Source organism: Lutra lutra, chromosome 2 (assembly GCF_902655055.1).
Source record: "Lutra lutra chromosome 2, mLutLut1.2, whole genome shotgun sequence".
NCBI classification, from domain to species: Eukaryota; Metazoa; Chordata; class Mammalia; order Carnivora; family Mustelidae; genus Lutra; species Lutra lutra.
In genome coordinates, this window is record NC_062279.1 from 104,416,524 (window position 1) to 104,560,702 (window position 144,179).

Below are 144,179 nucleotides of genomic sequence, written 5' to 3' on the forward strand. Positions count from 1 at the left end.
GATCTGTATGACTAATTCCTAAAAAGGATTTAAGGGGAAAAGTTGATTGATTCAATCCATCACAAATTATTTTAATTAAAATATGGTGATAAATATACCTTAAATAATTAGCAAATCATGCTGTTAAGCTGGTGGTTTGAGGAGGAAAGACATTTCTGCAGGACCATATTTTAAAAGTAGGATTTTTTGTATCATTCTTATTTTTTACAAAGCTGCATAACTGATATCTATGCTGACATTGTTTCATTAAAATATGATAAATAGGTTATATGTGATTGTTAAGAATATCCACAGGATACTTAAAGAGCAGGTAGGCACTCTGCTCCCTGCCCCTTTTTGACTGGCTGCAGTGACGTTGTGGTGAGGAACCTCCTGGGAGCCTGCAGGTAAGAGCAACACCAAGTGTTGATGGGAACAAGATGGAAAGAGCCTGGTATCTGATTTCAAGGAATTAACAAACCAGCTTGGACTTCTTATGCTTAAACTTTATGTGAAAGAAATTTAACTTCAACCTTGAAGAATTCTTTGTTACTGCAATTGTTGTTATAGCAGCCTAGCCTCTGTTGTAAATAAAACTACTTGTTTATAAACTTATCTCACATGCACTCACAAAATTGCTGTACATTATTTTAAAGAATAGAGATCACTTTAGATATATATGCCAGAATCCTAAGGTAGAAATTTGAGAATAAAAGAGCAGAACATTTTCACTTCTACATATTAAAAAAGAAAACACTTTCAATACAGAAAGAAATCAAAACAAAAAGAAGAAATTTTTATGAGAAAAACTATTTTCTTTCAGCTTAAATAAAAATACATTAACGTATTCATGATATCCAAGATAGATGTTACTACATTTTTAAAGCTCTGTCTACTTAAAGTAGAATAGTACAGAAGATTATTATTAATGACCTGCAAATGAGGAACCACAGCATCTTCCTGTGATCTCCCGCAGGTTGATTTATTCAATATCTCTGAGGATGTCTCTGGGCTCCTGAGTCTCATTTGTATTTTAAAAATCCCCAGAAGGTTCTGATGATCAACAATTTGAGCACAACTACTGTGAAGTATAGTTCCAGTGCTCCAGACTAGAAGTTAAAAATAAAAGTCAAAGACAATCTTGAGGGACTTGTGATTTAATGTGAAGAGATAGAACAAAGACTAGAAGGTAATTGAAAACACTAAACCATTCCCAAGCTTCAGAATAGAGTTGTGTAATGGAATTTCACAATTCCACTAAAACTTTTCTCTAGCTGTATGGTTTTATAAAGTTCTTTGGAATTGCTCTTGTTTGATTTCTCAGTGCAGTTTTTGTGTTTGTTTTTGGCTTCAATTACTACTAATCTCTTTGAGCAAAATCTTCTTTGAAGTTTCAGTAAAAAAATTTTTTTATAACATTTATATACAATACCTTCTAGGTAAAAGAACACGCATATTAATTGTCCTATGACACTTCCTAACAATCAAGTATATTTTGCTTATCATATTTTAATGAAACAATGTCAGCATAGTTATCAGTTATGCAGCTTTGTAAAAAATATGAAAGATACAAAAAAATCCCACTTTTTAAATGTGGTGATGCAAGAATATTTCTTGTAAATTCCTTGAGGTATATTTGTGGGAAAAACACAGCTATTGCTATCTTTTAATTAAAATAATTGGTGATGGATTGAATCAATCAACTTTTCCCCTTAAATCCTTTTTAGTAATTATAAAATTACAAATTAATAAAAAATTAAAGATATCAGTTATTTTCTTAGAGTAGGGCACATAGTGGGTGTTTAATATTTGTTCCAGATATATTTTAATTGAATCAAATCAGACCAAATGTTAAACTTCTAAAGGAAAAATATTAAACTATCAAAAGTGTTTACTCCATTAGATTTTGTCAACCAAGGAAAGACAAAATAAAATTTGTACATTTATTTGGGGTCATAGGGATTGCAATTCAGGAAACATAGATGGAAACTAAAAGCACACTCTGGAGAGACAAAAGAGCACTTTTAAAGAGGAAAGAGGGAACCTATCTAAGTTGTTTTGAACAAAATGTGATTGGTGCTGGTATAGTCTATATGTAATTGGTTGCTAGGTGGATAGTACACTTACGTCCATTTTAACATGCAGTGGGTGTTCTAACTTTTAGCTGAGTTCAGCAAAAACCTCAAGAATATGTGACAGAACATACACAGAAGCCTCACTGCCTCAATGTCCTCCTGGCTACATTTTAAATAACCCTCTTGACAATGCTTACTCCGTTTTGTTTTTCTCTCTGTTATCAATTTGTGATTTGCTAAGAGCAAGGGCAGTAATTGGCCAGATTCTACTGTAACCAATTTGTCTGGTCAAAGAAGACCCACAAATAGAACTGTTTGCCATTTCATAATCTATAATTATAACTGCAAAAAAAATTCACATGCAAGGCTAGAGATAAAGAATTTGAGAGGCACGTGGGTGACTCAGTCAGTTAAGCATCTTTAAGATTGAGCCTGCATGGAGGCTCCACACTCAGTGTGGCATCTTCTTGAGATTCTGCTCAAGATTCCTTCTGCCCCTTCACCACATTCATGCGAGTTCTCTCTCTTTCTCTCTCTCTCTCTCTCAAATAAATAAATAAAATATTTTAAAAAGAAAGTTGACCATTTGATTATTCATTCTGTTTAAACTCACTAATTATATACTTCAACATGCATTGGAGTAGTAATCAAAAATAAAAAAATAAAGAACAGCCCGAGGTACCAGGTCAACTCTGAGGAATTAATTGCTTACTCTGATTATATGAAGATTTATTCTTCTTCAGGAATGATTTTTGAGATATAGGACTCCTAGAAAATCTTTAGTCTTTCTCTCAAATTCAAATAATTCATATGCAATAGAAATGTTTCAACTAAACATCAAAGGACACAGAGATTTAATTAGCTGTCAACAAGGGACTTCTTTGCTCCTCCTACACTCATCCGTTAGGACCAAGATTGAATTAGCATGACAAAATTAAACACATTCTTCTTTACTAAGTATCAACTTTGAGTGAAATTTCCTTGTATTCTCCTAATGAAATTTTGAACTCAGAACAAAGAGGTTTACAACTTTAGCACACTCTCTCACAGTACTTGCAGTTTTTCTCTACTTGGGAATCATTTGAATTACAAATATGTCTGGAAACAAACTCTTAAAGTATTGGGGCTTGTGACTTATTCAGTGAACTTTTATGTGTAAGCAAACATATTCTTACCTTTAACACATAAAATAGCCAATCAACTACTTGGCAGTATTAATTTCAACAAATTATTTGTGTGGAAAAATACATTGTTAAACCAGGATTACACTAGGACATGTTAGCATTTTTCACTTCCTGTTGTGGGGGATGAAATTAATTTTCCTTTTACCCTTCTAGGTTCTTGGCTGAAGGACCCTCCCCCCATAATAAAAAGTCAGACTAACAGGAGAAAAACAAACAGAAGTTTAATCACATGCATACTCTATACATTGAAGATACCCAGGAAAACTGTGTAACTCACATGGCCCAATCCAACACCTTGTCCACTAAAGAAAAAAGATGCTGTATGGGAGCCAGCTATGGGAGGTTATCAGATAAAGCAAATAAATAAGGGTTGTCATTTAAGTCAGTTATTTTTTCTATTGATGTGAGTTTCTGTAGATTTAGTTCTCTTCCTGGTATAGAGAAGAAGACACCCTTATGAATAAGGATTTCCTTTATAAATATAAATGTCCCTTACAAAGGGGTAGTTTCTAGTGGGTTTTCAGAGATTCTCCTGTCTCTTGATTCTTTTTTCTTTTTTAATATTTTATTTATTTGTTTGACAGAGAGAGAGAGACCACAAGTAGGCAGAGCAACAGACAGAGAGAGAGGGGGAAGCAGGCTCCCCACTGAGCAGAGAGCCCGATGCGGGGCTCGATTCCAGGACCCTGGGATCATGACCTGAGCTGAAGGCAGAGGCTTAACACACTGAGCCACCCAGGCACCCCCTGTTTCTTGTTTCTTAAAAAATAACCAGCTCTAGATAATCCTTATGCCAGAGATGCCTATTTTGGGATGGCAAATTCTGCTTCCCTTCAGGGTGTCAACCTGAAAATAAATAGCCACGGTGAGAGGCAAACAAGTATCTCTTTGGGACCAAACAATTGCAGTTTGAGGAGGACAGATTCAGATAAATACCCAAATGCAGTTCCTGCTTCTAGAGTGAAAACAAAGGGTTTTATGAGGAGAAGGTAGGGGGCAATTACATGAGTTGAAGAAAAGGAAAAAAAAAAGTCTGTCTTATGGGTGTTAACAGACTGAGCTACTCTGGGTTATATACTGGTTAACTGTTGATTATTTTCTTCAGAAAGTCCATAACTATCAGTCTGTGGTCAGGATGTGGTCAAAGTAATTAGCAATTACTTAAAACAATTGTGGATTTGCCCAGTCCAAAAGTTTGGTTCAGTTCAAACAAAGTGAGCAATGTGTTTTCTGTATAATGGTCATTCTGACTCCATTTTATTTTATTTTGTTTTGTTTTGTTTTATCAGATTTTATTTTTTTTATTTGAGAGTGTAAGAGAGAGCATGAGCCAGGTGAGGGGCAGAGGCAAAGAGAGAGGCAGACTCCTAACTGAACAGGGAGCCCCACATGGGGCTCTGTCCCAGGACCCTGGGATCATGACCTGAGCTGAAGTAAACTCTTAACCGACTAAGCCACCTAGGTGCATCCCCCTCTTTTTAAAAGATTTTATTTCCCAGTCCATTTTAAAATGACTCTACTCATGTTAATTTTTCACATTTCCCCCTCTCTATGATCTTTCTCTGAAAACATCAACCACTGGAAAACATTGCTGATAAATGATCAAGCACACGGATCCTTCCTTGCCAGTAAAGCTCATTCTCAGTGTATCAAATCACCTGTGGGAGGGTACGTGATTCCTTGGGAGCCTTAGGCCACATTCGAGGAAGGGTGCCAGTGCCAAGAATGGCTTTATCATCCAATTTCTTAAGGTCAGGTATCTTCTGCAGTTTCTGGAACTTGCCCCATGTTATGTCTCATAAGCCTTAGAACTCATTTCTAAATGCTGAATGACCATTACCTAGGTGGTTCCCATTGAACTGTACAGAGAATACAAAGTTTTGCAATGACAAAAATCCCCAAAATAATAAATAAAATGCTGAGTACACATTGGAAGAGTAATCTGAACTAGAAAGCAATTCCTGAGGGCAGCCAGCTAAAAAGATCAAAGAAGCATTACATATTGCATTTAACCACTTGGTTTATGCCCAGATTTTATCTAGTTTCTATTTCTACTTCACCAGAGGTGCTCACCCAAGTACAGGATGTGTTTATTGCAAAAGAAACCCTACCTTGTTCCACTAAGAGGTAATGAAGAGCAATTCTATTATCTAGTACAACTTGTACAAGGGAGTCCAAAGAGTTTTCTTGGGCAGCTATTGTTTTAGTGACAGATTGGCAATATCCCTCAGGGTTTTAGATAGATTTCTGATCATATAGTCATTTACCTGGCAAACTATGTTACATCTATAAAAAATCGGGGAATTGTTTGTTTTAAAGCCTGTTTAATCTTTAGTGCTAGAAATAATTTATTTGATCATTGTTTTTTTCAGAGCCATTTGCAAAATGTGTTCTTTTTTTTCCCCCTGAAGAGGTATTCTGACCTTCAACTAACATTTAAATTATACATGATTTACCATAGCTTAAACTCTTGTAAAGTTCAGAAAGCACAAGCCAGCAGAGAAAGACCTATCCAATACATTAATGTATGCCACATCTTAGAGAGTTGGAGAAAAGAACAGAAAAACAAACACTGAACTTCAAATTGAAGTAAACTATTGGGTAAAGGTAGAGGACTTACTGTTGCTAAAGGTGTGAAAGTAAATAAAGGAAAACTTACTTAAAATGAGTTGGAAGCACTGAAGGGGGAGCTCTCACATACCACTTTGAGCTTGCAAAACCAGGAAGAAGGAAAGTAATTATATCAACAAGGGAGGGCATTTTCACAGAGGAATTTATCTCCTGACTTTAAAAAAAGGAAGGAGAACCCCTCCCTGTCCCAGCAACAATCACTTGCAGTCAATGAGAAGCCATCAGTGACTCCAATCCTTCTCCAATAAAATTTTTAAAAAGATTTTATTTATTTATTTGATAGAGAAATAGAGAGCACAAGTAAGCAGAGCAGCAGGCAGAGGGAGAGAGAGAAGCAGGCTCTCGCCTGAGCAGGTAGCCAGATACAGGGCTCGAAACAGGACCCTGGAATCATGACCTGAGATAAAGGCAGCTGCTTAACCAACCGAGTCACTCAGGCACCCCTTCTGCAATAAATTTTTGTTTGGAAAATCCCTCCCTGATTTATTCCTGAAACATATTAAAAGCTGACCTTCCCTTTGTTTTTTCAGACAAGCTCCGCCAGAGCTTGCTTGTCCTGAATAACAATTTCCTTGCTATTTCCAAATACACTTTTTCTTTCTAAAATAAAGTTGCATTTTGCCCTGTATAAGTTAACAAAGGGACAGGACTGTATACTTTGTAATAAAATTTGTGCTGGTCAAGAAGAGAAGAACTGAGAACCACACATGTACCAGTGCTATACCTGATTACAAACTGGAATAGGGAGGAGTAATTGAGTGTGGCTGAATCAATACCAGGAGCAAGAGGAAGAAGCCTGAGTTGAATGCTATCCCAGGATTCAGTGAATGGTCTTATTTTCCTAAAGTCTTTCCTCTTGGTTTAAACTATTATCATTCATTTTACTGAATGAGAAGTTCAAAAGTGGAGCAAAGTAATTTTCTTTCTAATGTTCCTAAAGATAATGCAAAGAATATGTTGTAATTTTATTAAAAACCTGCTATTTGCCAGGTACTAGGTTGGTCCTGGAAAGTTTTTAATAAATTCACCACAGTTCCTTATCCTCAAGGAGATTGAAATTTTATTTGAGAAACAGGGGAATAATAATTTTATAGTGATGATGATTTCACAAATTATATACTTGACACAATCTGGAAGATCAGAAAATCCTTTGTGATAAGGAACTGATAGTGCACAAAAGCTTCTCAGAAATTATCCAGGAGATTGGAGGCAGTGGGGATAGGAATGGAGCATGGGAAGGGAAGAATGAGTGTGAGAATGGAAATACTTTGGCATCTCATGTTACAGATAACTATTCTTATGCTAGTGTCATTTTCACTCATTGTAAGTAGTGATTTTTTTAAAGAAATATGTAATAATAATAAACTTTATTTTTTTTTGTTTTTTGGAGTTGACAAATTTTCTATAGCTGTGTTCTTTGTTTAATGTGTTGATTAATATCCATGTATTTTAATTTGTATAATTTTAATCTCTTTGCACTGTATTCTCCAGAATCCTTTTCTTGATTATTCAGATTACAAACTAAATTTCCAACTCTCTTCATTCTTCTAATTAGAACTTTTAAAAGTTCTGCAATCATCATGAATTCACATTTCTTTGTAAATGAGTTTGTGAGACTTGACTAACATATCTCAGTCAACAAGACAACTGTATTTTTTCATGAATTTATATCCCCCAATTTCCATATTTTTTGTAGATTTATATCCCAATATTCTTATGAATTGTGTGTCTCTTAATGAAGGCATTTCTTCTATTCACCAGAGTCAGTCAGCATAAATAACTAGTGCAAGGTGTAGTTGAAGAAATGACAAGCCCAAGTTCCTTGAAAACTAAATGAAGACACAAAATAGAAGAGTTAAAATCTTGCTGAAGCATAGTGCATAGTAGTAAAGGTACTGTTGCATACTCTTGTCTGGCCCATTAAAAATAGGTGTTTCTATATCTCTTATTAAATAAAGATAAATTGCCATCATTTAATAGCTACATACTGTTTGTTAGATGTTTTGACTTGTTTTGGTAGGAAAACCACATGTAGCACAACTGTTAAAACTGGAGATACTATTTACTTGAATGGATCATGATCTCTTACTTTCTATATTCCATCAATATAGAGTGGGCCAATGAAAGGTGGATATAAAACAAATTGAAATACATTTATCTTCTCTCTTATGTGGTCATCAATCTCTCTGCATCTTCATAGATAAAGTGGGGTTTTATAATTACTGATATATTTTTGGTTGAGAGAAGGGGACCAGATGGCTTACAAATGGACCTCCTTACCATTATATTTTCTTTTCCCTAACTGAAGAAGTTGATACAATTTTTCTGCAATTACAGAAGATAACTATCATAAGTTTATCCTGTATACTGTGTAACTTGGGAAGTAACATAGGGTCCAGGATTCTACAATTATTTCAGGCTCTATTGTTTTCTATTCTATTGATTGTGTCAGGCTCTATTTATCATCTGGCAGCCACCATTCCCTACTCTGACTAGTGGAGCCGAATTTCCTTGTGGGTCCCAGGAATTATAGCCATTATCAAAGAAGTCCTGAATTTTTTGCAGTTCTTTTCTCCCTCCTTATCTTGTTATATAAATAAATGGCATGGATAACTTTAAGGAAAATTAGAGGGTAAGATCAAAGTGAGCATTTGTATACAATAGCAAGATCGTTCCTTGAGGTATTAGTCTTACCTTCATACAATAATGCAACAACATATGAATTTAGTGTGGGAAATAAATGAGGAGGAGTAACTCTAGTTTTATGGCTAGGTTTGACTTTTGTTCAGTAGTCCTGAATGTTTTGCTTTTAGTTTAGTTTAGTTTTGCTTTTTTGCTTTGATTTTGACCTTGGTATACTTCATGGTAGACTCAATAGGATTGTAAACACTACACAGTGCCATTTTCCACGGTTACTTCACCTGACATTTATTTTATTTGTAAGGACTTATCAATTACTAACCACAGGTAGAAATCCATAAGATTTCATTTTGTTTTATTATTCAAATATAAACTTAGTGGGCTGACTTTCAATTTTATTTCTAGCAACCTTATGATTTATTAATGATAGGCTGAGGTCCGTTTTTATGTCATATCATTATTGAAGTGTTAAGTGCAATATATGTTCAGTTGACTGCTGTGGTAGCTATCCTACTATATGTCTGGAGGTTATATACATGTATCTGGTGTATTTCCACTGCAATAAGGATTCTAACAAGTATTTGCACTCACTCTTAACCAATATTCTTTTCTGTGAAAAAACAAAGAGTAGGTTGTTTTAAAATATTTAGCTACTATACTATCAAGTCTATTCTTCAAAATCTGACATTGGGGTCCTCTTGGGAATTATTGGGTGAGAAAGAGCAAAGCTAGCATTTTGTCCTGTAATACCACTGAATTTATTCCTTTATATTTTTCACGATACTATTGAATACCTATTTTATATTCGATGGCCATAATCATCAGTATAATATAAAATGAGTCCTTGTTATAACTATGATTGAATTATCTAACCTATAAAATTGCTACAAATCAGAAATTTCTACCTGAGTTAAGACATCAAATGAGTTATCTCTGGTAAATGCTTTTATATCCATAAATTCTTCATGACCAAAATTCATGAATTTTTTTGATAGAGTACCTTTTAAAATCCATTCCTAATTTGTTTCCTGGCCTTCTTTATGATATAAATTTAAAAATTCCTATATTTCTTTCTCCATGTGAGCTTTTTCTTTATACATTAAATCTTTGAGTCTATACCCAAGGTATAATGCTAAAAGATTCATGTTATAAGCCTAGTTACAATCAGAAGTGAAAAATGAGAAGGTGTGAGTTTTAAGTTTTTCTGCAAGGAAGAAACAATTTCATCTGAAAAGCTCTTCCAGTGAAGGAGTAGGAACCACTCAGTTGGCCAAGTACAGAAGGTAAGTTGTGTTTTCAAAATATTTGAGTAAATGGATGTCACAATTCTGCTAAATACATTTAAATATCCCCTGGTAGATATTTTGACTATACCATTTTATATATGAGACATGACAAAGCTGTAAATTTAACTGATGCCGCAATCCGGCAAATCTGCCGAATCCAACTCAGATTAGTGGGGTGGTCTGAGCTTTATGACAAAGTAAGATATAACTACTTACAAAAAGTCATGTAAATTTTTTGAATTTTATTCTGTAGCTTGAGGTGTGAATTTACTGATCTGAATTTTTTTGTTTCATTCTTTTAAAAAAAAATTTCTTTACTTATTTGAGATATAGAGAGTGAGAGAGAGCATGAGAGGAGAGAAAGTCAGAGGGAGAAGGAGACTCCCCATGGGGCTGGGAGCCTGATGTGGGACCCGATCCTGGGACTCCAGGATCATGACCTGAGCCAAAGGCACTCACTTAACCAACTGACCCCAGGTGCCCTGTTTCATTTTTGATGTTAAACACAGATGCAGCAAAATATTTATTTGTTGCTTTGTTTACTGGCTTTTTTATTGTTTGTTTATATATTTATTTATTTATATTCTATGGCAATAGCTACCTGGTTACCCAGAGCTTCTCCCTGATTGTAGCAACAATTTAATTTACTCTTTTCATTTTGTTTACTATAAGCTTTGGGCTCCTAATATGAAACACAACTTGTTTCTCACTGCTCAATATTCTCTCTATCCAGGCACAAGTTCAAACACAACAAATTTGCTCCAAGATACTTCCTAAAATTGTATCTTTTGAGTGAGTTTCTTACTACTGAAGTCTTTTGGTGGCAAAAAATTAAAACTACATTGAATATTTTAAATAAATGATAAATCACTGGGAGAATACGGATTAGCCTACATAATCCAATAAACAAATAAAGAACTAAGCTCAGAAACAATAACAGTTCTGGGTTTTCAAGTGGAGCTAACACTTCATCTTTTTGGATGGTTTGGCATCAATCTATTTTCTGCCGTATTATCATTTCTTTAAAGTCAAAATCTTGGGAGGGAGACTAATTATCCTAGCTTGCCTCATCTGTCTGCACCTTCCTTGATTGTTATACTTGAGCTTGGATCCTAAGTGTAACTTTATTAATCAGAGTATTTGATTGCAATTTCCACTAAGACTACAAACAATGAGGAAGAAATAATTAATCTGAAGAGAATCTGATGCTATCATCAAAAGAATGAGAAAGTGATACGAAATGCCCCAAACTATAAATATCCTGTGTAATTACTAATAGCCAAGTGTTTTATTTCTCATGTGATAGTATCCTAGTGGTGGATATTTCTTCCATCATTTCCTTCTAGTTATTGGAGAAAATTGTTACAGAGTAAATGATAATTTTTGTTATTTTTGAGAATAAAATAAGTCAGTTTTATGAAAACTACAGATAAACAATTGTATTAAATGACATTTTAAATTAATTTAATATAATTGTGATATAAATTACCCTTTTTCCTCTTTTTTTTAAGATTTTATTTATTTATTTGACAGAGAGAGATCACAAGTAGGCAGAGAGGCAGGCAGAGAGAGAGGAAGGGAAGCAGGCTCCCTGCTGAGCAGAGAGCCCGACGTGGGACTCGATCCCAAGACCCTGAGATCATGACCTGAGCTGAAGGCAGCGGCTTAACCCACTGAGCCACCCAGGTGCCCCCTTTTTCCTCTTTTTAAAATTTATTTTTTGGGACGCCTGGGTGGCTCAGTTGGTTGGACGACTGCCTTCGGCTCAGGTCATGATCCCGGGCTCCCGGGATCGAGTCCCACGTCGGGCTCCCAGCTCCATGGGGAGTCTGCTTCTCCCTCTGACCTTCTCCTCGCTCATGCTCTCTCTCACTGTCTCTCTCTCAAATAAATTAAAAAAAAATCTTAAAATTTATTTTTTATTATGAAAAATAATGTCCAGAAACATTGAGTACTAAAAATCTTCTCATGACATCGTTTTACCAAAATTCCTAATGGAGAATATTTTATTTTCTGATATGTCCTTCACTTCTTAATGATGAGGTGGATGAACCAATACAATTTTAAAAAATCCTGGTCAAAAAAATCCATTCTCATTCTGAATTCATTGACTGGAGTGAATTCAGTGGTTACAATAACCACACTGGCTGAGAATCAACCTCTCCTTAGCAGGGTGCTGTTCAGGTCTTCTTATTAGGTCACATATGTCTCTTGGATATCGGCGCCATGTTTGAAGTCTCACACAAGAGGTCTGTATCACTTAAATTACACAGCGTGGCAGTGTTTGTTCCATGGGGACATAATCTTGAAAGAAGGGACAAAGTAAAAATGATCTGTTGGTATGTTATATGTGAGTACATTATTGGACTGTGCATGAGTTTGAAGGCATTGTAGCCCTTGTTAAAGAGTAATTTCTCTAGTGAAGCATCTGTTAATTCACTGCTGCTCCTGGTGCTGACGGTGTCTACTCATTTTTACCATGTGTTGTAAGGTCAGGGCCATCTTCATCTGCTGTCTGGCTCAGATGTTTTGAACTGAGTTTAGTTGTTCTCTACCACCTAAGCTTTATTTCTCAGCCTCAGGGTATGTGGGGTACTTGACCATTTCTATCTTATCTCAGACTTTGTGTCTAGAATTCGTTTAAGTATTGATTTGAATTAGAATAATCAATACTCATGCTTCCTCCCATTAATCTGATAAATTTTATATTCAGTAATAAGTATAGGCCTATAGAGAGTATACAATGTTTGTGAGAATTCTCTCCAAGCTTTAGTAACTTGCCTTTTTAAAAATACTATTAAATTTTAAAAAATTATAGACAAGAAATATATGCTTACTGAGCATCCTTTAACATTGATTCAAATAGAAAGAAAAAAGTTGCTATTTCAGAATAAAAGATTCCCAACCTGGAAGTTAAATGAAGTAAGGGCTACAGCATACCCAGTACGGGACAGAGTACTCAGCAGGCACTCAAAACTTTTCATCTCTTATAACCAGATTAGGCATATATTTCAAGGATTAATAAAGTGAATTCACTGATATGTTTATTAATTGCTGTTTAACAGTGTTATCACACATTTAGCTGTTTCAAACAACACACATTTATTACCTAACATTTTTCTGTGAATCATGAATCTAAGCACAGCATTGCTGGATACATTGCTGTAGGGCCTCAAAAGGCTACACTTAAGATATTGGTCAGTCATAGGGTCTTATCTAAGCCTCAGCAGAGGAAAAATTCACTTCCAAATTCATATGGTTATTGGCAACATTCAGTTCCTTGAATTTGTATAATTGAAGACATCAAAGGAATGTTTCTGTATACCAAGGAATGTCAAAGATAGCCACCAGCTCCAGAAGCTGGGGGAGAAGCATGGAACAGGTTTCCCTCACAGCCCTCAGAAACAGCCATATTGCCAATACTTTGATCTTAGACTTCTGGGTTCCATAACCATGACATGACATATTTCTGTTGCTTAAGGCATCCAGTTTGTGGCACCTTATTACATCAGCCCTAGTAAACTACTACAGGGTGTGATTTTGTAACTTGCCCAATAACCAAAATGATTTCTAGATAAGGAAAGGACTGCATGGCAGGTTTCCTGAAGTCAAGTTTAGTGGGGGTTTTCCAGTGTGTAGTGTCCAGAGAACACCACAGTTTCTAACAGCATTCTTTCAACATCTTCGATTTTCTATTAGAAAAACAAAGAAAATAGGTTGTTTAATGAAATTGTTTCTGTACTTTATGGGTTTCTCCTAAGTACTATATTATAAAAAGAAACCATTATTTTATTGATTAGTAGTCTGTGACTTAGAGGAGTATGTTTATAATGTTCTATAATGTATAATGTTAGTTCTTATTTTAAGTTGAAATAATGCTTTTATTCTCAGGGAGGACATAAATATATTTCTAAATAAACCATGTTATAATGTAGTTAAAGTTCTGGTTTTCAGTGTAGTCATCTTTAGCTCAACATAATGGTTTGAATGGGATTTAGAATAAACCAGTATTTCCTAATCAGAGTTTCCTATACAGGAATTTTTCCACCTATGTTCTATTACAACATTCTTAATTCCACATGAATAGAATAGAAAGGAAGAGTAGAATAGAAAATTAAAAAAGAAGAGAAGAGGAGCAAGGCTGGTAATTTCTAATTTATTTAAAGGTTTTGTGTCAAAATTCATTGATGAGTCTTTTTATTTTTAGAATGTGTCTTCTTAAGGATTCAGTGCATATTCAATGATTAAGTTACAAAATCCCCTGTAAAATCTACTTAACTTACTTGAAATAAAGCTAAATAAGTAACAATTTGAAGCCATCTACCTTGGTTCCTTGGCTTCAAATGTAGATTTAAGGTTGGAGGAAGGAATGATAGATGTGGAAAGGATAGAAGTTTAAGATAAGAGGTTCAGAGATATCTTTGATATAATCCAAGATTACATTCATTTTATTTTCTCCAAGGATTTCAGGGGTTCTTACACCACCACTGACACTGTTCACTTTTTAACAGAGTTTGCTCTTCTATCCAGCCCACTAGGAAGAATTAAAATTTTTCCCTTCAGCAAGGCTTTGAAACAAATAAAAATCCATTAAAAATTTTCTGCATTTTTCCTTCTGGAAACAATATAGAAGAAAAACTTAGTACAAGGATAATCCCTTTGCTTCTCATATCTTTCTCTTTCTTTGAAAAGATATAAAGAAACAAAAATGTGGAGATGGAAAAACTGACAGATTATTAAAATTTTCCAGTGAAGAGTAAGATTATTTTGCTTTCCAGAAGAAACTAGTGTTAAAATAATATCATTTGGGTATATAATTAATGTGTGGGTGTTCTCTCATTTTTGCCATAATTTTTTTAAAAAGGATATTTATACATTAATTCTTCATAACAAGCAAATAAACAAACATGTAAAACTCTACAAGGTGCATGTGAAGAAAGAAAAAGCTACTGAACATTGTACAAGGGAGATTAAGAAGGGATTGATTCTACCCACCATAATGCAAACGTCTTGAATAATCTTTCTAAACACAGTATTCGACTCTCTTTTTCTGGCCACTGGAACCAACCTCTGCCCCATTTTCACTCTTTCCTCATGCAGTGAAACCACTTATGCACAATAAAGTAGCCCTACCCATGTGGTCTATCCTCGGTGCCAGCTGACTGGACTCTGAAGGCCCACCTCAAAAGATGGCTAAAGAAGTCATCCACATAGTCATGGTCAATTTTTCTCTTGTGGTCAGAGATGACAGGCATTCTTTTATCATCTGCTAATTAAAGTGCAATATTATAGATATTTTATGTTGAGTTTAATCATGATTACTAACATTAAAGAAGAAGAAGAAGAAGGAGGAGGAGGAGGAGGAGAGGAGAAGAACAAGAAGAACAAGAACAAGAACAAGAACAAGAGCAAGAACTTGAACGGTCTTGTGAGCTATTGGCCACAGGTCTGAAAAGGTTAGTGAGGAGAATCCCCTAGAGTTGAACAGCAGTAGTGCTGTGTCCTTTGGCCTTCTTCAAAATGCTTTCCTGCTAGCAAAGCCCCTACTCTGTGCTGAAAACTTGGGAGATTAGGAGAAGGGGAACCTTTGTCACAGACAGTTGTACATGGTGAAGAAAATTAAGGGAAAGAGAAGAAAGAACGCCCAAGTTGAAGTAACTAAGAAAGAAGGAGCAATTTCTATAATCAATGGACTGTGACCTCTTTTTGCACTATACATGTACATGTGAGGAACACAAGTACATGTATAGTAAGTTGGGGACTGGCTAGGGTATCGCATTTTCTAATAAGATTTTCTCTGATGCTAGAAATGTTCTATCTCTGTGCTGTCCAGTACAGTAGGCACTTGTCACAATGTGCCTTTTTTTAATTTTTATTAATTTTATTTTTTATAAACATATAATATATTTTTATCCCCAGGGGTACAGGTCTGTGAATCACCAGGTTTACACACTTCACAGCACTCACCATAGCACATACCCTCCCCAGTGTCCATAATCCCACCCCCCTCCCAACCACCCTCCCCCCATCAACCCTCAGTTTGTTTTGTGAGATTAAGAGTCACTTATGGTTTGTCTCCCTCCCAATTCCATCTTGTTTCATTTACTCTTCTCCTACCCCCTTAACCCCACATGTTGCATCTCCTCTCCCTCATATCAGGGAGATCATATGATAGTTGTCTTTCTCCGATTGACTTATTTCGCTAAGCATGATACCCTCTAGTTCCATCCACGTCGTCGCAAATGGCAAGATTTCATTTCTTTTGATGGCTGCATAGTATTCCATTGTGTATATATACCACATCTTCTTTATCCATTTGTCACTGTTGGTGGGAATGCAAGCTGGTGCAACCACTCTGGAAAACAGCATGGAGGTTCCTCAAAATGTTGAAAATAGAACTACCCTATGACCCAGCAATTGCACTGCTGGGTATTTACCCTAAAGATACAAACGTAGTGATCTGAAGGGGCATGTGCACCCGAATGTTTATAGCAGCAATGTCTACAATAGCCAAACTATAGAAAGAACCTAGATGTCCATCAACAATGTGCCTTTTTTTAGGCACCCACAATGTGGGTTTTTTTTAACATTTGAAATGCAGCTAATATAACTAAAGGGTGAATTTTAAATTTTGTCTCTTTTAATTAATTTAAATTTACATAGGCAACATGCCTAGTAACTACTGTAATGTATAGTATAGGTAACATTGCTTTCAATCACCTTCTTTCTCATTTTTTGAAGATTTTTTCATTTATTCATTTGAGAGAGGGAGAAAGAGAAGCAGGGGAAAGGTCAGAGGCAGAGGGAGAAGCAGGCTTCCTGCTGAGTGGGGAGCCCAAAGCAGGAAACTCCTAAACCAAGAAGTGATGAAACTGGACACTGCTGGTTCTAAATAGAGTTGCACTAGATATGCTATTGGCCCCTTGAGGGGTAATGTTTGCTCCTTTAGTGGAAGAACTTGGTACTTCCATGCCTGCAGACCTCTCTGATTTTTATTAATACTAAAAATACCTGGGAAATAAACAAAGAACAATAGCACTCTGTGTCTGAAAGTGTGAGGGGAAAAAAGGACTTCTCATCTGTAGTGTACAACCCTGAGTATACCTAATACTTCACTTGAATTCTGAACTAGAAATATCTACTCCCAAGTGCTTAGCAACTAATATATGTAACAGTTATGAGGGACTTTGTATGTAAAAAGATTATATATTCTATTATTATTAACTGTCAAACTGGTTATTACATTCATTTCTCCAGAATATTATAACACTGAAAAGAGTTTTCAGCCCAACTCGACCATTCTCTTACACCATACACAAAGATAAACTCAAAATGGATAAAAGACCTCAACGTGAGACAGGATTCCATCAGAATCCTAGAGGAGAATATAGGCAGTAACCTCTTCGATATCAGCCACAGCAACTTCTTTCAAGATATGTCTCCAAAGGCAAAGGAAACAAAAGTGAAAATGAACTTTTGGGACTTCATCAAAATCAAAAGCTTCTGCACAGCAAAGGAAATAGTCAAGAAAACAAAGAGGCAACCCACGGAATGGGAGAAGATATTTGCAAATGACAGTACAGACAAAAGGTTGATATCCAGGATCTATAAAGAACTCCTCAAACTCAACACACACAAAACAGATAATCATATCAAAAAATGGGCAGAAGATATGAACAGACACTTCTCCAATGAAGACATACAAATGGCTATCAGACACATGAAAAAATGTTCATCATCACTAGCCAACAGGGAAATTCAAATTAAAACCACATTGAGATACTACCTTACACCAGTTAGAATGGCCAAAATTAGCAAGATAGGAAACATGTGTTGGAGAGGATGTGGAGAAAGGGGAACCCTCTTACACTGTTGGTGGGAATGCAAGTTGGTGCAGCCTCTTTGGAGAACAGTGTGGAGATTCCTCAAGAAATTAAAAATAGAGCTTCCCTATGACCCTGCAATTGCACTACTGGGTATTTACCCCAAAGATACAGATGTAGTGAAAAGAAGAGCCATCTGTACCCCAATGTTTATAGCAGCAATGGCCACGGTTGCCAAACTGTGGAAAGAACCAAGATGCCCTTCAACGGACAAATGGATAAGGAAGATCTGGTCCATATACACTATGGAGTATTATGCCTCCATCAGAAAGGATGAATACCCAACTTTTGTAGCAACATGGACGGGACTGGAGGAGATTATGCTGAGTGAAATAAGTCAAGCAGAGAGAGTCAAGTATCATATGGTTTCACTTATTTGTGGAGCATAACAAATAGCATGGAGGACAAGGGGAGATGGAGAGGAGAAGGGAGTTGAGGGAAATTGGAAGGGGAGGTGAACCATGAGAGACTATGGACTCTGAAAAACAATCTGAGGGTTTTGAAGGGGCGGGGAGTGGGAGGTTGGGGGAACCAGGTGGTGGGTATTAGAGAGGGCACGGATTGCATGGAGCACTGGGTGTGGTGCAAAAACAATGAATACTGTTAAGCTGAAAAGAAATTTAAAAAAATAAATTAAAAAAAACCTCTATGAGGTACAATAGGACAATTTTATAAAGCTTTTAAATGTGTATAATCTATGACAAGAATATTGTTTCTTGGAATTATCCTACAGACATAACCATTACTGTAAATGTGGTATATGACCCAATTTGACATCTAATTAAATTCCCAGGCTAAAATCAATATTTAGCAGAGTCCTTCTGCAGCTAGAGCTCTAGATAGAAATTATATCACTAATTTGGGCTTTATCAGTGACAAATAAGACATGGGTTTGTCCAGCAACAGTGTTCCAGTATCCAGGCAGTAGTTTTGGGGGTATGATGGTACAGAGACAATGGCAGATAAACTCATAATTTTAGTATCTAGTCACCAACTATATAGGCTGCAGGAGATATTTTGGTGATGAATTAAGATCAGATCTTTCTGATCTTAGTTTTTTGATATCTAGTTTTCAGCTATGATGGTGGAGTTTTTTTATTCAAAATGCTCTAGTGGTGTTATTTGTTTTCTCCCATTCCTACTTGTGTTATAAGGTGGTCTTTTTTCTGGAAGGGCAGTTCTGTGCCACATTTCCAATAGTTTTATAAGTATGTACATCCTTGTATTAAAATTATTTCTGGGGGGCACCTCAGTGTCTTAGCCAGTTAAGTATCCGACTCTTGATTTAGGTTCAGGTCATGATCTCAGGGTCATGAGATCGCCTGCCACAGTGGGCTCTGCTCTCAGTGGGGAGTCTGCTTCTCTCTCTCTCCTTCTGCCCCTCCCCCAGTGCAATCTCTCTTTCTCTCTCTCTCAAATAAATCAAATCTTTAAAAAGATTTAAAAAAAATGTTTGTGGTCTTAGATTGTGGTTTTGAAAAGCAGACCCTGAGGTAAGGATTCACACCCAAATTACTTATTAAGAAAATGCTACCAGAGAAAAAGTGAATGGAAAACAAGACAGGGAAGGGGAGATATTTAAAACAAAAACAAAAACAAAAACAAAACTATCTCTGGCAAAGTCCTGCAAAGGTAGCTTTATCCTGAGGAAACTTTATACAATAAGTGACTCTCATCCCTTTTGCCCATCTAGAGCATAAGACGCGGGCTTTAAGAAAAGTAAAATAAGATGTGGACTCTCATACTTCTCTAAACCTGTAAATAATTGATTAAGTGCTTTACCTAAAAGGAAGGTTTTGGCCTTCTGGTAGTAGACAAAGGGGATTCCACTACCCCATAGCAGTGCTCAGAGTAACCTATAGTTATTTATCTTCAAATGTATAGTATACAAAACTGGAAAAAAGCAATCTGAAAGGATCTAAGGTAATCTGCTACAGTCTACTCTTTATCTTCTCAGACCTACTCAATCCCATGATACTTAGGATTGTCCATACAGCCATATATTATTAAAGATAGTCAGTAGTCATAGTTTGTGAAGAAAATGTACAAGAAGAGGATCACTAGGATAATCTACAGGGTTTTCTGCCACAGAAGGTCCCAAGGTATTCCTTTTCCTTTTAGATTTCCCTAACCAGTGGTTACCATTTGCACCAATCTAGGCTGCTTGATGATTGGGGTGATCAATAGCTATGTCAGAGAGAGGACTAAGATGCCAGTTACCATATCCATGATTATAATAGCCTGTTCATAGGTAGAACTTGATATAAAAGCACCAAAAATGCCCCAGTGATTACCAAGTTCCTAATGCACCCTCCTGTCCATGACTATAAAGAAGCAAATCTACCTCTTTGTGATGATCAGGGTGAAATGCCTCTGCCAGCTTGGTAACTCCTTTCCTTGGCAACTCTTCTACTGGGACAAAAAGTCTAAAATGGCCAAGTAACATCCATAGGTTTATGATTAGGGGAGCTCTTCCTATCTCTTGGTGGAAGTGTTTCTCCTCTGAGAAACAACTTCTAAAACTATAGAAAATAAACAGATAAGACAAATTTCTCAAGTGGGTCATGTCAAGGGACTGAGAATGAAGTCCCTTGAGACTGAGAATGAAACCTCTCCTTGGTTTGCAGACCCAGGGAGTCCATTGAATACATGAAAATATAATGCTGTTTCATCATAGCATATATTGCGTGGTGACTTTTTGTATAAGGTCATTTCTAAAATGGCATCTAATAAAATTATTGAGAAATAGAAATAGCTTTGGCTTATGTTGACTGTATAGAAACTGTAAGTGAGAAGCACTTGAAAGATTTGCTTATTAATTTACTTTAAATGGCAGTAATAAATTCATTGCACATAAACATAAATAGCATGTTTTTATGGAATATAGCCATATTTCCCCAAAAAATAATTCTCTGAAAGTGTCTTTGTGATTCCAGAAAGATCTTCTATGGGTCTGCTGATGAGGCCTTAAGAATTCTTTTTCTAGATTTTTCAAGAGTCCTGAACCACAAAAGCTTCAATCAGACAGGATTTTTGAAACCATCACCTATATGAAAGTGGGGTATTTTCATTTTCCTTTTACTAATTTATTTCTTTAGTTTATAATATTATACCTCTATGAAGGCATTATGTTGATAAGGGGTTTCATAGTTTTGAAAAAGTGTGAAGGTGCCTGGGTGGTTCAGTCTGCTAAGCATCCAACTCCTGGTTTCTGCTTAGGTCATGATCTCATGGGTCCATGGGATGGAGCCTGGCCTCAGGCTCCATGCTCAGCAGAGAGTCTGCCTAAAGATGTTCCCCCACTGCCCTTCTCCCTACTTGTGCTGTCTTTGTCTTTCTCTCTCAAAAATAAGTAAAGAAATCTTTAAAAAAGTAAAAATTTAAAATTGTGTAAAACGTTGGCATTGGCTAAACAGTTCATTTATAATAACCCTTAGATTAATGTAAAATTATAGAAATGTTGATCAAAATACAATAATTGTACTATAAATATGCTTGCAAAAATGTTTGCTTTTTAAGGGTATTAGTAAACTATAAAATTAGTAAAAGTGTGATAATGAAACATATACACTTCAAAATGTTTAGAATTTAAATGTTCAATTAACTGGTTGCCAGTTGATACTTTCAAATTTTCAAAGTGTATACAACAGAGTTTAAGAAAACAAATAATTTGTTTCAAGGTATAATTTGAAGCAAAATATACCTCTTCTGATGAGTAAATACTCAACTGTCTTTTCATTCCATAATATAGGGGGATTTCCTCAATGGAAAAACTAAGAACCAAAGACAACAAATCCAAAAACATTATTTGAGAGACAGAGAGCTCTAGCTTCTATATTTAGTTTCCTGTTAGTTCCAAAAATCCTACCATGAAGACACCAAAAAAGGTAAAACCATACAAGAACTGTATTTTATTCATTCATCAAATATTTACTGATTACTTCTAATGAAGTACAAAGCATTCACTTTTGTGAGATGGCATATATTCTTATTAAAATGTGCAACTTTAAGAAAGTCCATTTTAATATTTGAAGAAATTATTATAACCATAATCATGCTACTTAGCTGAAAATTGCAGTTGGGGTTCAATAGCAGATGTTTTTCTCCTTGAACTAACAAAACTGCCCAGGGGAAAGAGTGTCATCTTCCACCATGTCTGCCTTCAGGGTTGGACACTGAGAAACCATCACTTTTGTGCAAAATTATTGTTTTTAGATTAACCAGAATTCTATCAAACCACTCATCCTCTGATTTATCATCTTGTCTTCATCACAATTTCAGAGGATGTTGCAGGTTACAAAAGAAGAGTCAGACTGGCAGTGGATGTCACAGCCTTGTTATAAGAATGAACTAAGTACATTTAGTAGATAAAGTGGACAAATATTTTTATACAAAATATTTTATAACACAGGATCTGCTCTATGGCGCTAATATGCACTCTTGAAAATGATATGGAACAAGAATTAGAAAAGAATAAATGTTAATTAATTGCCATTCTCAATATGATTCAAAAGGCTATTTCCTCCTTCTAGTTTATTGTATATAGGTACCATAAAATATATATACTCATTAAATCAAGGTGCTAAGGTGATCAATAACATGGAATTAGGAGTAGAGAAAACCTAAATTTTGAGCACTATCTCAGGCATACAAGCACTACAATTGTGGCAAACTAATCTCTCTAAACCTCAAAGGTCTATGTCATCTACCCCATGGAGGTGGTAAAGTGATTGAAAGGGAGAATGCATGCAAAGCTTATAAGAGATCGTGGCACATTTTATACAATAAATGGTGGTTGCTTTAGTTGTCAGTTGTGATGTCATTATTAAAGAATGAATTTACATTTACTCTCAATGCATTCATTTTTTATCTTTATAAATCCTTAAGATATTATTGCACATATACACACTCACACACATATACTGTGCAGATGGTATTTGAGTATTCCAGTGAATTCTAGATATGTTTTCATTTATATACACTATCTTTCTCTGCTGTCTTAACAATGTTTATTTCTTCCTGCCTGCAGCCTGTACTTAATGTATACAACATGTATGATTCACCAAAGAACACTGAGACATCATTGACATGTTTACATTCTCCTACTCATGCTTTCATTTCTTGGTAATTAATCTTAACAGCTCTGGCAGCAAGGTTACACTTTACTTATTATTTCTACACATGCTTTATTTCTCTGCTATGCATTTTTACTTAGAACAAAATAAAATTAACCAGTAATATGAAAGTTACATTGAGAAAAGAGGAGTTGAAATGAGAGGATATTTAAGATTTAGCAACAGAGCTAGATTCATCTACCTTTTTGGGAAACATCTTCTAAAAAGTAGAACTATTCCATATTTTTAAAGTATTGATTAAATTGTAGTATTGTAATAGTTAACTGAAAAATAATAATAGTAAACTTAATCAAAAAGATAATTATATCTCCCCTACACATGCCTTAAGTTATAAAATATATCATATCGGGGCGCCTGAGTGGCTCAGTGGGTTAAAGCCTCTGCCTTTGGCTCAGGTCATGATCCCAGGGTCCTGGGATCCAGCCCCGCATCGGGCTCTCTGCTCAGCAGGGAGCCTGCTTCCTGTCTGTCTGCCTGCTTCTCTGCCTACTTGTGATCTCTGTCTGTCAAATAAATAAATAAAATCTTAAAAAAATAAAATATATTATATCTTCAGATAAATGTTACAACCATCAGAAGCCATAAATTAGAATTAATGAAGGGAACAAACACACAAATCTCAAAGTCAGGTTAATAGTTAAGAAAGCAATTAGGCTTTAAAATAATTATTGGGAGCATTCTATATTATGACAATGTTTCTATGATTTCTGTCTCTGTGTCTTTCTCTATATGTAGGTATATGTGTATTTGTCCATTTATGGACAGCTACATATTTGCATTTAATCCTCAGTATACCACCACAAGGTAGGTACTCCTTTAATTGACCTTTAGAGAAACAGAAGTACAGAGAGTTTAAATAGTACACCTGGATCAAACAGTGGGTGTTATAGGATGGATTTAAGCCCATTTTCTGACCCCAGCACCCAGGTTTGAAGCACTGGTTGAATAACTATGTATTTTGGAGTATAGTCTATAATGTGAAAATATCCATTATGAGTGAACATTACAAAATTCATATGAAAGATTACTAAGTGGGAAAGCACTGACATGAGAGCATTAGTGGAAGTGAAAAATAGGAAACCTGGTAAAATTTCTCTTCATATTTGGCAATGTACCTTAGTCAAAATTCATAGCAGCAATATCCACAATAGCTAAACTGTGGAAAGAGCCAAATGGCTTTCAACAGACAAATGGATAAAGATATAGTCCATATATACAATGGAATATTACTCAGCCATCAGAAAGGATGAATACCCAAGCTTTTGCATGAACATGGATGTGACTGAAAGAGATTATACTTAGTGAAATAAGTCAAGCAGAGAAAGTCAATTGTTATATGGTTTCACTTACTTGTGTAATGTAAGGAACGACATGGAAGATATTAGGAGAAGGAAAGGAAAAGTGAAAGAGGGAATATCATAAAGGGAGGCGAACCATTAAAGATGGTGGACTCAGAGAAACAAACTGAGGATTTTAGAGGGGAGGAAATGGGAGGATGAGTGAGCCTGGTGGTGGGTATTAAGGAGGGCACATATTGCATGGAGCACTGGGTGTTATATGTAAACAATGAATCTTGGAACACTCCATCAAAAACTAATGATATGCTGTATGGTGACTAACATAACACACACACACACACACACACACACGCACACACACACGCACACACACAAAACAAACACACACAAAACACACTACGTTCTAATCCCAGGAATGTTATTATTAGCATCTAAAACTATTCAACCATGCTTTATGAAAGGATGCTTTAGAATAATTTAACTGGTATTGTTATTAATCATGAATATTAAAACATGTAATTGTTAGATGAAATGTTTTGATCTAACTGACTGGTTAGTTAACGAGCTAAATAATCTGTTTAATGAATACATTAAATTGAGTATCTAAATGTCAAATCTATTAAAAAATTTTATTATATGAGTCTTTTTTTTTTAAATTTTTAAATTTCTTTTCAGAGTAACAGTATTCATTGTTTTTGCACCACACCCAGTGCTCCATGCAATCCGTGCCCTCTCTAATACCCACCACCTGGTTCCCCCAACCTCCCATTCCCCGCCCCTTCAAAACCCTCAGATTGTTTTTCAGAGTCCATAGTCTCTCATGGTTCACCTTCCCTTCCAATTTCCCTCAACTCTCCTCTCCATCTCCCCTTGTCCTCCATGCTATTTGTTATGCTCCACAAATAAGTGAAACCATATGATACTTGACTCTCTCTGCTTGACTTATTTCACTCAGCATAATCTCCTCCAGTCCCGTCCATGTTGCTACAAAAGTTGGGTATTCATCCTTTCTGATGGAGGCATAATACTCCATAGTGTATATGGACCAGATCTTCCTTATCCATTTGTCCGTTGAAGGGCATCTTGGTTCTTTCCACAGTTTGGCAACCGTGGCCATTGCTGCTATAAACATTGGGGTACAGATGGCTCTTCTTTTCACTACATCTGTATCTTTGGGGTAAATACCCAGTAGTGCAATTGCAGGGTCATAGGGAAGCTCTATTTTTAATTTCTTGAGGAATCTCCACACTGTTCTCCAAAGAGGCTGCACCAACTTGCATTCCCACCAACAGTGTAAGAGGGTTCCCCTTTCTCCACATCCCCTCCAACACATGTTGTTTCCTATCTTGCTAATTTTGGCCATTCTAACTGGTGTAAGGTAGTATCTCAATGTGGTTTTGATTTGAATCTCCCTGATGGCTAGTGATGATGAACATTTTTTTCATGTGTCTGATAGCCATTTGTATGTCTTCATTGGAGAAGTGTCTGTTCATATCTTCTGCCCACTTTTTGATATGATTATCTGTTTTGTGTGTGTTGAGTTTGAGGAGTTCTTTATAGATCCTGGATATCAACCTTCTGTCTGTACTCTCATTTGCAAATATGAATCTTTTAAAATAAAACACATTTTGTGAATGTAAGTGCAGATCTTAGTTTTGGTTTGACATGTTTCATGAATTTGGGGACTATTTTCCCTGTCCTTACTTCTCATTTGTATAAAACTAACAAATTTATTCTCAATAATTAATTCTAAAATAATTTCTGCGATTTTGTGTATATTCTGTCCTGAAATGTGCCCATTTTCTCCATAAAAAGTAGTAACAGAAAAAAAAGTAATATCAGACCTGGATTTTAAAAAATTGGGGTTTACTGTTTAATGAATAAATGGATTAAAGAATACTGATTACTGTGCAATTGATTAAAATCAACATGTACATCTTTTTTAGCAAAATTTTCCCCTTGAAAATGTTTTCAAAAATCAATCAAATCAATATGTCCTTCAGGTAGCTTTCAACATATGTGATTTCTCTTCCATTTTTTTGTTATCTATTGAACCAGTTTTGCTGAAAAAAAAATAGTATAAATAAACCTAGATCTTTAGACAAAATTAAACTTTAATGACAGATAGTGATACTGGAATTTTTCCAACTTGATTTTACCTTTCAATGGGATTTTCCAAATCAAATCATTGTTAATCTTTTGAAAACAGGCCATTTCTTAAATTCATAGACTAAAGTGGACATTTTTACCATATGAGGAAATCCAGGAGCTCTGAAGACCCCTAATCTCTAGGATGAAGGCACTGAAGCTAAAGATTAGATGTTGGAGATTGCATTTTCTTTCCTTACAAATATATGCAAGTTTTATATTTCCAGCATGCATTTGGTGAGACATTAATGACTTTGTTTGATGTCATAATACTGCTTTCTTTATTTATTTACATTGATTTGTAAACACTGTCAAATATGTTTCATATTTAGTGGCAGATTTATTTTTAAAAAATGCGCATAGTATTGCTCGTTCCATGTGTTCTTTTTGCATGGTTACTTTGTCATCCTTTCCATGGAGAGGTTAGGTCAAAACCTCCTCTCCCTGAATCTGTGTGGGCTTGTCATTATACTGACATGACACCATGGGACTTTTGGTATTAGGTCATAAAAGGTAATACAACTTCCACTGACTTTCTTAAGACGCTTATTTTTAGAGCCCAACCAGCATGCTTTAGGAAATCTAAGTAGGTACATGGAGAGGGCATGAGTAGGGATCCACCCAGCAGGAGTGTCAATCAAAAGACATGTGGATGAGGAAACTTCAGATCTAACAGGTCCCAATTGTTAAGTCACTTCTAGTTTTCCAGTTCTTTCAACTGAAACTCCTGATATGGACCCAATGGTTCTCCACTTCAAATTGCTGACCCATAGTATCTTTGAGCATTTTACTTTTTAAAAAAAATTTATTTTTTAACTAGGCTCCACACTTAGCATGGAGTCCAATGTGGGGCTTGAATTCACAACCCAGAGATCAAGACCTGAGCTCAGATCAAGAGTCACTTAACTGACTGAGTTATGCAGGCACCCCATCTTTGAGCATTTTAAATGGTTATTTTTATGCCACTAAGATTGAGATGGTTTGTTTCATATAAATAGAGAGCTTGAGCTCATCTCAAACAATTGAATAATTTCTTTAGAATTATTCATCTTTCATGCACTTCTAAAATATTTAAGGAAAACTGTTACATCAAACCAGACCTTGTAACACAGATTGAATCATCCTCTTTATCACTGTCTTGGAAGAATTCTTTCCAATCAATTTTTTAAAAGATAGTCATATGGCCAAACACATTGGAGGGAGAAATTAAAGTTGCAAGTAACTACGTAAGTTTTATGTCATAAATTTATTTAACCAAAAGTCAAATCTTTTTTTCTTATTTGTGATATTGTAGTGTTTGAAGATCTAATAAGGGCATTTCAATTCTGCTTAGACTTTTATACATTAATAGCTGCACATTTTTCTTCACATCTTGATAAGCATGTGTAGAATTGTTATATGTAGTTTTTTTAACTTGATTATACACTTCTCCCAAAGCAAGACTACTTGCCACTTGACACATTTCTTTTTTTTTTAAATTCAATTAACCAACATATAATACATCACTAGTTTTTGATGTAATGTTCAGTGGTTCATCAGCTGTGTACTCTCAACACATTTCTAAGTCTCATCCATTTTTATTCATGGGCTCTGGAGTGGCCTTCATAACATCTGACTCTTTTGGCATGTAGAAGCCATGGTGTTTGCCTTCTGAAATAGAAGTCACCTGAGTATAAAGTCTTCTTGTATCTTAAGCTATAAATACTGCTTACTGTAATTGCTTTCTTAACTATTAAACTTGACCTTGATTTTTGTCTCACTTTGTTCTTTCCATTAATCTCAACTGATAGTTTCCACTGCTGGTTCTTTCTTGATTTCCAATTTATGACAGTTCCAATTCTGAAGCTTCTTTAGTGCCAAGACCATTATTTGTTTCCTTCTTTGCTTGGAGTCTTTGGTCTTGGTGTCTTGCTATACAGCACTAACATAAATCAGACAGGAAGTCCAGTTAGGGATGAAGCAAGTGAATTAAACACTTTTCTCATAAATATAACATCTTAGTTAATAGTTTTTTTAAAAAAAAGTAGTTTAAAAGCTGTGGTTTTTCCATGTTATTATTTGTCTGGGCATGAGCACAAAATGAGAATAAGAGACTCATTAGGCAGTGAAAATACATTATTAGCACAGCTACTTCACACAGTCCTGCATTTTTAAAGAAAGATTTTATTTATTTATTTGACAGACAGAGATCACAAGTAGGCAGAGAAGCAGGCAGAGAGAGAGAGAGGAAGGGAAGCAGGCTCCCTGCTGAGCAGAGAGCCTGATGCTGGGCTGTATCCCAGGACCCTGAGACCATGACCTGAGCCGAATGCAGAGGCTTAACCCACTGAGCCACCCAGGCGCCCCACAGTCCTGCATTTGAAAGTGAAATTTGCCATTGTTGGGGAGAGTCAATGCCACACTGCAGCATTGTTATTCATTTCTAACACTACACTACTGTCTCTACCTTTCTGCTCTCCAGTGGCTGGCTGTTCTTTCTTAAATTGAAATGGCACAAAAACCTTCATGCAATAGATCACCAATGTTTAGAAATAGGAAGCTAATATATTATGATAAAGCTGGCCTGAATGAAGCTTTGTGATGTTAGCTGGATATAACTTCTGAGTCCTCCTCTGTAAAATAGACATAATCACAGTTCCTTATGCCATCAGGTGTTTATAAGGATTAGATCATAAAAATTATATAAAATGCTCAGCAAAGTCCCTGGCATGTTGATGAACTCTCAATAATTTTTTGACTTCTGTTATCTCAAGGAGGTAAACAGAGTACTTGGAAATATGACCCATTGGGTTAATGATTTTTCAATCTCTTTTCCCCACTAAGAGCACCATACCACCCCCAGGAATGTCTGGAGTCTGCTAGCCTATTTCATTGGTTCCATCTATTAGAATGTAAACCCAATTCTTCCTATGCTCATAATGAATGGAGTCACTTCATGCCTTTTTCGTCTGCACTGACTTCTGAAACTACATGCTGTCTTCCTATCAGCTTTGCCACTAAACCCCTATCTCTTGGATTTGCACTCTCTTTCTAGCCAAGAACACAAAATATACCTTCCTTTTATAAGATTGTGTTCATTGCAGACATGGAGGAAAATACAGGAAATTTTGAACAGAAAAATAAAAGCATAGATATTTTTGGCATTTTTTTTTGTTTTTTTCTCACATCCATGTATTTAAGCAATTTGCCTAAAATACAGTGTATACTATTATATATGACAATAGTATGTTCTAATATACTTTTTTTTTTTTTTTGCCAGGAAGTAGTATATACTGTTTCTCCCAACTTCTGCACCTGTTAGCTTGTTTCTGTTTTTCCATCTGAGGTTAATACTCTGGCTTGAATGTAGCTTGGTCAATTTTCTGGCTTCCCCTTCAACTTTGCTTCAAGTGCCCTTCACTCTTCCTTTTCATTGAAAAGCGACTGCATCTTTTCAGCTCCAAAACATTCACAGTGTTGCTGCTCTTTCCAAAATTAATACAGACTCTGTGTCTGTTGCCCTAGTTCCTTATTTGATGTGAAGTGGATATTTGGAGCTTCAAATAATTATGGGCAAGTAGAGGGAAAAAGCCTCCTTAAGCAGCCACCTGTTTAGATGCTAAGCTCTTTACCTGAAAACCTTGGATGAACATCAGGAGGTTCTTATGCAAAAGCTGGTGGGGATGGGTGAGAAAGAATCCCAATGTTTACACCAGGTTCTCCACTTAAGGTTCATTGACTTAAGAAATTTCAGGACCTACCAGTCTAAATAATAATTATTCCTAAGTGAACAAGATTAGAAGTAAAAGTTAGCAAGGATTCTGTACAGCACCAAAATATTTGATAAAACCAATGTATCATAAAAACATTAAATATATCATCAATTTATAAAATACAGTGGGAATTAAGAATTCTGAGATTACATATATTTTATTAAGAAAAATTTTTTTTCAAAAAAAAAGAAAAATGTTTCTCATAATGGAATTTGATTCAAATAATCAATTCACACACATATACAACATATATAAAATGAGTTAAATATGATGTACTGTAAATAGCTTACAGAGTAGCATAGGTTGTAGGCAAATATACAACTAACTGCTGTGGTGATACATGAATAGGATGCATAGAGTGTTAAATATAAGTAAGCCAGAGTGTGATGAACGCACCTTTAAGACAACAGGTTTTGAAGTAACCACTGAATATAGAGAACAATAATTATAATGTCTTAAAGGGTTAAACTAAAAAAGGCTACAACTATAGATATAAAATACATTTTGGAAGAGAGGTAATGCAGTCATCTTTCTTATGGAAGATTAATTTCTATTGTTTTCATTTTAAGTAAAGCTCTAAAAAATATTAGGGTAAATTTAAATAAAAATATATAGGACGTTGGGAGATGGAGAGGAGACATGAGTTGGGGGAAATTGGAGGGGGAGACAAACCACGAGAGACTGTGGACTCTGACAAACAAACTGAGGGTTTTGGAGGTGAGAGGGATGTGGGGTTGGATGAGCCTGGTGGTGGGTATTAAGGACGGCATATATTGCATAGAGCACTGGGTGTGGTGCATAAACAATGAATTCTGGAACACTGAAAAGAAATAAAATAAAATGAAAAAATACATATATAGGATGTGTAATTTCCAAACTATAAAGAGAAAAGATAGTGAGGAAAAGTAATCAAAGCACAGATGAAATTTGGTGAAACAGGAAGTTAGATGCAGTTACATAATCACTTTTTAAACACTTTTTAATTTGTAGATCAGTACTTTTAAATCTATGGATTGCATATCAAAAGGAACTTTCCCATAGAAAAAGAGGGAAAATAGAAGTGGAGGTGAGAGGTTAAGGAACTGGATGGTCACTCAGAATTACCAAATTGTTACACTAAAAACAAGTTTAGAGAAAACCTTTGTTTATTTTGGCTAATAATATCCACCATGCCCCACGCATGACCCACTCATATTCTTTGAATGTTAAATAAATTTTGATTCATTTTGTACTCTAAATGCATAAATTATTCCAGTTCTTTTTATACTCAGACGAGTAACTGTTAGATGAATTTCTATCAAATGATTTTCCATACTCTGCACTGGAAATCTGTTTTCCCTTTTCCTCTTTCTCCCTAATGCCATGCTTATGATTATCATCACTATCAACATTACCATGATCATTTTACAAGAATTTTATTAAAAAAATATTATTCAATTTATTGCACCCTTCTCCAACCACACTGGAGTGTGGCAGTGTTTCTGTAAACAACTGGTTGATGTGGGAATATCATTTCATTTTGACATTGTATCAACTTTTCTATTCAAAAACGAAACTTATGGGGCACCTGGGTGGCGCAGTGGGTTAAGCCTCTGCCTTCAGCTCAGGTCATGATCTCAGGGTCCTGGGATGGACCCCTGCATCAGGCTCTCTGCTCAGCAGGCAGCCTGCTTCCCCCTCTCTCTCTGCCTGCCTCTCTGCCTACTTGTGATCTCTCTCTGTCAAATAAATAAATAAATAAATCTTTAAAAAAAAAACAAAAAACAAGAAAAACAAAAATGAAATTTATTAACATAAACCTTCAGAACCAACATCACCATAAAAAATTGCCTTACATATTTGCTGTGTTTTATAAGATGTGTGAAATGTTTTCAGGTTGTTATTTTATTTGATTACTATAAAGTCTTATGAGATAATAAACTGTATAATTTTTATTACTTCCTAACTGATCAAGTTGAATTTAGGGGGGAAAAAACCCTAGTAAGCCCAAAGTCACATAGCCAGTATAAAAACAGAATCTTCTAATGTCAAGTTAACATAGTAAACTCAAAAAAAAAAAAAAAAAGATTACAAGTTTTTTTCCCTTCCTTATGCTCAGTACTCAATACTAATTTTCATTATCAGTCAAAGTTTCTCATGTCTTTTTTTTTTTTTTTAATTTCTGGCCAACCCTTGAATTTAATTGTAAACTCACTAGGAGTGATACAAAATTAGAAGTAGGAGTATTATAGTAGAATTTTTAAAAGTTGTTTTTGTTCAGTCCTTAAGACTGTAACCTAAGCTTGAATTGCTGAAGTTGTCTCATGTCACACTCTGAAGATTGGGAAGCCATATTGTCAACTAAATAAGTATATTGTGTTTAACAGCTTTGTCCAAATTCCACTTAGAGATATCTCAACCCCAAGTAATGTATTGCTGCCATTTCTTGTGTTACATTTACTCTTTCCTTTGAGCTGAGCCCAGTGACAGGTAAATACCAAGCATTCAATAAATGCCCTGTTTTTTTTTGTTGTTGTTGTTGTTTTGTTTTGTTTGTTTTTAAAGACTTGTGTTGGGTTTCTTTTGCACTATACTGATCAAAAATGCTATAGTGCTCACACAGTTGTTTATGGACTTCTCTAAAAACTTGCATTTTGATGTGATGAAGCAAAATTTTAGTTTTTAGCACTTAACCATAGGATTATTCTTTCCAAAATAAAATATGATTAATTTGAGGGTGGCCTTAAAATCAACATCTCAATATATCAGCCTTAATATAAAGAGCATTTACAAATAAGTAATGGCAATATTATGGATTTAAGTAATCTTTGCTTCAAGGCAGGCTTGTCTTTCTCATTCCTATTCCTAACTATAAGATAGTTCAATTCAACCTATGCTAATCAGCTCCAGAACTGAAAGCATGATTTTGCTTCTTCTCAATTCAAAGAGATATTATAAAAATTAATGTAAAAATACAGGCATGAGTAAGACAAGTAAGATATAGACAGAAGAATGTTGGTTTAAATGTAAAATGCATTGAGTTATCTTGTTCTGTTTCTGTAATCGGTTATCTCCTAGGCATTGATAACCTCTTCCAAACCTCAATTAGTTTGATTTAGACTCTTGAGTGACCTGGAGCCATTTCCTTTTCTCTCTTTCCTTGGAGTCAATAAAATGCCTTTTTGTGCCATCTGATAGCATCTTGACTGCACTTATCTCCAGTTCCCTTGGAGATGTGTTTCACTCCTGTTGTTTCTGAGGGGACCATCTGTATGGGTTTTGCCCATCTGCAATAAAAGTGACCAGAAGTTTATGATTCAGAGAACACCTCTCTCCCATTGTGCATTTTAAAAGTCTTAAGGGAAATTCTGTTCCACTTTAAATAATATGTTGAGCACCAGTGCTCAACAGAATCAGGAGTATTCTGATTGATCAAACCTGGGACACATGCCCAGTTTGCATCCAGGGTGTGTGTGTTGGGGGTCATGGAGAGAAGAGGAGCTCATCCAAACCACATTGAATTAGTTTCTTACAGAAAAGCTGTGTTACCAGAAGAAAGGGAGAAAATATTTCTAAATAATGAAAAAGTTAAATTTCAAAATCTGTCATTTCTGGTAACATAAGTAGAGAATGGAAACCATAAGAAAACAGTGTTGCAGTAGACAGTCTGCCACTTGCACACATCAGAGATCTGATTTGATTCTCCAGACATCTCTGAACAATTTATCCATCTGTGCAGAGACTCAAATGAGTCAAGGTTGCTCTCTAAATGGAATATTCCATTCCATACCATTCCTTCATCCCAAAATTCCAATGGTCACAATGTATGTCTATTCTTTATTTGAACAAGTGGGGAATGTCAGATGGCATGCTCACTGGGAATACCTTATACTGTCAACAGTAATGCAATAAATGTCTAACACATGGACTGTTAGGACTGAATAAACCCTCTGGTGAGCTGGGAAGTTTAGAGAATAAGTTGCTGTTACTTACTGTTAGAGCAGTTAAACTAACCTAAGGGCTCCCTGTCAACTCTGCAAATGAATGACTAGTGAGATGCTCTGGAGAAGCCAGAAGATTCAGTCTTACAATCAGAGAAGAGGAGGCCAATATTTAGTTATTAAAAAAAAAATCACCTAGAGTCCATGTGTAAATTAGGAAAACTTGATTTCCTATGATTGTCTCTAGGATACTCAAGAGGGCCTTTACTGATTGTCAGAGCCAGCAAACTTTTATTTATATCCTGTTAGGAACACTTAACACAGGACCATCTATGCACTATCTTAAGCATTGGCATAGCAGAAATTCTACTATAAAAGGATGATGTATCACAGCATCCAGATAATAGACAATTCTTTATTGTCAGTGAGATAGGGAAACTCTTTTATAAGTTATGCTTAAAAGAAAAATTGGTGGAGCACCTGGGTGGCTCAGTGGGTTAAGCCTCTGCCTTTAGCTCAAGTCATGATCTCAGGGTCCTGGGATCGAGCCCCATATCAGGCTTCCTGCCCAGCGGGGTGCCTGCTTTCCCCCTCTCTCTGTCTGCCTCTCTTCCTAATTGTAATCCCTCCTGCTGTCAAATAAATAAATATAAAAAAAAGAAAAAGAAAAATTGGTGTGCTCGAATATAGTGCTGTACAGTCTATGGAAATTACCAAAATTTAATACGTGATAATGTATTTGAATTTAAAAGTAATACCTATTAGATTTCTGATTCTAATTACTCTTTGGATAACACTGTTATCCAAATCCCAGTGAATTACAGTCCTGATATAATAACATTCAAACTTCTAACTGGGCCTTTTTTTTTTTTTCCATGTGGGTACTAACTATACTTCCATCTATAGTAATCCAAACCAGAAACCTGTGAGTGATCTCCCTGATACCTATATCCAACAATATTCCATTCATTAATAATTTCAATGTAGCTCACACTAATGTAACAGGTATGCAGATTCTGATTCCTAAGAAAGATTCATAGGACCCAAAATGACAATGTTGGCAAATCTCCAGTTTATTGCAGAAAAAAAAAAGGTGCAATACAGACACAGCATTAAAATTAGGATATACATCACAGCCAAATCTTTCTCACAGCGAAGTGTTTGGAGAAGCCAGGTGTAAGCTCCTGCCATCCTTCATTTGTAAGGGACAACCCATGACAAATTTCTTACTTGACTAAGAACCAACATGTGAGTGGAACTCTTCAGAGTAAGGGGACACCAAATTTAGTCTCACTTGGGGTTCTTCGTATCCTACTGGTCATGCAGGCATATTCTTCACACATAGCAGGGGTCTTACCAATACCAGGGGCAAATCACTAGTCTCATTGTTATCAAATGATGTTTAGAAGATGGTACAAACTGCCCTGAAAATTCTAAGATTTAGGCTACCAAACAACACTATTAATTAACATGTTTCATGCTGCTTGGAAGTCAGTACCAAGCAGGTACATTTATAATTTTACTGAAATAAAAATAAGCTCAAGCCTGCTGGAATTAACTCTCACAGCACAGAATTTCTTCTCCTATCAAACCAAGTTTCAATATCTTAGTATGTTATCAAGATCCACTGGTAATGGATACCACTAATGGTATCCATTAGATTCTTAACTCTCAGTCTTACAATCTGTGCTGTGTCAACAGTGAATTGACTGCTTCTTTCTATATATGCAATACCATTTCATCAATCTATGCCGAGTTTCTTTTCGTGTTTATCAAGATAAGGGGCAATGCATCTTGTGCTGTTTGTCACCAGGAAACCCCTTAGGGCAATGCCTGCTACTTTTGGGTTTCCAGAGCATTTACCATGTAACTCAGAACTTCCAGCCATGAATTTGACTAATCTTTGGTATATGATAAAATTTAAGTAGATTGTCTTTTGGCCTTTATATAAGAGCAGATCTAATGATATCCAAAGTATCTGTGCTGGGTCAGGCTATCTCAAAGAACCTACGGAAAACCCTGTTTTGACATAGATTCACATTAGAGATTTTTTTAAACTTAATTTAATTTTATTTTTTCACCATACCCAGTGTTCCATGCAATACGTGTCCTCCATAATACCCACCACCATGCTCACCCAACCCCTTAACTCCCTCCCCTCCAAAACCCTCAGTTTGTTTGTCAGAGTCCACAGTCTCTCATGGTTTGTCTACCCCTCCGATTTCCCCCACTCACTTCTCCTCTCCATCTCCCAAAGTCTTCTGTGTTATTCCTTATGCTCCACAAGTAAGTGAAACCATATGATAATTGACTCTCTCTGCTTGACTTATTTCACTCAGCATAATCTCTTCCAGTCCCATCCATGTTAATAGAAAAGTTGGGTATTCATCCTTTCTGATGGAGGCATAATATGCCATTATAATACAGACCATATCTTCTTTATCTATTCATCTGTTGAAGGGCATCTTGGTCCTTTCCACAGTTCAGTGACTGTGGCCATTGCTACTATGAACCTTGGGATAGAGATGGACCTTCTTTTCACTACATCTGTATCTTTGGGGTAAATACCCAGTAGTGCAATTGCAGGGTCATATGGTAGTTCTATTTTTAATTTCTTTTTTTTTAATATAATTTTTTATTTTTTCTATTAACATATAATGTATTATTAGCTCCAGGGGTACAGGTCTGTGAATTGCCAGGTTTACATACTTCACAGCACTCACCATAGCACATACCTTCCCCAATGTCCATAACCCTACCACCCTCTCCCTACCCACCTCCTCCTGGCAACCCTCAGTTTGTTTTGTGAGTCTCTTATGGTTTGTCTCCTTCCCGATCCCATCTTGTTTCATTTATTCCTTTCCTATCCCCCAAACCCCACATGTTGCCTCTCAACTTCCTCATATCAGGGAGATCATATGATAATTGTTTCTCTGATTGACTTATTTTGCTAAGCATAATACCCTCTAATTCCATCCACGTCGTCACAAATGGCAAGATTTCATTTCTATTGATGGCTGCATAATATTCCATTGTGTATATATATACCACCTCTTTATCCATTCATCTGTTGATGGACATGTAGGTTCCTTCCATAGTTTGGCTAATGTGGACATTGCTGTTATAAACATTCGGGTGCACGTACCCCTTCGGACCACTACATTTGTATCTTTAGGGTAAATACGCGGTGGTGCAACTGCTGGGTTGTAGGGTAGCTCTATTTTCACATTTTTGAGGAACTTCTGTGCTGTTTTCCAGAGTGATTGCACCATCTTGCATTCCCACCAACATTGTAGGAGGGTTTCCCTTTTTCTGCATCCTCACCAGCATCTGTCATTTCCTGACTTATTAATTTTAGCCATTCTGACTGGTGTGAGGTGGTATCTCATTATGGTTTTGATTTGTATTTCCCTGATGCTGAGTGATGTGGAGCACATTTTCATGTGTCTGTTGGCCATCTGGATGTCTTCTTTGCAGAAATGTCAGTTCATGTCCTCGCCCATTTCTTGATTGGATTATTTGTTCTTTGGGTATTGAGTTTGATATGTTCTTTATAGATTTTGGATACTAGCCTAAATAACTTCGTTTGCAAATAACTTCTCCCATTCTGTCAGTTGTCTTTTAGTTTTGTTAACTGTTTCCTTTGCTGTGCAAAAGCTTTTGATCTTGATGAAATCCCAATAGTTCATTTTGCCCTTGCTTCTCTTGCCTTTGCTGCCTGTGTTCCCTCAAGGATTTTGATGGATTCCTTTCTCACATTGAGATCCTTCATCCATTTTGAGTCTGTTTTCATGTGTGGTGTAAGGAAATGATCCAGTTTCATTTTTCTGCATGTGGCTGTCCAATTTTCCCAACACCATTTATTGAAGAGGCTGTCTTTTTTCCATTGGACATTCTTTCCTGCTTTGTCGAAGATGAGTTGACCATAGAGTCGAGGGTCTATTTCTGGGCTCTCTATTCTGTTCCATTGATCTATGTGTCTGTTTTTGTGCCAGTACCATGCTGTCTTGATGATGACAGCTTTGTAATAGAGCTTGAAGTCCGGAATTGTGATGCCACCAACTTTGGCTTTCTTTTTCAATATTCCTTTGGCTATTCGAGGTCTTTTCTGGTTCCATATGAATTTTAGGATCATTTGTTCCATTTCTTTGAAAAAAATGGATGGTACTTTGATAGGAATTGCATTAAATGTGTAGATTGCTTTAGGTAGCATAGACATTTTCACAATATTTATTCTTCCAATCCAGGAGCATGGAACATTTTTCCATTTCTTTGTGTCTTCCTCAATTTCTTTCATGAGTACTTTATAGTTTTCTGTGTATAGATTCTTAGTCTCCTTGGTTAGGTTTATTCCTAGATATCTTATAGTTTTGGGTGCAATTGTAAATGGGATGGACTCCTTAATTTCTCTTTCTTCTGTCTTGTTGGTGTAGAGAAATGCAACTGATTTCTGTGCATTGATTTTATATCCTGACACTTTACTGAATTCCTGTACAAGTTCTAGCAGTTTTGGAGTGGAGTCTTTTGGGTTTTCCACATATAGTATCATATCATCTGCGAAGAGTGATAGTTTGACTTCTTCTTTGCCGATTTGGGTGCCTTTAATTTCCTTTTGTTGTCTGATTGCTGAGGCTAGGACTTCTAGTACTATTGAATAGCAGTGGTGATAACGGACATCCTGCCGTGTTCCTGACCTTAGCGGAAAAGCTTTCAGTTTTTCTCCATTGAGAATGATATTTGCGGTGGGTTTTTCATAGATGGCTTTGATAATATTGAGGTATGTGCTGTCTATCCCTACACTTTGAAGAGTTTTGATCAGGAAGGGATGCTGTACTTTGTCAAATGCTTTTTCAGCATCTATGGAGAGTATCATATGAGTCTTGTTCTTTCTTTTATTAATGTGTTGTATCACATTGATTGATTTGCGGATGTTGAACCAACTTGCAGCCCTGGAATAAATCCCACTTGGTCGTGGTGAATAATCCTTTTAATGTACTGTTGAATCCTATTGGCTAGTATTTTGGCGAGAATTTTTGCATCTGTGTTCATCAAGGATATTGGTCTGTAGTTCTCTTTTTGATGGGATCTTTGTCTGGTTTTGGGATCAAGGTGATGCTGGCCTCATAAAATGAGTTTGGAAGTTTTCCTTCTATTTCTATTATTTGGAACAGTTTCAGGAGAATAGGAATTAGTTCTTCTTTAAATGTTTGGTAGAATTCCCCCGGGAAGCCATCTGGCCCTGGGCTTTTGTTTGTTTGGAGATTTTTGATGACTGTTTCAATCTCCTTACTGGTTATGGTTCTGTTCAGGCTTTCCATTTCTTCCTGGTTCAGTTGTGGTAGTTTATATGTCTCTAGGAATGCATCCATTTCTTCCAGATTGTCAAATTTGTTGGCGTAGAGTTGCTCATAGTATGTTCTTATAATTGTCTGTATTTCTTTGGTGTTTGTTGTGATCTCTCCTGTTTCATTCATGATTTTATTTATTTGGGTCCTTTCTCTTTTCTTTTTGATAAGTCTGGCCAGGGGTTTATCAATCTTATTAATTCTTTCAAAGAACCAGCTCCTAGTTTCATTGATTTGTTCTATTGTTTTTTTGGTTTCTATTTCATTGATTTCTGCTCTGATCTTTATGATTTCTCTTCTCCTGCTGGGTTTAGAGTTTCTTTCTTGTTCTTTCTCCAGCTCCTTTAGGTGTAGGGTTAGGTTGTGTACCTGAGACCTTTCTTGTTTCTTGAGAAAGGCTTGTACCGCTATATATTTTCCTCTCAGGACGGCCTTTGTTGTGTCCCACAGATTCTGAACCATTGTGTTTTCATTATCATTTGTTTCCATAAATTTTTTCAATTCTTCTTTGATTTCCTGGTTCAATTCTTCCTGATTTCCTGATTTTTCCATTCATTCTTTAGAAGGATGCTGTTTAGTCTCCATGTATTTGGGTTCTTTCCAAATTTTCTCTTGTGATTGAGTTCTAGCTTTAGACCATTGTGGTCTGAAAATATGCAGGGAATGATCCCAATCCTTTGATACCGGTTGAGACTTGATTTAGGACCAAGAATGTGATCTATTCTGGAGAATGTTCCATGTGCACTAGAGAAGAATTTGTATTCTGTTGCTTTGGGATGAAATGTTCTGAATATATCTGTGATGTCCATCTGGTCCAGTGTGTCATTTAAGGCCTTGATTTCCTTGTTGATCTTTTGCTTGGATGATCTGTCCATTTCAGTGAGGGAAGTGTTAAAGTCCCCTACTATTATTGTATTATTGTCCGTGTGTTTCTTTGATTTCATTATTAATTGGTTTATATAGTTGGCTGCTCCCACGTTAGGGGCATAGATATTTAAAATTGTTAGATCTTCTTGTTGGACAGTTCCTTTGAGTATGATATAGTGTCCTTCCTCATCTCTTATTATAGTCTTTGGCTAAAATCTAATTGATCTGCTATAAGGATTGCCACTCCTGCTTTCTTCTGATGTCCATTAGCATGGTAAATTCTTTTCCACCCCCTCACTTTAAACCTGGAGGTGTCTTCGGGTTTAAGATGAGTTTCTTGTAGGCAACATATAGATGGGTTTTGTTTTTTTTATCCATTCTGATACCTGGTGTCTTTTGATTGGGGCATTTAGCCCATTAACATTCAGGGTAAGTATTGAGAAATATGAATTTAGTGCCATTGTATTGCCTGTAAGGTGACTGTTATTGTATATTGTCTCTGTTTCTTTCTGATCTACTACTTTTAGGGTCTCTCTTTGCTTAGAGGACCCCTTTCAATATTTCCTGTAGAGCTGGCTTGGTGTTTGCAAATTCTTTCAGTTTTTGTTTGTCCTGGAAGCTTTTAATCTCTCCTTCTATTTTCAATGATAGCCTAGCTGGATATAGTATTCTTGGCTGCATGTTTTTCTCATTTAGTACTCTGAATATATCATGCCAGCTCTTTCTGGCCTGCCAGGTCTCTGTGGATAAGTCTGCTGCCAATCTAATATTTTTACCATTGTACGTTACAGACTTCTTTTCCCGGGCTGCTTTCAGGATCTTTTCTTTGTCACTAAGACTTGTAAATTTTACTATTAGGTGACGGGGTGTGGACCTATTCTTATTGATTTTGAGGGGGGTTCTCTGAACCTCCTGGATTTTGATGCTTGTTCCCTTTGCCATATTGGGGAAATTCTCTCCAATAATTCTCTACAATATACCTTCTGCTCCCCTCTCCGTTTCCTCTTCTTCTGGAATCCCAATTATTCTAATGTTGTTTCGTCTTATGGTGTCACTTATCTCTCGAATTCTCCCCTCATGGTCCAGTAGCTGTTTGTCCCTCTTTTGCTCAGCTTCTTTATTCTCTGTCATTTGGTCTTCTATATCGCTAATTCTTTCTTCTGCCTCATTTATCCTAGCAGTGAGGGCCTCCATTTTTGATTGCACCTCATTAATAGCTTTTTTGATTTCAACTTGGTTAGATTTTAGTTCTTTTATTTCTCCAGAAAGGGCTTTTATATCTCTCGAGAGGGTTGCTTTAATATCTTCCATGCCTTTTTCAAGCCCGGCTAGAACCTTGAGAATCATCATTCTGAACTCTATATCTGACATATTACCAATGTCTGTATTGATTAGGTCCCTAGCCTTTGGTACTGCTTCTTGTTCTTTTTTTTGTTGTGAAATTTTCTGCCTTGTCATTTTGTCCAGATAAGAGTATATGAAGGAGCAAGTAAAATACTAAAAGGGTGGCAACAACCCCAGGAAAATATGCTTTAGCCAAATCAGAAGAAATCCCAAATCGTGAGGTGGGAGAAAGGGGATAAAAAGGGGTTCAGAAGAAAAAAAAAGAAAAAAAAAGAAACTATTAAAAAAAGAAAGCCGATAAAAAATATAAAAAGAAAAAAAAATATATATATATATTAGATAAACTATTTAAAAAACGTTAAAAAAAGAAAACGGTAAAAGTTAAAAAAATTTAGCAGAAGAAGAGAAAAAAAATTGAAAAAGAGAAAAAAAATTAAATTAACTGCAAGGCTAAAGAATCATGGGGAGAAAGCCATGAGTTCCATGCTTTGCTTTCTTCTCCTCTGGAATTCCGCCGCTCTCCTTGGTATTGAAACTGCACTCCTTGGTAGGTGAACTTGGTCCTGGCTGGGTTTCTTGTTGATCTTCTGGGGGAGGGGCCTGTTGTAGTGATTCTCAAGTGACTTTGCCCCAGGAGGAGTTGCACCGCCCTTACCCGGGGCCGGGCTGAGTAATCCGCTCGGGTTTGCTGGGTTTGCTTTCGGGAGCTTTTGTTCCCTGAGTGCTTTCTGTAGAGTTCCGGAGGACGGGAGTGAAGATGGCGGCCTCCCGGTCTCCGGCCCAGAGGAGCCAAGAGCCCGGGGACCCACTCCTCAGTGCGCCCTCAGAGAACAGCGCCCAATGACTCCCGTCACCCTGGCCTCCAGCCGTGCTCGGAGCTGACCGAGCCTGCGACTCGTTCAAGGTAACCCCGAGTTTAGAGCTCACTCCTCGGCTCTGTCTCTGTAGCCGGCTTCCCTGTTCTAATAGCGGTAAGCTCTGCGACACTCAGACACCCCTGATCCTCCTGTGACCCTGCGGGACCTGAGGCCGCGCTGACCCCGCCTGGGCTTCACCCCAGTTAAGCTCCTGGAGCGGTGTCCCTCAGTGGAACAGACTTTTAAAAGTCCTGATTTTGTGCTCCGTTGCTCTGCCGCTCGCCGGGAGCCGGCCCCTCCCCCCGCGGTCTATCTTCCCGTCATTTTGGATTCACTTCTCCGCCAGTCCTACCTTGTAGAAAGTGGTTGATTTTCTGTTTCTGGAATTGCTGTTCTTCTTCTCTTCAATCTCCCGTTGGATTTATAGGTGTTTGCAATCTTTAGATAAGCTATTTAGCTGATCTCCCGCTACCTGAAGTAGTCTCAGCCTGCTACTTCTCCGCCATCTTGACTCCTCCCCCCCAACACACGTTGTTTACTGTCTTGTTAACTTTGGCCATTCTAATTGGTGTAAGGTGGTATCTCAATGTGGTTTTGATTTGAATCTCCCTGATGGCTAATGGCTAATTATGATGAACATTTTTTCATGTGTATATTAGCCATTTGTATGTCTTCTTTGGAGAAGTGTCTGTTCATATCTTCTGCCCATTTTTTGGCATGGTTATCTGTTTTGTGTGTGTTGAGTTTGAGGAGTTCTTTATAGATCTTGGATATCAGCCTTTTCTCTGTAGCATCATTTGTGAATATCTTCTCCCATTCCATGGGTTGCCTTTGTTTTGTTGACTGTTTCCTTTGCTGTGCAGAAGCTTTTTATCTTTATGAAGTCCCAAATGTTCATTTTTGCTTTTGTTCCTTTGCCTTTGGAGACATATCCTGAAAGAAGTTGCTGTGGCTGATGTTGAAGAGGTTACTTCCTATGTTCTCCTTTAGGATTTTGATAGATTCCTGCCTCACTTTGAGGTCTTTTATTCATTTTGAGTTTATCTTTGTGTATGATGTAAGAGAATGGTCGAGTTTCATTCTACACATAGCTGTCCAATTTTCTCAGAACCATTTATTTTAGAGACTGTCTTTTTTCCCCACTGTATATTTTTTCCTGCTTTGTCAAAGATTATTTGACTGTAGAGTTGGGGGTCCATTCTGGGCTCTCTACTCTGTTCCACTGGTCTTTGTGTCTTTTTTTGTACCAATACCATGCTGTCTTGGTGATCATAGCTTTGTAGTAAAGCTTGAAATCAGGCAACGTGATGCCCTCAGTTTTGTTTTTCTTTTTCAACATTTCCTTAGCAATTCGGGGTCTCTTCTGGTTCCATACAAATTTTAGGATTGTTTGTTCCAGCTCTTTGAAAAATGCTGATGGAATTTTGATTGGGATGGGATTGAAAGTAGAGATGGCTCTAGGCAGTATAGATATTTTAACAATATTTATTTTTCCAACCCAAGAGCATAGAATGTTCTTCCATCTTTTTGTGTCTTCAATTTCTTTCATGAGTGTTCTGTCGTTCTTCAAGTACAGATCTTTTACCTCTTTGGTTTGGTTTATTCCCAGATATCTTATGGTAAATGGAGTTGATTCTCTCATTTCCCTTTCTATATTTTCATTGTTAGTGTATAAGAAAGCAACTGATTTCTCTACATTGATTTTGCATCCTGCCACATTACTGCATTGCTGTATGAGTTCTAGTAGTTTAGGGGTAGAGTCTTTGGGTTTTCCATAAAGTATCACGTCACATGTGAAGAGAGAGAGTTTGACTTCTTCATTGCCAATTTGAATACCTTATATTTCTTTTTGTTGCCTGATTGCTGTTGTTAGGTCTTGTAGTACTGTTGAACAACAGTAGCGAGAGTGGACATCCTTGTCATGTTCCTGATCTCAAAGGGAAGGCTGTCAGCTTTTCCCCATTGAGGATGATATTCATTGTGGGTTTTTCATAGATAGATTTTATGAAGTTGAGGAATATTCCCTCTATCCTTATACTTTGAATCGTTTTAATTAGGAATGGATGCTATATCTTGTCAAAAGCCTTTTTTGCAACAATTGAGGGGACCATGTGGTTCTTCCCTCTTCTCTTATTGATTTGTTCTATCACATTGGTTGGTTTGCAAGTGTTGAACCACCTTTGCATCCCATGGGTAAATCCCACCTGGTGATGGTGGATAATCTTTTTAATGTACTGTTGGATCCCATTAGCTAGGATCTTATTGAGAATCTCGGCTTCCATATTCATGAGGGATATTGGTCTGAAATTCTCCTTTTTGGTGGGGTCTTTGCCTGGTTTGGGGATCAGGGTAGTGCTAGCTTCATAAAAAGAGTCTGGAAGTTGTCTTTCTGTTTCTATTTTTTGAAATACCTTCAGGAGAATATGTATTATTCCTTCTGTGAGTGTTTGGTAGAATTCTCCAGGGAATCCATCAAGTCCTGGGCTCTTGTTTTTTGGGAGGTTTTTGATCACTGCTTCAATTTCATTACTAGATATTGGTCTATTCAGGTTGTCAATTTTTTCCTGACCCAGTTTTGGAAGTTTATAGCTTTCCAGATTACAGATTTTTATGTTCTTGGAACAAAAGTATTTTGCACCTTTTAATTATAGTTCTTTTTCTTAGACAAATTTCTCGTGGTTAGATAACAAACTTTGAAATCTGCTGTACCTTATCTTAACAGCAGGAAGTAATTATGCAACTCAAAACCACCAAATAGCATCTGGATATAATTTCATGTTCTTAAATAGAAAGTAAAGCAAATCTGACAACACCAAGTAATAATATTATATTCAGAGCCAGCCTGAATATGGCCTGGGATCACATGTAAATCACACAAGATTATTGTTCACTATAACCTTGCCTGAACCTACTCATTGACATCTCTCCTTCAATTAACACATATGACCTTACGAAATGATCCCTAAAACAACTTATATGAGCATGAAGAAACAAGAACCTGACTTTGAGATGGCCCTGCATGATGTAATGTCAATAGTCAGAAATGGAGAAGAAAAAATTTCCTAAATGACCATTTTATTGTCCACTTTGCATGGAATAGATGACACAGATCTTCCTATACATGAGTATAGATCTAAATGTCAAAAGTTGCATAGTTAGGGGTGCCTGGGTGGCTCAGTGGGTTAGGGCCTCTGCCTTCGGCTCAGATCATGGTCCCAGTGTCCTGGGATCGAGCCCCACATCGGGCTCTGTGCTCTGCAGGGAGCCTGCTTCCCCCTCTCTCTCTGTCTGCCTCTCTGCCTACTTGTGATCTCTGTCTGTCAAATTAAAAAAAAAAGTTGTATAGTTAAAAAATAGGGGTATTTGTGACAAGGTCTGGTAAAGAGGTGTGTGGGAGATTCATTTGGAATAATTTCAGAATACGAAAATAACGGTGTTCAACATGAATGCTTGTCAACAGGACCACGTAGAAGAACTCTCCTATTCAATAGGTCAGCCTCCTGTGTTAGATATCACCCATTGCTGCTTGGAATCTCTCTTCAAGCTCTCCAATATTTGTTCCTTATCAAAAGAATTAAAAGGGGGGCTCCTGGGCTGGGTGGCTTAGTGGGTTAAAGCCTCTGCCTTCAGCTCAGGTCATGATCTCAGGGTCCTGGGATTGAGCCCTGCATAGGGTTCTCTGCTCAGCAGGGAGTCTGCTTTCCCCTCTCTCTCTCTGACTGCCTCTCTGCCTACTTGTGATCTCTGTCTGTCAAATAAATAAATAAAATCTTTAAAAAAAAGAATTAAAAGGATAAAATTTACATTTTTCATAATCCTTAAAACTTAAGGTTGTGAATGAAAGTTTGATTCTGACAGGGAGAGACAACTTTGTGATATTTGAGAGATAGAAGTGAAGCAGAAGTTATTTTCTGGTAACTGTGGTGTTGGCAAGGAACTTCTCACAGACAGGCAAGTTTGCAGTGTTGAGGCTCCATGTTCTAATGTTTAGTCAACAACTTTGTGAATATTTGGCAGTTGTTTGGAGCACCAGTAGAGCAGACCTTCCAGATTAGCCCCAAATCCAGCATTCCAGTTAATTCCCCTGACTTTCTTTCCTCCATTTCTTTCAATGATTTTATAAGCAGCTATTGTCCTCTTTTAGATCCTTTTCTCCTTGAAATCCTAGAGTTGTTTCTTTTTCCTGTTTGATTATTGACATACACATTCCTTCTCTACCATCTCAGGACTTGTTCAATATTGTTTTTATTAAGTAGTCAAATTTCCAGGGATAAAGACTAATATATACTCAACATATGTCTCCTTCTTTCACCAAGCTTCCTCCACTACTGAGTGCCAATGCTCCAATGGCAGCAACTCACCCTTATATTCCAAGCAGTTCCCTTATGCAGAGCAGACAGTCCCAGGGCAGCATTACATTCCTTTCTTTATGAATGGTCAGAAGTTATCCTTACATGGGGGCATACTAATTTTTAATTTGATTTTCTTTCCTGCCTTTCATGCTCTTCCTATAATCATCATATTATTTTCCCTGCTCCCTTACATAAAACACTAGAAAATCATCATAAATTAGATCACTCAAACTATATTAACTTTTTTTGTTGGTACTTGTACCACTATTTATTTGTTCATCTATTGTAATGTACTATTCACTGTTTTTTTTTTTTTTTCTATTTTCTCAAAGGTCGAGCTCTTTTAGGTTTGTGTGTATGGGAGACAGAAACAGAGACAGAGAGAGGCAGAAGTATGATAGGGATAAATCTTTGAAACAGAGTGAAAAAAATGCAGAAAATGTGGTCCCTTCTTTCGAATAACTTGTGATCTAATAGGAACCATAAAACACCTCCCCCCAAAAAGAGGTAATCCCTTCAATAAATATTAATAATATTGTAAGTAATTGGAGAAACTAGAGAAAGGAAACAAAATACAATAGAAAGAAGTTAATCTGATTTGGAAAATCCCCCCCCCCTTTTGGAGATTTTCTCCCATTTGAAGAAAGTAGGGAGAAAATTAGCATAGACACAAAATGCAAGGACATTTATCTCTGAAACCTAAACTCCTAATATTCAAATTTGATCACACTTTTGGTAAAAAAGAGAACCAAAGATAAAAGAGTAATTTCAGTCAAAAACTTTATTATTCTAGGGGCGCCTGGGTGGCTCAGTGGGTTAAAGCCTCTGCCTTCAGCTCGGGTCATGATTCCAGGGTCCTGGGATCGAGCCCCGCATCGGGCTCTCTGCTCGGCAGGGAGCCCGCTTCCTCCTCTCTCTCTCTGCCTGCCTCGCTGCCTACCTGTGATCTCTATCTGTCAAATAAAAAAAAAAAAATCTTTAAAAAAAAACTTTATTATTCTAATTCATTATGACTCTACTTACTTCAGTAACAATACAAATGAACCAAAAAATATAATTCATCTGTTTTGATATTATTTTCTCATGCTAGTTATTTTAGTAAAGTGTAATTATAGTAATCAAAGTCCAAAATGAAATTATAGTGGGTTAAAATTTCTTCAAATATAGGGACTTATATAATCTTGACAATTGGGATATATAGCATTTTTCCTAATTGCTAGTGCTGTAATTAGTGCTATTGAAAAAAAAAAGAAGAAGAAGAAAAAGAGACTGTTGCTGCCTAAGTGCACCTTGCTAAGTTCAATTATTATTCTGTGGTTCAACTTTGCTCTATAATTTTTATTAATTTAACTCTTTGTTTCTATGATGATAAAAATAATCTTAAAAATAAATAAAATAGTTGGTGGGGAATTAAATAAACAACACAATTCTCTTGGAGAAGAAGAAACGCTTTCTTTCTTTTTTTTTTTAAAGATTTTATTTCTTTATTTGACAGAGAGAGAGAGATCACAAGTAGGCAGAGAGGCAGCAGAGAGAGAAGGGGAAGCAGGCTCCCCGCTGAGCAGAGAGCCAGATGTGGGGCTTGATCCCAGGACCCTGAGATCATGACCTGAGCTGAAGGAAGAGGCTTAAGCCACTGAGCCACCCAGGTGCCCCAGAGAAGAAACACTTCATAAAAACTTTTTCATTAAATATTATACATTAACACCTTCTTAGAACTAGGTAGAATGGCAGACAAATTGTCTTCCAGGTATAGTAATGACAATACTGCTCTCCTGCACTTTGGTAAGCCAGAGAAAGCCCTGAATCATTTCAAGCAATGCAGTGTTAAGAAGAGTTTTGTATTATTTCAAGAGAAAAAGATACATATTCAAGGGAAGTATAGCTTTAGGCTATTCCCTTTCTTTCTTTCTTTCTTTCTTTCTTGCCCTCCCCGCTTTTTTTGAGTTTGGAATACTCTCCACTTTGTGGCCCTACACTCACACCAAACATGTCAGTAAGCCCTTTTTGTGTGTCTCTGCCTTCCCTCTTCTATCTCTCCTCTGATATTCAAATGCTTTTTTTCCCCTCCCCAAGTCTAGTCCAAGTCTTCTCTCCTAAGAGGAAACTTCCTTAATTACATTAATCCCTTCAAGTTAACCAAAATCTTAAATTCTTAGTGTCAGTTTCCAACAAATTCATAAAATCATGCAATCTTGTTTATTGTTTTTCTAACTGTTTTTATGCATTATCCTTGAATTACTAAACAATTGTAATCTTCTTAAGGGTCCAATTCATCCTATATTTTTTGTTTACCCTTACTGAGCAGTACATGCAATAAAGGTGATCATCAAATATTTTATTATTATGAGAGTGATGACTCAATGTTTACAACAGATTTTATGGGATGATAAAATACTATAATGTTTCTCAAAACTATTTAAGTTGTAGTACTTGACTGATAAGTATCCTATAAATATTTTATTATTTCAGACTAAATATCTTTCATTTGCAAAATGTCAATGAGTTGAAACTTTTGGGGTAAGCAAACATTAACCAGAGGTCAAGTGAAGAATTGTCTTCCAAAGATAAGGAAGAACAAGTACCCCTTTCACTAAAGGTGAAGAGGTATAATAAAATAAGTTTAAAGTTTCTTGGGCAGAAAGAAAAGAGTGAGAGGAGAGCCTTTAGGAAGATAACAGAGAAAAAAGAAGATCAAATTATGTAGGGTTTTGTTGATTCTGATAAAAAGTTTTTATGCTAAGAATGTCAGAAATGTGTATATATGCATATGTGCATATAACATGATCATCTTTGTATTTCAAATGAATTACCTGCCTTCCCTACCTTCTATGAGGTGGACAGACTGGAGCTAGGCAAGAAAAGAGATGAGTAGATTAGATGGAAGAATTTGCAGTTAGTAAAATGTTTTTTAGATAAGAGGTGGTTAAGATGCATAAATAAGTTTTATAAAGTATTTATGATGTAAATTTTAATGGCTCCACATGAAGTTAATTAAAATACATAAAACTGGACAACTAAGTTCATAAAGTGTTGGAAGACTATGCCATATGAAGAATTTGCCTTCTTCATTGAATACCAGGAGTTCCATTTTCTCAAAGAATCCTGACCTGACCACTAACCTCCATGGTGACTATTTCCCTCTCTAAACCACTACATTACCATTATTCATGTATGGTACTTAGCAAATGATACAAAAAAAACATTAAATGATCAGTAAACATGTATCAACTGATCAAATAAATGAAGTTATTCCTTGTAAGGTACTTAGGCTCTCCCCTGTATTATTTATGACCTATTCAAAAAACATACATAGTGCAATAATCATTCATGCCATGTAACTATTAAAATAAATGAGTGGAAATAATAACATGGAAAAATTTTGCTAAATGTAACAGCACCAAAAATTAACATGCAGTTGTTGAAAATTTCCTCTAGGGTCAGATTTTAACCCATATTTCTAATAACTAAGTCTTCTAGTTCCTTTAAACAAATGATGCTAAGCTATATGACAAAAATATTTTGAAAGATTATTGTTGAGCCAAAAACTCTGTCTCTCTCTCCTTTTTTTTTTTTTTAAGAGACAGAGTGTGCACGTGAGTGGTGGTGGGAGGGGCAGTTGGAGGGGGAGAGAGAGAATCATACGCAGACTCCATGCCCAGTGTAGAGCCTAAGGCAGAGCTTGATCTCACCACCCTGAGATCATGACGTGAACCAAGATCAAGAGTCCTGCGCCTAACCATCTGAGCCACCCAGCACCCTGAATCAACAATTCTGAACAAAAAATAAACTGAGTTTAAACACTGAAGTTTTTTCTGGCACATTTCATCTTCATGATCTAGGAATCTGTTTTTTAAGCATATGTGACTTTTCCCACAACATTGTAGTACATTAAGTATTGCATTTCTTTTTTTTTTTTTTAAGATTTTATTTATTTATTTGACAGAGAGATCACAAGTAGACAGAGAGGCAGGCAGAGAGAGAGAGAGAGAGGGAAGCAGGCTTCTTGCTGAGCAGAGAGCCCGATGCGGGACTCGATCCCAGGACCCTGAGATCATGACCTGAGCCGAAGGCAGCGGCTTGACCCACTGAGCCACCCAGGCGCCCCAAGTATTGCATTTCTTATCAAAGTCATAATGTAAACACTAATTTCTACTAAAATGGCATATTTGTTTACCTTAAAATTGCTTTGCTTAGCAAAATTACAACCCGAAACCATAGTTCTATGATAAAAAATAGGGTTAGGTGCAAGCAAACCAGCTTAATCCTGAGAAATTTTATAAACAGAACACTAAAATCAATAAAGATAATCTTAAGAAAAGGGTTTCCTTTGCTAAAAAAATAAAAACCCTTTCAAATTCTCAATAAGTAAATATTATGAAGATATTTGCCATTTTTAAAAGATAATGGAAGGTTATGTAAGAAAGAGTTATGGCTTTCTCTTAACAGTACAGGGCCCATGGCCAAGCAGAATGACAAAGATGGATACACTGTGCTGCATTCTTCCAGGACTTAATTCATTCAGGTGAGTTAATGGACTTATGTTCAGCTATAATCAGTTTGTGGTACAAAACCTGACATGGAGAAAACCAATGTTACTTTCATATTATACTGGTATCATTCCCCTGTGTATCAATTAACTCTGAGCTACTTCATATTACAGAAACATCCTTTACCATAATAGACTACGTTCAAGTACTTCATTACCACATTTACCAATAAAGTCATTGTAATTTAATTTTATGAGTCTCTTTCTTTTTCTCTTGTCTTGTCCAAGAATCCCTGGGCTTACACATTTGCCAAAAACAAAAGACATTCATAGACAATTTATGATGGTTTGGTCACTGTGCATTTTTTTCTCAGTTGGTGGTGTTCTTTTGGGTGGATAGTTCAGCTTACAGTTCCATTTTTCCCATGCCATGGCCATAGGAAAGCACCTCCTAGACTATGAAGGCCAAGGGGGTTAGTGTTCATCATTAGTAGGCATGCAAATTCAGTCCACCACTGAGATCCTTCCTTCACAGAGCTACTGAGGATCTTGATGCTCAGCCATAATTGGTATCCAAATCCACTTCACTTGGAGGTAATTTTTTATAGGCTAAGTCCTCAATACAATGAATATTATTATTCCTCATTCTTTCTTCCCTAGTTGAAAGGAACAAAGTTATCTGGGATCTAAACTCTCTTTCCAATATTTTCTGGCTCTGTTACTCTATCATAATTCCTTCTTTGAATGCTTAAACTTTTAAAACTTAAGTCCGGCTTAGTATTTGTAGTCAGGACTATTTACTTTTACCTGCTAATATCGCCTATGTCTTTTCCCTCAGTAACCCATTTCCTTTAGCACTAAATAATATTCCATTGCCCGGAGGTACCACAGCTAATTTATCCATGCACCTACTAAAGGACATCTTGGTTGCTTCCAAGTTTTGTCGGTCGTAAATAAAATTGTTGTAAACATCCATATACAGATTTTTGAGTGGGCATAAGTTTTTAACTCTCCTGGGTAAATATTAAGGAGCATAATTTCTGGGTTATATAGTAAGATCGCGTTTGCTTTTATAAGAAACCATGAAATAACTGTGGTTAAGAGTGAATAAGCAGTGATTAAGAGTATTGTTATTCTGGATTTTGGCCATTTTAATAATTGTGTTGTGGTATCTAATTGTTGTTTCTTTTTTTTAATAAAGATTTTATTTACTTATTTGACAGAGAGAGAGATCACAAGTAGGCAGAGAGGCAGGCAGAAGGGGAGGAGGAAGCAGGCTCCCTGCTGAGCAGAGAGCCTGATGCTGGGCTCGAAGCCAGGACCTGAGATCATGACCTGAGCCGAAGGCAGAGGCTTACCCCACTGAGCCACCCAGGCACCCCTCTAATTGTTGTTGCATTTTCATTTCTCTGCTAACAAATTATGTAGAATAGGCTTACTTTTATAAACCTAAAATAACAAGAAAAACTGAGTTTCATCTATATGGTAATTTTATTATTTCAGAGTTAATTGATGTAAGAATATTTAAATTGAGAATATCAAAAGATGATAAAAATCCCACTTTTTAGCTTAAATAGCATACACATTGCTGGAGGAAGATTTCTATTCTTGCAAATAGTATTCTCTGATGTAGTTGAAATTCCCTACATGATTTAGCATGAAGATATAAATTTGTATGTTCACAGTCTAAAGTACATTAAGAGTCATGAACACTATGTTGAAAAAAATGAGCCTATTTCTTAGTATGTAATAGTTTTTTTCGAGTTTTTAATTTGGTAAATTTTTTTTTTTTTAAAGATTTTATTTATTTGACAGACAGAGATCACAAGTAGGCAGAGAGGAAGGCAGAGAGAGAGAGGATGAAGCAGGCTCCCCGCTGAGCAGAGAGCCCGATGCGGGACTCAATCCCAGGACACTGGGATCATGACCTGAGCTGAAGGCAGAGGCTTTAACCCGCTGAGCCACCCAGGCGCCCCTTAATTTGGTAAATTTAATAATTAAATTAGATCATGTGAAGTATGATAATGTGTTCAATACATAATAATTTCACTAAATATTATCTAGTGATGTTTTGATTAGATATAAATTCCCTGTAGTTTTAAAGGAAGAAACTAAACTTTGGTTAACATAAGTTTAACTACTAGTATCTTGAATTAATTAGATTTAAAACCTGTAAGCAAGAATAATGAATATACATTAAACTAAATGCAGAGGCTGAGAGAGAAGGTGGTCGAGTAATTTCCAGGGTCAAGCGCCATGATTGATAAATTCTATCAGATATTTAAGAAAGAAACTATGTAAAGTCCTTCAGAGAAAAAGAAAAAAACATTTTCTCACTCATTTTATAAGGCCAACATTAATTCATATACCAAAACCAGATAAAACATAACATGAAAAAAAAGATGATATAGCTCACTATTCCTCATGAGCATAGACACAAAAACTTCTGAAAAGTTTGTCCTTGAATGCAAGGATAAAATGATAATCATCAAATTGATAATGCATTTTGGTAGTGGCATCTACCCCAGGAATGCAAGGTCACTCAGCATTTGCAAAACGATCGATATAATCTACCATATCAAAGAAGAAAAAAGAAAAAAGTGTATAATTATTTTAATAGAAAAGAAACATTTGACAAAATTCAATAGAACATTTATGAAAAAACTTTCAGCAAGGTAGGAATAAAATTGACCTTCCTCAGCCTGATAAAGGACATATAATGAAAATCTTCAACTGAGATCATACTTAAGAATGAATGGTTTCTTCTCCTTGAACTGTGATGAGGTTTTAATTCCTAATGAAAACAGTAGTGTGTGGAGCTTAAGAAAATGGTTGTGGAGTCAGGTTATACTTTTTACTTACTACTTTTATAGTAAGTAAGTATTTTATACTTACTACTTTTATAGTAATTTTATACTTTTTTATACTTACTACTTTTGTTTTACATTTTATACTTACTACTTTTTGTTAATCTTTATACATTTTATACTTATACTTTATACATTTTATACTTATACTTTATACATTTTATACTACTTTATACATTTTATACTTACTACTTTTTGTTAATCTTTGGAAAATTATTTAACCTCTCTAAGTTTCAGATTCTTATTAGGTGAAATGGAAATATTAATATAAAATACTACATTGACTTATTATGTTTTTAAATAAAATAAGACATAAAGAATGCTTATTTTGATACTTAACATGTCCATTCCTGGTCAACATATTACTTAAAAAGAAGAGTTTTCACTGGATCTTAGGATCCTTAGGAAAACCTGACAGAAAAAAATTAATGTATAAGAATCAAGCAAGTATTGAGCTTTTGTTTTTGTCTCTTAAAGAGTTATATTTGTAAATTTGCTGTCATCTAGCTAAACTGAAAAAGCCCAAGTTGTAGTAACTAAATAAGGTGAGCAGCCTGAGTGAGTCAGGTGTATCTCAGGAAGCAAGCTATTAACTAACCTTCATTGCCATACAGCATGCAGGTCAGGCAACTATAGGGGGAAGCTCTGAGAATGAACAGTAACACTGTAACATGGAGCATTAATATGCTAGCATGAATGAGCTCACTTCCTCAAATGTGTGTACATTCTGTGAAGTAGTTATCCATGAGTATTCATATTCCCATCCAAGTGACAGCTCAGCTGAGTGAGATCACTATTTATTGCATGTGTCTGAATATAATTATAGATAAGAATATTTTAAAGTAAAAACTACCTACTTAAATGTTTTAATCTTATAGTTTATATTATGGGCTGAATTGCGTGCCTCTAAAACTGATATGCTATGGAATGCTTCATATGCTAAAGTCCTAAACTACAATACCTCAGGATGTGACTGTGTTTGGTGATAGGATCTTTAAGGAGGTATCAAGTTAGAATGGGGCCATTAGGGTAGGCCCTAATTCAATGAGCTTGGTGTCCTTATAAGAGGAAATTTGTACCCAAAGGCAGAGCAAAGACCATGTAAAGACAAAATAAGTTAGTTATCTATAAGCTGAGGAGAGAAGCTTGACTGACACCTAAATCTAGAACGTTTATCCTCCACAAATGTGATAAAATAAATTTATGTTATTTAAACCATCCAGTCTGTAGTACTTTATTATGGCAACCCTAACAAACAAATATAGGAAATATTTTCTTGAACTTGTTTATTGGATAGTAGATTACCTGTCATAGCATTTCAGAATCTTTAATGAAATTCAGGTGAGGAAGGCTAATTGTTTTTTTATGCCTCAAAGACACATCTTGTGGTATTAGAAATGTAGTTTACTTACCTACTTTAATGAGAATAAACATTGCTATTCTTTGATACTAGGTGTTTAATTGAATTTTATCCAGTACTAGAAATTCACTTTGAGTGTGAGGAATCAATATTGTATCTGAGCAGGAATTTCTCTGAATTCAAGCCTAATTCATTTTCTGACCGTAAAAAAGGTTGAGCAGGATCAATGTCAAGATTGTTTACACAGGGTGGGTACTATGAAAGAAAGTAAAATGACAGTTAAAATAACATTTTAAAGATCATTGCAATTTTAGTGTTACTAGCTGGCTTCTTTCTTTTAACACTAAAAGAAGCAATAAAAAGAAAGCTTATATTTCTAATCATTGACCTCTAGGATAAGAAAATAGAAAGGAAAGAGTCTTCTCGTGCAAGGTAAAATTCTTAGGAGAATTGATGAGCAAAAAAGGCATCTGTTGCCAGTGAAAAGATCAAGAGGAGGCTGGGGATAAAGCAACATGAAAAGACAACATTTGTGGGGTCAGAATACTGTTGTTCATACACTGTGAATGATGTTTTGAAACTAGACCTAATGTTCTTAGCTTTCCTGTCAGAACAAGCAATTGAAGACTGAGAACCTGAAGTAGTCAAGCCATTTTCCAAGATGTGCTAATAGCACATTCATCACCATCCACAGCCGTCTCAATAGTTAACACCCCATGAAATGAGCATATCTTTTTGTCTTGGTATCAAAAATAAGAAAATAGAGGTAAATTTATGTTTATTAATTCCTTATTAAAAAATGTAATAAATTTGGTCAGCGCATGAAGTTGGGTTAAAAAACACTGTAATGATTTCTTTCCTTTACCCTCAGTACTTCTTGCTAATTCTGAGGTCAAGTGGAACAGTATCCATTATAAATGACACGGTTTTATAAACAGGCATTTCAAATGCCATAGACATTTGAATGAACATTTTCTTCCACCCGTAATTACTTAATTATTTTCAATTATGAGTGTGGCATGAGCATATGGTAACCACCCGTCTGCTCATTTTTTCCTCTCAATTGCCATTAATTTTGTTGATGGTGACACTGTTTAGCCAAATCAAACTAATTAATAACAGTCCAATGGAACTAGACCTTTCTCTTTGAATCACATGCTCATTCATCAATAGCTGACTATAATAATGTGATCAAATTTGAGTAGAATAAAGTATTTTGGGGATTAAAAGCATTTTGATGAAAATTACTTGAAGATTCTTAAATTTATGTCATTTCTCATTCTTGAAAGTCACATTACTTTATTTTGAATATGCTAAACATTCTAAACATTATTTCCTCTAGATTTTTCAGGTTTTATTTTATGCAAATAAAAATAATAAATTCTTCTATGTGGAACATATTTTCTTGTCTTAGAAACTCATAAGTGTTGCTTATAGTGCAGTATACATCTGGGAAGAAACATCAGCCTTAAGTACTAGCTCTTTCCCAGTGGGAACTATTGCTATGTTTTTATCTAATAATATGCTACTTGCTCTTCTAGTAAAGAAAAGCTGCTAAACTACCTGGTATGCATCAGTTATAAGACTAACTGTCAGGTGGAGGTATGTGGGTGTATTTACTGGAAAAATAGGTGAAATATTTTTATATCTTACAAATTTTGTGAAAAGCCTAATAAAAGTATCATGAAAAGTAAAGTACTGACAATAGCTCCATTTATACACTAATTCTTTAGTTAAGAACAAAACCTGAAATCAGAAAACTACATTTGAACCAGGAAAATGGATGGCTGGACTAAGCACCAAGCATGTCTCCCAAGCTTTTTTTTTTAGAACTTTTCTCAAGGTTCTCTCATTCTAAATACTACACCAAAATTCTCACCACAAACATGACTTTCAAAAGCTTTGGTTTTGTAATAGACAACATACTTCCCATGGAACTCATTCACACAGCTTAAATATTTAACTAGTTTTATAAAGGTATAACTAGCAAAATAAATGCAAATACAAGAGTGAAGCAGTAGGGTTTATTAAATGCAGAACCTAGCTCGCACGGACCTCATTTCAAAGTCTTGGGCTACACATATACTAGTCTAGTACTTCTCAAAATTTTGGTTTCCAGACTCTTTCACCTTTAAAAAAAAAAAAAGACTTTATTTATTTATTTGTCAGAGATAGAGAGAGAGAGACAGAGAGCGAGCACACAAGTAAAGGGAGCAACAGGCAGAGGAAGAAGCAGGCTCCCCACTGAGCAAAGAGCCCAATGTGGGACTCTATCCCAGCCTGGGATCATGACCTGAGTGGAAGGCAGACACTTAACTGGCTGAGCCACCCAGGTGTCCCAACTCTTTCACTTTCTTAAAAATTACTGATAGCACCACAAATTTTGCTGATGTTAACTATATCTTCAATGATTATTTTAAACTAAATAGATATATTTTTTAATCTTTTCAAATTAATGGGTTGTGTGTGTGTGTGCGTGTTATGTTAGTCATCATACTTCAATAGTTTTTGATGTAGTGTTCCAAGATTCATTGTTTACATATAACACCCAGTGCTCCATGTGCCCTCCATAATACCCACCACCAGGCTCACCCATCCCCCTACTCCCTCCCCTCTAAAACCCTCAGTTTGTTTCTCTGAGTCCACAGTCTCTCATGGTTTATCTCTCCCTCCAATTCCCCCCCACCTTCACTTTTCCTTTCCTTCTCCTAATGTCCTCCAAGTTATTCCTTATGTTCCACAAGTAAGTGAAACCAGGTGATAATTGAGTCTCTCTGCTTGACTTATTTCACTCAGCTTAATCTCCTCCAGTCCCTTCATGTTGATGTAAAAGTTGGGTATTCATTATTTCTGATGGCTGAGTAATATTCCATTGAATATGTGGACCACATCTTCTTTATCTATTCATCTGTTGAAGGGCATCTCAGCTCTTTCCACAGTATGGCTCTTGTGGACATTGCTACTATGAACATTGGGGTATATATGGCCATTCTTTTCACTGTATCTGTATATTTGGGGTAAATGCCCAGTAGTGCAATTGCAGGGTCATAGGGTAGCTCTATTTTTAAATTTTTGAGGAACCTCTACACGGTTTTCCAAAGTGGCTGCACCAACTTGCATTCCCACCAACAGTGTAAGAGGCTTCCCCTTTCTCCACATCTTCTCCAACATTTGTTGTTTCTTGCCTTATTAATTTTGGCCATTTTAACTGGTGTAAGGTGGTATCTCAATGTGGTTTTGACTTTAATTTTCCTGATGGCTAAAGATGATGAACATTTTTTCATGTGTCTGCTAGTCATTTGTATGTCTTCATTGGAGAAGTGTCTATTCATATCTTCTGCCCATTTTTTGATTGATTATTTGTTTTTTTGGGTATTGAGTTTGAGAAGTTCTTTATAGATATTGGATATCAGCTATTTGTCTGTAGTGTCATTCTCCCATTCCATGGATTGCCTCTTTGTTTTGTTGACTGCTTCCTTTGCTGTGCAGAAGCCTTTTATCTTGATGAAGTCCCAAAAGTTCATTTTTGCTTTTGTTTCCCTTGCCTTTGGAAATGTGTATTGAAAGAAGTTTCTGTAGCCGATGTCAAAGAGGTTATTGCTTAAGTTCTTCTCTAGGATTTTGATGGATTCCTGTCCCACATTGAAGTCTTTCATCCATTTGAGTTTTCTTTGTATATGGTGTAAGAGAATGGTCAAGTTTCATTCTTCTATACATAGCTGTCCAATTTTTCCAGTATGATTTATTGAAGAGACTGTCTTTTTTCCACCGTGTATTTTTTCCTGCTTTGTTGGAGATTACTTGACCATAGAATTGAGGGTCCACTCTCTACTCTGTTCCATTGGTCTATGTGTCTGTTTTTGCACCAGTATCATGCTGTCCTGGTGATCACAGCTTTGTAATAAAGCTTGAAATCAGGCAACATGATTACCCCAGCTTTGTTTTTCTTTTTCAATATTTCCTTGGAAATTCAGGGTCTTTCCTGGTTCCATACAAATTTTAGGATTGTTTGTTCCAGCACTTTGAAAAATGACAATGGTATTTTGATCAGGATGGCATTGAAAGTATAGATTGCTCTGGGCAGCATAGACATTTTAACAATGTTTATTCTTCAGAACCATAAGCATAGATGTTTTCCCATCTTTTTGTATCTTCTTCAGTTTCTTTCATGACTGTTCTGTAGTTCTTTGATTATAGATCCTTTACGTCTTTGGTTAGGTTTATTCCAAGGTATCTTATTGTTTTTGGTGCTATTGTAAATGGAATCAATCCTCTAATTTCCCTCCCCAAAAACAAGAGTCCAGGACCTGATGTATCCCCTGGGGAATTCTACCGAGCACTCAAAGTACAAATAGTACCTATTCTCCTGAAGCTGTTTCAAAAATTAGAAACAGAAGGAAAACTTCCAGACTCTTTCTATGAAGCCAGCATTACCTTGATCCCCAAACCAGGCAAAGACCCTACCAAAAAGGAGAATTTCAGACCAATATCCCTCATGAATATGGATGCTGAGATCTCAACAAGATCCTAGCTAATAGGATCCAACAATACATTAAAAAGATTATCCACCATCACCAGGTGGGATTTATCCCTGGGATGCAAGGATGGTTCAACATTCACAAATGAATGTGATAGAACACATTGTGATAGAACACATAAATAAGAGAAGGGACAAGAAAAACATGGTCCTCTCAATTGATGCAGAAAAAGCATTTGACAAGATACAGCATCCATTCCTGATTAAAACTCTTCAGAGTATAGGGATAGAGGGAACATTCCTCAACTTCATAAAATCCATCTATGAAAAACCCATGGAAAATATCATCCTCAATGGGGAAAAGCTGAGAGCCTGCCCACTGAGATCAGGAACACAACGAGGATGCCCACTCTCACCACCGTTGTTCAACATAATACTAGAAGTCCTAGCAACAGCAGACAACAAAAAGAAATAAAATATATTCAAACTGGCAAAGAAAAAGTCTAAACTCTCTCTCTTCTCAGATGACATGGTACTTTATATGGAAAACCCAAAAGTCTCCACCCCCAAGTTACTAGAACTCATATAGCAATTCAGTAATGTGGCAGGATGTAAAATCAATGCACAGAAATCAGTTGCTTTCTTATACACTAAATAGATATTTTGAAAATGTGAAAGTGGTTGTGTTTTAATGTGTTCCACCACATGTTGACATAAATAACACATTTTTATGAAAAGTAACTGTATTTTCTAAAATAAAAATAAATGGAATAAGAAAAGCACCCTTGTTTTACATTTTTACAAACAATTCAACATCTGGCTTAATGAAATAGAATCATATCTCTTATACCTTATAACATTCTTAGAATGTTTCTACATTCTAAACTCTTGCAATATATCGTGTTGGTTTGAAATATAGGAATGATATGTGAAGGAAACTAAACCTCATTTAGTTATGTAGATGGAAAGCATAGGAGATATTTGCATTTTGATATCCTTTTCAGATAATTATAAATATTATTCTTTGATTCTATACAAAAATTGACAACTTATGAAAGGTAAGTTAAAATGTACAATCTGAAAAAATATAAATTAACTTTTTGTATGTACTCTGTTACATTAAAATCTATTGCTCTAGTTTATACATTGAGTGGAATTTTCACTTTTAATTATGAATGATAATAAAATACTATACATTGATTACTTGTAAAGTATTTGGTTCACAGAACCTATGCCAAACTTAATGGTGGCAGATGCAAATTTTCCACAGTATATTTTACCTTGTTTCCTTTCCTTAGAGAATGTTACTAGAAACCAAAATCTATGTTTGTTTTTACTGGAATATTGTTGTTTCTAGGCCTTCTCAGTTGACAGAGGAAGGAATTATATGTGTATATACAAATCTGTGTGTGTGTGTAACCATTTATCTAGATTAAGGTAATCATGAGCTCATATTGATTTCCTTAATTCTAATCTATTACCATGTAGATTATTCTAACCTCCTAACCCTGCTTATCTGTACACCCACTCTTTACCAGTAAGAAACCTCCTTTCAACTGCTTGACATTTATTTACTTAATTGCTCAATTCCAGTATTCATGAATAGTGGCACTGTAACTATTAACCTGGATCCCCTTGGGAAATAACTTCATAAACTAGAGTACAGTGCTTTATATCATTTCCTTTGCCTTTAATTTCTACCAAATCTATTTATTTCCAAAATTACTTAGATTAGCAACATTTTACCCCACCCCTTTCAGTAAAGTTCATACATTAATAAAATAGTTCGATTCTTTTGTCAACGAAGAATGCCTCCCATCCTGAAACCTAACATTCTAAAAGATACTTTTAAAAATTTCATACATTAAGCTTTACTCTTTGTGCTATAAGTTTCTATAGATTTTGACAAAATCATAACTTTATCTATCCAAAATTATGTAACATAGAACAGTTTTATCACCCTGAAAAAGAAAACAAAAACACACAACTATACTTCATGTACTCAATTTTCATCTCTTTCTCCCAAGCCCCTGGCAAACACTGATCTTTTTTATTATCACTATACTTTTGCCTTTTCCAGAATGTCATGTAATTGGAATCATTCAGTATATACAGCCATTTCAAACTGACTTCTTTCATTTAGCAATATGCATTTAAGATCCTTCCATGTCTTTTCATGGTTTGATAGTTCATTTCTCTTTGTCCCTGAATAATATTCTTTTGTGTGGATGTACTACAGTTGGCTTATCCATTCACTTATTGAAGGACATATTTTTTGCTTCTAGTTTTTTAGAAGCTTTATGAATAAATGGGCATGTGCAGGTTTTTGTGTGGATGTAAGTTTTCAACACTTGGGTGCTAGGGTCTGAATGTTTGTATTTTCCCCAGATTTATATGTTGGAACCTTAAAGGTTAATGTGATGGTATTAAAAGATGGAACTTCTGGGAGGTGACTGGATCATGAGAGCATGAAAGGAATTAACACTTTTATAAAAGTAATCCCACATTGCTCCTTAGCCTCTCTCACCATGTGAGGACATACTGAGAAGTTGGCAATCTGTAACACAGAGAAAGATCTTCATCAAAACCTGATGACACTGGCACCCTCATCTTCCATGCTCCTGACTTACAAGAAAAAAATGTTTGTTGCTTATAAACTGGACAATCTATAGCAGCCCAGATGGATTAAGACACTTGGGTAAACACCTGAGTGTGATTGCTGGATTTTATGGTAAATCTACATTTAGTTTTATAAGAAACTGCCAGTCTGTCTTCCAAATTCTGGTTAACTACATGTTTAATTGTTTATTTTATTTTTTAAAGCTTTTTTTCTTTAAGTTTTTATTTAATTGCATTTAGTTAACATACAGTGTTATATTAGTTTCAGGTATACAATAGTGCTTCAACACTTCCATACACCAGTGCTCATCACAAGTACCCTCCTTAATCTCCATCCCCCCACCCACTTTCTTTCCAGTAACCATCAATTTGTTCTTTGATAGCTAAAGGCTGGTTTCTTGGTTTGCTTGTCTCTCTTTTTTCCCTCTGTTCATACGTTTTGTTCCTTATATTCTACATGTGATTGAAATAATATGGTATTTGTCTTTCTCTGACTTATTTTGCTTAGCATAATACTCTCCTACTCCATCCATGTCATTCTAAATGACAAATTTCATTCTTTTTTATGATTAATTAAAATTCCATTTTATACATATAATATGTATAATTCCATTTTATACATATAATATGTATAAAATGGAATTTTAATTGGAAGTGGTATATGTATATATACCACTTCTTTTTAAAATTATTATTATGTTCAGTTAGCCAACATATAGTACATCATTAGTTTTTGATGTAGTGTTTAATGATTCATTCTTTACCCATTCATCAGTAGATGGACATTTGGGCCCTTTCCATAATCTGACTCTTTTTGATAATGCTGCTATAAACATTGGGTGTTTGTGCCTCTTGGCTTTCCATAATCTGGCTCTTCTTGATAATGCTGCTATAATCATTGGGCGTATGTGTCCCTTAGAATCACCATTTTTGTATGTTTTGGATAAATACCTAGGGGTGCAATTGTTGGGTCATGGGGTAGTTCCATTTTTAACTTTTTGAGGAACCTCCATACTGTTTGCCAGAGTGGCTGCACCAGTTTATTCCCACCAACAGTATAAGAGGTTTCCCTTTTCTCCACATACTCATCAATATCTGTTGTTTCTTGTGCTGTTAGTTTTAGCCATTCTGACTGATGTGAGGTTATCTCATCATGGTTTTGATTTATGTTTCCTTGATTATGACTGTTGGTGAACATTTTTTCATGGGCCTGTTAGCCATTTTATGTCTTCTTTGAAGAAATGTCTGCTCATGTCTTTTGCCCGTTTCTTAACTGAATTTTTTTATTTTCGAGCTGTTGAGTTGGATAAGCTCTTTATACATTTTTGATAACAGCCCTTTATCTGATATGTCATTTGCAAATATCTTTTCCCATTCTGTAGTTGCCTTTTAGTTTTATTGTTTCTTTCACTGTGCAGAAACTTTTTATCTTGGTGAAGTCCCAATAGTGTATGTTTGCTTTTGCTTCCCTTGTCTTTGGAAATGTGTTTAACAAGAAGTTGCTGTGGCTGAGGTCAAAGAGATACCTGCCTGTGTTCTCCTTTAGGATTTTGATGGATTCCTGTCTCACATTTAGATCTTTCATCCATTTTGAATTTATTTTTATTTATGGTATAAGAAAATTTCATCCCCGTTTCATTCTTCTTCATGTTGTTGCCAAATTCTCCCAACAACATTTGTTGAAGAGACTGTCTTTTTTCAATTGGATATTCTTTCCCCCTTTGTCAAAGATTAATTAACAATATAGTTGAAGTTCCTTTCTGGGTTCTCTATTCTGTTCCATTGATCTATATGTCTGTTTTTGTTGCAGTGCCATATTGTCTTGATGATTCCAGCATTGAAATACAGCTTTAAGTCTAGAATTGTGATACCTCTGTCTTTGCTTTTATTTTTCAGGATTGCATTGGCTATTTGGAATCTTTTGTGGTTCTATAGGAATTTTAAAAGTGTTTGTTGTAGGTCTGTGAAAAACACTGGTGTTATTTTGATGAGATTGCATTGATTGTATAGATTGCTCTGGGTAGTACAGACATTTTAACAATATTTTTCTTCCAAAACATGAGCATGGAATGTTTTTCCATTTCTTTATCATCCTCAATTTCTTTCATTAGTGTTCCATAGTTTTCAGGATAAAGTTCTTTTACCTCTCTGGCTAGGTTTATTCCTAGGCATCCTATGATTTTTGGTACAGTTGTAAATGGGATTGGTTCCTTGATTTCTCTTTCCATTACTTACTTAATTTCTTAATTACTTAATTACTTTCCATTACTTAATTATTGGTGTATAGATATGCAACAGACTTCTGTGCATTGATTTTATATCCTGCAGTTTTGCTGAATTCCTGTATCAATTCTAGCAATTTTTTGGTAGAGTTTTCTGGGTTTTCTACATAGAGTATCATGTCATCTGCAAAAAGTTTGAGTTCTTCCTAGCTGATTTGAATGCCTTTTTAAAAAGATTTTATTTACTTATTTGACAGAGATAAAGAGAGAGCACAAGCAGGAGGAGTGGCAGGCAGAGGAAGAGGGAGAAGCAGGCTCCCAAACAAACAGGGAACTGGATGTGGGGCTTGGTCCAGGACCCTGGGATCATGACCTGAGCTGAAGGCAGATGCTTATTGACAGAGGCCCAGGCACTCCTATTTGGATGCCTTTTATTTATTTTTGTTGTCTGATTGCTGGGATAACAACTGCACATGTGTTCAGTCTAGGTTATCTGTCTAGTTATGAAAAATACACAAATTATTTCTTTAAAAATATACTTCATCTATTTTGATCACAGACTATCTTAAGTTAAATAAACCTGGGGTTTCTTTAAACAAAGCAATTATTTAAAGGGGCCATTACCAAATTGTGCTTGGTTCAAGTCCAAATGGAGGGGATTATGCTAAGTGAAGTAAGTCAAGCAGAGAAAGACAATTATCATATGGTTTCACTCATATGTGGAATATAAGGAATAGCAGGAGGATGGCAGGGAGGGGAGGGAAAATTGAATGGGAAGAAATCAGAGAGGTAGACAAACCCTGAGAGACTCTGGAATCAGGAAAACAAATTGAGAGTTACAGAAGGAAGGGGGTTGGGGGGACCGGGTAACTGGATGATGAGTATTAAGGTGGACATGTATTGTGATGAGTACTCGGTGTTATATACAACTAATGAATTGTTGAACACTACATCAAAAACTCAGGATGCACCATATGTTGGCTAACTGAACATAATAAAAAATAAATAGCTAAAAAATTTTAAAAAAGGAAATTTCTTTCTCTGTACTTTCTTTAAAAAAAAAATAAAGACTTGATTTTCAGAGAAGTTTTATCTTAACAGCAACACTGAGTGGAAAGCACAGGCTTCCTATATACCTCCTTGCCTTACACACTCAGCCTACCCCACCATCAACACCCCACACCAGAGAGCTATATTTGCTTACAAGCAATAAACCAACACTAACGTGTCATTATCACTCAGAATCCATTGTTTCCAGTAGGGTTACTCTTGGTGTTATATGTTTTATGGATTTTGATAAATGTATAATGACATGTATCAAACACTGCAGTAATATAAATAGTAGTTTCATTGCCCTAAATCCTCTGTTCCACCTATTATCCTTTCCTCTCACTATACGCGACACTCACTGATATTTTACTGTCTCCATAGTTTTGCTTCTTCCAGAATTCCATATAGTTGATATGTAGTATATAGCCTTCTCAGATTGTCTTCTTTCACTTAGTAAAATGTTCTTCCAAGCCATTTCCTTGTTTGACAACTCATTTCTTTTTAGTACTGAACAATACTGCATTGTCTGGATGGACCACCGTTTATTTACCCGTTCACTTACTGAAGGATATCTCGGCTGTTTCCATGTTTTGGAAATTATAAATAGAACTACTGTAAACATCCATGCTCAGGTTTTTGTGTGGACATAAGTTTTCTACTCATTTAGGTAAATACCAGCGAGTGTGATTGCTGGATCATATGGTGGGAATATATTTATTTTTGTTAAAAACTGCTAAACAGTCTTCCAAAGTAGTTGTACCATTTTGCATTCCCACCAGCATGAATGTTGTATTTTCTCTGTTACTCCACATCCAGGTCAGCATTTGATGTTGTCAGTGTTTTAGATTTTAGTAATTTTAATGTACGTGTAGTTGAAACAATCTTATTGTTGTTTTAATTTGCAATTCTTTAATGAGGTATGATGTTGAACATCTTTTCATATGCTTGTTTGAAAAGTATGGGATGTGTCACAAACTTACATGTCCTACTTGCACAGAGAATGTGTTAATCTTCTCTGTATCATTCCAATTTTAGTGTATGTGATTCCAAAGTGAGCACGGTCCTTTCTTTTGATTCCCAAGGTAAAGGATGTAACAGGTTAAAACAAACATATAATAATGAAATGAATTGGCATCTGCCATTCATGGAAGAGTCATGCTATTTCTGTAAAATATAAATAAGAACAGGGCTATGAGTACAGGAAGGAGCAAGAAGCACCTGGGAATATTGAAGAGAAAAAAATAGTGGAAAAGATGTGTACTTACAGACAGAACCACAAAGACAACACAGGTTTGGTGTATGCAGATAAAAATGGCAGATTTTGAGAAAGAAATAAAAAAAAAAAATGGGCCAGAGGAGTTACTGAAACTTAGTTTTAGAAACACTTATGAAGTTTTCTCCCAATATCTTATTCTTTCACATTTTCCTCCAGCCTCAGGCCCTCTTTACACAGAGTTACAAAAATTCAATTTTAAAGCTTGGGAAAACAGTGCAACTCCACACTTATAAAAGACATCAGATTGCTTGGGGAGAACTATTATTTTAAGCTCAAAACCGGATACTTATATTTTAAGATGTCTGAGATTCCATACACTGTACTAGACTCTGTTTTGGAGCTGGAAATTTTTAAAATGGAATAAAACAGTTTTCCTGTCACAATAGAACTTATATTCTAGTGGCTGGAGACAAAAAATAAACAAACAAAGCATAGCATATAAAACGTAGAGCAAAAAAGCAGGGTAAATTGAAAAGTTACTACTAATGTGGCTCACTATTTTACATAGATTTATTTCAGAAGGTTTTTCTCTTCTTATCATATTTAAGAAGAATTCTGATGCAGATGAAGGATTTGGCCATGCTCTGAGAAAGAACATTCTTTTTAAAGACTTATTTATTTATTTTTAGAGAGAGAGAGAGTTGGGGAGAAGTAGAGAGCGGGGGAAAGATTCTTGAGCAGACTCCAAGCTCACTGTGGAGGCTGATATGGGGCACAGTCTCATGACCTTTTGAGTGTTCTAGATCTCTGAAGATTACATGATCTCCCTGAAATTACATGAGCTCCCTGAGTATCTCATTTTTTTTTATTAGGTAGTGGAAGAATATGTTTAAATCTTTGATTTTTAAAGACACATCACATTTTCAAAAAATACCAAAATAAATTTCTTCCCTTCTCAGATTCATTGCTCCTGGAACGTTATTTTCATTAGGAGTTAGTCCCTATGACAATATAAAGATTTCCAGAGAACTAAGGATTTAAGAAAAGCACAGTTTCAAGTGATTGTTTTTTGAATTTATTTTTAGTCTTTAAAATGCAAAACCTAATGGTATTTGCTTTTACAACACTGATCATTGTTAATAAGGGAATGGTTGCAATGGTTAAAGAAGGTGACAATGAATAGGTGCAATAAAATTCAATTGATTGGAATTTACAAAGACCTGAGAAGAAAGCTACAAGGCTTGAAGAATTAAGTTATATGTCTTCTAGTATATTTAATCTTTGATGAAAAAAGTTCTTATTTGTTCATAAGCTGACATTTTTTTGTTTGGAAAATGCTGCTTTAGATTATTTTCACTACAAGTACAAGAATTTCCCTTTTAAGCAACAACAGTTTCCAAAATATTTGGGAGTATTTCCTACCTTTTTTACCACACATATGTAAAAATTCTTCCTTCTATGAGTTATGTTAACACCAACAAATTATTTAAATGTACACTATTTTGAGGCATGATGGAATCATAATAAGTGTACAGTTAGAGGCTTATATTTGGAATTACCTCCTTCAAGTGGCTATATGGCCAGCCCTAAGAGGTCAGATACTAATTTCCAAGTGAGATTTTTTTCTTGAAAATATTAGTAGATTTAATTTTCAGTTGTTTATAAGCAGCAATGAATTCACCAAATTCACTTTAAAATCTGTCTTGCTAATAATTGATAGACGTACTGGTATTTATAATATTGGAAGAACTGGGATCACATTAAGGATGAATTTCAAGTTTTATATAATCAACTCCCTCAGTTTGATTTCTCCGGAAATAAGTTGCCAATATACATATTGCCAAATATGATGCCAATATACATGTGTGTGTGTGTGTGCATGCGTGCGTGTGCTGCAGGAATTGTTCATGGTAAGAGAGGGAGGAATAAGAGCAGGTGTGGGTGAGATGATTCTGACACCCATGAAATGAGAGAGGGAGGTTGATTGAGTTAGAATTTCAAACTTAGTGTAGTGTTAAAGAAAGTCTTTAGCTGTCGCTAGGAAGCCCCAAATCAAAGATTGTTCATTATAAGAATCTCATATAAGGCAGAAATGTCCCTGTACTTCAGCCATGCTCAGAATGAAAATCAGTAGCCACACAAACATGAAAAAAATCTATACAAAATATAGATAATCAAGAAAAAACAAGGCAAAATGCTAGACAAAGATACCAACGAACAGAATATATCTTCATCTAAGACTGTGGGATTCAATAAATAATGTTGGGTAAATTGGATAGTCATATGGAAAAAATAATTTCTAATAAATTGTACATATAAATCTGATAAGTAAAATCATTAATGTCTTTAGAGAAAAAATGGTTGATCACGATGTTGAGGTAGGTAAAAATTTCTTAAACATTGTAGCCAAATCTGCATTGTAGAGGTAAAACTGCAAAACTGGATGCATTGTTAATAACTTCTGATAATAAAAAGTGAAAAAAAATCCCAAAGAGTAGGAGATATACATCTGACAAAGGAATTTTATTCTTTTTTTTTTTTTTAAAGATTTTATTTGTCAGAGAGAGAGGGAGAGAGAGCGAGCACAGGCAGACAGAATGGCAGGCAGAGGCAGAGGGAGAAGCAGGCTTGCTGCCAAGCAAGGAGCCCAATGTGGGACTCGATCCCAGGACGCTGGGATCATGACCTGAGCCGAAGGCAGCTGCTTAATCAACTGAGCCACCCAGGCGTCCCAAAGGAATTTTATTCTTAATGTGTAAAAAGTTCTACACAATAAGATATAAATATCCCCTATTGTTGAAATTCCTCACCAGACACTTCACACAAAATGATATCCAAATGATAAATAAGCATATAAAAAGGTGCTCTATTTTGTTAGTTATCATAGAAATATAAGTTAAAACATAAACTACTGCACATCCACCAGAATAAGTACCATAAGAAAGAAAGGCAGTTTCAAGTGTTAGTTAAATATGAAGCAACTGAAAAGCTTAAAATATGTCTTTTGGTTATGGAATTATAAATTCCATAACCAAATTATAAAAATTATATTATTTTTATTAATTAAATTATATATTATTAAATTATTAAAAATCATCAGAATGATTATATAATGATACAGTTAATACAAAACAGATGGAAGAGTCAATGAAAGATTATTGTTTATACAGATAAAATTAATGAGAAGTTATTTAATTAGCTGTATTGGTGCTGTCACAATGAGACATATTGTGGCGAGATGCCCAGACAATGTTAAGGAAGAGAATCAACACTATTTGAATTAAATTTCATTGTAAGCCAACATTTTGCTATATATTAAGCATTGTACCAATGCAAAATATTTTTTTCATATCTATTACTATCTTTACAAATATTTCTCTAATGTGACAAGAATGTATTTCACAGATACAAGTTTCTGTTCGTGACAAGAATGCATTCAGAAGCAGTAAGTTTCTGTATGGCAATTTTCAAATTTAATTATTTCTCTCTACTATGTCTGGGGTCTTCCAACCTAGCTCCCACCTTGTAGCATCCAAGTTTCTGATTATGTTTGCAGGATAATAAGCAGATTGGATTTCACTTGGGGAAGTGCAGTTAGCCCAACTCACCTGGCGGCATTTCAGCATATCAGCCTGTAATGGTGCTCAAGGTAACTGCTGTGGTTCCATGAGTTCAAGCAGCGTACCCTCACAGGATCAATGTCTGGGAGTCTACTATTATTGCCATTATTTATGATAAGGAGAAAAAATTACAATCAGTATTTAAAAAGCACTCTGTACTTTGCAAAATATTTTCAAATGCAACATGTACCACAATGAACCATGATGTGAGGCATTATTATTATATATTTATAAACTTAAATGTTGGTGGAAACATTTGGATCTGAAATTCAGATTTAAATAATTTTATGTATCTATCCAATTTATTGAACTGGAGTTAACTAAAAAATTATTTTCTGTTTTAGTAAGACGGAGTCACACCAAAATTTAGAAATTTGGCATTTTATAAACAGAAAGAAAATACATATTTGCAAGTCAAGGAGTAAATACCTTATATTGTTAAATTTCTTTTCTATAAGTGAACAAAGATCACTTTTTCCAACTCCTCAAATAAGAAAAACAATCTTTGCCAGAGTCTGGGATAGAATTTTAATTGCTTTTTACTAAGATGTGTTGATCCAAATAATCTCAATATTTTCTTGTTGACAACATATAGATTTTTTAAATTAAAGGATATTTCTTTCGAATAACGGTGGATCAAAATGAAACCTGGAATTGTAAATCCTAAAATAATATCTATAGCAAAACTGAAATGAAAAGCCAGTACAACAAAAGACGAATTAGAAAGGATTCCAGAAACTACAAAGCCAATATATTAAAGTGAAATACAGAATAAAACTTATCAATGACTAGAATCGTCTATCTACTGCTTACTCTAGACATCATCTTTTTAGGTGGTTTTTGAATCAGGAAGGATGAGTGGGACTTGCCCTTTGGACTTAGCATTTGGATTGTGATGGAACAAAATTTATTCTAGCTTCACTCCATGTTATTAGTGGTACTGAGGTACTTCCTTGCCATTACAAGATCATGATTGCCAGAATAACTTTGCTTTCACTCTTCTTCAAAAACCTTATCAATTATCATTAGCTTCTGTCAATACACTGATTTAATGATGTCATGGTGCAAACATTCAAAAATTGGCCATTATAAGCTTATATTCTTTCTATTTTCCTAGTAATATTTTAAGAAAGAATTTGAGGAAACATGGTAATTTTGGAGAAACACATTGTTCCATGTAGTATTGTATTACCTTTTAAAATCATATAATCATATCACCGTATGTTTATTTGTTTTGGTATATTTTAACATTAAAAGTGATATTTCTTCACCCTATCTGCACATACGAGATAGGCCCAAAACTGGGCCTGTGGTTCTTATTATACACTCTATATATCACCAGTATTATTTTAAAATTATGTAATTGTAACATGCAAACCATGTTTCAAGCTTTCTCTTTTTTTTCTAAGATAGTGTTTGACCAATGTAACAAAATGTCAGAAATAAAATAACAAATAATGAATTATGCCTCTTTTCATTAGTTTCCAGATAGTGTCTCAACATTCATCTGCATATCCTGGTTATTTCTGATAGCTACTTTTTTTTTTTTATTTCTTTTTTTAAAAATTTTTAAAAGACTTTATTTATTTATTTGACAGAGATCACAAGTAGTCAGAGAGGCAGGCAGAGAGAGAAGAAGAGAAGCAGGTTCCTGGCTGAACAGTGAGCCTGATGCGGGGCTCCATCCCAGGACCCTGAGATCATGACCTGAGCCAAAGGCAGAGGCTTTAACCCACTGAGCCACCGAGGCACCCCTGATAGCTACTTTCTATTATGACTTTTTTTTTTTTTGTCATTAGTTTCTTGGGAAGAGAAACTGTCTTTGATATTATCCATAGTCAACACGCTAATATTTTAAAACATGATTAACTTGAGTTCTTTTAGAGCTTTGTTAAGATATATAGATTATCGATGTATAATTTATATACAATAAAATTGGTCTATTTTAAATACACAGTTAAAGGAGTTTTGGTAAGTGTATATAAGCATTTAATTATGTCTAAAATCTAGTTTTGGAACACTCCCTTCACCTCCAAATGTTCTTTGTGCCCCTTTCAGTCTTTTTCTGACCCTGTCCCACTTCAGGCAATGACTGATCTACTTTTGACACTATAATCTTGTCTATCCCAGAATTTCATGTAAATGAAATCATATAGTAGGTAGGCTTCTGTGGTTGATTTCCCTTATGTAGCATGGAAGTTTTGAGATTCATTCATGTTATTGCATGCGTAAGATGTTAGTTCATTTTATTGTTGAGTAGTAGCCTATTATATGGATAGGCCACATTTTGTTTATCCATTTACAAATTAAAGGCCATCTGGGTTACTGTCTGTTGGCTAAGACAAACAAGGCTTCTATGAAGATTTGAATACAAGCTTTTGTGTATGTCTTTGTTCTTTTGGAAAGATGCCTCTTAGACCCTGTCTTTCCTGCCAGACTCTGAAACAACTGAGTAGTAGACAGAATTAGCAATAAAAATCAAAATGTCTTTTCCATTACTGAAAAAAAAAAAGAATAATGTGGCCCCAGGCTGTTAAAAAATAAACATTTCAGTATTGCACTCCAGAATTATGAAGACTTGTCCATTTTCTGCTACACGTAGCACTGGATTACTGAGGTTGTCCTAATTTGCAAAGTCTGTTTATAGTACAGAGGAGCAGGGCACAAAGGAGTACTATGATAAAAGGTGTTTGTTCAAATGGAAACCTAGATATAAAAGTCGGTTCCTCAATATTTATAGCTATTTGTTTTTTTTTACCCATTGTATTAAACCAGTAAACCTGAGGTGATGAGGATTAAGCTCTATGTACTGTGATGAGCCCCAGGATTGTATGTCAATGTTGAATCACTAAATTGCACACCTGAAACTAATATTACACTATATGTTAACTAACTGCAATTGAAATAAAAACTTAGCAAAAAAAAAAGTAACCTACAATCCAGTAATTGCACAGGGTATCTACTCAAATAATATAAAGATATTAATTAAAGGGGATACATGCACCCTGATGTTTATAGAAGCATTATCTATAATAGCCAAATTATAGAAATACTGATGAATGGATAAAAAAAGAGGTGAGTATATATATGGAATATTACTCAGCCATCAAAAGAATGAAATCTTGCCATTTGCAATGATGCAGTTGGAGCTAGAGTATATTATGCTAAGTGAAATAAGTCAGAGAAAGACAAATACCTGTGATTTCACTCATTTGTGGAATTTAAGAAACAAAACAGATGAGCATGGGGGGAAAGGAAGGAAAAATAAAATAAGATAAAAACAGAGAAGGAGACAAAACATAAGAGACTCTTAAATATAGAGAACAAACAGGGCTTCTGGAAGGGAGGTTGGTGAGGATGTAATAAATGGGTGATAGGCATTAAAGACGGCCCTTGTATTGAGCACTGGATGGTAAATGTAAGTGATGAATCACTGAATTCTACCCCTGAAACTAATACAACACTATATGTTAACTAACTCAATTTTAAATAAAATCTTAAGGAAAAAAAGATGTGTAAAAATTAAACCGTATATAATATAAAGTATTTTAAAAATACTGTCACATGTAAACTATGCTAAAAAAAATCTAGAATGCCACAACCTGCCCTTAGAATGAGAAAAGTCATTGTGAGTGAGTGATATTAAAAGATTATACATGATATATAAACTACAAGTCACTGGGAAATATTAGCCAGATTCATATAATCTAGAGTCAAAAATTGGGGATTCATGGGCAATTCAGTTTTTTTCTTTATATTTTACTCCAGATGTGATTTGAAATCAGTGGATCTGTAATTCTTTACATGGGGCACATTCTCTAGCTCATCACTAATATTTAACTCCCTATTTCCTCCTTTTAGCTTGCCTCACACATTAACAAATCACCTGCTTTTGAAAACGTGTTTTGCCACCATTCCCTTACTTAACCTATTTTGTGATAATATCCCAGAAATATTGAAAAGTCTAAATCCATATTTAAACCTTTGGAAATCAACATCAAATTAAAAATAAAAGCAATTAAAAATTTTTTGAGTGACATAAACAAAACTAATGGGGTGAGGAACTCTAAAATCCCATTCCTCCATAAAAGTAGTGAAGAGTATGGTGACAGATGGTGACCACACTTATCACAGTGAGTGTTGGGTAAGGTATAGAATTGTCAAATCACTACATTGCACACCTAAAACTGATATAACATTGTATCCCATTTTAGGCATATGCAAAATAACCTCCAAAGACCAAAAAAGCCCTAAGACTGAAGAGAAAGACCAGCAAGTTTAGCTTGATAAGATTATTTATTAAGGGGACTTAGGGACGTAAGTGTGTCTTGGAAGCCACAAGACAAGTAGATCTCTGGAACCCCACTTCCTGTAGGACCTGCTTTTGTAGTCGAGGGGCTAAGAAGTACTTTTTGGGGGACTGTCTGGGAGGAAAATTTTGAGAATCTAGAGCAGATTCAGGATGTTATGCCTCAATGGTGTGGTTACACAAAGAGAGAGAATGTTGGAGGGGCAGCTGTGCTCAAGAAGGCTAACTAATTTTAAAAGGGAATATATATTCTGGCAAAATCTGTCAGAATCAATTTATCAGTCATAAAAATAATGTATTGATATATTCTACAACATGATAGTCCTTCAGAGATCTTCCAGACAGATCAAAAGAAAAATCACACTTCTCTGAGAGTATGATCCGTTCTGCTTCCTGTGGTACTAGAAACCTATATTGGGAATGTGAGTTGTTGTCTTCAAGATCAGTGCAGAGCCAGGACATAGGGTGTTGGATCAGGTCAAATTAACGCATCACAGACCTCTTACTGACATTCAGGTCTTTTTCTCTTGATTAGCACTCGCCTTAGTAAACTTCTATTAGCTTTTGCAAAAATCCTACGTACTATGAAATTACATTTATGTTAAATGTCCAAAACAGGCAATTCTACAGAGACAGAAAGCAGATGAGAGGTTGCTGGGGGGAGGAGGATGAGGAATGACTTCTTGCTGGTTCAGGGTTTCTGTTAGGAGTTCTGGAATTAGATAGTGGTGATGGTTGCATAACAGTGTGAATGTACTAAAGGCCACGGACTTGTACACTTTAAAGTGGTTAAAACGACAATTTTACGTTATGTGAGTTTCATCTCAATAAAAGAATGTGCTTTTTCTAATCTTGCCAAATATAACTGCTACACTCTTTTCTCTAGCAATTATATATCATTTGTTCTCCTACTTACCTAAAACTACATTTTAATATAGATTACCCTTTATTCATTTATTTCAGTAACTAAGCAAATACTTATAAAATACCTATTATTTCACAGGTACTGTTCTTTTCATTGGGTCTACAGCAGTGACATAACATATCAAGTCCCCTCTTTGTGGAGCTTGAGTCCTAATAGGAGAAGAGAGTCCAAAAAAGTCATTACAAATTAAGTAAAGTTCTCAAGTGATATTTTATTTTCCCTCTTCACACAAATGAGTTTTTCTTATTCTATCTTTCTTTTGCACACACACAAATGTATACACACAAACATGCATATGTTTGAACATAGATACACACACATACAAGTATACATGTATGTACTCACAGAGTTCGATGTAAATATCACATTCTCATTGATGGACCTCAGAAAAATAATGATATCTAGGGATACAACCTCTGCTACTCTATACCATGGATAATTTCCTTCTAACTGGCTTATTTTTCCTTGAGATTCTTTGGAGTGTGTTGCTTCTTGGAAAAGCAAACATTGTTTAATGGAGGAGAAAGAAAAGAGGGCCATATGAATTATGAAAATGCCTGGGTAGACCATTTTCTGTGATTTTTCCCAAACTTGAAAGTATAAATCACAGTTTGTACAGTCATAAGCAAGAATATTCTTTCTATAAAATATTAATATTATGATCCCATCAAATTACACATTGTTCTTGAAGGGATAAACTTTAAACTCTTCATCACTTGTGGAAATATGAATCCAAACTTCTACACTAAGAAAATCAATAAATATTTAATTCCCCAGGAATTCAAAGTGTTATAATGCTAAGTTCAATAATTTATCTTGTTCTTTACTTTTTGGGTCTTTTGAAATGAATTAATATTTTGGAGACCAGAGCAAGATTCCATAATGAGACATGTCAGAAATCTTGAGAAACAATTGGAGCAGACTTACAAGAAGAAGTTAGCCCAATTATGGTGATAACTGTGTCTTTTTGTAGCTGACTGGTGGGGTCTTAAACCTTAGCCATGAGAAGGCTGTTGGCCACAGTAAGGAAAGATGGTGATGTAGGGAGCCAAGATACATTATTTCCTCTCCACCTTCCTCTCCAATAGCACACAGTACTCACAAGCTGAGTACTGCCATTTCCAGTTTGGAGTGGCCTAGCTGAGTTGAGCTAATTACCATGATGCTCATGCCCCACCCCACTTTTCTACCAGAAGAGAACAACTCTTAAGTGCCAAACTCACTTTTCTGAAGGATTAGGGCCAAGGGTCAATCATTTACCTCTTTTTAACCAAAGATAAATTGACCCATAAACAAACCAGAGAAAATTCATAAATATAACTTAACAAGCTATCTTAGTTCCAACTTTATTTCTGTCTTTTTCCCAAGTCTCTGTTTGCTCTCCATTCCCATGCTCATCCTATTTATGTTTTTAAATTATTTTTAGAATATAATGGTAATGTCCATAAATCCTACCATTCCTGGTAAAACGAAAGTTACAATATGTTACCTGTTTTCTTTTGACCCCTCCCACAAAAAAATGAGAACATGGCATCATATGAATAAATATAGAAATATTGCCAGCATATTTTTAAATGACAAAATTACTAATTTTACAAATCAGGTAGAAGCATTACTAGAAAATAGGACGGATAGAGTGATACTTCATCTTCACGCAAGTGTCAGTGGATTGTCCCTGACCGCTAGCACGTTCTTCCTAATCAACAGCAATGATTGCTAGCTACAGTTTGGAATCAAGGAGATCAATTTTTCTAACAAGAAGGGCTCTGAATGATTTAAAAATACAGTCAACTCGTTTAACATTTTTCTCTTTCACTTAGCTGAGAAAGCAGCTGGAAAACCACTTGGCTTTTCCTCAAAGCACCAAATAAGTCAATATGTTCTGTGGAGAACAGAAGTAAATATCCTGATTCAAACATCTAAACATTTCCTTGTCCAGTAAAAGCAGATGAGGATTGATTGTTGTATTAGTTTCCTAGGGAAGTCTTTAAAAATTATCACAAACTGGGTGATATAAAACAACTGTTTATTCTAGCACAGGTCTGGAAGCTAGAGTTTGAAATCAAAGAGCCATCAGGGTGATCCTCCCTTTGATGGCTGTCAGGAAGAATCCTCCCTTACCTCTTCCTAGCTTCTGGTCACATCTGGCAAATCTTTGTGTTCCTTAGCTTGTAGATGCACCAATTTACTTTGCCTCTGTCTTTCCAAGGTCTTCTTCCTGCGTGACTCTGTATTCGTCTTCTCTTCTTGTAAGGACACCAGTCACTGGAGTTAGCATCCACACTAATTCAGTAGTACCTGACTTTAACTTATATAATTATATTGACAAAGATTATTTTCAAGTCAGGTCGCATTCTGAGGTTCAGGGTGGACGTAAATTTTGGAGGGACTCTATTCAACCAGCTACAATTCTCAAGGTAAATTCAAGAAAAGGTAAGTCTAGTTGCCAAGGAACTAAGAATAATAAAGCAAACTTCCTGTGTTCTATGTGAGAAAAAGTGCCCACCTTTTGAGAGTAATTTTAGTTTAAAGTGAAAACAAGCTTCTGCATAAAAGCCATGTAAAGTGTTTGCTTGTGCCTGAAAACATATCAGAATAACTATTCTGTTAGCATTTTAAAAAGCTTTTATAGTACAATATATTGCATTAACTTACTAATGTAGTAAAAAGTGCCTCAATATCTACATATACCTTTTCACCTCTGGAAGCCATAATAATTTGGATGCATATTATCTGCATTCAGATTTCCTTACTCCTTCAGTTTGTTAAACTAATCTTTTTAGGCATAGCCCCGTTGCTAATAATTTTATGGTCATTTCAGTCTCTACAAGGGAATTCAAAGGAAAGCACACAGTAAATAGAAACATTTACTCTTTCTAGAATGTAAAAAAAAAAATATTCACTTGGAATCATCAAAAGTGAGAAATCAAATCCTGGCTCCCCAAATCCTCTAGCTATTTTGTTGAAGTGATCTGGGCTACTTACTCCAGATAATGTAAAGGAAATCTGATTCTTGAAATGGTGTAAATCTAAAATTTCTTCCTATAGTCTATCAGTGAGAGAAGATTTTGTGACATCTACTGGCAGGTGTGAATTTGACTGATGCTTCCAGAAGGTAATAACAATTTCAACTGTGATAACAAAATGCTAGCTTGGCTTTATTTTTCTCAAATTAATTAAAATCAGGTTCTTAGTTCTTGCCATTTGGTATATGTTGAAAAATCCAGTTTCTCTCCTTACATCTCTCCCCACCCAAAATGTGTGGACTGGACCTAGAACCTTCACAGAGTCCAGCAGGTACTTGGCCATTTCTTTTGCTGGTTGGCACCAGCAATACTTCCTAACATGCTCACGTTCATTGTCTGATCAATCCCAGCTCTTGAGAAGCTTCCGGCTGTTCGTCTCTGCTTCCTACTTAATCCCAGTACCTTAAGGTGAGCTTCCCCATGGGGATCTGGACAGCATTCCTGTCTGAAGTCCTGTGTCCTCCATTGAGGGAAGGGTCATCAAGTCTGGAAACTTCTGTTATCTTCATAGTGCATCCCATTCCTCATTTGCAATGATCCCTTCTTCTGCTCCTCAAGAACCACTCTTTCTGTACCCTCTCCTTCAATTCTTGTCATCATCTTTCCTTCTTGAGCCACTCCATGTTATTTTCCACATAATGTGAATGACACTTGTTCAAGGGAGATGTTCTGGTAAGAAATATCCAGACCAGTAAGTTATCTCTTAATTTTTGATTAACCTTTTTATTTTCAGTTAATTGTAGATTTGCATAAGAAATGGTACAGAGAGATCCCATATCCTTTTCCCAGCTTCTCCCAAAGGCAACATCTTGCAGAACCACAGTCCTGTATCAGAACTATGATATTAGCATTGATGTAGAGGACATACAGAACATTATTACCACCACAAATATCTCTTATATTGCCCCTTGTAGGCACATCTATCTCTCTCTTCCACCCCTATCTCCTTGTTATTCCCTGGCAACCAGTAGCCTGATCCCCATGTGTATAACTTGTTACTGCAAAAATGTTATTAAAAATGTGATAATATCATATGTAATCTTTTGTGATTGACTTTTTCCCACTGAGCATAAATCCTTGGAAATTCATCCAGGTCCTTGCATGTACTAACATCCAAGGTTTGGTATTTTGTGTGTTTGGTGTTTTTGTTGTTGTTGTTGTTTTTAATTGCTGTTATTGTTGCTAATTACTATTCTGTGGTATCGAAGATCCACAAACTTTTTAACCATTTACCTACTGAAGAATATCCAGATTGTTTCTATGTTTTCGCTATTATGACTAAAGCTTCTATAGACATTTATGTGCTGGCTTTTGCATGCATTTAAGTGTTCATTCCTTCGTGATAAAATCCTAGGTGTGCAATTTCTGGGTCATATGGTAATTGCATGTTTAGTTTTTAAGAAACTGCCAAACTGACTTCCAGAATGGTTGTACCATTTTATATTCCCACCAGTGATGTATGTGTAATCCACTTGATCCATATCCTTGCTAATACTGGATATTGTAACTATATTTTATTTTAGCCAGTTTAGTGGGTACACTGTGATTTCACTTTGCGGTTTTAATTTTCATCTCCATAATGACTAATGATTTTGAATGTCTTTTCCTATATATGTTTTTCATTTGTATGTCTTTTTTGAAGAAATAGCCATTATTGTATTTTACCTATTTTCTAATCAGATTGTTTGTTTATTTACTGTTGACGTCCTAGGAGAATTATTCTCAAGCTTAAAATCCAATGAAATTTGCCCTGATATGTTTCAGACCCTGCCTGGGACCTGGGTCCCCTTTCTTCCTTCTAATTTCTCCCTTTTAGAATGGGAATATCTATCCTATGCTTATCCCATTACTGTGTTTTGGACGTGGGTAATTTGTCTGGTTTCACAAGTTCACAGCTAGAGAAGAACTTTGTCTCAGGAGGAATCACTCATGAGTATTACTCATGTCTGATTTAGATGATAGTAGATGAGATTTTGGACTGAAGGTTGATGCTGGAATGTGTTAAGATATTTGGGACCTTAGGATAGAATGAATATACTTTGCATATTAGGATAGAATGAATATACTATGAATTTTTAAGGACCAGAGGCTGGAGTGTTATAGGTTGAATTGTGTCCCTTCTCAAATTCATAAGTTGAAGTCCTAACTCCCAGTACCTCAGAATGACACCTTATTTAGAGATAGGACCTTTCCACAGGTAATCCGTTAAAATAAGGTCATTAGGGTGAGCCCTAATCTAATATGACTGTTGTCCTTGTGGGAAGAGGAAATTTGAACACAGAGACCTGCACAGAGGGAAGATGACGTGATGTCATGGGAAGAAGATGGCTATCTACATACCAAGGAGAGGGACAGGAACAGCTCCTTCCCTCATAGCCACTGGAAGAAAAACTCTGCCAACACCTTGATTTCAGACTTCCAGCCTCCAGTGAGAGAATGAATTTTAGTTGTTTAGGCCACCCCATTTGCGGGTCACCCACTAGCAAACTAATACAGTAAAGTCGTCTGATGCTGCAGGGGTTTTAGGGAACTTTATTTTTTTTTTAATTTTTATTTATTTATTTGACAGAGAGAGATCACAAGTAGGCAGAGAGGCAGGCAGAGAGAGAGGAGGAAGCAGGCTCCCCGCTGAGCAGAGAGCCCCACGTGGGGCTCGATCCCAGGACCCTGAGATCATGACATGAGCCGAAGGCAGAGGCTTTAACCCACTGAGCCACCCAGGCTCCCTTTAAGGAAATATTTTTAACCTAGTAACTCAATTTGATGGAATGAGATATGGAAATATTATAATTTTCTATATTTTTAGTGGGCTTTGATAGTTTGTACCTTTGAGGACTTTTTCATTTTCATCCAAGCTGTCAAACTTATTGCCATAATGCTTTTTTATATTACTGCTTTGTTATTATTTTAATATCTCTAAAATATGTAGGATGCCTGGTAATTTAGGTAATTTATTTCTTCTATCCTTTTTTCCAGATCAGTCTTGCCAGAAGTTTATCAGTTTTATTGTTCTTCTCAAAGAACCAGTTCTTGGTTTTATTAATTCCTTTCTATTTCTTTCTGCTTTCTATTTCATCAATTTTTCATCTGAGCCTTATTATTTCCTTTTTACTTGTGCCATCATTTGCTCTTTTTCTTCTTGAATTTCTTAAGGTAGATAATGAGTTAATTGATTTTTTTGCTTTTTTTTTTGTTCTAATGTAGGTATTTAGTGCTATATATTTTCCTGGAAGTAATCGTTTAGCATCCCACAATTTTTGATATGTGGTGTTTTCACTTTCATTCAGTTCCCCATGTGTTCCGATTTTCATTTTGTGTCTTTCTAGAACCATGGGTTATTTAGAAATTTACTTTTGTTTTTGTTTTGGGGATTATTCTTTTTTCACTTTCCAAATAATTGATGATATTCCAAATATCTATTTATTATTGATTTCTAACTTATTCTGTGGTGATCAGGGAACACACTTTGTGTGACAGAAATCTTTTTCTTTTGATGAGGCTTGTTCTGTGGGCCACAATATTGTCAGTCTTAGAGTGTGTTCTGTGTGCACTTGAATATAATCTGGTGGTGTTGACTGTTATGTCTTATATACTTATGGAAATTAGTTAATAGTTTTGTTCAAGTAGTTTATATTTTACTGATTTTATACCTAATTACTACAATTACATGGTATAGAAATCCAGGTTAATAGTATTTATGTTTGTTTTGTTTGTAAATTATAATACTTTAAGATTTTTCTCCACTGGTAAGAATATCTTGCGGTGTGCACTGTTCCCATCCAAAAGCATGCCGTCATTGTGTTTTTTTCTATGAACTGTTTCATTTTCTCCTGGATGCTTTTAAGATGATCTTTTATCATTTATTTTAAGCACTTTTTAAAAAAATATTTTATTTATTTATTTAACAGACAGAGATCACAGGTAGGCAGAGAGGCAGGCAGAGAGAGAGGAAGGGAAACAGGCTCCCTGTTGAGCAGAGAGCCGGATGTGGGGCTCGATCCCAGGACCCTGAGATCATGACCTGAGCCAAAGGCAGAGGCTTTAACCCACTGAGCCACCCAGGTGCCCCTGTTTTAAGCACTTTGATTATGATTTGCCTTGATGTGTTTTTCTTTATGTTTGTCTTTGGTCTGGAGTTTATTAAGTTGCTTGGATCTGTAGGTATACAGTATTTATCAAATTTGGGTAATTTTCAGCCATTATTTATTCAAATATATTTTCTATTATTTCTCCCCCTTGACAACTCCAGTTACATATTTATGAGGCACTTTTCTTTGCCCCACAGCTCACTGCTGTTGTGATCCTATTTTTCCCCCCACCTTTCATTTTGGATGGTTCTGTTACCCTCCCTTTTAGTTTGCTAATCTTTTCCTCTGCAGAACTATGTCTGCTTTTAATAATTTTTCTCTTACATCGTTGCATATTTTATATTCCCCATATCTCTCCTGGACATGCTGAATCTTTCTCCTGGCTCTTAAATATTGGAGTATAGTTATAACTTTTAAAATATTGTTTATAATTCTGTCATCAGTGCCATTTCTGGGCCTTTTCCTATTGTTTAATTTTCCTTGTAATGGATTTATTTGAATGTTTGGTTACGTCTGATTGATAATAGACTTTGTGGCTGGTTATATTTTGTGTTCTTATAAATATTCTTAGAGTTTTGTTTTGGAATGCAATTACATTATATAAAAGACACAATTCTTGATTTTGAGAAACTTGTAAAAATAAGTCCCTTGGGTTTTTTTTTTTTTTTTTTTTAATGTATTTGCAACAAAGTTCCTCTCATAAAGGAATATAAGGGTTGCTGTTTCAGGTGAGAAGGGACAGGGATCCTGACATCTGGAGATCATATTTTGTGTTCAACACTAAGCACATATTCTAATATTTAAAAATAAACCTACGTATTTTGCTTAGCGCAATAAATCAATCAGAGAAAGACAACTATCATATGATCTCCCTGATATGAGGAAGTGGAGATGCAACGTGGGGGGTTTGGGGGGTAGGAAAAGAATTAACGAAACAAGATGGGATCGGGAGGGAGACAAACCATAAGAGACTATTAATCTCACAGAACAAACTGAGGGTTGACGTGTGGGGAGGGGAGAGGGTGGTGGGGTTATGGACATTGGGGAGAGTATGTGCTATGGTGAGTGCTATGATGTGTGTAAATCTGGCGATTCACAGACCTGTACCCCTGGGACTAATACATTATATATTAATTAAAAAATCATTAAAAAAAAATATATATATATATAAACCTACGGACTGATGGTTCCCTTTACTTACTCTGCAAGTTATCCTCTGAGGAATCCATTGCTACTGAGTGAATTTTTCAGTGTGGAATTCAGGCTCCCTCCTGTGGTCTTTTGATAGTACTTCATTGCAAAAAGAGCCTCTTAAGATCTCATCTTCTAGAGATTCCTTCTACTTCCTGTCCGGTTGAACTGAGGAAACTTGCAGAGCTAAAGAGAACACATGCTTTCAGAAAAACAAGCCAAATATTGTCTAAATATTAAAACAACACATTTGAATCTAAATCCTAGGTTTTCTGGAAGTGATAGGTATTGGTATTACTTTTGTGGTGATGGTAATATGTATATTCCAACTCACCAAATTTATAATTATGTGCAGTTTTGGTATACCAATTATGCCCCCAATAAATCTGGAAAAATAATCCTAAATTTTCTGATGAGAAAAGTGATAAAAGTTAAACACCATGGACTTGTGTAATTTTCATTGCTGATACCAAAAATATACAAATTCACTTTAAATGAAATATCAACAAAATTAATGACAACAGTCTACTTTCTTCTTAGCTGGAATGGACTGAATTATCATTCACATTAAAACTGAATCTTTGTTCTAAGTCTCAAATTCCTGATATCAATATTTAAAGCAAAGTGCTACTTTTCAGTTCATCTGGCATTAAGTGACATTTGCTTATTTCATTTCATTTTTCATGGGACATGAAAAGTACTTTGGAAACAAATGAGAAAACAAGCAAAAAATTTACTTAGATAACTTTAAAAAGTAACTTAAGGGGCTTCTGTGTGGTTCAGTTGGTTAAGTGCTCACTCTTGATTTCAGCTCAGGTCATGATCTCAGCGTTGTGAAACGGAGCCTCACATCATGATCTATGCAGGGTGTGGAGCTTGCTTAAGATTCTTTCTTTCCCTCTCCCTCTGCCCTCACCCCCCACCACACTCTCACTCTTTATCTCAAAAATAAAATAAAGTAAAATAATTTAAAACCATCCTTGAAGTTGATAGTTTATCTCTGTGTAGGAAAAGCCTGATCATATCTCCAGATTTGACATTTGACTTCATCAGCAGCTCATTAAAATTATTTTCTGGCTTTGAAGAAGCATTCAGGAGTCAGTAAGGCAGATATGAGGATAGGTGGTCCAGAAGGTAGACTTTCTACCTCCTCCAAATTTCTTTTCCAGTCTAGAATCTGCAGAATCTTCTGTGATCATGTTCTATAGAGACCTAAAAGTACCAGATCTTTCTGGGTGACTCATAGGCTAGTCTGGAGTGGAGTTGCTTGTAATCCAAACTCCCCAGCCTATAGGGATGTGGTCTAATGAACTCCGCTGGCTCTCTTGCATCATCTTCACACTGTCTGCTCTGCAAGCTAGGAAACATGGCCAGACTGAGTTGTGTCCTCAGTGTGGTTCTTGCAGGAAAGTTCAAGATCTCAGTCTAGTTGCAAACATGCTCTAGACTGCAAGATGCATCAGCAATGTGGTCACTGCTTATGTTCCTGTCTAAGAGCACTTACAGAGCTAGCCCTCCCTTTCTGTCACCAGAAGCAAATGACTGTTTTGCATGGACTTTGAACCACTAGCTAGAAGGCAGCATGTTTGTGTTCAGGCAACTCCTGCCCTCTAGAGTAGTTGTATACAGAAGATATTGATGTGTGGAATTGTCATTTATTTTATCTTTAGTTAAGATGATTACTTACACAAAAAGACAATCTATATATTATTTCCATGTGTCATTAATACTTTGTAAGGAGTAAAGTCTAATTTTTATGCCCCCAGGTGCTAAAAGTATGTTACATATTTAATAAATTAATGAATTGATTTAGTGAGCATGATAGTATAAAGTAGGGCTTTACATTTAAGTATTAATAACCCTGGTAATATCTGCCTAGCACTTCAGAGATCATCAAGGGCTCTGTAGATTTCTTTTTTCTTTGCTTTTCCTTTCCTTTCTTTCCTTTTCTTTTTTCTTTTATTTTTTCCTTTCTTTTCCTCTCCTTCCCTTCCCTTCCCTTTCTTTTCTATTCTTTTCTTTTCTTTACAGAGAGAGAGAGAGAATGAACTTTAAGCAGACTGCACACCCAGGGCAGAACCTGATGGAGAGCTCTATCTCACAATCCCGAGATCATAACCTGAGCCGAAATCACGAGTCTGATGTTTAACAACTAAGCTACCTAGGCATCCCTCTAATGTAGATTTCTTGAGTCAGTATTTACAGAAAACCTGAAAGGTAGTTATTATCAACTCTAGAGTCAGGAAAACTAGTTCTACCACTTACTTGCACAGTAATCTCGAATAAGCCACAGCCTAGATCCTCACATTTCTTGACTGTATAAATAGTTAGAAATGTACTCTTGGGCCCAATTTCAGTTGTAAATTGGAAATAATTGTAGTATCTGTATCATAGCATGAAATTCAGAATTACTTTACAATTATAGTGACAGCCACATGGAAAACAATTATAAATATTAGTTAATGAGAAATAGTCAAATGAAACACAAATACAAATGATTAAAAATACATTATTATTAATAATCTCCAGAAATGAATTCTAACATGAAAATGCATGTTAAGAAGGATCAGATATTACATTATTTTCATACTAACCCTTATTGTTAAATTTTTACGTAAGAATACCAATTTCCTAGCAGTAAGTGTAAACTTCGGGGAAAAAAAGTTTCAGGAGGAAGAAATGGACAATAGCAGGGCCAAGGTCTGATCTATAGGACCATCACAGGAAGTCCCCAAAGAAAGAGACATGGTTGCATAAAATCTGGTGTCCCACTCCTATGTATACAAGGAAACCTCAAAGTGTAGGGCTCACAGTAATAACCTGAGGCATTATTTGTTGATTGAACTTAACTGAATATCAAAAGCAAGGACTGACTTTCTCTTTTAGAGAAACCAGCTGAATTCAAGAATAGGAATAAGGCTACCTAAACAAACATGCTTTATAATCTCACAGGGTTTTGACAAGGACCACATCTTTGGATCACTGAATGTTATGGGCATCAAACTAAACTTTGAAAGACAAAGAAAAAAATAAGTAAGTTTAGAGATGAAGCTCGGGTTATTTACTGACTAGGTGACTGCGTGTGTACTGTGGATAAAACCTCTGTTTTCGGCATGCAAGGTAGTATATGGTCACTTTTCTTTGATTTCTAGTCAAACCCTGCCCTCTAGTGGCAACACCACTCTCTAGCATTGCAAATAATTATGAAATTGGTTATAACTGATTCCACCTCCCACCTTTAACCCCAACCCTCTACCATAACCTCACAAAATGTATTTTAATTCTTCCTGAGGTGGAAAAATCCATGTATATTTTGCAGATACTTGTGATTTTGCATGTGAGTATGCATGTATAATTGTCTATTGGGCATAAGATATTTTATTCCACTTCTGTAATATCTGGGGAAAATTTTAGGAGTGAAGACTGACACATATCAGAAAGTATAACAAAGGATTTCTACTAATTTTCACGTACTTTGATACCAAATATATTTTTTATTTAAAAAATTTTAATTTAGTTCATCTTAGGTGATTTATGTAGTTTAGTTATTCTTCCTCTCAATACAGACTTGATCAGAGACAGATTTATATTTATTACTTTTCTTATTTTATTTTAAGATCTTCTTTATTTATTTATTAGAGAGAGAGATTGAGAATGCAAATGGGGGAGAGCAGAAGGAGAGGGGGAAGTAGGCTCCCTGCTGAGCATAGAGTCAGAGTCATAATTACATCATGACCTGAGCCAAAATCAAGAACCAGACACTTAACCAACTGAGCCATCCAGACCACCCTCTGACCCCAGTATTCTTATTTTAATCAACATTTAAAAATCTCTTTAGCATGAGGAGGAAAAAGAATTGAAAAATTTTTTTTTTCTTCACAAGGATGTGAAACTTTATGTAGCTCCAGAAGAAAGCTTGAGTTGATCAAGTTTCCCCAAGTTTCAACCAGCTCTTGAGAAAACAAGCAGATAGCTTTGGGGAAAAGGTTTTTCTAGCTCTGTCACTCAACAACCTCCAGACACAAACAAGAATGTCCTTGTTATAAGCATACTGCCTAGTCAGTCTTATTTCAAATTAATATTTTTCTTGTTGTTAGAGAAAAGGGGAAGTACCCCAAATGTCTGAAAGTTAAATTGCAATGAAAGAATGAAAGGAGAGGGAAAAGAGAAGGAGAAAATGCTGACAAACAGGGGAGGATATAACCCTTCAGAGAAAAATAACTTCCATTCCAAAAACTCAAAGAAATTTGATATTATCGTGTTTAAAAATATATACTTATAAGTAAAGAGGTCCATTAAGGTAAAATATGTTAAAACCAAACAAAACAAAACACAAAGAAGCCATGATTGGTTAGATAGGAAGTTCGTGGTGATGGTGGTGATATTTTCTCAAAAATTTTCCTAGTATTTTCCAGGAGTTAGAATACATTGAAATGAGGGGCACCTGGGTGGCTCAGTCAGTTGGCGAGAGAAAATAATAAAAAATTTTTAAAAATTTATATGACTTCTTCAGTGAGTGAGGATTTCAAAAATCCAAAGACAGACTCCTAATTTCATTTCAGATTGGATTAGTTCATTGGGAAGATTTAAAAATTCAGAACTCTAGAATTGTAATCAAGTGGGGATGGAGACACAAAAATGAGTGATGATTAAGAAAAGAGATAACAAAGCAAATCTAATAGGAAGGAGGTGAGCAAGAAATCCTGTACGTGCCTGTTTGCAAGTCCCAGGCTGAGAGAAACGAGCTTGCTATGATGCCACAAGGAGAGAACCTTGACTCAAGAGAGTGTTACAAAAACAAAATAGGGTAGATTATTAACCAGAGTATAGACAAACAAGAGGAAGAATATTTGAAGGGGGTAGGGGATGTCTAGAGGTTGAGTTGCCTAGGATATATTTAAGTATCCAATTTGCAGCTTCCTTTATAGGCAGTATTTGGGGAGAAGGTATACAATGTAGATAAAGACTTGCAAGTAAGTTGGTGAGTTGTGCAGCTGGCCCCGTGGATGGGGGACAGCCATGGACTTCCTGAGTTTTATTTTCAGTTTGTTTATAGCTTCCTCACCAAACCCTTCTGTATCTCTATTTAACATCATCTGATTTAGTCTTTCTGATCTACCCTCTAAACATCTATTAAATTAACCCCTTTATGACTGGCTCTACTAGGACAGTTCTACTTTAGATTTTTTTTTTTAAGATTTTTTTTTTTAGCGCTGGCTCTGTCGCTTAGCTGGTTAAAACGCCTGTCTAATAAAGATTTTATTTATTTATTTGAGTGAGAGACAGAGAGTGCATGGGGGGGGGCAGAAAGAGAAGAACAAGCAGACTCCCCACTGAGCGGGGAGCAGGCTTGATCCCAGGACTCTGAGGCCATGACCTGGGCTGAAGTCAGATGTTTAACCAACTGAGCCACCCAGGTGCCCTGCCCTTGTTTAGATTCTTAAAGCATCTATCTACCGTTTATAAGCACCTGATTAGGGTGGTTCATCCTCCTTAAGGTTTCATGCCCCAGTTTATTGCCCATAGTATCTACTGATCACATGATTTGTTTAAAGTGCAAATAAAATAACATTCACGGCTTTAAAATCTTCTGGGTCATACACACGGCTCAAAGGTCTGGAGTCACCTGAAAGACTGGCCTCCCTACACTTCACACTTGCTATCAGAATGCTCGGACTCCTACACCTTACTGTTTCCTCCTTTCATGCCTTCACACCTGCTGTGTGTTCTGGCTCAAAAACCTTCCACACTCTCCATGTCACTCTTAAAAGATTTGGCTCAGATGTCATCTTCTCCAAAGACTATCTTACTGCTTCCACTACCCACAGACAAAGTACTATTACTTTTAAAAACAGCCTTGGGGCGCCTGGGTGGCTCAGTGGGTTAAAGCCTCTGCCTTCGGCTCAGGTCATGGTCCCAGGGTCCTGTGATCGATTGAGCCCCACCTCGGGCTCTCTGTTCAGCAGGGAGCCTGCTTCCCTTCCTCTCTCTCTGCCTACCTCTCTGCCTACTTGTGATCTCTGTCTGTCAAATAAATAAATAAAATCTTAAAAAAAAAAAAAAAACAGCCTCCACATACTTCTATCATAATGCTCAGTTGCCTACCTCCCTTAACAGACCTTAGCTCCTATTCCATGTGGCCATATCTTATAATTTACTAGAACGCTAGTACCAATAAATGTTTACTGAACTGATTTCCTGTAGACAGGAATATTTATGAGACAGGCTGAGCAGCAAAGAAGTAGAGAATTTGATAAAGGAGACTGAGGATAAGTCAGAAATGTGTGAAACTGTCACCCAAAACACCACTAAGAGTAAAAATAACTGTTCTACATGTATCATGAAGGTTAGAATTAGAAAATGCATGCATTTTATGAGGGCATAAAATACATTCTATGAAAAAGTCATTATTGTCACACTTGCAAACTGAATAGCATGAACTATTAACTCTCCTGGGCATGGAAGTTAGTCTGACTTCCCACCTTGATTCCAAAGCCCTCTCCAATGGGGATTTCACATCGCCAGAGGGCTAGTGGCGCAGACCTGTCATCTAGAGCACTGGCGTTCTGTCCTGGAGGAATCTGAGCGAGTCCCGAGCCCCTAGGGCACTGCCCAGAGCACTAACTTCCTTGACTTCAGTCTTAGTGTATCAAAGCGACTTTAAATGGGTTAAGATTTAGCACATCAAAAATGCACATAAATTGCATTTTGTATGTTTACATATACACAAGGACATACTTATTTAATCATACCCACATTAGCAATTTTAGTATTCTATAAGGCACTACTGTGGCCATGATCCTGTAGCTAATCACTATACTGTCTACGAAACAAGGGGAAAAAAGCATTTTCAAAGTCAAAAGGAAAATTAAGTCCATTATATTTTGTGGGCTAAAACTCTTGTTTATAGTAGAAATGACGATATTTTAATCCAGATTTTCAAAGATTTTCTCAAAACAGATTTATATTTTTGTTAGTTTAGCTAAAGAAAGCAAAGGTGATTTCATTCTAAAAGTTTCAATGGAATTCAAAATTTTAATGTTAATAACATGATATTCTCCAAAAGTTAATAATTATCCTGCAAAGCAATATTGAAATTACGATAGTGTATCTCAAGAAGATAATCAACCCTGTCTTTGAAAATTCACTACATTGAAATATAAATAAAAATATAGACAAAGTGGGGCGCCTGGGTGGCTCAGTGGGTTAAAGCATCTGCTTTCAGCTCAGGTCATGATCCCAGGGTCCTGGGAGCCAGCCCCGAGTAGGGCTCTCTGCTCAGCGGGGAGCCTGCTTCCTCCTCTCTCTCTGCCTGCCTCTCTGCCTACTTGTGATTTCTCTCTGTCAGATAAATAAATAAAATCTTTAAAAAAAAAATATAGACAAAGTATGTACATGAATGTGAATATACATGATGCTAATCCGTATCTCTACTCTGAGGAAAAAGATCCCAATGTTTAAAAATATTTCTTGTTGTGCATTATATTTATTTATATCATAGTAAGATATAGAAACAATTGAAATGTTCATCATTGGGAATGGTCAATGTGATTATTTCATGTAATGGAATACTAATAGTCATTCAAAGTGATGAATCAAATCTATTCTTACTGTGATGAAAAATGTTTGTAACTCTTACTATTGTGTGTGTATTATTTATTTATTTATTTATTTATTTAAAGATTTTATTCATTTATTTGACATGCAGAGAGAGGTAGAAGCAGGCTCCTTGCTGAGCAGAGAGCCCGACTCGGGGCTGGCTCCCAGGACCCTGGGATCATGACCTGAGCTGAAAGCAGATACTTTAACCCACTGAGCCACCCAGGTGCCCCGTGTGTGTGTGTGTGTTTTAAAGATTTTATTTCTTTATTTCACAGAGAGAGACACAGCGAGAAAGTGAACACAAGCAGGGGCAGTGGGAGAGGGAAAAGCAGGCTTCCCGCTGAGCAGGGAGCCTGATAGGGGCTTGATCCCAAGACTCTGGGATCATGACCTGAGCCAAAGGCAGACCCTTAACCGACTGCACCACCTGTTAACTGACTGCCCCCTTATTTTGTGTTTTTATCCCACCCAGATCCCCCTACCTGTGGTACAACCATTCTCACAATGGTCACTTGAAAACATGAGGAAAATGGTAATTGCAAGACAATCTAGAATACCCTGATGTAGCAGATAAGAGAAGCTGTATTTATATTTATTCTTGTATATTTGTCTTCAGATAAACATGTATCTCTGATTATCTGAGTAGGATAAGGATGGCTTATCCATCCAGCCCTTCTTATTTATTTATTTGCTGGTAGTCATTCTAGCTTGGACTCCTTAGAGATTCAGGCGTTTATACTGTCTGATGAAGATGGGGAGGCCCAGGCCATCTGGTCATCTATTATCATGAGTGCATTCACTGGAGAGCTAGGGCTTCCTGAAGACACACCTGCATTGTGTACCTGGAATCTATAAAAATCTATAGAACAAACTCATAAGTGCATGGCCTTTTTCCTCTACCCAGTTCCAGTGACTAGCCTTGAACCCTGTAGAGAAAAGCTCTATGCCAGTTTCACGGCTGGAGATGAAAGTGGTAAGGAGGGAAGCCCAGACTTCAAGTGACAAGTTTTGTTTCAGGATGTAGGTGACAGTAGGGGACAAAGTCAAGGAAGAGAGAATTCTCCTCACTTCCGTGCAATGACGAATGCCATTTCATTTGGCACCTCACATACCTGCAGTTTTGGGGACCACTTGGAAACAACACCTGGGCAAATAATTTATACTCTTACTCGGGATGTTGGTACCAGGTGGCCGAACAGAACATGGGATGAGTGGTGGAAAAATCACGTGACACACTGAATTTCCTGAAAGAATCTGAACCTTAGAGGTCTGACAGAACACAAAAGAAGAATGAACCAGAGGGACTGATATATTGTAGTCAATGATATACCTGCACCATAGATAGAAGGTTTAGGGAATGTCAGTTGATGTTTATCTGTCTTCCTTTATTTTATTGAAAAGTATCTCAGGTCTTTTTTTTAAAGCCTCAAGACCTAGCACCCTTTCAACCATGTGATATATGTGCTACAATTGTTCATTGAATTAGATTGTGAGTTTTGGCACATTGAAGGTCAAGATTACCTTGGAACTCCGGAAACAAAAGGGTCTTCTTTTCCTCCATGGTTATTCATTGTCTTTTTTTTTTTTTTTTTTTTTAATCCTTTCTGTTAACTTTTATTCTCTTCTTCTTCTTTCTGCTCTTCTTTTTCTCTGGCTATAAACTATTTACCTTCTCTAGACTTTCTACCTATTGCCTACATTATCTTCTCTTTATTACCGAATGAAGACTTGTCCCTGACTAGATTAGGAGGTCTCTGGTAAAATGAAAGACCCAGAGAATCAGAGGAGAAGCTGAGGTCATGACTTCAATTGAAACAACAAATTTTTGGTTTGTATAATCTTTGCCAGTTCTGGGTCCACTGTACCCGTCAGGTTGGCCAATAGGTGAAGAACAATTGAAGACTTCCTTACAGGACAGCAGGATTGTTTCATAGGTGTCTCCCAAACAGAAAGTTGTTCCAAAGTTTGATCAAATGAGGTTTCAGTGCTATTGTGAAATAGCAGAATGTAGACTCCAAATTTTGTCAACTATTGTTGACTAAAATATTCAGGAGAGAAGGATCTTATCAACAGTAAAAATCTTGAATCCCTCATGCCCAATTCCTTGATGGTTAAAGTTTTTTAGGTTTTCTTTTTACACAGATGTAAACCAAAGGATCTTGTTGAGAATTATCTTGGTATCAGCAAGGAAAGAGGAGCCCGTGGTGTACAGGTAGGTGACAGGAGACTTCATGATACTTTGTGAGGGGGTTGGGGCAGGGGGACCTCTTGGACATGTGAGCTGGCAAACTTCAGAAAGCTGTTTGCAAAGGGTAACAGTAATAGATATTTGAAAAAGATCAAAGATCAAAACTATTAATGTGCTACACCTTTCACTTTCTCAATTTATGAAACATGGCTTTCTTTTATTATAGAAAGACGGATTCATTCATCACTACTCAAATAAGTTTTACTTAATTAATGTTGTACTTATTTTTTAAAAGATTTAATTATTTATTTGACAGACAGAGATCACAAGTAGGCAGAGAGGCAGGCAGAGAGGGAGGAAGGGAAGCAGGCTCCCCACCGAGCAGTGAGCCTGATGCAGAGCTCAATGTGGAGCTCAATCCCAGGACCTTGGGATCATGACCTGAGCCAAAAGCAGAGGCTTTAACCCACTGAGCCACCCAGGTGCCCCAATAATGTTGTGCTTAAATAAAGCTTTTTAATTCAGAGTCCCTTATGGTCCTTAGTATGTTTGCTCACTTAGAAAGGTCTAGAACATAGAGGGTTTCTCAATTTTATGATAACATTGGATATTCTTATGAAGAATATCAACAAACATATTCTAGGATTAACTGGTTTTGCAGAATATGTTTAAGGAAATGTACATTGAAGCAGATTTTAATTATGACAGTTTATTTTCCTTAAATGTATGCTAATGGAAATAACTTTCCAGATTCATAAATCATTGATATGTAAAATCTGTATTGAGGATAGATATCAATGAGGGTTGGAAAAGAAATTATTATTTAGGAGTCTGTTATTATAGATTGAACACATAATACTGTGGTAACAAACACCCCCCCAAATCTGACTCACTTAGCATAGTAAGCTTTTATTCGTTTCTCCCCATAGCATGTGCATCTCAGGTCAAGAGGGCTCTGGTCATCATAGCTAGTTAGGGACCCAGGCTGAGGGAGCTGCTCTCAACTGAAATGTAGTTGCTAACTATCTCAGAAGGAAATGAGTAGCTCTTGAAGGTCTCAACTTGCTAATAAAATTCAGACCAGAAGTACCAGCATCCCTTCCACTCTCAGTTTGTAGATTAGACTTAGATTTAGAACTTCACTCAACTGCTAGGATCCAGGATGTGCAATCATTTTATTGTGTCTGGGGAATACGTAAGAATATTTGTTCTGTCAGAACTAATGATCATTGCAGTCAGTGATAGTTAATTCTAATGAAATGGAAATGTAAAAGCCCTAAAGGAGGGAAAGCAATCTTGAAATAGAACAAATTTGGAGAATTCACACTATCAGAATTCAGTGTTAGCCATGATAATACAATTATCAAACCAGTATAGTCTTGGCCTAAGGATCGACATATAGGGGTCAGAAATAGCCCCAACTCTAAATGGACCATTGATTTCTAACAAAGATATGCTAGAGATTCAATGGGGTTTTGAAAGTCTTTCCAACAAATGCTGCTAAATTAACTGTACAAATGAAGAGAAGAAATATTAACCTCATAATCTATTTCCTACTATACATGAAATCAAATCAAGATGTGTCCTATGCTTACACATAAGAGTAGAAACTGTAATGTTTCTAAAGGAAACATAATAGAATAATATCTTGGTGACCATGGGGGTAAGGGAGGAAATTTACAATTAATCCGTAAAAGACACAACCATAAAAAAGGACAAAGTAGAATTTAGAACTAAGTCCAGAACGAAAACTAAAAACTGCTCATCAAAGACACCACTAAAAAACTTGAAAAGGAGAAATATTTATAATAGCTACATCTGACAAAGGCTTTGTATTCAGAATGTGCATAAGACTTCTATGAATCAATCTTGCAAAGATACAATTCCATTTAGAAGGGGCAAAAGCTTGAGCAGACACTTTAGTGAAAATGATGAATGGCTAAAAAAAATGTGAAAAGATGAATATTATTAATCATCAGGGAAATGCAAATTAATACCATGATGACATGTATATTCATACCTATAAAAATGACTAAAATGAAAAAGAGTGACAAAACCAAATACTGGTATCCCTCGCTTTTTGAAAGTTTGCATTATGCCACTTTGCTTTTAGGAAAGGCCTGTATCAGTACCTTGTTTTCCCTATGCAAAAGAAATCCAAAGAGGATTGTTGCTCCCAGAAGAAAGGTGAAAAGCAAAAACAGGGTTCAGAGTTTGTTTTGCAGCGAGCCACTTAGGAGGCCGTGTGAGTCTGATTAAGGACTGGCCCTGCCAAGCCTTTTCTCCAGGAACCACACTCAGCATCTCAGTTATCAAGTCACCATCACTTCGAACTGGTCTGTGAGCATCTAGGCTTTATCTTGATTAATTTTGTGCATCTTTTAGTGAGATGGGTCCTAATGTATCACAAAAGCCAAAAAGAGTTTATTTTCTGGATCCGAGAATGTAAAAAAAAAAATTTTCCGTACGAGTTGGTAATTATTTCTTTGTTCCATTATACCATTTTGGCTTATGAAAGCAAGGAAAAAATCTATGTTGGCAAGGATTTGGAGCTCCTGGAACTCTTATATGTTGATGACAGGAGTGTGAAGTGGCATCAGCTATTTGGAAAACCGTTCTGCGGTTTCTTACAAAGTTAGACGTGTATCTAATGCAGCAGTTCTACTCCCAGGTATTTATTCAAGAAATTATGAAATCATCTATTCACAAAATCACTCATAAAAAGACATTTACAGCAGTTTGCTCATAATCCCCAATCTAGGAATAACCCAAATGACTATAAATGGTGAATGGATAATGTATACAACATATTCATGAATAGAACCCTGTTGAGCAATAAAAGCGGAGTATCAGCATACACAACATTATAGATGACTTTAAAGTTATTATGATGAACAAAAAGACACCTAGATATAAAAGAGCATACACTTTATGTTTCCATTTAAATGACATTCTGGAATAAGAAAACTTAATCTATGATGAAACAGGTAGGGAGGAACTTTCTGTGGTAATGGAAATATTTTATATTTTGATTAGGGTGTTTATTACTCAGGTGTGTGTGTGTATGTATGTGTGTGTGTATATATATATATATATATATACACACTCATAGAATTATATATTAAGAACATTGTATTTCCTTAAATGTAAATTTGACATCAGTGAACATATACAGGCACGCACTCGCGTGCGCGCGCGCACACACACACACACACACTGTGATGGCATTATATTCACCTGAAGTGCTAACATGAAAATAATTTAGGGGGCGCCTGGCTGACTCAGTGGGTTAAAGCCTCTGCCTTCGTCTCAGGTCATGATCCCGGGGTCCTGGGATGGAGCTCCGCATGGGGCTCTCGCTCAGCGGGGAGCCTGCTTCCTCCTCTCTCTCTGCCTGTTTCTCTGCCTACTTGTGATCTCCGTCTGTTAAGTGAATAAATAAAATCTTAAAAAAAAAATCTAGGCAGCATGAAATGTTGGTGAGAATGTGGCATAATTGGAACTCACTGATGTCTGAGGCGCTGTTTACTGCAACAACTTTGGATAACTTTCTCACGCTGCTTATTGAACCTGAATATTTGTATACTTAACGATCAAAGTTATATTTTTAGGTATAATGAAACTTTAAGAAATCCATATTAATGCAAAGGTATGTATAAGAACGTTCCTGGTGGCATTATTCATGGTAGCGAAAAACTGGGAAAATCTAAATTTCTATTAAATTATATATTTATATATAAATTACATAAATTATAGCATTTTCAAAGTTAAGTGTCTTTTTCTACCCATCCCGTGCTGTTTATAGAACCTTGTCCCAAAGTTCCTGGAGTTGGCTCCAGAAATATGCAATGTTATTAACACACAGGTAAGAATAAAATAAAACCATTGCTTATATGGATTGAAATGGCACACTTGTTTGAAACTTTGGTAGCCATTTCTTCCACAAGGTTATTGAAATACTGGATATATTATATTTTAAAGTATAAAACAAAACATTACAGCAAGTCTCAAATATAAAATAAAAACATCTCTATGAACCAGAAACTATACAGACACAGAAGTATGTGTGAGATCTAATGCTACAGGCCAGCAAATGTCTGTGTTCAGAAGCAAATAATGATCTGCCACTGTTTGGCTATTGTGAGTTAAAATGAATCAATTTTTTTCATGTGAATTTGGGAAATAGGGCCATGTTTAATGTTTTAATCAAAGGCCAGGGGGCAGTTCTCTCAATACATGCAAAGAATCTGTGAGAATAAATTTGACCATCAATGAGAGTTCTACCTTCATCAAAAACTGTGATCTTAAAGAGACACCAGGATACCAGGAAATGAGCCAATCACTGACTGGTTCTATAATTGGATCTGCCATATGCCCGTGGGATGGTAACACCCAGGTATGATTAATAGAGCTTGGGAAACTAGCACCTGGAAAGAGGTAATTGGAAAACATTTGGGCAGTTAAAGTTGAACACTAAGGGAGGAAAAAAAATATTTTGCTCAAAATATGCAATAGAAGGGCACCTGGGTGGCTCGGTCAGTTAGGTGTCTGCCTTCAGCTTAGGTCATGGTCCCAGGGTCCTGGGATTGAGCCCCACGTTAGGCTTCCTGCTCTGCGGGAAGCCTGCTTCTCCCTTTCCCACTCCCCCTGCTTATGTTCCCTCTCTCGTGTGTCTCTCTCTGTCAAGTAAATAAATAAATAAATAAATAAAACAAAACAAAAAACCAAACAAAATGAGCAATAGAAATTTCCATGAAAATGCAATCCCACTTCTTAAAACAGCCAATCAAATCAACAGTCTGGCTAATTATTTATTATGTATGGTTCTTTTTATGCATCTTGAACAAAGTATCTTGAACATATTAAGAGTTTTGAAAATGCTTTAAAAGATAAATGAAAGTAAAATTTCCTTTAAAAAGGATTATGAAACAAAATCAGGCATGAATGAGGAAAGGTTAGATGTCTATCAAGTTAATCAATTAGAAATTTTGGATATAAAAACAAATCTTGGATATATAAACTGGGCAGTGTGGTTTAAGTGAAAACACTCTATCATAAATGCAGTCAGAGGGCAGATTAATGAACCAAGAATATACAATGAAGCAATTCCCACAGAATACAGAATAGAGAAAGAAAAAATAAAGAATAATTAAGAGACATGGATAGATTGAGAGATTGCAAAATCCATTCAAAACATTGCCAAAAGAAGAGGATATACAAATAATACTTGAGATAATTTTCTAGGTTTGAAGACAGTCATGACTTTTTAGGTTGAAAATATGTCCTGTGAAGTTGATTTAATTAATAAAGTACAAATGAAAGTTCACTCATAATGGTGTAGTGAAATGATAAATCATAAAAGATAAGGAAACTATTTTGCAATCTATAAAAAAATAAGAATGTCTTTCAATAAAATACATATGACATATGGAAAGCAACTTCTCATTAATAATAACAGAGGCCAGCAAACAATGGTACAATATTTTAAAATTCAAAGGCGGGGTAGGACTGAAACTCTCAAATAATTTTGTGTCCAGCTTCAGTATTTTTAGGAATGAAAGCAAAATGAAGACTTTTTTTTTTTTTTTAAAGATTTTATTTATTTATTTGACAGACAGAGATCACAAGTAGGCAGAGAGGCCGGCAGAGAGAGAGGAAGGGAAGCAGGCTCCCTGCTGAGCGGAGAGCCTGAGGCAGGGCTCGATGCAGGGCTCCATCCCAGGACCCTGGGATCATGGCCCAAGCCGAAGGCAGAGGCTTTAACCCACTGAGCCACCTGGGCGCCCACAAAATGAAGACATTTTCAAACGTGTAAAGACCATATACTTATAACACAGAGACCTTCAGTAAATATTATTAAAGGAAAAATAATGACTATACAGATAGTTAATTGGATACAAAAATGGTGTATACAGAACTGATAAAATTTTTTGGTAAATGGGATTTGATTTGATTAAAACAATATTAATATTTTTATGTACTCTTTCTAACAAGTTAAAATGGGGAAGCAGGCATACCATATAAGTGATACTTTTATTTATCATTGTAGTTAAAATGATAAACAAAGCAGTAGTACAAGAATAGATTCATATACAGAAATTGGAAAAAGAATGAGACAAAATTCTTTTATATTAACAGAAAAGATTATTGTCTATATCAAAAATATAAGACAAACAGAATCTTCAAATCACTAAAATTATCTATTGACATACAAAATCAAGAGCATTCTAGATCACCAGTAAAAACAATCCAGTGGATATAATAAAGAAAAAAAAATTGAAGTCACAGTAGAAGTTAACACTGGGATGTACTTAGATTAAAAAAAAGAAATAAAGAAACTATAACAAAAGTAACAGAAAAAAATTAGGTCTGTTGGTATATATTAATGACTTCACTGCTTTGCAACTCTCTGATTCAAATTCTTTGCCAGGTGACTTTTTATTTCCTTCCCTTAAAGTGTTTCATGCTTGGTTGGTCCTCAACCTGGCCATATGCCTTGCTTTGTTCAATGAGATAAGACAGAAATAACAGCATGTTCTGTTAGCCAGCATATAGTACAACAAAAACTTGTGATGTAGTATATGCTGGCTAACAGAACATTAAAAAAAAAAAGATTTTTCCTATAAAGAAGAAAATTTTTAAAATAACATTCAAAAAAAAAAAAAAAGAAAAAAGAAAAGAAGTAACAGTATGTTGGTTCCAAACCTAGGCTTCAAAAAGATTTGCATATTTCTGCTTCTTTCTTGAACATCTGCTTTTCTCACTAGAAAAATATGTATAGGTTATCTTGCAGATGTTCCAACTAAGTCAAGTCCCCTGCTGTGTAGTATGCATTATATAAATATACATCAATTTGTTTATCCATTCATTCCTTGGTAGACCGTTGGCTATGTTAACTCCTGCTCCCATTCTGGGCCCTGTTTTTGGCTATTAGGAGTAAGCCTTCCATGAGCTTCTGTGTACAAGTTTTTGTGTAGATATATCTTTCCAAAGTATCTCACTTGGATTTTAATTATCATTTCTCTGATGGCGTAGGTAGTTGAATACATTTTTTGTGTAGCTTTTTTGTGAAGTGTGTACATAAACATTTTGTTCATTTTTACTGGGTTGTTTGGTTTCTTATTAGATAGTTGTAAGCTTTCTTTCAGCCTGTGTGAGATAAATGAATGCTGAATATATTCTTACAGGTTTTCATCTGCATTTAACTTTTTGATTTTTTTCCCAAAGAGTAAAAGAATGTTAATTTTCATGAAATACAATATACAAATTATTTTGTTTTATGGTTTTTGCTTTTTGTGTTCTCCTAAGAAAATTTTGCTTCTTCAAAAGTCATGGTTTTTTAATACATGTTCTTCCAGAAATTTTACAATTTTCTTGCTACATTTAGGTCTATGATACATTTCAACTGAATTTGTGTGCATGATGTTAAGTAAAGGATTGAGGTTTATTCTCTTCCTAAAGAACATCCAGTTGTTCTACTAAATTTTATTGGGATATCTTTGTCAAAAATCTAACCATTTGTTATGAGGGTCTATGTCTGGACAATTAGTTCTACTTTGCTTATCTACATATCTATCTTTATGACAACATCACACTCTGTTACTGTAGCTTTATATTAAATACCTAAATCTGTAAGTTTAAGTCCTTCAATTTTATTTCTTTTCAAAATTGTCAAATTTAAATATAATATTTAAAATTAGTTAGACAACACCTATGGAAAATCTTGCTTTACTTGATATTTTCATATGCACTTGTAAAGTTTTTGTATTCTGTTATTGTTGAATGGAATTTTCTGGATAAATAAAGTCATAATGGTTGACAGTGTTAACCAAGTCCTTCATATAAGCCCTGATTTTCTATATATTTTTTACTATCCGTATTTGAGAAGGAATGTTGAAATACTAACTGCACATCTGAATTTTTCTATTTCCTTTTCAGTGTGTTGGTTTTTCTTCATGCATTTGAAACTCCGTTATTGTTTGCATACACATTTAGGCTAGTTGTATATACTTGATAAATTGACCTTTTGTCACTGTCAGTTGTCCCTTTTCATCACTGGTAATATTCCTTTTACTGAAGGATACTTTGTCTGATGTTAATATGCAGCCATTCCAGCTTTCTTGCCATGGTACTTGCACAGTACATATTTTCCATCCTCTTACTTTTTCCTGATCAATATCTTTATCTTTAAAGTGGAAATCTTATAGAAAGAATGAAATTAGGCCTTGTTTTTCATTCAGTAGGGCAGTCTCTGCATTTTAACTGGTTTAGAGCACTTACATTCCCCATTTTTATTTATTTTATTATTTATTTATTTATTATTTTATTTATTTATTATTTTTATTTATTTCCCATTTTGTATTTAAATCTCCCAACTTGGTATCACCACCTGTTTTTCATTTTGTTCCTTTCTTATATTCTGTTCTTGTTTTAGACTATTTTTTTCTACTCCATTTTGTATTCGCTAGTTATTTATCAACCATACCCTTTCCTACGTACATTTTAAAATTTTATTCAATTTTTTATTTTAATTCCAGTGTAGTTAACATACAGTGTTATATTAGTTTCAGGTGGACAATATGGTGATTCAGCACTCCTATAAGTTACTCAGTGCTCATCACCACCATAAGGTAAGTATGCTCTTAATCGCCTTCACCTATCTCACCCATTCCCCCACCTACCTCCCCTGGTAACCAACAGTTTGTTCTCTGTAGTTGAGTCTGTGTTCTGATTTGCCTTCCCCCTTCCCATTTCATCTGTCTTGTTTCTAAATTCCATCTATGAGTGAAATCATATGGTATTTGTCTTTTCTGACTGGCTTATTTCACTTAGCACTATACTCTCTAGTTTCTTCCATGTTGCAGATGGTAAGATTTCATTCTTTTTTAAAGGCTGAATAAAATCCATTGTGTATGTGTGTGTGTATATATATATATATATATATATACACATACACTGTGGTATGTGTATATACTACATCTCTAGTCATTCATCTGTGGATGGACACTTGGGCTGCTTCCATAATTTTCCCATTGTAAATAATGCTGTAATAAAAATAGGAGTGTATATCCTTTCAGATTAGTGTGGGTTATTTTGTTTGTTTGTTTGTTTGTTTTGTATTCTTTGGGTAAATACTTAATAGTACAATTACTGGATCACAGGGTAGTTCTATTTTTGACTTTTTGAGGAGCCTCCATACTGTTTTCCAGGGTGGCTGCACCAGTTTGCATTCCCACCAACAGTGCAAGAGGGTTCCCCTTTCTCTGCATCCTCGCCAACATCTGTTGTTTCCTGTGTTGTTGATTTTAGCCATTCTGACAGGTCTGAGGTGTTATCTCATTGTAATTTTGATTTGCATTTCTCTGATCATGAGTGATGTTGAGCATCTGTTGGCCATATGTATGTTCTCTTTGGGGAAATTTTGTTCATGTCTTCTGAGTACTCTTATATTTTAAGTGATTGTTCTAATATTTACAATATACATTTTTTACTTATCATAGTGTGCTTTCAGATAGTAGTATACTGTTTCACTTATGGTAAGAATTTAAAAACAGTATACTTCCACTTTTCTTTCCCATGTTTTGTTCTATTTTTGTCATCTTTTTTTTTTAAGATTTTATTTATTTGACAGACAGAGATCACAAGCAGGCAGAGAAAGGAGAAAGCAGGCTCCCCGCAGAGCAGAGACCCCGAGGTGGGGCTCGATCCCAGGACCCTGGGATCATGACCTGAGCTGAAGGCAGAGGCTTGTAACCCACTGAGCCACCCAGGTGCCCCTGTCATCTATTTTTATCTCTATATACATTATAAATCTTGTAATACAATATTATTAATTTACTTTAAGCATCTAATTTTCTCTTAAACACATTAAAAAGAGAAAGGTTTTCTACTTTTACTTTTCCCCACACAATAACCATCCCTGGTACCCATCATTCCTTTATGTAGATCCAGCCTTCTATCTTTAATCATTTATCTTCTGCCTGAGGAAATTTGTTTATCATTTCCTTTAATGCAGGCCTGCTAGTGTGCCTGCCTGCTAGTTCAGTCATCTGTAACCCAAATATTGCCCAAGTTTTCTTCTGTTTATTGATTGCATTTTTTCCTGCTTGCTATGAACTGAATATTTATGAACCTCTAAAATTCATGTGTTGAAATCTAATCCCCCTGTGGTGGTATTTGCAGATTGGGGCATTCAGGAGGTAATTAGGTCATGAGGGTAAAATCTTCATGAGTGGGATTAGTGTTCTTATAAGAAGAGGACAGAGAGCAGGCTAGCTCTCCTTCTACCATGTGAACCTGGCGGAGGGCTCTTGTCATGGGTTCAGCCTACAATACGGTGAGAAATCAATTTATTATTCATAAGGCACTCGTTGTATGGTAGTTTGTAATAGCCATCTGAACTAAGACTGCTTCTTGGCATAGCAAGCAATTTTTTTCACTAAATGTGGCATATTGTAAATGTTATTTCATTATCTTGATTTTTGCTATTTTCTTTAATGGTTACTGGGCTTTTCTTGGCAACCATATATATGACCTATAGAATATTTGATTTCCCTACCCTATGTGAGCTCTTTGAATTGTTCAATTTACAATTTTCTGGTCACTATTTTCCTGACTTCTTGGAATTCCTATGTATGTGTGGCCTAGTACTCAGTGAAAATTCAAAGGAACCATGATGCATATTTCTGGGCAATTTTTCTGGTTGATTTTTTAAATTTCCAGAATAATGTTCTGGAAATTCCAAACCACTCTGCATCACTAACTCTTATCTCATTCTCCTCAACTCAGCAGATCCAAGCAAGTTCTGTTTGGATTTTCTCTCCCTGTGCTTATACTCAAGAGTTTTGTCCAGACAAATAACTGAGACAACTGTGGGGCTCATATTATTTCATTTTTCTCAAAAGTCACAGACCTGTGCTGGTTACCGTATAATGTCTATAAACACATTTGTCAAGTATTCTAATCTTTTTGAGATTGATTAAGTCTGTATCTCATTATCCATCATGGTTGGAAAAGGGAGTCTATATATGTTTCTAAGTGTATCTTTCTCAATTCTCTCTGCTTAAAAATTATCTAGGTCTTTTTAAAATTAAATTTCCTGAAAAGGTTTTATATGTGCAGTTAAATGGACCCATAAGCAACTTTTCTATAACTCAATTTGATCTAAATCTTTAAAACCTCATTCAGAAACTTGTTAACTCACTTTTTGGGTGTCCACTTTTCTTTATCCCATGAATACAGCCTCATTATAAAAAGAGTGAGGTACTTTGAATAAATGTGTTGGATGAGTGACTTAATTAACAAATGAATATATGAATGGAAAATATAGGGTACTGATCCAAACACCTTTACCTTGGTGTATTCTATTTGGAACAGGGGTGGGGAAGAAATGTTAAAAACATAATAATACTTAGTGATCATCTAGCATAGTTTCAGAATCTATGATTTTTATGTATGCTCAATTCTCTCTGTTTAATCATGATCTAGTTCTTGGGGTGCCTGGGTGACTCAGTCAGTTAAGCGTCTGCTTTGGCTCACGTCATGGTCTCAGGGTCCTGAGGTGGAGTCCCAGTGTTGGGCTCTCTGGTCAGCAGGGAGTCTTATTCTCCTGGTCACTCACCCTTCGTGATCTCTCTCTCTCTCTCTCAAACAAATAAATAAAATCTTTAAAATATTAATAATAATTATCCATTTCTTTTAATACTCCCTTTCCCCATTGTGAAATACCATAAGAATTATTTATTCTTAGATGACAAGATAGTCCACTCAATTGTGTTCTCATTAGTCTTTTATGGCATTAAATGATACATCAAATAAAAATAATAAAATCAATGTTTCTTGGGTCAAATTTATGAATGAGTAAGAGTACATATTGATATCCCATGGAGCAAAGTAGGTCTGAAGTCCTTATATAACTTAGTTGCATTAACCTCTCCAATTTTTTGTCAACCCACTGTACATAACCAGTTGTCACTGGGATGTATTCTCCTTAGTTCCATTCCCGTAATAATATTAGCTCAAATGATTTCTGTCTTTGGATTTAAACTGGATGAAATCATAACATTATACTACATTTTTATTCAACTGTAAGTCATCCTTATTTATTCCAGTTTACATAGCATTTTAGTTGTTCTTACATAAGTTATATAAGGATGATGCTTAAATTAAACCACACCAAAAAATTCTGTACGTTGCATAATAATGACTCAATTCTACAAATGAAGACACAGCTTTTAGAGGTTAAGTGACTTGCTCAAGTTTATACAGTTAATAATCAAGGTAGGATTTACAAATGATTCAAATTCCAAGTCTGACCCTTAATGATAATTTTAAAAGGGCTTTCATGTTAGACAGATTTAATTTAAAAGCTTCCTCTCTCACTCATTAGATATATGACCCTGAAAGAAATAGATAATGTATTTGTTGCAGTTTTCACTTCTGCAAAAAAGCTGATAACATTCTTAGCCTCCAGAGGTTGTTTTAAGAGTTAAGTAACATAACATTAATGAAAGTATCCAGTAATGTTTCTGGCATACTCAAGGCACTTGATAAACAACATTGTGCTGGATATCGTCCATTTGTTTCTCGAGGTCTACTTTTTGCTCTTCTGCTCTCAACTCTGGAGCCTGATGTATATTTTAAAAAAAAGGACAAGCACCAGAGCTTGAGTGAAGCTAATGTTGATACTTTAAGAAGATCAGAGGGAGGCAAGTAAGAATCAGGATATTCATTCCATTCCCTTATTGCTCTAACTGGAGCCTCATTATGTTCCCTTAAAGTAGCTTCTTGTAAAGATTCTGGCTCTGCTCTGGCAACCTTTTAGATATTCCTGATGCCCAGATTTCCTGCACTATCCCTCGGGGTTTCCATTTGTATTATCCACTCATTTGTAATTAGATCCTTCGTAAATCTCTTTGAATTGTTCTGATTTGATGGTTCCATTTGTTTCCTGTTGGGTACGTAGCTGGCATATTCTTCTTATTTCCATAATACTACATTTCTTTCATTTTTCAGAGTTTTGAATACTTATGTCATGACAATTAATGCTCAGATTACTTGCAAAATTAGGGGGGATTAAAATCCTAGTTGCAAGAATTATGAAAACCAAAAGAGATCATGTATGTGAAGTACTTTTTCTTAGTGGAAAAAACAGAATAATTTTATCTTCTTATTGAATCTTTCACATTATGTCTTAGCAATGTTTTATAATTTTACATATTCCTGGATGTATAGAAATGTGTGCTTATAAATCCTTCTATACACATATGTGTATATATATACACATGCACATGCATTTACTTATATGTACTCACCTATCTACTCATATGTATTTATCTACCTCTCTACCTAGAGGGAGTGAGTAAGAGAACAGAGGAGAGAGAGAGAGAGAAAGGAAAGAGGAAGTAAAAGACAGAGCGAATTCACTGAGGGATGTCCTAAAAACTATTTTTAGTCGAACTGTTTACTGTGATAGTTAATTCTTGAAATTAGTCACACTTTTTCTTTTGTTTTTAATCAGATGAGAAAAACAAATACAAGGAAATTATATCATTCCTATATCCTTATTTCAATATGAAGCCATAGAAAAGGATGGTAGTATTTAAAAAATATTTAGCTTAATGTCTTGAGCTAGCACTAAAGTAATACAAGTGCAATTGTACATTTTTGGGTTTTATTTGACATTATAAAATATTAAGTGCATAATTTATCATTAAAATATGTCTCATAACTCTTTTATGATAATACATTAGACATGAGTCTCTTGTTTTCATTTATTTGAAGAAACATCCAATCAATTATCATTTCTGGTTGAAGTGTGCTATCATTTGTAGGAGATGAGTGCCCTCTTCTGGTTCTGTAATGAAACTGCTGATCAGATAATGCTAACTAGCTGATTCATTTTCCCTTTATATTCTAGTTTTTCTTTGCAGAGGTATTTGATAAAATCATGTGCATTTTGCCCTGTTTTATCCTCTGCTACAGAAACATAACAGACGGCCATTACTTCTAATCAATTGGCCATTTCTTGTTCTTAATCTTGTTAATCTTTCTCTAAGGCACAATATAAAAGGTTTCTGATGTTTTTATTCCTTGGGTTAGGGAAACAGGTCTTAAGTATCAGATTTTGAGCAAGAATGTAATATTTTCTTTTAACTAGTTTGAAGGAAACAAAAAAAGAAAGAGGGACAATGGAGGGAAGTTTCTATACTTAGCAACTCAAGGCAGTTTAAATTACTTGGATGATGAAATGGGAGGGTACTAAGAATGTCTTCTCTCTGTCACACATACATGAAAACCCACATATCAGATACCTAAAAAATACTTAATTATTTTTAAAATTATTTTTTACTAGTAATTTGTTCACTTATTTTACTCTATATGCTCTTTCTCTGAGGTAACCCTAAAGTGCCTTTCTCCCAGCTGGCACTTAAAGAAAGAAGAAGAAAAAACCCACAGACAAAAAGCAAACAAACAAACAAAAAAATAGACTGTGGGGGAACAATATTTTTAAAATTAAGGATGTTTTTTTCGTCTTTTGTCATCTTTTGAATAGCCATGGATTCCTCTGTCTTTCACAGCTGATCAACAGTCAGGATCTCAGACAGTTTGGACATGATCGGAATATGCTGTCAAAACGTTGTTGAGTCAAGAATTACATCTTCAGCAAGCTATCTTTTGATCAAATGTATTCTACATGGGAGGCTCATCTTATTTTAATATTTAATTAGTAGGTCAAGCCAGAAAGTAAATGGAATTTCCACATTTTGCTCTTAGAACCTAGAATTTAGATTTTTACATCAGTGATCTGTGTCTATGCAAGGAAAATTCTTACAATTTAGAATAGAAAATTCTCACACTAAAGTAGGGTGGGGTTTCTTGCCCAACAGAATAACTTCCTGGAACAACCAAAAGCATCAGATGGTTGTTCACTTCTACTTTTCCCTTTGTTTATATAAGCAAAATACTGGTGCTAGCAGAACTGGAATAGGCAAGAAGGGAGAGAAGAATTTATTGGCAACAAAGTTTTAGGTAATATTGGATAAAAATTCAGTTTTTAATGGAAAAATAAGAAAGTACAATTTCCATGTTTTATCTTATGAATATTCATAGATACTTGAGAAGAGCCAATATTGATGAAATCATCTTCAATTTTATGGGTTGATTCTCTCAGATTAGAAAATTGAGATAATTATTTTGATAACTCCGATCTAAAGAGAGGGCTTTTCAGAAACAAAACAGAACTGGGATTAACTTGTCTTAGTTCCACTATAAACCGAGGCTGTGAAAGAATATTGTTCTCCTCATTTTATTTAGCGGAAGAGTATTGCTGAAAATCACTCCGTATGAAATAAGAATTCACCTGGCTCTGTGCTCTTTAATATTTTCATTAATCATTTAAGACAAAAAATCCTAAATTGCTCAGGCTTTTAAAAAATGGCTGTGAATGTCAGAAATCAGAGCAGCAATAGATGGCACCAGAAGATCAAAAGTCTCAGAGGCAAATCCGGCTTTTCATTTCCCCATGCAGTCCCCTTCTGGCGGTTGACGGAGGAGTTGGGGGAGGGGCGAGGCCGGAGAGAGAATCACAGCTGCAGTGTAGGGTTCCTGATGCCCTTGCCTGCTTTTCCTGGAAGGAATCCTGGAATGTGTTGAGGAAAAACAAATGGCCACTTTACTACTAAGATTCTGCTTAAGGCACAACACGAACTGTCCCATGTAATTTGAATAAAAAATAAAGGAATTTCCACCCTGACTTTTACCTGTTTCTGCTGTTTCACTTACTACTACTGATAATGGAAGCCTTGCTGTTGAGAGAAATCTTGATGAATGCATTTGTCATTAAGAAAAATATTAATTTTCTTCATAGACAACCTGCAATCACTTAAAAAATGCACATTTTTCATTTTTTTTCTCAACAAAGCAGACACAAAGCCCTTAAAGCATTTTCTTCTTTAAACCTGAAATTGAGTCCATTTTATAGCAACGGATTTATTTAATTTGTTTTTTATTTTGTAAACCCTTCAAGGCTGAACCCTGTTTGCACAAAACTCGCCTTGCCTCAGCCTGATTAACCTACAGCCATGACTCATCTTTAACAGAGGCAGCTTTTGAAGCACATTCCAGCCCTGCTTTTTCCCACAGCTCTCCTAATCCTCTTTCACATGACCATGAAGACGGTCTTTAAATCCAACAGAAGATGCTTCTGACATTTTTTCAAGGCTATAAAAACTATTTCCAGGTCCAGGAGTGGGGAAGGATATGTGGATGTTTGGAGAAAGTCAGTGGTTATCGTTTCTCCCTCCAGCTAGCTACTAAGAAGGGTCTTAAAAATCTCAGCATTCTATAAAAATATATCCAAAAAAGAATTGCATTTCTCATACAGTATTTTCAATGATAAAAAAAAATGAAAATATCAGTTTCTGAAGATAAATTTTTATGGAATCTGGATTTAGAGAATATATTTTTTAAATGTTCAATGGTTCAGAGTAGACTATTTCAGCTTTATTTTTTCACTAATAAGGATTTTTTTCCTCTTGTTTTGTTCTTCTTCATTTATTGATGACCAAGAGCAGAACTGACCTATCTAAATGTAAAATTTCATCACACATGTGATTTTTTTTTCCATTTTATTTTATTTCTTTTCAGTGTTCCAAAATTCATTATTTATGCACCACACCCAGTGCTCCGTGCAATATGTGCCCTCCAGGTGCCCTCCACCACCAGGCTCACCCAACCCCCCACCCCTCCCCTCCAAAACCCTCAGTTTGTTTCTCAGAGTCCACAGTCTCTCATGGTTTGTCTCCCACTCTGGTTTCCTCCATCTCACTTCTCCTCTCCACATACATGTGAAGTTAAAGAATTTCTATTGTTGGGTCCGTAATCAAAGGAGTGAGACTGATACAAAGTGAAGGTCAAGCAAAGCTTTATTTCATGCCAAGCATCCAGAATCAAACTGACCGGCCAGGGCCGTCTCTTGCAAAGAGGCAAACTCTCTCTGCCTTACAGACTAGCTTTTAAGGGCAAAGGTCATGTGAGATTGTAATGAGATGTACAATGTACAATGAGATTTTAACACACAGAGAAAGCTGCACAGTCATGCTAGGTCACACATAAGTGACCAACTGAATTACAATTTACCCTATAGTAGATATTTGAACTAGCCCATCACCTTGGTCAGAATTGGCGCCCAAAAGGCTCCCAAAGGGCGGGGCCCATACTCCTTGGTAGCAAGGGAGACAGTATGAGCCCCCACTGATTGGATGTCTCCACCTGGCCTGACCCACACTTGTATTTGGGTTTTGTTACCTGGGACTGGTTTCCAGGACTTGTTTTTAAGTAAGTTCCCTGGGTGGGGGGCAGGGTCAGTTTAAGTTTTACTATATAAACAACAAAATCACTGTTTAACCGGATGGAGCTGCTCTGGCTAAATAGGTCCTTACACTATTATCAGGGATCATCGTAGATCATTATCACATAAACCACAGATGTAAATGGGAAACATCTCTCTTCCTTCTTCTCTTCCTCCTCCCTCTCCCTCCCAACACCTCTTTTCTTTTTCTTTTTTTCTCTTTTCTTTTCTCCTTCCCTCTTCCTTCTCTTTCCCTTAAGAAGTCTTTTTCTTTTTTTTTTTTTTAATTTTTTTTTAATTTATTTATTTGACAGAGAGAGATCACAAGTAGATGGAGAGGCAGGCAGAGAGAGAGAGAGGGAAGCAGGCTCCCTGCTGAGCAGAGAGCCCGATGTGGGGCTCGATCCCAGGACCCTGAGATCATGACCTGAGCCGAAGGCAGTGGCTTAACCCACTGAGCCACCCAGGCGCCCCAAGAAATCTTTTTCATATACAGTCCATAAGCATCTTTGAATTCTTATTCTGTTATTGAAGAATAACCACACATTGTTCTTCTAAATTGTTCTTCTAAATTGTTCTTCTAAATTTCCTAATTGTTTCTATCCATTGATTTTAACAACAAAGAATCGTCTTGGGATAGAGAAAGTGTTCTGTGTTTGAGACAAACAGGGAAATTAGTATGTTTTCTACCTATTTTCCAAGTTGGCATATTCAAAGAAAAATATATAAGGATAGTATTAGATAAAACACCAGACCTGAGATGTATTCTCCTTTGCATATAGAATGAAATTAATTATTCATCAATCTTAAGGAATTGAGTGAAACTAAGGAATTGACTTGAGTCATTATTCCTGTATTAATTATAAGGGGTCTGTCTTTGGAATTTCATTGTGAACAGCGACATTACCTGAGATATTTTCCACAGAAAGATATAGGGACCAGATCTCCTGTTGGGGATTTTTCTAGTCTCCTGACTATGGCATTAAAGGCATTAAATCTCAATATTTCATGCAATAAAATTATGTGGAAAGAAGAGTAGGTAAGATTTGAACTAGTATCTGTAGGAAAACTGAGCTGTTTAAAAAAGATGTAGAGACAGTAGGTGACTCCTCAAGGAACGGAGAAAGAAGAAAATAATAATCCCTCTCCTTGTCTATAATAAAATTCTGACATTTTCTCTTCCAGGTTACTCCAGGAAAATCATGGTTTTTTATAGCAGTAGCTAGAGGCTTCTTATTATAACTTAGAAAATCCTGAAAACAACTTTTTCTTATATTTAATGCTATCACAGATTTCTCTTAAAATTATCTTATATATTAGAAGAGTTTTTTTTTTTTTAATCTTGGCCCATCTATTAAAAGAATTAAGAAGATTCCCAACAAGATTTATAGGCTCAGATCCAGAAAATTTTAAGGACACTATAATAAAAACCTATCCCACGACAGATTTCGTGGTGTACATCAGTGATAGTCAAGTTTTTTACTCCTCACAATGCTTTTTTTAAGGGAGTCCAGTGTGCCATAACTTACTCATCCTAGTAAACATATGAGAGGCTAGTGTAATTGTTGGCATCTTCCTTTCACTAAGAATAATTATCATATCATGAAGACAAAATTTCAAACCTTAATTCTAATTCTGCCCTTCTCTATCTATGAAACTTATCTTTATCATATCTTGCTTTAAAAAAATAAAAAAAATATTCATCTAGTTCTTGTATTGGAAAGGAATGAGCATGGATATTGGAAGTGGAAAGGAGGAGCAATAATTAGACGCCGTGTTTTACAACCGCAAACATGAAACAGGGTGTTGGATTGTAGCCAGTAGGGAGAATGTGTGCAAAGAAGGAGGTAAGAGTGGTAAGGTAGGGAGGTATATACATATATACAAAAGGGAGGTAAGAGTGATCTGAGATGTGGATGAATTGGAAGGCGAGAGATGGATTATGCAGGTCCTCATGGAGCATGCTTAATACTTTTGTGGAAACTGTTGAGACTCTACTTGTTAGTTGATTTGAAGCATGAATTGGAATGATCAGACTGAGTTTTAAATTTTTTTTATTGGAATATGGAATGGCAGTTGGAAGGGGAAAGGTAATTTCATGGAGGGCAATTAAGAGGACACCTCAGAAATCCAGGTGAAAAGTATTGGAATTGGACTAGGTAGATGCAAAGATTGAAACAGTGAAGTCATGTAAAAGATAAAATCAATGAAACGTGGGAAGTGAAGAGGATTATCTGGAACATGTTACGATAATGGTACATGTTGAGTGCTGAGCTAAGTTTAAGGAATCTAGGTAAAGAAATTGAGTGAGTTACTGGATATCTGCTCCTATACATAAAGCACAGAAGATAGGTCTGGAGACATAAATTTAGAAGACAGTACGATCCTGGGGTTAATTTATGCCATCAGCATTTATGAGGGTATGACTGGGATAATTAGGATCAAGGCCATGTGGTAAGAAAGGGAAGTAAGAATTTTGATGTACAGTTTGTAAGAGTTGAATGAGGCCAGAGTAGCGGAGTGGAGGTTCAACTGAGAATCCAACAGGAAACAGGTGACATGAGAATTTGCTCTTACAAAACCATCCTTGCAGCAGCTTTATATGAAAAGAGTTCTATGTTGGTGAAATGAAACACATGCTTTTCTCAACTAACTGTAACTTTAGACGCCCAGGCCGGTGTTGGCATTTATTTCGTGTGGATGTGCATTACCCTGAAGGGAAAGGATCCTCTCTGCATTCTATGGAACCTGGAGTATCATCACGTTAGGCTCAGAAGCAGTACAAGCTGCTCTTCCGATGTTGGAACTGTATTTTGGGTAAGTCAGCAACTGTGGCAAATGGCAAATGGCAAACTGTGGCAACTTCCTGGATTGTTCCACCTAAACATCAAGGCAAGAGTAAAGAAAATCTTTTGGGCTGGATAAATATTCATGGGTGTATTAACCAAGACTTTTTCAGTTGCAAGTTACTAACTGAACCCAAATTAATCAGGGGTGCCTGGGTGGCTCAGTTGGTTAAGCATCAGACTCTGGATTTCAGAGTCATGAGTTCAAGCCCCATGTTGGGGGAAAAAAAATCAACTTAATACACAGCTGCCTGTGGCTATCTGATATACAGCAAAGTTGGTGTGTAAGTCTTGAAAATTATCAGAGCCCATCCTCTCTTTTCACGTCATAGATTTATATGTCTCTGATTATTTTCTTCCTCAGACAGAGTAAAATAAGTATTTCCTCATAATAACTCCTTAAGAGAAGTCCCAAGATGGGGACTCAGATAGGCCTGGTTTAGAGAATGTTTCTATGTTAAACAAATTACTATAGCTAGGAGATGATAGAGTGTTGTGCAGGTCTGGGTTGTATGTATATCCTTTTCACCAAGGAGACAGGCAGATCCATAGGAAAGAAGGGTTCTGTTATTAGGAGAAAGGAAAAGGGTTTTTTGAACATTCAGCAAATAATTCCAGTCCCTGAAACTGGGATCCTTACCATAGCCTATCACCACCTGCTTTGCCATGATTTTTCACCATCCTTATCTTCTGTTCCTCTCCAGCTGTCTTGCCCTTGCTTGAATACTCTGAGGTTATCACAGGTCAGGGCCTTTAGAGTGCTGTTACTTTTGCCAGAAAGCTCTTGTGCAGATCTTTTTACAGTGAAATCTGCTTCAGATTTCAAGTCTTCCCATCCAGGATCATTATAATAAAATGCCAATGTTTTTAAAAATACATTTTATACTGAACAGATAACAAACCAGTGTGCACTTTATTTAAAACTAACCGACTGCTGCTAAGAATATAGATCACGCAACTGTGATTCCACATCAACCCTTAACACTGGGAACCGGGCATTTATTCTGCCCATCATGTGTCAGACCTGGCAGACAACGATACCCATCTCCACCAGAGTCTCAAAGGAAGCACTGGCCCCTACAGCCAAGAACCAGAGTCCTGGTGGAAAGCAGTCAGCCAGCCATGGCTCTCCCTGCTCCTTATCCCCACAGAGCCTGTGAGCAGAAGGAGGCCCGCTGCTCATCTCCAGTGCGTCCGCTCTATGCTCCATCGCGACCCCTTGTGGTGGCACAGGAGCAGAACCGTGCCCAGCACCAAAACTGCTGTCCTACTATCCTCTGTTAACTTCCTTGATTCACACTATAGCAAATTCAGTTAATTTGAGAACCATCTCCTTTCTCTAAAACAATTCATCAACACAAGTGCTAGCTAACTCACTTTATTCTGTATCTAGCACCTATATTAGTATCTGTCACAAGTTGGTGTGTGTGGAATTAATGAATATGAATGATTCACCAATATATTTTTTTCACCACCTCTGTTTGCTTCTAAAACTTTGAGATGGTTGGCTCAATGCTGCGCTGCAGTTTGCTGGGCTCTCCAATATTACCGCGACTTCACTTCTCATGTCTAATCCCAGAAACCAATCTACGTGGACACCGGAAGCAATGCTGTTCTTTCTTCTTACTGTGTTCCTGCAACATAGTACTTTATGAAGAAGGCAAAACTAGTATTTTGGAAATGGTCTTGTCTATGTTTCACCATGAAAATGTCACTCAGGTTATTGATACATTTATATACAATGAAATACAGGAGACAACTTTATCAGGCATTTGTATCTGTTTCTATGAATACACTTATTGTTGGGAGACATTCTCACCATGGATCTCTTATATTTATGGACATCTGTGACTGTATGTTCAAGGATATTTCTATAGTAAATAGCTGTAGAAGAGAGCAGAGGGCAGGGTTTGTCACTGCTCAGTGTAATAAAAATAATGTTTCCCTTGGACAAAAATTGGGCAGATTTCCTGGCAGCCCAATGTAAACGATTGAGGTTTCATAAATTTAGGATTTCTCAGCTGTGACACAAATCCACTGAGTGCATAAGACCCACCTGGGCTGCTCTGCGTCATCCCTGTGGGAACTGAGGGGCCAGAGACCATAGGACAAACAGGAAATTCATGCTGCTTGCTGTTGCATGAGTAATAAGTCCTTTGTCTTTGACCTTGTAGTCTCATGTCTTCTGCTAGCATCTGTGAAAATGTGGCAGGCTAGCTTGTTTGCTTACAAGTAAAGTCTCAAATCCATTATCGTTCTTGACACTTATTTCTAATATCAGCCTCTAGTCCCTGCTTGCTAATGAAGTGCTGAGATAGCTTTAGCCAAGGTTAGAGTCATTGATTCATGCTGCATCGTTCTTGGCATGTCTCATGCCGTTCTTGTCCCATTCAATCTATGCGTGGCTGTCCAGCTTCAGAGACCTAATTCTTTAATCACTGCTTTTAATTCATAAAATAGCTTCACCATGCTTTATCTCTACCTACCTAAGCATATGTAACCTACGACAATATTTTTTTATAAGGATGGTGATGGTGGTGATGGTGGTGAGCTTTTTGGTCTAGTGACACATTCAATGAACTCTGAAAATGGCAGATGTTTTAAAAACTATTTTGTGAGAAAACATCTTTTCTGCCTTATCGAGTAGTTGAACTAGATTACCACTTCACACTTAACACCATTAAATTCTACTATCCCCTCACCAAACCAGCATTTTAAATTCTTACAGTTTAATTACTTAATGCCCCACTTAAAGTTGCATTCCTTATTCCCTTTCTATCATTTGATCAAAAGACATTCAGAAGTTCCATTCATAGTATTTGGTATTATTTTTCTGGTTGCTATTGTTAATATTCCTGTTTTCTCTTCTCAAATGTCCTTATCATACTAAGATAACTATTTATAAGTTAGAGTTCTGTTCTCCTCTCTGCAGACCTCTCATAATCAGTTTCTTAATAGATAAACTGAATCTAATTAATAAGGAAGCATGGTTGGGTATATGTTGGGGGGAGGTGAGAGGCTGCTTTTATTTAAATTCATGTCTCCTCAAACTGTCACCACACATTGCTTACCTGTTCTGCAAATATAAAAAAATTATCATTGTTTAAGATTATTCAGTCATTGCCTATATTGAATATAGATGAACATTTTATGGTCAGCTCTTTTCTGTTTCCTTCTTCTTTTGAAAAAATAAAGGATTCACCGCTCCCCCCATAACTCTTGTTATGCCTGTGAATTAGGGTTTTTCAATTAACGATCATTAAACCTGCCACCCTAACCTGATGTTGAAAGTGTGTATGTTCAAATCAGCTTAAGTGTGTGGTAGCTACTTCCTTCTGTTGGAATGACAGCCAGTCTGCAAATGATCAATGGTACCACTGCATTGTTAATATGATTTTACTATTAAGACAACAGAAATAGCTGACCATGGATATCTCTGTGAATAAATCAGACTGAAAGTACAGCCATTGAGTTAACATTTGTTAGTCAGCAACAACAGGGACAAAATGAGCACCTCTTTTCAAAAGCAGTTAAGCAAACAAAGGAGTGGTTGCTTACAATGTAAATTCTAGTTTCTAAGGAAATCAGGTAATAGTAACTTCCCCAGACTTAGTCCAATCAACCATACTCTCCTTGGGAGTAGAGTTTACTCCATAACAAGAAAATGTGTTGTCATTTGAAAAAAGTACTCCAAATTAATTTTTCAGTCATATATATTGAAGTACAATTTATATAAAGTAAAAATTCACCTTACTTGTATATAGCTCTGTATTTTTCACAAATGATATTATTATTTAAAAATTACTGCAATCTGTATATAGAACATTTCCATTACCTCAAATACCTCATATACCTTTTATTGCTGATAATACCTTCTGTTATGTCCAGACATTGCAACAAATGACCTGTTTTCTGTCTTTATAATTAAGTCTTTTTGAGATTTTCTTATAAATGATTTCTTCCATCTAGGATATTATACTTGAAATCTATCCAGTTGTTGCACATTGCAACAGTAGTAGTAGTTTTTTTTTCTTTTTTATTAGTAAGTGATATTCCATTTTATGTATATATGCACCACGCAATATGTTTATTTATTTTGGTTTTCTTGGATATTTTTCTGTTAGGGGAATCCATTTTTTTTCTGCTTCATTTAGTGAAAAGAATTTCCTTCCTCCATTTTTATTGCCTTGGCACCATTGCTGCAAATCAGTTGTGCTTATAAGGGAGGATCTATTTTTGGTCTCTCTATTCTGTTACATTCGTCTAAATATCTTCTGTTGCCAATTCACAGTTCCTGATTGTTGAAGGTTTATAGTGAGTCTTGAAATCAGGCAGTTTACATTCTCTTTTGTTGTTCTTTTTTCAAGATTTTTATAGGTATTCCAGACATTTCCATTTCTATTTGAGAATCAGCTCATCAATTTCCATGCAAAAAACCTGTTGGAATTTTGATTGAGAGTTCTTTGTATTAATAGATCAATTTTGGAAAATGGACATCTTCACAATATTGTCCTTCAATCCATAATCATGGTGTATCTCTCTTTATTTAGGATTTAACTTTAGTTTCCCTTAAAGATATCTCTACTTTTTCTGTATAGAAGTTTGTACTTACTGGGGCGCCTGGGTGGCTCAGTGGGTTAAGCCGCTGCCTTCGGCTCAGGTCATGATCCCAGGTCCTGGGTTCGAGCCCCGAACTCAGCAGGGAGCCTGCTTCCTCCTCTCTCTCTGCCTGCCTCTCTGCCTACTTGTGATTTCTCTCTGTCAAATAAATAAATAAAAATCTTTAAAAAAGAAAAAAAGAAGTTTGTACTTACTTTGCTAAAGTGGTTCCAAATATTCTAAGTTTTTGTTTATCTGAAAATGTATATATTCTGTCTACCTATGTGAAGGATATTTTCACTGAATATAAAAATTTTTATTGACATTTTTGTTTTAACAGCTTATACTTATCTTTTTATTTTTATTTCATCTCAGTTGTCTGATCAGAAGTCAGTATTTATCTTATCATCGTTCTCCTATACATGTGTATTGTTTTTCTTCACGTTTTTAAAATATTGTTTCCTCTAGTTTTGACTTTCAGTAAGTTGTCTATGATTTGTTCCAGTTTGTGTTTTGCTCTCTGTCCAGTTGACAACCAGCTAATTGACATTTTCTAATTTGATATTTTCAAAATATTTGGAAAATTCTTAGTTGTTTAAAAATATTAGTTATTTATTAATAAAATAAATACAATTTATTTTACTCCACCCACTTCTGATCATACACCCACCCACACATATACACACATACACACAAAATAGCAACTGCATTTAGAGAAGTGTGGTTCTATGACTTACCAGCTATGCAGCATTGATGGAGCTAATTGACTATATTTACCTGTTTCTTCATCTATAAAATGGATAAAATAACAGAACTTAAACTTACTCAAAATTTTAATTCCATGTAAGTACTCACATAGTACTTACTATGATCTAACAGGTATTCAAAGTTTTTTAAGGGTTTAACTCATTTAATCTTAACAACAACGACATATGGTAATTACTACTATTATTATTATTTTTAAAAATATTTTATTTATTTGATAGAGAGAGAGATCACAAGCAGGCAGAGAGGCAGGCAGAGGGAGAGAGAGAAGCAGGCTCCCTGCCAAGCAGAGAGCCCAATGTGGGGCTCGATCCCAGGACCCTGAGATCATGACCCGAGCCAAAGGCAGAGGCTTAACCCGCTGAGCCACCCAGTTGTCCCTATTATTAAACCTGTTTAGTAAATGAGGTAATTTTTCCAAGACTATTTTGGTAGCAAGTAGTAGACACATGATTTGAATCAGGCATTTTGGCTTCAGAAGCCAGACTCTTGATTACCGTACGATATTGCATGCAAATGAGTTAAACATGTTACACACTTAACAACAATACCTGTCACACTGATAGTATGAAATACATTGCAGCTTTTAACATGTGTATATTTTAAATTTACTGTCGGATCCACTCTATTTATATTAAGGCTTTCTAAAACTTGGGAGATGAGAATGTATTGGATTTGAATAATTTTAGTGAAGGAATTTGTAGTCTAGCAAAATATTTTCTCAGTGCCTTGTGGGTCATCAGGCCGTAGGAAGGGCAAGGATAAAGTGCCTTCATGAATTTGTGCCTCATCAAAGGCCAACTGGGTGTGTGGCACCTGCCTGATTGCTAGCTACAGACAGTCAGTGTACTATAACATTTAGCTGAAAATTAGTCAAAAAGAAAGCAGTCTAGCATAGGGATTCAGTGGGATCTGTAGAAACTCAGGACCTCATCATTAGGATATTTAAGAGTGAAAACCAATTCTTCCAGAACCAAGTGCTATAACAAGACAATGAGTGAAACCAAGCAGGGGAAGGTTATATTTACAAATTATGTTGTCATTCTTTTTTTTTTAAATGGTATCTTTTGCCTTTTTAAAAATATCCATCAAATAGAAATACATTTGGGTTAAATAAAAACAAACAATTTTAGTACAAAGTGTTTGTAGAAAAGAGAAAAGAAAATTCTGTTAAGAGGACTTATTCTGGAGCGCATGGGTGTCTCAGTCTGTTGAGCCTCTGCTTTCGGCTCAGGTCATGATCCTGGAGTCCGGGGATCAACTCCCACGTTGGGCTCCCTGCTCAGCAGGGAGTCTGCTTCTCCCTCTGCCCTTCACCTTGCTTATGTTCTCTCGTTCTCTCTCTCAAAAATTAAAAAAAAAAAAAAGTAAAAAAGAGGACTTATTCTGGTGAAATTTGATTATTAAAAATGATCACAATGTCCCCAACTCTAATGATTTCTCTCCCTTTTGTCTGTTCTCCTTGTTCTTATCTAGAGTAGTAGGGATTTGGCATTTGGGGGTCTTAAATATGGAGCATGTGAACCTTTTGCAACTAATTATTTTTCATGACGATCTTTCAATTATGTTGACTTTATCACTTAAGTTATGTTAAGTAAGTTAACTTAAGTTATTAAGTTAAAATGCATTTTATTTGCTCTTCGCTTATCCTTGTACTTCAATAATATTACATTTTTCATAAGAAAAGCTCTGTCTTTTTGTCTGTAAGCAAAACAAAGCTCAAAATCTACCTGCATCCATGTTGGTGTGGTGTAGTAAGTGGTCCTAGCATTTATTTGGGAGTTTGAAATTTTAATTTCTAATCTTTCATTCCTTCTGGCTTCTTATATGACTCTGGGACAATTACACTCACATCGCTCCATTTGGTTTCTTATATGCCATGTGTCCTCATTTACAAAAAGTTGTAGTTCTTTCATTTGTAAAATGAGAGAACTGTGTTTAAAATATAATCTTCAGGTTCTTTATTAGTGACGTGATTTTACTTCAGGTTTAAATTCTTTGCCATCTGGATTACCATCACATGGAGATTAGATAGATAGTGTATCCTCTGCATCTTTTTTTTTTTTTTAAAGATTTTATTTATTTATTTGACAGACAGAGATCACAAGTAGACAGAGGCAGGCAGAGAGAGAGAGGGAAGCAGGCTCCCTGCTGAGCAGAGAGCCGATGCGGGACTCGATCCCAGGACCCTGAGATCATGACCCGAGCTGAAGGCAGCGGCTCAACCCACTGAGCCACCCAGGCGCCCTATCCTCTGCATCTTTAAAGAAAATCCTTTATATCATGAGCCATGACAAATGATTGTTTGAATAATCAATAATTAGTTATCTCAGCATATCACTTGTTTGGAAAACCTTATAGAATAATGAGATGAGACTTTTAGATTCATTTCATACTTGCTATTCAAGCATACATATTAAGTATCACAGATATTTGAGATTAAAGACTTATCAGAGATGTTACAAGCTTAACACACGTGTAGGGAGTGATATTCAGAAGCATTTTGCAAGTGAAATTTTTATGCTGGTCATGTTTTTTTTTCCCCTGTGCTATTATTTAAAGAAATGAGGATCTTCAAATAATAATCCACAAAATAATGTGCAAAAAGAAATAAAAGGGCAATTTTCACACATTCAAATCAGATTTTAATTTTTGTCTTTTTGCCAAATTTCTAAATATACAAATCTAAAAAGTTAGATTGTTTTTGTTTTTAATGTCTGTGTCATAATAAAACTCTTCAAAAGACTTTTTATTCAAACACTTAAATTGGAAAAATTCAAGTTTCTAAACTTCCATTCAGCATCACTCTGTATTAATGCTCTTTTACTCGACTCTAACTCTTATTTTATTTTATTCATTAGTTCATTCATTTTTCAAGATATGCTTACAAACTTACTGTAAAACAATTATTTATTTATTTGAGAGAGAGAGACGTCGGGGAGGGGCAGAGGGAGAGGGATCCCAAGCAGACCCCAGGCTGAGCCCCGAGCCCTAGGAGAGGCTTGATCTCAGGACCCTGAGATCATGACCAGAGTCAAGGTCAAAGGTCAGATGCTTAACTGACTGAGACACCCAGGTGCCCCTGATCTGCTTAAATTAAATCAATTAAGGAAGTTCTGACTAATTAAAACTACTGCATACATGGTTATGTTACAAGAAAAATAGAAGTACATCTTGTCTTCTCCAGTACAATTATATGCATATACAGGAATGCATAAAGAAAGAGTTTTTTTTTTTTCTCACCGTACTTATTTTCTTTTAAATTCTCCTCGTATAAACAACACATATACTTATAGCACAGAGAGCTTCAGTAAATATTATTAAAGGAAAAATAATGTATTGTTCCTAATACTTCAAATAGGGCATGAAGGTAGAGTTCAGTATCAGTAATTCATATTGAATTGTAATTTGGTGTTTTTGTAAATTTTTTAAAAATTTAGGAAATATATCTTGACTTTCCTGCTTTCTTTTACTACATGTTTTCTGGTTGTTATGCACCCCTTCTTTCATTAATATCTCCACCAGAGGGTGATTATGACAAAAGAGATACAATCCTATTGTTCCCTTTGTTACTACACTAAAAGATTTGGAGCCTGAGGCTATTGGAGCCAATGAATGTTTGCGAATACTATGTATTTCAATTGTTCACGCACTTGATACAATTGGAAATTGAGGGTAGGCAGAAATTTAGGATTGTGGATTGTAATTGCAGATATTCCTACTCTTAAAATATTCCCAAATCATAGTAGCATGTATTACTTTGCTATGGCTGTGGTAAGAAAATACTGCAGACAAGGTGGCTCAAACAATAGAAATGTATGAGATCAAGGTGGCAGCAGGATTGTTTCTTCTGAGTCCTCTCTCCTTGGCTTCTAGATGGTCATCTTCTCACTGGATCTCCTCAGTTTTTCCTGTGTGTGTGTCTGTATCTTAGTCCCCTCCTATATAAGGACTGCAATCATATTGGATTAGGTCCTACTCTAATAGCCTCATTTTAAGATTTTATTTTATTTATTTGACAGACAGAGATCACAAGTAGACAGAGAGGCAGGCAGAGAGAGAGGAAGGGAAGCAGGCTCCCTGCTTGACAGAGAGCCCGATGTGGGGCTCGATCCCAGGACCCTGGGATCATGACCTGAGCCGAAGACAGAGGCTTTAACCCACTGAGCCACCCAGGCGCCCCAATAGCCTCATTTTAACTCAACTACCTCTGTAAAGACTCTATCTCCAAATACAGTCACATTCTGAGGTAAGAGGGTTAAGAAATCAATATATGAATTTTGGGAGATATAATTCAGTCCATAATTTGCATAACACAAGTTCATTTGTCAGATCAAATGTCTGCTCCTCAGGGGCGCCTGGGTGGCTCAGTGGGTTAAAGCCTCTGCCATCGGCTCAGGTCATGATCCCAGGGTCCTGGGATCGAGTCCCGCATCGGGCTCTCTGCGCGGCAGGGAGCCTGCTTCATCCCCTCTCTCTCTCTCTCTGCCTGCCTCTCTGCCTACCTGTGATCTCTATCTGTCAAATAAATAAATAAAATCTTTAAAAAAAAAAATGTCTGCTCCTCAGAAGGCACATTCACTTGATTTTCAATCAGAGAACCCTTCTTAATTTCCTCATAGCACTGAAATTATCTTGTGTGTTTATCTGATTGCTTGTATATTCTGTCTCCTTCACAAGAGGACAGAGACCCTGTGGGAGTGGTCCACTGCTGTATATCCAGCACCTAGATCAGTGATGGCATGTAGTAGGCTTTCAGTAAGAATTATCAAAATAAATAGCATTACTTATAAGACAAAGATTCAAAATACTTTGACTTCAGGAATTGTATTTTGAAAAAAAATTATTTCTTTCCAAGCCTCACGAAATTTTGTCATGTATAAGATAAATTTAAAACAAGTCTCTTTTTCAAATGTCTATTTAAGAATTTATAGAAGTTTTTCAAATATTTTAGCAAATTCTGAAATAAAGATTGAAAGGAAAACATATTTTAAAAGTAGTAGAACAAGTAATAGTTCTGCTAATTTTAGTGTAGGTGGATTAGTAAATGACTGCAATAGGAAGTTTGCATCTGACTTCACAGCAGGCCATAGGGCTTAATTAAAATTTATAACAAGAATCATTTTTCTTAGTAATCACACAAAGGGAATTTAATCATTACTCTTAATCTCTATTTAAAAATTATCTTTGTAAGCAGAGCATAAATTTTATTCACATGAATTTTTGAACCATATGAAAGAAAACTTTTCTGAAAATGGACATTCATGAAAGAATTGTTGAAGAACAGTCCGAAGGTATGACTTCCTGGCCCAAGTGTGCCTTTGGTTGGTCCCTCTATTTCTAATATTATGGATTTAAAAAGTCCAAGAGTGAAAATTCAAGAGGTTGGGCCACAGGAACCCAAACACCAGTGGTAGCATTAGAAATGTCATATAGATTGAAGCTATAATTATTCAACCATGTTACAATCCAAGTATTACTTGCTCATGAATATTGAATGTGGTTACTTGGACAGCACTCTGAGCCAACAGACTGGCTAATACTCTCATGAAGGTCATTAAGTGTTTTGGCCAAAATATGGTTCCCAGATTCAAATTCTGTGTTGGTAAGGGGCCAGGGATAGAGTGAGTAGCTTCACTTCACTTTTCTCTTTTTCTTTTTCTCTACCTGATAAAACATTTCTTCCTATCTGGCTCAATTTGCTCTTACCCTTGTCTTTACCAGGGCTCTGTTGGTTGTAAATGGCAGGAACCTGACTCAAAATGGCTAAAACAAAAGGGAGTAATTACATGACTTAACTGGAGGAGACAAGAATGACTAAAACCAGCAGCTCAGATGATGTAATTAGGACCTACCTTCTCTCTCTCAGCTCTGTTTTTTTCCTTATGGTAAAGTTTCCAAGGATCTAAGTGGAGATTTCTAGGGGTTCCAGTTTTATGTCATCATCTTGTTTGTACTTTTAGTGAGAATGTTTTCCCTTCCCAATATTTCACATAAAATATGTGGAATTGGATCTCATGGACTCTGGTTTGTTACATGACTCTCCTTGCACCAATCCTTCTGTAATACATGACTCAGCCCTACGAGAGGCACATGGAGTAAGAATGAGATAAAGTAGACTCCAAATGGAAAATCACAGTGCTGTCACTATAAATAGTAGAAATGGATGCCAACCAGTTAAAGCCTTGAATGTCCACTAAAAGATCCTTTACTATTGAGTGTATGAAGAATCTGATATGAAACTTTTAAATGAATTGAACTTTAACACTGATGTTTCTGGAACAATGTGGCCTATTAATTTCCATATTTGGCCTCTTTGTATTGTCTACTGCCTTATATTAGAGTTTTTTATGAACTTAACTCTGTATTATGAGCATCTTGAAGACAGTAACTTTATCATCTTTACCACCGTAATGTCTCCAATATCCAGCATCAGAATTCAATACATTTTCAATAACTGCTAACCTAATGACTTTTTAAATAAATCTTTATGTTATTATGAAGATGGGGAAAACACGATGGGCCTAAGAAGTTTAAATTCGTCAATTTCCACCTTGTTAATAAGCAATGTTGTATACTATTTGGATCAGCTCCTCCTTTTTAAAGGATTTCTTTAAAATAAATTGTGGGAATACCTATGGACATGCTCTCTCTCCTTGGAATATTCTACAGCAACATTGTGGGCAGTAAAATGCACATTTAAGGGAAACCAGCAGATGATAGATAAAAAAATCTGGAGATGCTGACTCTGCAAATGAAGAAAATGCCCTTTCTGTAAAGATTGCTATATTCTTTCATTTCCCGCTCTGAATAAATTAATTATGCCCATCACTTTCTCCTCTATTTTCTTTTTTTGACTCTTGTTGCCTGAACAACTCTGCCTTAACGTAACAAGAAAATATGATCATTGGAAGCTATGTGGATGAATTTCTCCTACGATTTATCCCATCATTAAGATCAGAGCTCTTTCATCAATATGTTGTATGACTGAAACTAATATAACATTACATGTAGATTATCCTTCAATTAAACTAATTAATTACTGAAAAAGAATCATAAGAAAAAAGATTGGAGTTTTTTGAATTTTGTAATATAATAATGTTACATTTAAGTTTATCATAAATTCTCACCTTCTATGCAGCATAGGACTGTTTTTTTTATAAGTTTTATGTTGTCACTTGACATTTTTTGACAAAGGAAGAATACTGAAGAACACTCTAATAATACCCACCACTGAGCTCTAATAATACCCATTCATTTGTTAAAAATGTTTATTAATTGCCTACTGTCTATAGGCCCTGGGGCTATAAGCAGAAATATGATAGAGACACTGTGCTCTAGGATCATGAACCTGCATTAAAACAAAAGACATGTACAGGGGCGCCTGGGTGGCTCAGTGGGTTAAAGCCGCTGCCTTCGGCTCAGGTCATGATCTCAGGGTCCTGGGATCGAGCCCCACATCGGGCTCTCTGCTCAGCGGGGAGCCTGCTTCCCTTCCTTTCTCTCTGCCTGCCTCTCTGCCTACTTGTGATCTGTCTGTCAAATAAATAAATAAAATCCTTAAAAAAAAAAAAGACATGTACAAATATAGTGCTTCATTATAGGTCCTTTAAAAAAAATGATTTCATTTATTCATCTGACAGAGAGAGAGGGAATACAAGCAGGGGGAGTGGGAGAGAGAGAAGCAGGCTTCTTGCTGAGCAGCGAGACCAGTATAGGGCTTGATTCCAGGACACTGGGATCATGACCTGAGCCAAAGGCAGACACTTAATGATGGAACCACCCAGGCGTCCCTGTATGTCCTTTTTATAGGACCTTTTCAAATCCAACACACTAAATGGTAAAACATTCTGCTAGGCATCAGGAGATGGTAAAATTATCTAGGGGAAGAAAAGTCTTTCAAGGCAGTAAGAGGGAAGAGAGAAATGAAGAACCTGGCAAAATCGTTAGTTTGATCAACACACATTTCCCTGGCACATTGATGGAAAATTAATCCCAACAAGAACATTAAAGAGTGCAGCCACTGTTCAGCAGGTATCTATATACATAATCTGAATCATGTCTTTCCTTCCCACCAGTCATGCATCAAGGAACCAAAGGAAGAGAAGAACCATTTAGATCTCAATGTTCACAGGGCACTTCTGTAGCTCTCACCATTCCTGATTCTCCCATTGCAGAAGTTAACACACTTTCTACTAGTATATTTTGGGGTGGGGAATTAGAGACAATAAAGATGAAAAGTTCACCTTACTTATCTCAGCATTCTTTAACATTCCTATGTGACAAGGGAAGGATATAGGACAAGAGAACATTTACACATCTTGCGTTCTCCTTATAGGGGACTGGATGCTTTCGTCTTTTGTGTTCATGATTTTTTTTTAAAGATTTTACTTATTTATTTGACAGAGAGACCAGAGAGAGAGAGGGAATACAGCAGGGGGAGTTGGAGAGGGAGAAGCAGGCTTCCCACGGAGGAGGGAGCTCAATGCGGGGCTCCATCCCAGGACCCTGGAATCCTGAACCAAAAGCAGACGCTTCATGATTGAGCCACCCAGGCACCTTGTTCATTATATCTTATAAATACAACACCTCCAGTTTTCTTCAGGAATCTTTCCATTTGGCATTGGATGTAGTCTCAATAGTATTTTTCATCAGAAACTCATATCTTTCCCCTGGCAAAATGGTAGACACCTTACCCAACCTAGGCCAATCCTGCGCAACTTGTAGACTTTTAAACTGTGTAAAAGGTGGTTCAAGGTCTGAAGGAAGTTGAAGCTAATTAATTTTGAAGACAGCACCTTGAGAAAAGACAACTGGTATTTATATGTCAGGAAATATTTTGGTTCCAGTACATTCAGAAGCTTGATGCTTCAGCTTCTTTGGGCCACCCACATCAGTCATATATAAAAGTATCCAAGGATAGAGTCTGAGGACAGCACCTGTTCATTCATTCTACTTATTGTACCTTTTCTTCTTTACCTCATACTTCAAGGCTTAGTGCAAATGATGACCTCTATGAAAACTTCTTAATGCTTATTTTCCTCAGAATACATTATTCCCCAAACCTGTTGCTCTTGGGTCTTTTTTCTTTTAACATTCCTCTCTTATGCTTTCACACTATATAATTGTGATTAGTCAAATATGTGGATGGTGAGTTCTTTTCAGGGTAGTTAAAGCATCCTTATAATTTTTGTAACTTCTGTGTATCTCATAGAGCTGTTCATATAGTGAAAACACATAAAGGTTGTACATACATGTTTTGTAAGATTATATGTTTATAAGATTATATATATTTTTATAAGTATGTGCATATATATGTATATGCATATACATATATATGTATATTTGTGTGTGTACAGAACAAGTAGGTGAATAGTGTGTCTCCAAGTGACAGGGGACTATTTTCCCATACTGTTGTTTAAACTGAAATCAGAAACTAATCTGAAGTAAACATATCTTGCCCTTCTCAATATTATAACTAAGATTTCATTTTGCATTTACAAAGCTGTGTGGGTTATCTGAATAAACACAACTATGAAGTCTGAAAAATAAGTAAGCATTGGCTCAAGAAAGAGTAGAAGATGTTTAGAATATTTAGTTTCCAGTGAGGGTAACTACTATTTTTCCGAACCCTACAGATTTCAAAGAAAAAAAGAATATGAGGCTTCAGCTGGCCTCATTCTAGCTCCTGATAACTTATTTAAAATTTTATACCCTGCCTCCTTCCAGAATATGAATTTTGAGGTTCCTTAAAATAAAAACGTACCTAATAGAACTGAATAAATATTAAAAAATCACAAAATCATTAAACTTGGGAAAATAGTTTCTCCAATAATTTATGTTTAAACTTCTTGCACCAAAAAAAATGGAAATGTGATGGTCTGTAAAATTCTATCTGCTCACCCCAAACTAATATAACAATGTGTGTCAACTATACTCAAATAAATCTTTTTAAAAGAAAGTACATAGTCATTGACTAATTTATGAATAAAAGTTTGACTTTAAATTCTTAACATTTATCACAAGACTTTTTAGTAAGAAGAGCTGGAGTAACACAAAACACATTTCCTAGTCTTCTAGTTGTATAATTCAATAATTCTAGTTGTAAAATTCAATGACAAAAAAATAAAAAATAAAAAAAAATAAGATAAAATTCGGTGACAATAACAGTGGTCAGAACAGCACCAGAACTGTAAACTTTGTTGATGTTTTTTGATATTTATTTTTAACAAATAAATTGTTGGTATTTATTTTAAAATGAACCATATTCTAAGGTTCATAGCATATCTTGTTTGTTTTCTTTTGGGCACCATCATCTTCACATTATAGAATAAAAGAAAAGTGTAAATGTAGTCAACAGAAACCAACAATCCTATATTAATAATTTTACTAAGCTTAGAACCAGGTCATAAAATTATAGCAACATAATTAAACAATAAAATATTACCACTTATATCCACAGTAAGTGTTCATATCTTTCTGTTAACCTATCTATCCATATCTCACATATATATATATATATATATTTTTTTTTAAGATTTATTTATTTGTTTGAGAGAGAGTGAAAGAGAGAGAGCACAATCAGGGGAGAGGCAGAGGGAGAGGGAGAAGCAAACTCCCCACTGAAGTGGGAGCCTGGTGTGGGTCTTGATCCCAAGACCCTGGGATCATGACCTGAGCCAAGGGCTGATGCTTGACCCACTGAGCCACCCAGGAAACCCACACATATATATTCTTTGAATGGATAAATTAAAACCAAAATACAATAAGGGTCATTACATGAGAGTCAATGTTAACATATTTGAGTGGAAATGATCCTTTAAATTTGGTATCCATATTTCAGTTTTGGTAGAAGATGCTTTGGGTTGCTCAGCCCAGATTCTTTCCACTGGGCCACTGCACTCATGTTTTCATCTCTAGAGAAATGCCTTTGGCCTGGATATGCTTGGGAGTTTATAATATTCCTCTTCTCACAAGAGCAATGACTGGCATATGCAGGGCACAAAGGGGTATAAGAGCCCAGCACCTGTTTCTCAAGGCAGGACAACTCTGCTGGGCAAACTGCAGTATATATACATACCCTCTGGGACTCCTGTTCTCAGTGCATTAGGCCAGGTCTAGACTGGATGAGAGACCACATTCTTGCTCAGCCTCTTCCCTTTGCTTGGCCCTTGTAATCAAGCCCTTAGAGTGTTTTTCCTCCTGAGTGCATCCTCAGTAAATCACCTGCACCTAAGTCCCTGACTTGGGTTCTGCCTCTAGAGAATCTGTTCCAGGACCATTTGGGGTACTTTGCTATATTACATGTTTTAAAGTTGAAAATCTCACTTAAAGCATAAACTTTCAATACCAGTGCTGCAGTCATCATGCTTTTGCAGCCCCGGTAGACTGAAAGTAGGCAAATTCCATCAGGCTTGACACCAGGTATGTCGTACATTAACTGCTGTGTAAAGGTCTCTTCTTGGAAAGAAGGTAGTATGAGTAGTGTAATTTTTCACTCCACTCTTGTATCAAGTGTTTCTTTCCTAAAAAAATGAAGATTTGATTCTTCAACTTGAAATCCATTTTTTAAAAATAAAATCTAGGGGCGCCTGGGTGGCTCAGTGGGTTAAAGCCACTGCCTTCAGCTCAGGTCATGATCCCAGGGTCCTGAGATCGAGCTCCGCATCAGGCTCTCTGCTCAGCGGGGAGCCTGCCTCCCCTTCTCTCTCTCTCTGCCTGCCTCTCTGCCTACTTGTGATCTCTGTCTGTCGAATAAATAAATAAAATCTTTAAAAAAAATAAAAATAAAATCTATACACCTATGAGTAAATGATATATAATTTTGCTAAACTCTTAACTAGCACTCACTACAACTCACATGCATGGCAAGATAGGAACTATTTAATTACAAATATCTTTTTATCCAGATTTGTTGAAATATGCTAGCCATGGATATTTAAAGACTTAGTCCTAGCCTAGGTAGTCATCATTTTTCTTTCTGTAACACTGATGTCTTTAGAGGAAACCTGTATACAACATTTTAAAAATTATTATTGCTTTATTTAAGTAATCTCTACACCCAATGTGGGGCTCAAATTCATGATCTGTAGAGTCACAGTCCCATCTACTTAGCCAGCCAGGTGCTCCTACAACAATTTTTTAAAGTCCAGATTCAAACGTGCTAAAATACTGATTTCTTTTTGTTCTGGTAAGTCTGTTCACTTTTGCATCTTTAAACATGGCTTTGTCACACTCCTCCCCCTGCTTGTATAACTTGGTGTCTGTACATTCTATTGTTATTGCACTGCAAGAATTTGTCTACCTCTACGTGGAAAAGGAACCTCTGTCATAGTCTTCTGTGCTCCCTCCTAGGCTGTGTGCAGTGCTCGCCTCTCAAAACTGTACCTTGCTGGCCACCTGCTTGAAGTATCCTTGTGTCTTAATGGACTCCACCTTAGAAGCAGTAACTACATCAAAAATTTCATTGATCCTCTCTCTCTAGTCTTAGTTGACCATTCCATTTATACTGACAGTCTCAAGACCAATATTAACCATCCTCACCATTACAACTTTTCTATTTCTCTGTCATTTAGGCCTCAGTAATCCTTTTCTGCGTCCTGGGAAAGTCTGCCTATTCTGTCCTCACAAGAGTACTTTTGGAAGACTGTGTATCTGGCAGAGATAAACATTATCTTCTTCCATCGTCTTTGGTCTTTTTGCCCCCACAATTGTACAAAAAGGAGAGAAAAAATAAAATTGAAGTTCATATTGAAATTTTTGATAAGTTATTGGATAATTCCTTTTTAATATGTGTTTAGTTAGCAATTACCACAGTAGTAATAGTAATTAAGGTTAGACAATAAGGTAGGCACAGGGATACAGAGACAACCATAAAAAATATTCTTACCCTTTAAGAGTTTAAATGAGAACATTCTTATTTAATATTTATAAAAGTGAATTAAACAGTTAATATTTTTTTTTAGATTTTATTTATTTGACAAAGAGAGAGAAATCGCAAGTAGGCAGAGAGGCAGGCAGAGAGAGAGAGGGGAGGAAGCAGGCTCCCTGCAGAGCAGAGAGCCCGATGTGGGGCTCGATCCCAGGACCCTGGGATCATGACCTGAGCAGAAGGCAGAGGCTTTAACCCACTGAGCACCCAGGTGCCCCAAACAGTTAATATTTAATGGGGGTAGGAAAGACTACATAGAAAATGATGTTCCACTATTGACAGAAAATTTGGAGCCAGGTACACAGACAAAGTGACATGAACTGGATCTTGAAGGACAAGAAAATGTTTTGTGAAACAGATAAAATAACGGGGATAGGAAATTCAAAGTAGAGACTGACATGTTCAAAGGCACAGAAGAATAACAGAACATAAATTAAAAATTGTGAGATTGTACCAGATGAAGATGTAGTAAGACATGGGGAAAGGAATCTAGCAAGATGAAACTTGAAAGGTAGGTTAACTTGTAATGATCTTGAATCTTCCACTATTGACTTTGGACCTTTTTTAATAGATGAGTGGGAGGCAACTTTTGTGCAAGTGGGAAAAATCAGAAAACATCAAAATCCTTATGGGCCATATTTTTTTTTTTTTTTCAATTCAAGTTGAAAATAACTTTGAGGAATACCTGGGAGGCACAGTGGGTTAAGCCTCTGCCTTCGGTTCAGGTCATGATCTCAGGATCCTGGGATCGAGCCCCGCATCAGGCTCTCTGCTTGGTGGAGAACCTGCCTTCCCCTCTCTCTCTGCCTGCTGCTCTGCCTACTTGTGATCTCTCTCTCTGTGTCAAATAAATAAATAAAATCTTAAAAAAAAACAAACTCTGAGTCTTATGGAGGGTGTTGTAAGTATGTGTGTGTATACACACACACACACACACACACAAATATATGTATCTTCATAAGTTATGTTACTTATTTTGGTGATTATATCAATAAGATAATTAGTATTCAATTTTAGTCACTGAAACACTAATATGTGGATACATTTATGAATTAGTAGTACAAAACAGCTTTCCAGTGTTTGATACTTTACATTTTTATAATACTGTAAAAACATAAAACTCATTTGCATTACTTCACCTTATTCTGAAAACCACTCTTAGATAGACATTGCCATTACCTCTATCCAACAGAAAAAGTGAGGCTCAGAGAGTTTTACTGAAAGTCATACAGTGATTTAACAACAGAACTATGTCAAGAACTAGTCAAGAACAATTATATAAAGCATTGGAAAATACCCAATATGCAGAGCATTGTTTCAACCAACATGGCTCTGCTTCCCATAGTTTGAATTGACCAGTAGCCACCAAACCAATAAAGATCACACCTTAATCATGACAGCTTTTCACTGGCAACCCAGAACAGCATCACTGTCTCTCATTCTTAGAACATGAGGGCTCCTGATCCTCTGTGTTATACTGCACTAAACCGAACAGATTCTGGCATGACTGTCTGGGGAATCTGCCCTAATTGTTTTTAAGTATGTTACACTCTTTTCCTGAGGCAATTCCACCATCATTCCCCACCCTCTACCACTGCAGCCATGATCACCAGGCATGTTGTTCTTGCCTTGGCATATGATTTTTTTAAGGGTTCTTTTTGAGTCCAAGGGGTTTGCCATGAAGAATTTCTTTACCTATTCCCATGCCTTGGCCCAGCTATGTGGACAGGCAGGACCCGTGTCCACTGCAACAGAGAGTTGCCTGCATTTTTATAAGCAACGTAGGGACATTGAAAACCTTACATTTCTGTTTTAGGAAGATAACTCTGGTGGTTCTTATCTTTCCTGCTTCAGTACCTCGCTCGCTAAAAAGAAAAACCCCATAGGTTTAATGTCTTGATTTAAGGCCCAGTCCAGGACATATTTGAAGTTGGCACCTTTAGAAAATAGTTCTCCTTTAAATATGTAAATGCGACTATAAGAACAAATCCTGTTTGGGGGGGGGGGGGGTTTCTATCTCTGCCTTCTTCTTCTCCCCTCAGTGGGCATGTTGTGGTGGTTTTTGAAGCCCAAAGAGAATCAAGCACATTGCAATCAAACATTAAAATTTGCAATGAGTTTAATGCCATTTAAATGAATGAATAAAAGAGATTTATTAACCTATATGGCTAAAACATGAATTGCTTGTGAATGAAATCTATGGAGAAAAATGGGAATAGGGACTAGAGTGTAAAGAATCCTGTGAAGAAAGATGTTGACAGCAACAAAATGAAATTGTTTCAGAATTGGTATTAACCGGGTGATTTGAGTATCAATTAGGCAATTTGGGTATTAATTAGATAATTTGTTTCTGCTGCAGTCTTATGAACTAGAAATGAGCCTGTAAGTGTGGTTTGGTCGTGTGTGCATGTGACTATAATACTGGGAATGGTGCCAAACTGAAGTCCTCAGAAAACTGAAGTCCTCAGTTTACCTGGAGAACAGGTTCAGTGGTGTTCGCGGAAGCTTTACCAGTAAGTCAGTGAGTTATACTCAGGATGACCTAATGCAGATATCCTCAAGGCTGGAATGTCTTGTTCCCTCCTTCACATTGAAAGGAGAATCAGTAGTTACTGCTTTAAGAAAAGTCTGCTTAAAAAATCCCAAGTTACAAGGATTTGTCATTTCCATGGAGTACTGCAATTGGGGAAGATCACTGAAAATAGAGTCAGCAAATTTACAAGGGCCAAGAATCCTCAGAAATAAATGTTAACACCATTTATTCAATTTGGTTAACACAGCTGACAGAAAGATAAGTTAGTAATTTTCCAAAACAAAGATTCAAGAATCCTTGTCTTTCTCTCCAGAAACCAAATTAAAATACTGTAGCATCTACTATAAACCATGAAACACTGTAGCTCATTTTACTCTTTCTTTAGGGGAAAATGACTTTTTATTAAGATTTTACTGGTTAACTCAACACCTGGTCATCTAGAATATTTGTTCTGGAAGAGTAAGGAAGTTGTCTTATATATTGCTATGTTTAAAACACTGTCTTGTATATAGCAGGCCATCTGTACATATATAAATGATGCAATCAGTAGAGTTAAACCACTGTTGTAGCCCCTACCTCAACTGGAAGAGTTTAAAGTTATGAAGTTCGATTACTGCGAATGAAAATATTTGAAGTGAATGAGTATCAACTAATGCCAGCAAAGAGAAAAAAATGCTCCTTTCTCTTACTGACTCCTTAAGGCCCTGAAGTGGATTCAGTACTGAGGTGGATTTAGTAGGGTTTGGGTATATAACGGCTGCCTATTTGCCACTTGCCAGCAGATGGCCTAATTATTCCATCATTTGCCTGGCATCAAGATTGCTCTATATAAAGAAAAGCACTAGATGAGTACTAACTTTCCCCTTGATTTTTTTTTTTATAACAGAGATGATTTTTAGTGTATTTCCCATTATTTTTCTCTGGATTAAACAATTGATTATAGAGATGCTGATTTTAATATAGCCTAGTCTAATCCATAAGAAAGCATATATTACATATATATATATATATATATATATATATATATATGCTAAATCACCTAGGAAGAGCTATAGAGGTGACATACTCATATCAGTGCCTCATGGATAAATTGATTCATCATCATCCATGAGTAAATGGGAATTTTTATTTTACTCTTGACAGTCCTTACAAGGCGTATAAAATATCCCATTTAGATGGCTTTTCCAACTTTCCTAAAAATCAGTGTAATAAGACTGTTAATGTTCAGACTCAGTTTACCTGGAACAAATTTCCTCGGAGTTCTGAGGTTATTTACCAGTTATATAATTTGTCTATCAGAGCAAAGTCCTCTTACATCTAAAAAGTGTATTTAATTTGTTCTTACTGAGTAAATATGAAAATGACATGACTGAAGAAAAAGACAAGAGTGAGAGGAGGAAGGTGGAAACATTAATTAAATATAGTGTAGTCTTGTTTGATATTTTTCTTATTAACTCTACCAAGATAAAAACATGTCATTCCATTAATTCTTTTTTGAAATATTGTTTCTCTCTTCAGGACTTTAAGTGTTCAGTTGCTTTCCCTTACCTGAATTTTAACACTTTTGAGGGTAAGTGCTTTGTCTGTCTTGTTGATTATTGTTTATATACTGACTACTGATAATAGTGCCTGGTATATGAAAATAATTGATTTAATAGTTATGGACTGTAAAAAAAAGATTCTGATTATATTTTCTGGGGTAAACCAATAGGAAAGAACAATGAAATATGGCATCGTGAATAAGAGTCTCAATTTTGGGCCTTTCAGCAATTTAAAATAATCTGGCAAATTATTTTTCAGACATTTGTCCCAGTATACTTGCTTATACCTTGAAACATGCAGCCCACTCCCTTTGATATGTTATCCAAGATAAAAGATTGTGGTTGTGGAAAACCAATGATCTACCTCCAATCCTAAGATGTTATCATAAAAAATAGAAAAGAAAGGAATAACACAAATAGCATGAAAAGGTGCACCTGAGATCAGGAACCATACTCATAGTATTTGTTTTATTAGTCTATATAAATATCTTAAGTCTTCTGGATATACTATATTTTACGTAATAAAAATATTTTTTAAAAGAAAATGGAAAGGAGATAAAGTGATTGAATCATTTTATCCTTGCTACTTCATTTCCTTCCATTTGTGGTTTTACCAGGATTTTCAAATAAGAAAAAACAAGCCCTTTTACCCCCATTAAGACATCTTTCTGATTAGCATTCTAAATGTACTTGATATTGTATGGATATTGCCTTAGTAATTAGAAAAGAAAGTCTTTTTTGTTTCCCAGTGGAAATGCTATTGCTTTCTTTTTTGACAGTTTACAATATTGTTTTATTTTTTTGCTAAGCAAATCATTGGAAAATTATTTCTTGTTAAACATAAATGTGGTATTTGAGATTTATGATTATGTCATTTTTAATTTGTATTTTTGAAGTAAAAACTCCCTCATGGAAAGAACATACCATTATTAAATATATACCAAAACTAGTTTCACTGATATTGATGTATATTCTCAATGAATAATAAGGATGCTTAAAAATAATTTTGAAAACTTAAACCTGTTAATAGGAAGCTCACATATCTCAGAAGATCCTGGAAAGATGTTTGGTATTGTCAAGCTAATTTTTTATCTTTATTTTATTTATCTATTCATTTTTTATTTAACTTCAAAATTCTATCTTTTTTAGTCAGTCCTTTGTGTATGTAATTGCAAAAACATGTCTGCACAGTTTGTTATTTTTAAAAAAGATTCATAGGAAGTTTCTCGTATCTGCTCTAAAGGCTTTGGGCATTAGTACCAGTAAACAAAAAATGTTAGCCCTTTTATGTTCCTAGTATTTGGATTCTTTTTGCTTTCAAGATTTTGTTTATATTTTGGAGTCCAGAATATCTACACTCTGTTCACTAACTATCAACAAAGAAAAACTGATTTAGATACGTGGCAATGGATGATGTTATATCATCTAAATTTTCTAATTCTTAAAAGAATTTTAAAACTATACTGTAAACAACACTTGGAATTGAGATTGCTAAGAAATAATAAAATACGGTTTAGATAATTTCTTCTTTATATAAAACAGATATTTTATACAGACCCACAGAAATACCCTCTTTAGAGATACAGATAGAGATACACAGAGAGAAGAGAGACTGAGCACATGAGAGACCAGAGAGGCTACGTACTATTCTAGACACAACAATGAACAAAACAGATTCAGATCTCTGCCCCGATGTATTTACATTCTCATGGAGGGAGGCAAAAGATAGCAACAAAATGTACTTCACAAAATGGTAAGCAGGATTGGGAAACATTTATCTGCTTTTATTGTTTACTAGCTAGATGACATTGGTCAAGGAATTCGTTCTCTCTAAGGCTCACTTTCTGTATTAAAAAGGAGCCTAAAGCTTACTACAAATGGATGTCATAAAAAGCAAATGAGATAATAAATATAAAGTGCTTATTTAAGTGCTTGGTATAGAATCACATCTAGATTAAAGGTGCAATAATAATTTTAATGATCAATATCTAAAAAATTCTATTTAATTGGGGAGGTAGCCTATAAGCAAAACATTGATTGATAGCTAGATAAGGTGTTCAAGGAGAGGAAGAGGTAAAGATTAGATGGATTTATGAATATTGTGGCTTTTAAACTGAACTTTACAAAGATTTTTTTGAAGAGAACATTAAAAAAATCACAGGTGAAGGAGAATTACGTATGTGAAAAGATAAGTGTGAACAAGGGATTTCTTAGAAGACCTTTTAGGACACAGATGCCAGAGGAAAGGACAGGTAGGCACCATCCAGCCCCAGGCCCTAGACCAACTCTAGATATTTTCGTTGATTAAAAAAAAGGGGGGGCGCCTGGGTGGCTCAGTGGGTTAGGCCTCTGCCTTCGGCTCAGGTCATGATCTCAGGGTCATGGGATCGAGCCCCACATCGGGCTCTCTGCTCAGCGGGGAGCCTGCTTCCTCCTCTCTCTCTGCCTGCCTCTCTGCCTGCTTGTGATCTCTCTCTGTCAACTAAATAAACAAAAAAATCTTAAAAAAAAATAAAAAGGAACATTCACGAGGCAAATGCGTCATTCAAGGAGATATTAAAACAAAAATTGGTAACAGTTTGCTAACTGGGGAGAAAGAAAAAAATTAAGGGCTGCAAGTCCTGAAAGAGAGTAGTGAACATGTATTTGTATCTCCATGTGAAGAGAAACAAATGCTAAGGTGTCTGGAGAAGGCTTGCTTGCAAATCCCGGTAGGACTGTAAGCGATGGCAGGTGCGCTATCAGCGAGCATCTCTACTCCAGTTACCAAGCTGTTCTCTGACTCCTGAAAACAGATAAATCAACACGGGCAATGTTAGTTTCTAGTTGTAGAAAGTGACTATTTTATTGAGAAAGTCACCAAAACATGGTCTCAGATTTTTTAAAAACGTAAACGTAGTATAATAAGCCTCAATTTAAAGAAATAGTGCATAGAGAATGCAAGTTAGAGAGCTGGGAAACAGAATGAGGCAAAACAAGGATTCGGAAATGAGACAAAGGTTTGTTTCTCACAATTGAGTTCTTGGTTTACTTTGGAGTTTGTGAGGATTACTTAGGGGGGAATTTGATCTCTTTTCCTAGAGTTATTCCTGGAAGTCTAATCGTTGAAAGCCAATGGCTTTTTACCATGAGAAGGAAGAAGGAAGCAGCAGAGTACAGTATCGGAACAACAAAAAAAGCTTTAGTGGAAGGAAGAGCAAGCAATGTCTGGAGTTTGATCCGGTTAACTGTTATGTGAAGACATCTATTTCAAATAATATGGTGCTAAAGGAAGTCCTATGTGAATAAATCGATTGAATAATTATTAAGCCCCTACCCCATTTTCTACAAATATAAAAGAAGACCACAGCCAAACCACAGACTCTCTTTGTTAAAACTCTCCCGTATCCACAAATGCTTGCCTTTCATCTTCAGAAAGCCTCCATTGGGCGGCGTGAGAAATCATGGAAGAAAATGTGAATTTGGCCTTAAGACCAACATGTATTTTCTATCACATTTTAAAAACGTCAAGTTTCTGTAAGTCTAGGGGGGAGAACATAAAAAGTAGATGTTTTAGACAATATTTTCCTAACAGTCTTCGTATTTGAAGGGCATCAGTGATCTATAGTCTATGATAAATGAACACGAATAAATTCTTTAAACCAGATACTTTTGGCCAGAGCCACTGTCTTAGTCCTTCTGTGTGATGTATATACTAATAGTGTTAATGAATTAAAGCATAAAGCAGTTTAAATATTCATGTAATTATCAAATTTGTCTTGATGTAGAAATTTTAAAAATACACAGTATTTGTTGGAAATTACTTGGCCTAGCACTAGGGAGAAGCACTAGAAACATAAAATAAAATAAAATTTGGTCTTTATCCTTGGATATCTTATAGCCTCTGGAGGAAAAAGAAGTATCACAGACAAATGCATGTACATGTCCACGCATGTAAATGGAAGACAGCTTATAATTTAATGCCAAAGGAGTTCAAAGGGATGAATGATTGACTCTACACAGAAAAGAAGTGGTCTTTAAACACCCAAAAAATCATATACACACGTACATAAAAAATGTATATATTTTAATTTCTACTTTCTTGCCCTTTGCTGTTGGCAGATAACCCCTAGCATTCTAAACTAACATCCACAGACCAGGATGGAGTGACAGGCATCAGAAGATCCAGGAAGAGATCAGATTTCCCTGAACTACACAAACAAAAATATAAAATAGAGAATACCTCCTGTTTAGATATTTTGATGGATGTCTGAATAGTTAACTATGTGTGCAACTAAACACACCCATCCGCTGCTCAATTGCACTATGTTAACACACGTGCACATGCCACGATGATAGGTGTAAGACACACACACGCACAGGCAACACGTGGTGTGAATATTCCGAACTCAAGTTAAACTAGAATCAATTTCATTTGAAGCATATGTTCATTACATTTGCAAATGCTTTATGTAATTTCTAAATCATATGTATAAAGTTATGTAGAATTTATTTTAATAAATTATAAATTTATAAAATGACACACAATTTCATGTAAATTACGTATATGTTTATATCGCTACCTACGGCAACATGCGGGGCATTCATGTCTCAAAAGTCAAATTCCCTTCTTGCTCAAATGCTTAGCATTCTGCAAGACACCAAATACACACACACACACACATACACAGAGAAAAACCAATTTTTAAGTTTTTTCTTGCTTATTAAACCTCAGCCACTTGCCCTAGTCTCTCACGTTCACTCGGCCTCAACAAAGGCACTAAGTGCTTTCCGGAACATAGATTTAAATGAGGCCCCTGCCCAGTGGGCTTACAACCTAATTAGACAGAGACAGTTGACCAACATATGCCCACAGACTACAGTTGGCCACTTATTTATTCTCTAATTAACATAAAGCAGCAGGGCAACAACTCCGCCTGTGCTCAGTGAGCAGCAGCGCGGCTGTGTGTGCTGGAGAGCTCTGTGGGAAACCAGACTGCTTTTTTCTGCAGGGGTTTACAGCAGGCCTTGCCTTGCTTCTGGCTTGTCTCCATAATTAATATTCCTGTGCATATCTTGCTGTGACTACGTATGTCCGAGCAAACAGACCCTCATGGCCCAGCAGAACCACTTAGTTCAGCCACCCCGGTGACCAATACGGGTCACTGGAGGGTTGACTTGCGGTCGAACAGGTAATTCTGTTGAAAACATAGGCCAGTGCTGGCCAGAGTGGTTAGTCCATGCTTTAATTTTGTCTTTTCAGCCAAACAAGGAAGATTTTCATGATCGTGGTTGATTGTCAAGGGCCAGTAGCTTCTTTCTGCTCTTCTCACTGCCCTTCCCACACCCTCCTGCAAACTCTTCAGTTTTTGAAATTTCTCCCTCCCTAAGTGTGTTCCACATGATTCTAAAAAAGCATTTGAAGTAACTTAAACATGTCCCGTGCCACACTATTTGAAAAAAAAAAAAAAAAGGTATGTGAGACTATTAGAATCAGAGAAAGCTAAGCACTAGGACTCATCAGATAAGGTTTGAGAAAATGTTGGTCCCTGAAATGCATGTCAAGAGTTCATAAGTATTTGCTAGATAAAATCCTTCATGAAGACAGTAGATGATTTGAGTATTCATTGTTTATCCAGAGAGAAGAATGCAAGCAAGAAAATTATATTTTTTCCCTAACTCTAGGGATATATTTAATGGTGGAAAAAGATAAAACTCATTTGTTTTAGGTTATACAGAGTATTGTCAGTTACTACCCCTCTAATACTCTCTTTAAAATTCTATTTAATGTTTTTGACCTAATATGAATCATAATTAAATCTTCTGAGAATTTTAAGCCTTCACAGATTTACAATCAGTGTGGTTTTTTAATCCACCACAGGAGAAGCTGTTTTCTTCTTTTTTAGGGGGTAGGGATGGGTATTGGTTTTTTTCGTTCACTCTATACTATGTCTTAAAAAATAGTGTAGACATTGGAGAACATGATTTCCAATGATATCATTCTTTCTTTGTTTAATTCTAATATTTTTTAAGCATACATAATTGTCATTGGGTAGTTAGTCAATATCATGAATTGTTTTAATGTGTTCCTCAGGTGAACTTGAACATGATACAGTAGGTATTTGGACTACTGGGAATTTAACACTTACATAGATACTTCTGATATTTCCCTATAAATTGTGATTCTGTGGACTTATTGTTATGTTGCCGAAGTAAAGAACTATAAACAATCCCATTCAAAGTATGGTTAAAAAATTGGGGGCCTAATGCTACTAAAAAAGAGCCTTATTTTCACAAATCAAGTAAAAGACAAAAGGTCTGAGTCAAAATATAAGAATCTACAAACTCATATATAACTGCTTCTAAAGGGTCCCAGAATCACCAGTGTTATTGATTTTGCATGATAAATGGAGTTGGTATAATCAGACTAATCATGTTTTAGAATTTAGATATCCTGATAAATATCTCTAATCTTAAACATCTTGTGCTTTAGAAATCAACAGTCATTTCTGTCTTTATGAGTCAAATTGTTGCTTTCACTCTTTTTTTTTTTAATGTACATGGGAACGTGCTCATCATAGTTAAAATAAACCCCCAAACTGAAATGAATATCTAAAGCTGATCCAGTTTCACTTATTTCTCCTAAAAACTCTGTATCTGGAATTTTAAATCACACAATTTTGCGTGGATCATTTTTCGGGGGTGGTGGTTTCATTCCTTTTCTCTCTCTCTCTTCTCCCGTCTTCCATTTTCATTTTGGAAATTTCAAGCAGCAAAGCAGGAAATCCCATCCAGGTTGATCTAACCTCAGGGCCTCCTCCAAGCGTGCTGGAGAATCAGTGCTCTCTCACCTCTGAGAATAGAATTCATTTTGGATTCCTGTATTACCTGCCTCTGGTACTTGGCACTTACTTGCTGACCGACTGAGCTATTTTAACTTTGGTATGATGCAAATGTCCTTTATGGCAGTTTCCAATTTAGTATTTTTAGAATCAAGATTGAACTGAAAGAGTTCAAAGTATAGTGCCCCCTCCCAAATGAAGTACTTAACCAAAAATTTCAAAGTAGAAGTGATACATCAAAGTGAAGAAGTGCAATTTAAGATGGAATGATATAGTGTTGTAGTTCTCAAAATTCAAGGTCTAAAATAACTTCATTCATCCAAATACATTCCTTAAGAAATACAGTTATTTGCAAATGACTGTGACTATCAGCAAATTAGCACAATAAAAATATTAATAGTTGTGTCAGCATCTGTAAGATTTAGTTGTTTTGATGGTACTTAATAGGTAAAACTAGCCTTTCTGGGATCCTGCCAGTTGAGCATCTGTTTAGGTAGTCTGTGGAGAATCAGAACAACTGAACTTTTGGCACATTCAATTACACTGAGCAACTACCAGCCCTGTTTTAGGTTATAACAGAAGAGAACAACACCAAAAGATTGTGCTAATTGATTTAATGTTGAGAACTTTGGGAATCTGGAGATTGTCATGGGAGCATCTCAGTTAGTCTTAGTGAGTTGAATCCATAAAAACATTATTTAATTAAATAAGGGCCCTTCTTTCAGGAGATTTTCTAGGCATTTTGAGAGATACAATGATAACATAATCCTTGCCCTTTATTGCATATAAGATAATATATGAAATAAAATTTATGTTATGCATATCTCTAAAGGAAGGCAGCCAGCAAT

At 35.9% G+C, this 144,179-nt stretch overlaps 1 non-coding gene across 1 annotated transcript; it reads right to left on the reverse strand.

Annotated features, from left to right (window-relative positions):
* Positions 1-66,732: 66,732 nt before the first annotated feature.
* Positions 66,733-66,839, reverse strand: LOC125094556 (U6 spliceosomal RNA). Its single transcript, XR_007125576.1, has one exon. It is a non-coding gene; the product is annotated as a U6 spliceosomal RNA (small nuclear RNA).
* Positions 66,840-144,179: the final 77,340 nt, after the last annotated feature.